The sequence below is a fragment of the Moschus berezovskii genome, chromosome 10 (genome assembly GCF_049115385.1).
Source record: "Moschus berezovskii isolate FMDL1 chromosome 10, NW_MosBer_1.0, whole genome shotgun sequence".
NCBI lineage: Eukaryota > Metazoa > Chordata > Mammalia > Artiodactyla > Moschidae > Moschus > Moschus berezovskii.
In genome coordinates, this window is record NC_142469.1 from 38,820,951 (window position 1) to 38,942,846 (window position 121,896).

At 38.8% G+C, this 121,896-nt stretch overlaps 1 protein-coding gene across 1 annotated transcript; it reads right to left on the reverse strand.

The window, feature by feature from the left end:
- Positions 1-41,376: 41,376 nt before the first annotated feature.
- RFX6 (regulatory factor X6) lies at positions 41,377-99,645 on the reverse strand. The gene is made up of 19 exons (XM_055433067.2): positions 99,417-99,645; positions 98,995-99,151; positions 96,151-96,274; positions 94,358-94,419; positions 75,618-75,695; positions 74,517-74,544; positions 63,849-63,956; positions 60,309-60,386; positions 60,087-60,200; positions 57,961-58,010; positions 55,159-55,318; positions 53,862-54,006; positions 52,456-52,565; positions 51,406-51,523; positions 49,695-49,817; positions 48,483-48,689; positions 46,264-46,776; positions 44,748-44,960; positions 41,377-42,140 (listed from the first exon to the last, which is right to left on the reverse strand). Exons 1-19 carry the CDS (start codon positions 99,637-99,639, stop codon positions 41,965-41,967), a joined length of 2,787 nt encoding a protein of 928 aa, XP_055289042.2. The 5' UTR covers positions 99,640-99,645; the 3' UTR covers positions 41,377-41,964.
- Between the last annotated feature and the right edge of the window lie 22,251 nt (positions 99,646-121,896).

Here is a 121,896-nt window from a genome sequence, read left to right on the forward strand (position 1 = left end):
TGCAGGGCATGTGGGCTTCAGTGTTTGAGACACATGGGCTTTGGAGCCCAGGGTCAGTAGTTGTGGCACATGGGCTTAGTTCCTCTGCAGCAGGGGGGATCTTCCTGGATCAGGGATCGAACCCGTGTCTCCTGCATTGGCAGGTGGATTCTTTACTGCTGAGTCACCAGGGAAGCCCTCAGTAGGACTTTTGATCTATACAACTGTGAGATACTAAATGGCTGCTGTGTAGAGATGCTAAATTGGTTGTAATTTACTGTAACTGCAGTAGAAACCTAATACACTCTCTTCCAGAAAGTCTTTTCCCGAATCTCCCACAGCCATTCCAGGTCTGTGTTGCACATCTCATTTAGATGCTGCTGGGGCTTCCACCTGTCCCTCATCAAGGACTGAGCCCACTGTCTTGTGTGTTTCTGTTTACTTGGTTGTCTCCTCTACTACTCTTGAAAGCACTTATATCAGCAGTGCATCTTCAGGGCCTGTACACAGAGCGTGGTTTGCTAGATGATTGTTTGCTAGATGAATACATGAAGTAGATATTCCATTCAGTCATCAGATATTTGTTGTGTATTCACTACATTAAGTCAGGCATTACCCACTGTTGAATATTCTAGTGAACAAGAATAAAATTCTGATTCAAAGAGGAGTTGGTGGAAAGTGAAAGTGAAAGTAGCTCAGTCATGTCCAACTCTTTGCAACCCCATGGACTGTACAGTCCGTGGAATTCTCCAGCCAGAATACTGGAGTGGGTAGCCTTTCCCTTCTCCAGGGGATCTTCCCAACCCAGGGATCAAACCCAGGTCTCTCACATTGCAGGTGGATTCTTTACCAACTGAGCTACAAGGGAAGCCCAAGAACACTGTTGGTGCAGGCAAACACTAAATGTGAAAAGGAGTAAATAGATGATTACTGACAGTATTAATTTCTAGTAAGAATATAAAATAAAATAATGGAGTAGATTCTTTGCGATCCCATGGACTGTAGCCCACCAGGCTCCTTCAGCCATGGGATTTTCCAGGCCAGAGTACTGGAGTGGGTTGCCATTTCCTTCTCCAGGGGGATCTTCCCAACCCAGGGATTGAACCCAGGTCTCCTGAATTGCAGGCAGATGCTTTACCCTCTGAGCCACCAGGAAAGCCCTTCTCGGGTGGGAGGCAAGGCGACCATGGCTAGATTGCTCACGGAAGGTCTCTCTGAGGGGGATGTTGAGCTGAGACCTGAATCATGAGGAGGAACCATGTGATGATCTGAGGGAAGAGTGTCCCGGGCAACTGACAGTGAGTGCCTTGCGGGAGTGGAGTGTTCCAGAAAGAAAGTGCAGGGTATGAGCCGGAAGACTTAGGCAAAGTTCAGAGCCTCGCAGACGATGAGGGAAAAGTTTAGATTATATTCTAATCCAGTAAGAAGACTTTGGAGGAGTTTAACACGATAACGTGATCACTGACCTAGAGCCAGACATCTTGGAATGTGAAGTCAAGTGGGCCTTAGAAAGCATCACTACTAGCAAAGCTAGTGGAGGTGATGGAATTCCAGTTGAGCTATTTCAAGTCTTGAAAGATGATGCTGTGAAAGTGCTGCACTCAATATGCCAGCAGATTTGGAAAACTCAGCGCTGGCCACAGGACTGGAAGAGGTCAGTCTTCATTCCAATCCCAAAGAAAGGCAATGCCAAAGAATGCTCAAACTACCGCACAATTGCACTCATCTCACACGCTAGTAAAGTCATGCTCAAAATTCTCCAAGCCAGGCTTCAGCAGTATGTAAACTGTGAACTCGCAGATGTTCAAGCAGGTTTTAGAAAAGGCAGAGGCACCAGAGATCAAATTGCCAACATCCGCTGGATCATGGAGAAAGCAAGAGAGTTCCAGAAAAACATCTATTTCTGCTTCATTGACTATGCCAAAGCCTTTGACTGTGTGGATCACAATAAACTGTGGAACATTCTGAAAGAGATGGGAATCCCAGACCACCTGACCTGCCTCTTGAGAAACCTGTATGCAGGTCAGGAAGCAACAGTTAGAACTGTACATGGAACAACAGACTGGTTCCAAGTAGGAAAAGGTGTACGTCAAGGTTGTATATTGTCACCTTGCTTATTTAACTTATATGCAGAGTACATCATGAGGAACGCTGGGCTGGAAGAAGCACAAGCTGGAATCAAGATTGCTGGGAGAAATATCAATAACCTCAGATATGCAGATGACACTACCCTTATGGCAGAAAGTGAAGAGGAACTCAAAAGCCTCTTGATGAAAGTGAAAGAGGAGAGTGAAAAGGCTGGCTTGAAGCTCAACATTCAGAAAACAAAGATCATGGCATCTGGTCCCATCACTTCATGGGAAATAGATGGAAAAACAGTGGAAACAGTGTCAGACTTTATTTTTTTGGGCTCCAAAATCACTGCAGATGCTGATTGCAGCCATGAAATTAAAAGACGCTTGCTCCTTGGAAGGAAAGTTATGACCAACCTTGATAGTATATTAAAAAGCAGAGACATTACTTTGCCAACCAAGGTCCGTCTAGTCAAGGCAATGGTTTTTCCCGTGGTCATGTATGGATGTGAGAGTTGGACTGTGAAGAAAGCTGATCGCCGAAGAATCGATGCTTTTGAACTGTGGTGTTGGAGAAGACTCTTGAGAGTCCCTTGGACTGCAAGGAGATCCAACCAGTCCATTCTAAAGGAGATCAATCCTGGGTGTTCATTGGAGGGACTGATGCTAAAGCTGAAACTGCAATACTTTGGCCACCTCATGCGACGAGTTGACTCACTGGAAAAGACTCTGATGCTGGGAAAGGTTGGGGGCGGGAGGAGAAGGGGACGACGGAGAATGAGATGGCTGGATGCCATCACCGACTCTGTGGACATGAGTTTGAGTGTACTCCGGGAGTTGGTGATGGACAGGGAGGCCTGGCGTGCTGTGATTCATGGGGTCGTGGAGAGTCGGACACGACTGAGCGACTGAACTGAACTGAACTGAACTGAACGTACATGAAGGATCTCGTGCTTTTTAACAGTATCCTTTGACACTAGAGTGAAGAAAAGACTGCAGGGAAAGGTTGAAAGTTAGAAGTTCACAACGTCCAGGCAAGAGGTGCTGGAGGCTGGCCTAGCACTGTAGAGGCAGGGATGGAAGAAGGGGTCAGAGGTGAGATATGTTTGGCAGGGAGACGTCACCAGCCTTGCTGATGGATTTGATGTAAGATATGAAGGGTTGGGTGATTTTTGACCTAATCAACTTGAAGGGGCGATGGGGACCAACTAGACTTGTGAAGGAGTGGAAGAGAATCAAGCATTTTGTACTGTGTGTGTTCAGTTTAAGATGACAACCAGTCATCACAGTAGAACCTCAAAGGAAAATGGATAAGTCCAGAATTTAGGAGAGCACTCTGAGCTGGAGATATAAACAAGAATTGACGGTATATTGGTGATATTTATTGGCATCAGATAAAGTGATATCATCTAGGGAGAGTTAGTAGAGAGGGTGAAGGATTAAGGATAGAATTCTGGGACGTTCTAGCATTTAGATGTGAACAGAGGAAGGGGAGTCAGAAAATAAATTGGAGAAATAGTAAAATGGGGGCTGGGTGGGACAGAGTGGGTGGTGTCCTAGAAACACACAGGAAAATGTGCTTCACAAAGGAAAGTGCTCAGCCACATCAAATGCTGCCAAGAGGTCCTGAATATAAAGATTGAAAGATTTGGCTAACAGAATTTGGCAAGAGATGTATTTTGGTCTTAGTATGGTAATGTTCTTAGCCAGATCTTTTCACTAGCCTCATTCCATTGATTCAATTCAATTCAAGAAACTAGTTTTTCAAACACTATGGTAGGTACTGTAGAGGAAGAAAAGGTAACCAAAACAGGACTTCTTCCATCAAAGAACTTACAATTTAAATGAAAAGACAGACTTACCAGAAGCTAATAGTATAATACAAAATTTGATAGGTAAGCAATTCTGGAAGAACTGGGAGGTCCAGGGAGGGAAAAGTGTGTTAGTTGAATCTTGAAAGAATCAGTGGTATTTCAGTAAGCAGAGGAAAGAGAGGGGTTTTTTGGTTTGTTTTTAGTGTTTTTCACATTGACAGAATAGAGATGAGGTAAGTTATGACCAACCTAGATAGTATATTAAAAAGCAGAGACATTACTTTGCCAACAAAGGTCTGTCTAGTCAAGGCTATGGTTTTTCCAGTGGTCATGTATGGATGTGAGAGTTGGACTATAAAGAAAGCTGATCGCTGAAGAATTGATGCTTTTGAACTATGGTGCTGGAGAAGACTCTTGAGAGTCCCTTGGACTGCAAGGAGATCCAACCAGTCCATCCTAAAGGAGATCAGTCCTGGGTGTTCATTGGAAGGACTGATGCTAAAACTGAAACTCTAATACTTTGGCCACCTGATGCGAAGAGCTGACTCATTGGAAAAGACCCAGATGCTGGGGAAGATTGAAGGCAGGAGGAGAAGGGGACGACAGAGGATGAGATGGCTGGATGGCATCACCGACTCGATGGACATGAGTTTGAGTGAACTCCGGGAGTTGGTGATGGACAGCATGGCCTGGTGTGCTGCGACTCATGGGGTCGCAAAGAGTCAGACACGGCTGAGCAACTGAACTGAACTGAACTGAGGTAAGGCATAAAATGTTTCTAAACTAGGGTAGCGACATTGGGAACGGGAAGGCGAGAGAAAGGTGAAAGATTATGCTTTCAGTAGCTGTATTGTACTTCATGGTATATATTTTTCCATTTTATACTTATCATCTGTGAAATATATAACCCAGGCATTATTTCCTCATTTTGCAGAGAAAGAAACCAAAGCATCAATTACATAAGGAAGCAGAATGAAGACAAATGCAGTAACTAGATTGAATTATCAAAGAATGTCAAAGACTTAAATGTCTCCACAACACATCTTCCATTCACAGAATGGAAAGTAGATAGATGCTTTTGATAGGATTACGACTGATAAGCCAGTCCAACTGCATCAAACCAGCAGCAGGACACATCCTAACTCGTAATACTGGAGCGGATGTTTGACCACAGAGTTTTACAGTATCTAATAGGTAATATGGAGGACACATCTAGGACACAGAAAGACATTTTTTTTTTTTAGGGCTGAACAATTTCAAGGAACATTATGTATCTGTGGCAGTTGCAGATATGACTTCCCAGGTGGGCTAGTGGTAAAGAAGATAGATCCCCTGGAAAAGCAAATGGAGACCCACTCCAGTATTCTTGCCTGGAAAATCCCATGGACAGAGGAGACTGGCAGGCTGCAGTCCATGGGCTCATAAAGATTTGGACATGACTTAGAACATGTGGCAGTTGCACAGAACACGTTAGCATGGGTGAGATGACTCTCTCTGAAAGCTCAAGTGCATCCCTGAGTCCTTCATTCCATAAAGATGCATAGACCGAGGCCTTAAATTTCAAATGGCCAAGCAGGCACCTGTCAAAGAGGAGCTTAAAAATGAAATTTCGGATCCTGAGATCCCATGAAGCCCCTTTGCAAGCATGGTGAATTTCTTTAGTAGAGTAGCTTTGTATATGAAGAAAACAGTAATATAGGAGGAGCCGAGAAGCCGGCAAACAAGGAAGCCAGCGTCAGTTGCAGAGTGATGAAGAATGCTTTTGCAGCTTGTAGACCGTGTTCTATGAAAAACCTGGGATGAGTGGTCTTACATTGGCTCAGTCAATTGTCCTTTCAGTAGAGAACTTTTTGTGCCTTTATTTGGACTCTGTAAATCTAATGAGATTTCACAACAAGCACTTGTTCATATGCTTTTTCCAAAAAAGAACAACCAATGTAGGGTTAACATTTGAGGAAGATGGACCTTTATTTTGAGGTCCTTCTTATTTGTTCCCCTTCTTATTTAGTTCTGTCAGGAATCTGATGCTGCATTTGAAAATAACCTATAGAGGAAGGAGCTGAAATTCTCTCACCTGAATAAGGTGATTATACAAACTTTAGGTGCCTTTGCCTCCATTTACTGCTTAAAGGACTTCCTCTCACACAGATCATAACACAGCCAACTTGAATGCTAAGTGATGTTTAACCCTTGGCATTTTCTTATTGGCATTTTGATTTTGCCTTAAGTAGGTGTTTTTTTTTTCCTCTCAATGAGAACTGATTGATGCTTACGTTCCACCTAATGCAGTAGTAAAAGATTTAATAGAAGTGGAACATGATTGCTGCAGTATATTTTCAGGCACTAAAGTTGGAGCAAAATGGAATAAGGGCCAGGTGGCAGTATCTACAAACTGCGCTAATAGCTCCATCAACAGATGTTTAATGTACTCAGAGTTATTCTCCACATCCTACTGTTGCTAACACATTTCCTCCCATACCACCTCTCAACAGAAAAATTTCGAGAGGAAAGGAAACATTAATAACCCCAAAGTGTTTAATTTTAAAGGATATTTAAATCTTAATACTGCTCATAAGCTGACCTATTTGACCACTGGATGGCTTATTGCAGGCTCTAATAATTTTGTTGCCATCATTAGTCAAAGTTGTTAACCAAGGGAAGGCTTTAAAATGCACAAGTTGTCCCCTTTATTTATCCTGGGGTTGCACACTGCTTTGAAGATAGTTTTCAGTGGATCCAAAATGTGGAGGCTCTTACAGCACTGTTCCACCGTGGGTGCAGGCGAGGTGGGCAGCTGCCTCAGTGTGTCTGAGAAGGGAGACCCCCAGCTTTCTGTCCAGAGCTGTCACTTCTAGTCGGTCCAACAAGTCAGACAACCTACGTGGATCAGACAGTTCTAGAGAGTCACAGTCAACACCAGGGTTTGTAGGTTTTTTTTTTTTAACCACAGTGGGAAAAAAGAATGAAGTGATGATTCCTACCCTCCAGAGCCGCTTCTTCACTGAACATTTATTTATGTGACTGTCCAGTCTCCAGGTTGCTAGATACAGAGAACAGGGGCCTGAGGGGATAATCTGTGTGACAGAAAAGATGCTGTGAGAGAGCAGGGTAAGCAGTCAGGGTAGGTGGGGAACCTGGCGGTCGTGACCTTTCAAGGGCTCCCTAGAGCACTTCCACGTGGATGTGGCAAGAGACAGCGTGCATAAATGTGGTCCAGCTCATGAGAGGAGCATTCTTCCTCACCAGCAGTGTGGACAGGGCCTTCTGATCATATTCCTTGTTCTGGTTTCCCCAGTTTCTCCCCATCATATCGGATTTTCATGCTTTTTAATTTTTAATAATTTTATATGGAGAAAGGGACCAACAAAGAGAAAAGTGCCTCATGACAAGTCATTTCAGTTCAGTTCACTTCAGTCGCTCAGTCGTGTCCGACTCTGCGACCCCATGGACTGCAGGCCTCCCTGTCCATCACCAACTTCCAGAGTTTACTCAAACTCATGTCCATTGAGTTGGTGATGCCATCCAACCATCTCATCCTCTGTTGTCCCCTTCTCCTCCCACATTCAGTCTTGCCCAGCATCAGGGTCTTTTTCAGTGAGTCAGTTCTTCACATCAGGTGGCCAAAGTATTGGAGTTTCAGCTTCAGCATCAGTCCTTTCAATGAACATTCAGGACTGATTTCCTTTAGGATGGACTGATTGGATCACCTTGCTGTCCAAGGGACTCTCAAGAGTCTTCTTCAATACCACAATTCAAAAGAATCAGTTCTTCTGCACCCAGCTTTCTTTATAGTCCAACTGTCACATCCGTACATAACTATTGGAAAAACCATAGCTTTGACTAGATGGACCTTTGTTGGCAAAGTAATGTCTCTGCTTTTTAATATGCTGGCTGCTGCTGCTGCTGCCTAGTCACTTCAGTCGTGTCCAACTCTGTGCGACCCCATAGACGGAAGCCCACCAGGCTCCCCCTTCCCTGGGATTCTCCAGGCAAGAACACTGGAGTGGGTTGCCATTTCCTTCTCCAATGTGTGAAAGTGAAAAGTGAAAGTGAAGTCGCTCAGTCATGTCTGACTCATAGCGACCCCATGGACTGCAGCCTACCAGGCTCCGCCGTCCATGGGATTTTCTAGGCAGGAGTACTGGAGTGGCTTCCCATTGCCTTCTCCGAATATGCTGGCTAGGTAGGTCATAACTTTTCTTCCAAGGAGTAAGCATTTTTTAATTACATGACTGCAGTCACCATCTGCAGTGATTTTGGAGCCCCCCAAAATAAAGTCTGTCACTGAATTGTTTCCCATCTATTTCCCATGAAGTGATGGGACCAGATGCCATGATCTTACTTTTCTGAATGTTTAGTTTTAAGCCAACTTTTTCACTCTCTTCTTTCCTTTTCATCAAGAGGCTCTTTAGTTCCTCTTCACTTTCTGCCATAAGGGTGGTATCATCTGCATATCTGAGATTATTGATATTTCTCCCAGCAATCTTGATGAAGCCAAATTTTAGTCTGTTCTTTAAACTATGATCAATGTAGGTAAAATATAATAATTTAATTCATTGATAAGTGAACATAAGAAAAGGTTATCACTGGAATCAGATGATCGCTACTGTCCTTTCTAATCTGTTAAAAGTTCTGACCTTAGTTTTGGGTTTTGTTCCTGCTTGAGATAGTGACCAATGACATTTTTGTTTGTAGCTGAGAACAAAGGTATACTTTAAGTAGAAGCAAAATTGGATAACATGAATCCATGGGTTAAAATTGTAGGAGAAAAGCAAATATTGTATATTAATGCATATATGTGGAATCTAGGAAATTGTATAGATGAACTTCTTTGCAAAGCAGAAATAAAGCCACAGATGTAGAAAACAAAGATATAGATACCAAGGGAACAGGGATGGGTGGAATGGATTGGGAGATTAGGACTGACATATATATATACTACTATGTACAGAATGTTCGTTTCCAAGGCAAACCATTCAATATTACAGTAATCCAGGCCTATGCCCCAACCAGTAACGCTGAAGAAGCCGAAGTTGAATGGTTCTATGAAGACCTACAAGACCTTTTAGAACTAACACCCAAAAAAGATGTCCTTTTCATTATAGGGGACTGGAATGCAAAAGTAGGAAGTCAAGAAACACCTGGAGTAACAGGCAAATTTGGTCTTGGAGCACGGAATGAAGCAGGGCAAAGGCTAATAAAGTTTTGTCAAGAGAAGGCACTGGTCATAGCAAACACCCTCTTCCAACAGCACAAGAGAAGACGCTACACATGGACATCACCAGATGGTCAACACCGGAATCAGATTGATTATATTCTTTGAAGCCAAAGATGGAGAAGCTCTATACAGTTAGCAAAAACAAGACCGGGAGCTGACTGTGGCTCAGACCATGAACACCTTATTGCCAAATTCAGTCTTAAATTGAAGAAAGTAGGGAAAACCACTAGACCATTTAGATACGAGCTAAATCAAATCCCTTATGATTATACAGTGGAAGTGAGGAATAGATTTAAGGGACTAGATCTGACAGATAGAGTGCCTGATGAACTCTGGATGGAGATTCGTGACATTGTACAGGAGACAGGGACCAAGACCATCCCCATGGAAAAGAAATACAAAAAAGCAAAATGGCTGTCTGAGGAGGCCTTACAAATAGCTGTGAAAAGAAGAGAAGCGAAAAGCAAAGGAGAAAAGGAAAGATATAAGCATCTGATTGCAGAGTTCCAAAGAATAGCAAGGAGAGATAAGAAAGCCTTCCTCAGCGAGCAATGCAAAGAAATAGAGGAAAACAACAGAATAGGAAAAACAAGAGATCTCTTCAAGAAAATTAGAGATATCAAGGGAACATTTCATGCAAAGATGGGCTCGATAAAGGACAGAAATGGTATGGACCTAACAGAAGCAGAAGATATTAAGAAGAAGAGGTGGCAAGAATACACAGAAGAACTGTACAAAAAAGATCTTCACAATCAAGATAATCACAATAATGTGATCACTGACCTAGAGCCAGACATCTTGGAATGTGAAGTCAAGTGGGCCTTAGAAAGCATCACTACAAACAAAGCTAGTGGAGGTGATGGAATTCCAGTTGAGCTATTTCAAATCCTGAAAGATGATGCTGTGAAAGTGCTGCACTCAATATGCCAGCAAATTTGGAAAACTCAGCAGTGGCCACAGGACTGGAAAAGGTCAGTCTTCATTCCAATCCCAAAGAAAGGCAATGCCAAAGAATCCTCAAACTACCCCACAATTGCACTCATCTCACACACTAGTAAAGTCATGCTCAAATTCTCCAAGCCAGGCTTCAGCGATATGTGAACCGTGAACTCCCAAATGTTCAAGCAGGTTTTAGAAAAGGCAGAGGCACCAGAGATCAAATTGCCAATATCTGCTGGATCATGGAGAAAGCAAGAGAGTTTCAGAAAAACATCTATTTCTGCTTCATTGACTATGCCAAAGCCTTTGACTGTGTGGATCACAATAAACTGTGGAACATTCTGAAAGTGATGGGAATACCAGACCACCTGACCTGCCTCTTGAGAAACCTGTATGCAGGTCAGGAAGCAACAGTCAGAACTGTACATGGAACAACAGACTGGTTCCAAATAGGAAAAGGAGTATGCCAAGGTTGTATATTGTCACCCTGCTTATTTAACTCATATGCAGAGTACATCATGAGGAACGCTGGGCTGGAAGAAGCACAAGCTGGAAATCAAGATTGCTGGGAGAAATATCAATAACCTCAGATATGCAGATGACACCACCCTTATGGCAGAAAGTGAAGAGGAACTCAAAAGCCTCTTGATGAAAGTGAAAGAGGAGAGTGAAAAGGTTGGCTTGAAGCTCAACATTCAGAAAACAAAGATCATGGTATCTGGTCCCATCACTTCATGGCAAATAGATGGGAAAAGAGTGGAAACAGTGTCAGACTTTATTTTTTTGGGCTCCAAAGTCACTGCGGATGCTGACTGTAGCCATGAAATTAAAAGACGCTTACTCCTTGGAAGGAAAGTTATGACCAACCTAGATAGTATATTAAAAAGCAGAGACATTACTTTGCTAAACAAGGTCCATCTAGTCAAGGCTATGATTTTTCCAGTGGTCATGTATGGATGTGAGAGTTGGACTGTGAAGAAAGCTGATCGCCGAAGAATTGATGCTTTTGAACTGTGGTGCTGGAGAAGACTCTTGAGAGTCCCTTGGACTGCAAGGAGAATCAACTAGTCCATCCTTAGGGAGATCAGTCCTGGGTGTTCATTGGAAGGACTGATGCTAAAGCTGAACCTCCAATACTTTGGCCACCTCATGCGAAGAGTTGACTCACTGGAAAAGACTCTGATGCTGGGAAAGGTTGGGGGCGGGAGGAGAAGGGGATGACAGAGAATGAGATGGCTGGATGGCATCACCAACTCGATGGACATGAGTTTGAGTGTACTCCGGGAGTTGGTGATGGACAGGGAGGCCTGGCGTGCTGTGATTCATGGGTTTGCAAAGAGTCGGACACAACTGAGTGACTGAACTGAACTGAATGTACAGAATAAATAACTAATAATCACCAACTGCATAGCACAGGAAACTCTACTCAGTGCTCTGTGGTGACCTAAATGAGAAGGAAATCGAAGGAAGAAGGGACATACGTACATGTGTGGCCGATTCACTTTGCTGAATAGTAGAAACTAACTCAACATTGTAAAGCAACTATTCTCAAAAAAAAAAAAAAAATTGTAGGACTCTTTTCTTGTATGAGATCCTATTTCTATTTAGTAACCCTAATAGTTATAATTTAAGATATTCTCAGTGAGGATTAGGTATAATGAGTGAGCTAATTAAGAAACAAGTTTAAGAAGAGAAAAGTTATCTTAAAACAAGACTAGAGGATGTAGACTTTTTGTAGTAACACTCTATGGAAACTCTCAACTGGTAGCTTTGGGAGGAAGAAGGTTGCTCTTTTGAGAAGAGAGGGAAGTGCTGACTTCTAGTTGGCCATTCCAGTGAAGAAAGTTGAAAAATAAAGAAACTAAATACAGAGGAAAGACAAAAGGTGATATTTGAGGAGATAGGCTTAGCACCAACTGCAAATAAAGATTATGAAAACAATGGTGTGAAAACAAATGTTCAAACTATAAAAAATAAGAATGTTTTCACTTAACTCATATAAAGACAGTACTCATAGGTTTTATATTTTCTTTTTTTACCTACTTTTTCTTGGCTATAATATCTTTGGATAATACAGGAAAAAAATTTAAAAGCACCCTAAGTCCTCTATCATAGTTAGCATTGTTTATATCAGGTATATCTCCTTTCAGATATATATTTCAAAATAAAATTTGGACCGTACTTTATAGTTTTATGTCCTTCTTTTCCCACAGAATCAAATAGTCACAGTCTTTAAAAACTTGATTTTAAGATGACACTTTTCCTCTATTGTTAATAAAAGTGTCACTATCCATTGTGTGGTAGTGTATAGTTAGAAGTAACAGACTTGATGTTCACAAGCCACATGCATCAATCTTAAATCCATAATCCTGAGTGAGGAAAAATGTAGCAAACAGAATGAGATGTATAATATAAAACAATTTATATAAATAGAAACATGTATAAATGTAAAACAATAATTCATACTATACAAGGACATAAAAGGCAAGGGCTCCCCACAAAAGCTCATTTTGTGATACAGCTTTGGCCACATCAACTAAAGTTGAACATATTGTATAATATTCTATATACTGTGAATTTGGACATGAGTTTGAGCAAACTCTGGGAGACAGTGAAGGACAGGGAAGCCTGGCATGCTGTAGGTCATGAGGTCGCAAAGAATCAGACATGACTTAGCAACTGAACAATAACATACTGTGAATTATAGTTCCAATCCTAGGCATAAGCCTGGCAAAAATATAGACATGTGTTCACCAAGAGATGAACCAGAATGTTCTTAGCACCCCTATTAACAAGAGCAAAAGTGGGACCTGCCCAAATGCCCATCACTAACAGTGTTTGAGTCACAAAATGGGCTATCATCCAGCAGTAGGAACGAATAATCTTCAATTTACACAAAAACAGGAATGAATTTTAAAAACACAACATTGAGCTTCTAAAGAAGTGAGACACATACAAGTGTCAATAGAATGGTTCTGCATATGTAATGTATAAGACAAGCAAAATGAACCTCTTCTTCTAGAGGTCAGGAAAATGGTTCCCCTGAGCTGACACAGACTAGAAAAGGGTGCAAGAAAGTCTTCTGGGGTGCTAGCAACATCTGCTTCTTGGTCACAGGACTGATTGCACAGCTGTGCTCAATTTGTGAAAATTCACCAAGATGTAAAGTTAAGACAAGTGGAATGGTCTATTTCTCTATGGTACTGCAGTACAGAGTGTTTGTTTCGGGTTAGACATTAAACGTATTGGAATTGTTGCCTATCCAGAAGGAAATGAGGGTGAAAGAATGAATTTCCAATGTGTGGTTTTCAAGAACTTGTTACTAAGGATTACCAAAGAATTTCTCAATTTTATTAGTGACTTTGAGAAGTTGAGACTTTTTGCTTATTTAGGGCTTTTATAAAACTTTTGGCGGAGAATGAAATTCAGTAAGCAGCTAGATGTGTCTTATTACTATAAATTTGGGTAATTAAATTTTAATACTTCTCCCAAGGTGAAATTAATGTGTGGTAGTTATCACTGAGAAGTTACTTACTTTGTCTTAATGTAATGTTTGTAAAATTGCACTTTTTAAGCCATTTGTATTTTTAGAACATAGTGCTTATCTCTTTTTATTTTTTCTTTTCTTTACATTTTAATCTCAAAACCAACCTTTCCAAATGTCTTTGATTGTAATCCTAGGTACTTCCTAGTGGAATGAGGCATTTTCCCTAGCAAAGCAACCTGAACAGATTAGAAATCACAAAATGCTTCTGAATTTAATTCCCCGTGGAGCTGCTAGAAGAGTTGTTTTAGGTTATCCTCGTGACATTTATTAAGTTCAGAAGGTGCAGAGATAAGACCATCAGAAATGTTTATTTTACTTAACTGTTTAGATCCTCCCACACCTGCTCAGCTCAGTGACCCTAACTATCCTGTAATTGCCTATATTAAATGTTTAGTGAACATGAAGCAAGAATACGCCAGCTTAAGGAAAATGCATGTGATTTTCTTTTCCATAAGCTTTCATGGATCATTCTAATTCCATTTAATGGATAAAATGAAATTAATTTCACTGAGTCATTTGTTATGTCTGACTGTATTGCTAGCATATAGAAGGCTTTCCCCAGGCACTCTGATTTTATTTTCATATTATAAATCTAATTAGAATCAAGATTTAACCCATAAATAATGTTTTGTGTCCTCTGATCATTTCTGTTTTGGAAAAACAGATGATAATTTTACAAAGAAATCCAACTTAAATTTTGCCCTCTCATGAGATAAAAAAAAAAATGAACAAAACCAACATCCACAAACATCTAGCAGTTGAATCATTTCTTACGCTTTAAGCCAAAACTGACCATTTAATGTTTGAAAAATGACTTACTAACATGTAATTTCAGAACGATGTCCTTTTAAAATGAATTGCAAACTCATTCCAGTGACAAAATCCTTCTCTGTGTATTCTTAACTTTTCCTATTTGCCCATTTTTGCTGAAACTAAACCCCATCTCATAATGTGGGGTTCCAGTAGGCTTCATCAGACTTGTGTGTGTGTGTACATGTATCGCGTGGTGAAATACATACTCTTCTGTAACTCTTCTTCCTCTGAGGACATTCAGTGAATAGGAACCCAGAATCGTGATCTGTAGTTTACTAAAGCCTCATGGAAAACCCTACTGCAGTAGCTATGCAAAGTTCTGGTTAAACATTGCCTTAGCGTTTGCACTGCTCCGTCTGTTGTTTTTACGCTAAAGACTTAGCCCAGGTTGGAGGCAGTATTGACTTTGTAATTAAACCATTTTACCTTCAGAATTTTGTAATCACTGCATTTAAAACCATCTGTTGTGGTGAGAGGGTAAACTTTTTTTTTTTTTTTCAAGGTAAAGGAAAAATCTACAGTAGCCTTTTTTTTTTTAAACTTTCACAGTTGTGATTTTAGGTCCCTGATTTACGAAACATATCAATAGGAAAAAAAGGAGGAAATTCTCTGTGAGTCATGGAAAAGGACACCTGTCAGAGAATTTAAAATAAATGCAGATGAAAGTACCTTCTTACCTGCTGCTCTTTTTCAAAAGCATATTGTTTCCTGTCCACATGTGGAGATATTATTAATTTATTAGAGGATGAATGGGGTCACACTGAAGACTGGTTTGGCTGTGTTTCATAGTGTTGGAAACTCTTTTTGCTAACTTGCCCCAATATTGTCAGGACTGTAAATACATGCGAGTGCCATGGGTGGTGCGACGCTTATTGCAACAGGTAAGGCAACACAAACAGGATGGTCAGAGAAGGGAAAACATTTTTAACACGAGTGGCTTATTAAATATATTGGTTTTGTAGTGATGTAGAATCTGTAGGAGGCCCTCTGCCTTTCTGTTCCCAGGAAAAAGATGTAGAAGGGTGGCCTAATTGGCACTCTGACAAACCTCTTTAAAGGGCATGGGATCAGTCTCACCCCCACCCCCACACAGGGTATGTGAGTGATGTCTGAACAACCGTAAATTGCACCTTTGCATTTGGGAAATGAAGCAAAAAGTTTAAAATATGAACTTTGGAGTCAAACTACGGCCCACATTATTGTCTTGCCACTTTTTAGCTTGTGGGCTTGAGGAAGTTACTTAACCTCCCTAAGCTGAGGTCCCCTCGTCTACAAAATAGTGAAAATCGAAGTACCCCGTTACAGTGTTGTTGTGGGTCTTTATAAAATATTGTGGTAAAGTACTTGCTGCAGTGCCTGGCACACAGAAAACGTAATGAAAACAATGTCTCTATCTCAATTCATTGATATACCTGAAAATAGTTTCCTGAGGCATCTCACCTTTAAATTTCAGTATAGTTTGTCAATAAAAATAACAAGAGTAATTTTGTAGTTCTCTTTGGGTGACATCTATTGGGTTGGCCTGTTATGCCCTGAGTCCGGTCCCCCCATACTGGTAGAATAAGACACTGGCAGCAATGCAAAAGCAAGAATGGGATTTATTTCTAGCTCGAGCTAGGGCTCATGCCTCCTCCAGCGCAGTGGAGTGCAGACAAGAGCCCCAAGCCCAGGTCACAGCGGTTTTTATAGTCTCAGGTTACATAAGCACCTATTTTTGTTCAAAAGATCAAGCTGGCAGAAGCTCATTGGCCAGTTCATGGGCGCGCAGAAGCTCATTGGCCAGTTCATGCACCAGAGGGGTTTTTCTGGGGGATTTCCCTGTTTCCTCTGATTGGCCTGATTTTTGGCGCTGGCGGGACTTTTCTAGGGAGGAGTTTCTTATTTTTGGCACCGGTGGGATCTTCTTAGAGAGGAGTTTCTGTGAACTTAGCCTCCACCCTGTCTCCAGGAAATAGAAACTTAGCCCTAAGCAAGGTCTCAGGCCTATCCTGGCTACTCAGATGTTAGGGCTCCTAACAGGCCAAAATGTTCCTTTGAGTTTTTCCATAAGAGGTTATGAAAGATTTGAATAAACTTTTGAACAAACTAATATACATCCATTTAGGGAGAGAAACAAAATGGGAATAATTGCCAGCTATCACAAAATTCAATATTAACCTAAAGCTGTTTCTTTTCTTCTTCTATTTATTCAAGTAATTTGGAGACTTTGAGCAAAAGACCCTATTCAGAGATTCCTCCTCCCCAACAGCTGAGGGCAAGCCAGCAAGATCTGACTATGACCTGAGACGGAATGTAATAAGGGTGAGGAGACGGGAGAGTGGCTGGGGTCAGGGCACACTCTTGGCTGAGACGTGGGATCTTAGGACACACTTTAGGATCTTTAGTTCCTTTAAGGAACTAAAGCTAACAGGAGGAAAACTATTTCAGAGCAATACGTTCCGTTCCGTTCAGTCGCTCAGTCGTGTCTGACTCTTTGCGACCCCGTGGACTGTAGCCTACCAGGCTTCTCCGTCCGTGGGATTCTCCAGGAAAGAATACTGGAGTGGGTTACCATTTCCTTCTCCAGGGGATCTTCCCGACCCAGGGATCGAACCCGGGTCTCCCGCATTGGAGGCAGACGCTTTAACCTCTGAGCCACCAGGGAAGCCCTAATATAAATTATAGAAAAGCAGAAAAATAGGATCTTAGGACGCACACTGTGACCTTACGACACCTGGTGTTAACTCTTAACTCTGTTGCTCACTCATGTGTGACTTTGGGGGGAACCACCTCATGTCTCCAATATGCAGTTTTCTCGTTTTTCAGTAGTACCTGGACTTCGCTGCCAATGCAGTGAAGCAAGAGACATGGGTTCGATCCCTGGGTAGAGAAGATTTCTTGGAGAAGGAAATGGCCACCCACTCCAGTATTCTTGCTTGGAAAATGCTACTTCATAGAGCTGAGGTAAAGATTTCCAAAGGCAACTCATATAATCTTAGCACCGTGTCTGGCACATAGCAGACACTCAGTAAATTTACTGTGATTGCAAAAGTCCCATAGTTATGTGATGATTGCCTATTGAACATTGGAGTTCAACAGAAGAGAGTAGCCACTGAGGTCATGAAGGTTCAGAAATAATTCAGAGCATCCAGTTTCTTTCACAAGTTTACTCATCCTCTGCCAAACTCAGGGATTGTTGGGTTTTTTTCTTATTTGGAGTTGTTGTGACTGTAGTAATAGAAGTTGTTATTAAAATCATACTTATGCCAGACAGCCCATAGGTAAATGACCCTTAAGATGAAAAATAATTTGCCTTTAGCTGCACACTGCTAGGCATATGAAAATGTCTTAAGCAATGTATAGTCAGTTGAGTTGTATCATCAATAGAATTTATTTTTGAAACCATGGTTATGGAAGATTGTTTATATAGTGGTTCTGATTTAAAATGATATAGAAAGACTAGCAAAAAACGTCATAAACTTTATCCTATTTATGTTTAGGAAAAGAAGAGATTATATCTCTGTATATAGATATAAGCACACACATATATATGATTGTATATATGATTTTATTTTTCATTAGTGAGTGAGCTTATAATAAGTGTTTATAAGTTATTTATAATAACTTGCCCCAATTCTAGTACCTATAAAAAGGATTGCATAAACTCATAATCCAGGGACACATTAGGATATATCTGTTTTAATTCATATAAAATCTATAGAAAATCTACCAAAAAAAAAAAAGTACAAATGTGTAGGCTTGAAAAGGAACTAAAGGTAATGCAAGGAAAATAATTTCAAGGCAATGGAAATTATTTTGGCAACTACCGAGACTTCTAACTGCTTGAACATTCTGCAGAATAAAAAACATCCTATTTCACATTCTGTAATCTGTTCAGAAATACTTTCTAAAACTCTGAATAGCAAAGGGAAATTTCTATCTTCTTTAAAACTTGCTCTGATTTATAATTCCTGTGGGGTCGGAAATACTCTTGGTTGAGAAATCAGTGCTTTTGTGAACCTATGAACCAGCATCTAGCCTTCCCCACTATGGTTTAGCCAACAGATCAATGGTGCCCACTTGAGCTATGGACAAACTCCTCTTGGAGCGTGGGAAGTAGAAAGAGATGAGATGGAAAGCCTTGAAATGCTCCTGAGAGGAAAACTGTGTGGCCAGCACAAATCCAAAACCTGAAGATCAATCTGATACTGTTTGGGGAGTTATAAGTCATCCTTTAGATTTTTATTTGAATGTATTAATAATATACTATCACTTTTTATTATTAGCATATTAAAAAATGATAGCATGTTATTAATACATTGGTGGCTAAGATGGTAAAGAATCTGCCTGCAATACAGGAGACCTGAGTTTGATTCCTGGGCCGGGAAGATCCCCTAGAGAAGGGAATAGGCAACCCACTCCAGTATTCTTGCCTGAAGAATTCCATGGACAGAGGAGCCTGGCAGGCTACAGCCCACGGGGTTGCAAAGCATTGGATACGACTGAGAGACTAACATACAATAATACGCTATCATTAGCCTTTGTCCAGTTCAGATACTTTTCTTGTTCTTATCAGCATAGATAAAACGAGTTAAACCAGATGTGAGAGAAAGCTCGGGAACGCATCAGCAGTGCATAGCTGCCCAACTGTTCTTCTCTGACGGTGCTCATCCTGCCAGTCAACCAGTCACAGAGGCTGCAGCTTTGATCTCTATCTGAGTATTTGACAAAGCCAGTTGCAGGTGCTTTTCACGGAGATGGCGGAAAATACCAAACTAAAGAAATGCTGCCTTCTAGCCATGGTTACACTGAAAACTGTCTCTCTAGCTGGCATATGCTTATTTCAAGGAGTCCCAGAAATGAGGCAACTAAGAAATGAAACACATCTGTTGATCCCTGTTGCAAAATCTCCCCCCAAAATTTAGCAGAAACAACTAAGTAATAACTGCATAAGTTGTTAAAATTGTATAGATTCATTTGGAGGTGTAGCTGGAAAGTCTTGGCTTCCCAGGTGGCGCTGGTGGTAAAGTACCCACCTGCCAATGCAGGATCCATAAAGAGATGCAGGTTTGACCCCTGGGTCAAGAAGATCCCCCCCGAAAGAGGGCATGGCAACCCACTCCAGTATTCTTGCCTGGAGAATCCCTTGGACAGAGGAGCCTGGCGGGTTATCATCCATGGGGTTGCAAAGAGTTGGACATGACTGAATCAACTCAGCATGCTAGAAAGACTTGGCACACTCAGGCAGCTAAATATGCTCCACCTCTTTCCAGAACAGGTCCTGCTTGAGTTGTTCAAGGTGAGCAAAATAATAGAAATCAGATGACTGAGAGTTAATCTGCAGGCATGCGATACAAATCTTAAAAATCCAGTTTGAACTTTGCTATCTCTATGATTTAGGAAAGAGATTCTGATTTCACTTTGGCCAATAACTACACAAGGAAAAATATCACTTTACTGATTTATTCATCAGAGGTGTGTGGCTACAAGTTGCCATAAAATACAAAGACTTTTTCTTTATAATTTGAAATTAAACTATAAGAATTGAGTAAATGCCTTTTTTTGATGTCAGATGAATGGACTTTGAGTTTTATCCTCACGTTTAGGTCAATATATTTCATGGTGGTCCACAGCCCCAGATAAAAGGGCATTACAATCACATTTTTTTCATGCTATACTTAACAGCCTTAGTCTTTAATCTTTTAAAGTTAACGAATAAAACTGAAGTCTCTTTTCAGTTTCACTTCTCTTTAAAAATTGAAAGAAGTTGCACTTATCTTTTTTTTTTTGAAGGATAGTTGATTTATATAATATTGTGTTACCTTTAAGACAGTCAATCTCTCCTTTAGGGTGATGTCACTCTAGGGCTGGCTTGTTGCTTCTCACCCCCTCTCTTCATTCCTGCTTCTCTTGTCATTCAAATTTAAAAGCTCTTCACATTCTAGGGTTATTTACTTCCCTGAAACACATTCTCCAGAAACACATATTCCAGAAACACATATTCCAGAAACTTTTCCTCAACCATATGAAATAGCTACTGTTTTAATTCTGATTTTACTTGGAAAAGTACACATCATTTGCTATATGTTGATTTTCACTTTGCCTTGAGCAATTACATATCACTTAATTTATTGTGTGCAAATCTTTCATCAGTCAATAGAATGCCTATCATTTCTCCTTGATTTGGGACCAATAAAATGAGATAATGCAAAGAGATTCCTTAAAAACCAAGGCAAGTATTATTCAGGGTTTTTCTGTCCACACAGCTGGTTCATCAAGTTCAAACAGGGTCTGCTCCATAACAGAATTCTCCAGAAAACACATATTAGCCCCTTATTCTCATGCTCAGTCGCTCAGTCGTGTCCAATCCTTTGTGACCCTGTGGACTTTAGCCTGCTAGTCTCCACTGTTCATGGAGTTTTCCAGGCAAGAATAAAGGATTGGTTCCCATTTCCTCCTCCAGGGAATCTTCCCGGCTCAGGGATCGAATCTGTGTCTCCTGCTTCTCCTGCATTAGCAGACAGATACTTTACCACTGAGTCACCTGGGAAGCCCTACGTTAGCCCCTGGCTAGCTAACTATTCAACTAGCAAACTATTCAACACTTTTTGGGATATTTACTATAATCATAATTGCTGCTGCTGCTGCTAAGTCACTTCAGTCGTGTCCGACTCTGTGCGACCCCATAGATGGCAGCCCACCAGGCTCCCCCGTCCCTGGGATTCTCCAGGCAAGAACACTGGAGTGGGTTGCCGTTTCCTTCTCCAAAGCATGAAAGTGAAAAGTGAAAGTGAAGTCGCTCAGTCGTGTCCGACTCTTCGCGACCCCATGGACTGCAGCCTACCAGGCTCCTCCATCCATGGGATTTTTCAGGCAAGAGTACTGGAGTGGGGCGCCATTGCCTTCTCCGATAATCATAATTACCAGTGTCTAAATCTTAATAGCACTACCCTGGTAGCTCAGCTGGTAAAGAATCTGCCTGCAATACAGGAGACCCCAGTTCAATTCCTGGGTCGGGAAGATCTCCTGGAGAAGGGATAGGCTACCCCCTCCAGTATTCTTGGGATTCCCTGGTGACTCGGTCGGTAAAGAATCCACCTGCAATGCAGGAGACCGCCGTTTGATTCCTGGGTTGGGAAGATCCCCTGGAGGAGGGTGTGTAAGCCACTCCAGTATTCTTGCCTGGAGAATCTCACGGCCAGAGAGGCTGGTGGGCCACAGTCCATAACCCAGGGTCACAAAGAGTTGAATGCAACTGAAACAACTTAGCACACACACATGCACCCCTCCCTGTATGTTCTTATTTATTTTTATACCCCCCAACATATATGTTTTCGCAAGAAATGTGGTATCATGTATGCTAATTTATAATTTGTTTCACCAACTTCTGCCACATGGACATGTTTCCATGTGTTTCAGAAGAGCACTAGGTTTTAAAATTCATTTTGGAGAGGGAAAAGATACCTCATTCTGTAGAGTGTTTGCCTTCAAAAATCTCTGATGTAAAGTAACTCCAAATATCTACCAAATGTCTACACCTTCAAAGATTCAATATGAAGTCAGGAGGAGTAACTGCTCTTTGGCTTTCTTTCCATTCCCTTCTTTTCAGTCCTCACTCTTTTCTTCCTCACATTTAATCTAGCATCTTGACATTTTTTTCTCTAAGTACATGTTATATGACATTTTAAAAGCTTGGTTGGTTGCAGGAGATTATCATTTCCATCACAGCAAGAGTAAATGATTTATTGTGAGCCACTTTCATTCCATTTAAATGTTCGTTGAAAAAATGAAGAATTTGAATGCATGAAACATGCTTGTATTCAGATGATATGAAAATTTATATAAGGATTATCTATCTTGTCCCAAGTCTTCCTTCTGTTTCTCTCTGTTTTCTCTCCTTTCTTTTTCTCATTGTGGTAACCAGGGCATAAGGGCAGCTGGAACATGTGGCTTTTTATTTGATCAAGGGTAATGATCAACCAAGCCCAGAGGAAGGCAGGTCAGCTTTCCTAGTTCATCTGTGACATAGAATCTTTTTACATGGTCTCCAATTGTAAGTCCATCTGTGCCATCATTAAGAATAAAAAAAATTTTATAGAAATAAAGGAGCTGAATGCAACAGGGACTGAACATTTAAAGTTGATTTGAATATGCATCTTCAGGGACTGCTACTCTGTGAATGGAAGTCTTTTGATTTCTGTGAATCAACAGAGCCATAGATTGGTTGCTTTTGTTTTTTGCTTGCTTATTTTAACTATAATTTTCTTCTACATCATCATTGTTATCTTTGCAGATATCTTTCTTTTTCCTGTTTGGATTTTAAGTAGAGGACAAAAATCTCAGGACTACATCAAGAAACACCAAAACATGTATATGTTCTCTGCAATATATGTTTGGTAATCATAACTTCCAGAACAAACAGTGTTCATTTGTGAAGAATGATAAAGGAGAAAAATTCATTCTAGGGTTCCTTAGGTAGTGGGTATTCTAATACATTTCTTCCAGCACCCAAGGAAAATGCATACAGTATATTGAAGTTTCTATGAATTCTGACTCTTTTTGAGATGCAAACTATTCAGAGACATTGATACATCTGATTTTCCAAGTTCCTGATGAAAACACTTATTAAACATCTTTGGGATGTCAGGCCATTCTGATACTGCAAGCACCTTTCTTTCCCATATTTGATTCTTCCTGCTGTTTCTGGGGCTCAGGGCTGAGATTTTCATTCCTGATAGTAGTGTTCTCTGTAAAGTTAAGCCCCAGAAAATAAAATGAGGTATACCCGCCAATGATGGTTCACCCTGGAAGTCCTGTGTTACCACATCTCAGGATAATAATGTCTGGAGCTTAACAGTAAATGTTGGTTGACACATTGACTGATTACTTGAATAGAAACTTCTAGAACTGCTTTTGGAAGGTAAGGATAATTGGCCATGGGGTGAGGGCAGTGGATAAAAAATTGTCATATCAGCTATGAACTTCAGAAGAGAAAGATAGGAAAAAAGAAACAGGAGATGGGCATTGATAAAAAGTGAGATTATTAGGAATGAGAAGACAGAGAAAGGAAGCTAAGGAAGTCACATGTCATTCTCACAAGGCTGTTTTGATGTTGTTATTTTCACATTATGACCATCTTAAATTTTATATACATTAAAAAGACAAAGCATTAAGTTTTCAGTTTGTAAGAATTACCACATAATAGGCATAGTGGGACACCTTTACCGTATTTCTAACCGTCTGTCCTCCGGGTCTCACATGGAGGTGGGGACTGAGCCTGAGAGATAAGCTGGGGGTCAGGCATGGAGTAGGAATGCCTACTGTGCCTTTTCCTAGGAAGTTAAAAACCTGCAAGCTTCTTATCTGCCTTTAGACCTGCTTGAGCCTGTCTATGGCTTGTTATTGCTACATCAGAACCTCATCTAATGACCAGGAGAACGGCATATCTTTGTGGGTTCTCTGTAAATGTATGTGTAATAGAGTGGCTTAAAATATACTCCAATTCAGGCAGTCAGGGAATCCAGGATTTTGCAGAAATAACAGATTTTGCAGAAATCTCTACCTTATCATGAAGATTTTGTGGCTGTGTTGTTTTAATAACTGAGACTGCCTGTTGGATGAAGAAAACCCAATTATGAGGTCACTTTATTGCTCATGAAGCAGTGAAGAGAACTCTTTCTGAATTCTGCTTTCAACCACCAGGTTCATTTTGTTTTTTTCTTCTTCCAGAATTTTGCCTGAGAACTTGGAAGAGCAGATGGATGAGTTGGTTGCAGATCCTGCTGAAGTATGTGAATCAGTCATGTAATAACAGTGTCCTGATAGGGTAGAGGGAAAGAATTAGAGTAATAACCAGTGCATCCCACTGATGCAGCCAAGCCTGGACCAGGACACCCCTTCCAGTATGTCACTCCATCTGTAGTCTCCATCGCTCCTATACCTGCGTGTCTTCCTCTCTGCTGTTTCTCTGTGGTCTCTTTGCTGTTCAGTCGCTCAGTCGTGTCCAGCTCTTTGCAACCCCATGGACTGCAGCATGCTAGGCTTCCCTGTCCATCACCAACTCCCAGAGCTTGCTCAAACTCCTGTTCATTGAGTTGGTGATGCCATCCAACCATCTTGTTCCCTGTTGTCCCCTTCTCCTCCTGCCTTCAATCTTTCTCAGCATCAGGGTCTTTTCCAATGAGTTGGCTCTTCACATCAGGTGGCTGAAGTATTGCAGCTTCAGCTTCAGCATCGGTCCTTCCAATGAATATGCAGGATTGATTTCCTTTAGGATTGACTGGTTTGATCTCCTTGTAGTCCAAGGGATTCTCAAGAGTCTTCTTCAATGCCACAGTTTAAACGCATCAGTTCTTCAGCGCTGAGCCTTCTTTATGGTCCAGCTCTCACATCCATATGGACTACTGGAAAAACCATAGCTTTGACTATACAGACTCTAGTCAGCAAAGTAGTGTCTCTGCTTTCTATGCTATCTTGCTTTGTCATAGCTTTTCTTCCAAGGAGCAGGTGTCTTTTAATTTCATGGCTGTGGTCACCCTCTGCAGTGGTTTTGGAGCACAAGACTGTGGTCTCTAAGTATGCTTAAATGTTTCCAAGTCAAAAGAAGAACAACAAATAGCCTTCTTTTAATCCAGCAAGGAAACATTTGTGAGGGTGTTCCACACTCGTTGTCCTCCTTTTCTCACTTTCTGTTTACAGTTCAGTCGGAGCCTGTACAAGCTGGCTTTTGCTCAGAACCCTTCATTCAAACAGCCCTTGGAAAGCCCACTAATCTCCAAATTGCCAAACTCAATAGATACTATCCAAGCCTTTCCTTAATAGAGCATTTATGCTGTGTTTGCATGCTCATGATGTGAACGTTTATGCTCTGTTTGCCCCTGTTGATCCTTACATAGTCTCTCCACTTCCTGCCTTTCCCCTTTCTCTGCCCTCTTGCCTTCTCTGTGTCTCCTCTTAAGCACAGGATTTTATTGAAAACCTTCTTTTGGGTCCACTGCTCTGCTTAGTCTGTAAATTCTCCCTGGGCAATCATTCTGACACAGTTTTAACTAGCACCTTATCTTAAATCATCAGGGGCATATTTCCAGGCTTTATCATTGCCCTGAGTTTTAGACCAGAAATAAGCCATACTTCAAAAGCACCTCAAAACTAATGTTCATAAGATGATTATGTTTCTTGTCACACTTCAACTTCATATCCCTCACATAAACACTGCACTTCCTCCTACATTTCTTAATTGGTTAATGGCATTACCACATATCAAATCTTCTGCATCAGACCTTTCACTCCCATCACACTTACTGCCACCTCCATCCTCCATATCTAATTAATCAAATCTTGTCTTGTTTTCAACCTATTGAATTAATGACAAGAGATGAGGCCTTAGCTATCTTTTTAAACCTGGAATATTGTAGGATCTTCCTCACTGATTACACAGATTGTAGTAACCAAGGAATTCCAGGCACAGCTCTTATATGACACACCGGGCTTCCTCCCATAGGTTCCCTATACTCAGGCAGACCCACAAACCCACAGACCTGCCTCAAAAGACCCAGTCCTAGCAAAAGTACTATATATATGTGTGTGTGTGTGTGTTAGTCGCTCAGTCGTGTCCGACTCTTTGTGACCCAGTGGACTGTAGTCTGCCAGGCTCCCCTGTCCATGGGATTTCCCAGGCAAGAATACTGGAGTGGGTTGCCATTTCCTTCACCAATATATATACATATTAATAAAACTATGATAATATAACTTATAAAAGTCCTTGTTTATTGAACATGATTGCTTACACTGACTTGGATGGAAACTGGATTTTATTTCTTTACAGAGCTATTCAGAAGATGTGTCTGAATCATCTCTTTTATATAATGGAATGTGTGACACATATATCCTTGAAAGCAGAAGACAGATGAGTTGCTAGGCTATTGAGAGGTGTGTTTGCATAGATAAATAATTTCAAGGGAGGAAGCCATGTGTTTATAACCTCATCAATATTAACTGAACTTGAAAGAGTGAATTGTGACACTGACATTGATAGGGGATCAAATCATGACCCCAGTGTCTGAATTCCACTGTGAGGTTGCTTAATGGCATTTTGCCTCACTTCAGTTCTACTTGCTTGTGTTCCCCAAGGTGCACTGAGTTCATGTCTCTTACCTAGACTGTTGCCATATCCGCATGGATATGTGAGCATGGGTGCTTGTGTTTTAGAGGTCTTTTTCTGCAATTAAGACTATTTTGCGATTGTCTATCTTAAAGAAATTATAAAGCAGTTTCTTCTAACATTCAGCTTAAATGTTAATGTAATATGTTTAAAATAGCTAATGACAATTTAGGTGATAGAAACAAGCATTACTTAACAACTCATGAAGTGGACAGTCTCCATCCTGAGAACTGCAAAATGAGAATATATAGGAAGTTTTTATAGAACAAAGTATAGAACTCAGAATTGACTTGGTGTTTTGAGATTGACTAACTGGCTATATTGTGTTCCTGGTCAAGTAGAATATTTACAGGGACACTAAAGTTATCTAAATTTCAGTTTGCTGACATGGCTCCCTGGGCAGAAGCAGCTCCATCTTGGGTCCAGAAATTTATTTCATTAAATATGTTACATCAGGTTGTTGTGGGGATTAAAAGAACTCATTCAGTGTCTGTATTATTAATAGTTTGGAAATAATTTCCATTTAAGAATATTTAAACAGTTTAGTCATTTCTCAAGAATTTGATTTTGAACACATTTAGTTTGACATTCTTTTTCTTCACCTCCAAAGTAAGAAGGTAAAAATCATTGTGGGAATATTGTCATAACCTAGGCATGCCAACCCCTAGACATGCTAAGAGATGGCGAGGATGTTACAGTGGTTTTGTCTCCTGGATATTACACATGCTGAAAATAGATGGGGCATTTAGTCCATCGTCTAGATGACTCCTTATGTCAGAAAAAAAATCAAATGCATGTATTTACATGTTAGAATTCAATGAAAACAATGCTGAATTAGAAAACATTCTAAACCATATTATTTCCAGTGAACCAGGAATTCATTATCTTTTTCTTTTTTAAAAAAGTCTAGAAGCCACCTAAATATTCAATAGTAGGGAACTGATTAAGTAAATGATAGCATGTCTGAAGAAATCCTACACGGCTACCAAAAATCTTCAGTAAAACAAAATGAAATAGCATAGAAAATACGTTCCTCATATAATACTAAGTGCAAACCAGTGGGCACAGAGAGATGCCCTTAAATCATGTATGCATATAGGCATGTACACATGTGAAAAATTATGTTTATGGATTTTATTTATAAGAAGCAAGATTATATGTGGATTCCCACCCTTCCTCTTATTTTACATTTCTGAGCATCTTTTCCTTTTGAAATTAGGAAAACTATTTAAATTTCCATACAGAAGAAAGACATTCTTTTCCATCTTATCTAACAAAACCATTTATTACTGCCTAAATGACTTCACCAGAGATATAAACATTTGCTAATGAGACTCAAATAACCCTTTGACTCTCAACAGCATATTTTATTGAACTCAAGACTGAACCAACACCTATGGGTAAAGTTTTAATTTTTAAAGCTGAATAGGTGCTCCCCTCTTATGATTTATTTTTCTCTATTGTAATTCAAGAAATAATTATGAAATATTTAAATTTACTAAAAAGTACACGACAATATAATAAGCATCAATCTATCTATCACCAAACTTTAACCAACATACAACATTTTGCCATATTTATTTCACATCTTTTTTAAAGAAGCACAGCATTTAGGGTATTATTGAAACTTTATCCCGTCTTATTCCTCTGCTTTCCTCCCCAAAGGTAGTCATTACACAGAAAATAATATATATACCTCTCAACCACACATTTTAATTTTTATCACGTATGTATACCTAAAAAGGGCTTCCCTTATGGCTCAACCGGTAAAGAATCTGCAAGGTGGGAGACCCGGGTTTGATCCCTGGGTTGGGAAGATCCCCTGGAGAAGGGAAAGGCTACTCACTCCAGCATTCTGGCCTGGAGAATTCATGGACTGTATAGTCCATGGGGTCACAAAGAGTTGGACAGGACTGAGTGACTTTCACTTTTCAAACATAAAAAGAAATAGTTTTGTTTTATGGTTTTATATTACATAAATATTAGATTTTATTTTTTTCTTTTAAACTTGCTTTTTTCATTAAACATGATCTTTTCATGACTTATTCCTAATATGTGTAGGTTTAATGCACTAATTTTCCCTGAATATGGTATTCCATTGCATGAATTCTTTTTTTTTTCTTATTCATTCATCTATTGGCGGTCATTTAAGTTGATTCCAACTTTTTTCCTACTGCAAATAATGCTGTGAAGAACATCCTACCATCTTTCTACCTGGGCAAAAGCACAAGAATTTATTTAGGATGCATATCTGGATTGTATTACTTACAATGGCAACTTCCAAGCCTTCACAATCAACTATTCAATGAATTAATCAATGAATTAATCATTTACTGAGGGCTTATGCTATTAAAATGGATAACTACTAGAACTTAGTTCTCAGAATCCAGTTGTGTTTCAAGTCTGTGATTGAAAATAAAATCTAAAGACAAAAATGTAACACAATTTTCTTCTCCAAGTACTGCTTCTGATTTGTACCTGCCAGGACACACCCAACCTCTGTAAATTCTCATACTTTGTGCAGTTCTGGGCCCCTGTTATATGAACAGCCTGACTCTGACCTCATTATGTTATCTGATACACAGCATCTTGAACCTATAGGTGATTATTCATTCTGAATTTGAAGATGTTTATTATGTAATTTTTTCCAGTGCGTCAACTCGTCACATGAGGTGGCCAAAATATTGGAGTTTTAGCTTTAGCATCAGTCCTTCCAATGAACACCCAGGACTGATCTCCTTTAGAATGGACTGGTTGGATCTCCTTGCAGTCCAAGGGACTCTCAAGAGTCTTCTCCAGCACCACAGTTCAAAAGCATCAATTCTTCGGCGATCAGCTTTCTTCACAGTCCAACTCTCACATCCATACATGACCACTGGAAAAACCATAGCCTTGACTCGACGGACCTTTGTTGGCAAAGTAATGTCTCTTTTGTGATTCATGGGGTCGCAAAGAGTCGGACACGACTGAGTGACTGAACTGAACTGACTGATTATGTAATTTTAATTAAACATGTATTTACTGTGGAAATACATCAAAAAGCCTAACAATTGCCCAGCCATCCCAGAGTTAATAGTCTAGGTCAGAAGACAGCAAACTAACATGATAAGAGTCATGCTGGTGAAGTATAGGATTTGAAAAGAATGTATACAAGGGACCCTAACCTGAACTTAGGAGTTTCACAAATGATTTCTTAGAGACTGTAAATCTGTACTGGAAGTTTTCATAAGAATCAGTCAAAGAAGAAGAGGCAGAAGAAAGTAGAAGAGAGTTTATTGCATTTATTAAATTTCTGTGTATTAACTTTTTAAAAATCTCAAGCTTCAACTTGGTTAAGCGATCTGCCTATATGTCATTGTGGTCCATCAAAGTCTATTTCCTCAGTCTTTCAATATCACTTTGTCATACATTAGGAAGACTGATACAAGAGCCAAGATATTCCATTAAATAAGGTTTCCTTCAATGTTGTTTGTGTCAGATGCTAATGTCCTGAAATATTTTAAAGCCATTAAATCTATTGATTTTTATAAGCATTTCATCTCTATTGACCATTTATCATTCATATTTCTACACTTTCTACTCTGACCACAAAACATAAAGGAAATCCCAGTACCTACACAGTGATTATTTTTGACATCTAAAAATCCTCTGAAGCTTCCAGTTGCAGACAAAGTTCCAAAGAGCATATATGTTATATTAATTAACATTAGGTACAAGCAGGAAAAGTCAAAAAGAAAAAAAAAAAAAAGCCTTAGAGCCATGCTAATGAGTTTGGGCCTTGTTCCAAGGTTAGAGAGGAGCCAGAAAGGACAGTCTTGAGCAATGCAGGTTGTGTTGAAGGAAACTCTGTCTGGAAGTGATGGAGAACTGATCAAGTAGAAGCTAATACCATAATCCTGTTAAGAGGTGAGAGTCTGCACTGCGATGTTGTCTCTGAGGATAAGAAGGAGATGAGAACTCAGAAAGATAACCAGAAGGAATACAGGGACTGGAAGAGGGGGCAATGAAAGGGAATTTTAATGTCTTCCAGGTTTTTGGCTTGCTTTTCTCAATGATGAGAGGGGAAACTTGGAGAGAATACAGTGATGCCAATAAGCCTTGGGTTCCCGCAGAACATCTTTGAGGAGATGTTCAATAATCAACAACTGGATGTTCAGCTTAGTAGCTTGGGAGAGTTCTTTTGGCTGGGGTAAAAGCTCTGCTTACAATAATAATACAGACAAGAGAAAGCTTATCCCTAAGTTTGCAGTTCTGAAGGTATTAAAAACATCTAACGCTTTAATAATTTCTGACTATAAATTTAGCTATTTACATTTAAAAAATACTAATTTAACTGACTTTTAATGGAGAATAAAATTAATCAGTGGAAACTATTTTCTTCCTAATAGAAATTTTCACAGAAAAATCTCATTTTTTATGGCTGCATATTATAGGTCTGAAAAAAATCAGAGTGAAATAAACATTGACAGTATCCTCCCAGAATTATTGATTAATAGAGGGAGAATCTGCATCATTGTATGAAACTACCAAAATATGTATAAACACAAATTATTTTGAAATATTTCTTGTAATCATGTTTTCATATCTAACAATCAGACCATATTGTATTCTGTGGATGTTGTTTCTATAAAACCATATTGGAGTAGTTAATGATTTACCACATTTTGCTCTTTTCCTTTACTTTTACATACTAAATTCTTATTTAATTACACCACAGTAAGTTATCTTGCTGGACAACTTAGCAATAGAGCAGTCTACATTACCAATAAGGACACACAAGAACAATTTGCATTGCTTTCAATAATGCTACTGATTCTATGTGATTTGAATAATAATGATAATTAACCTCAGTTACCATTTACTGAGTTTGTGTAATGTGTCAGAAACCATCATGTTAAATATTTCATAAACACTAGCTGAGTTAATCTTCACAAAAGACTTTTTGTGGTAGATAATATGATTAAGCCTGTTTTACAGATGAGAAAAAAAATTTTTTTTTTTTTACTTTTTACTATGTATTAGGGTATAGCCAATTAACAAACAATGTTGTGATAATTTCAGGTGAACAGCATAGGGATTCAGCCCTACATACACATGTATCCATTCTCCCCCAAACTCCCCTCCATTCAGGCTGCCATATAACATTGAGCAGAGTTCCATGCGTTATATAATAGGTCCTTGATAGTTATCCATTTTAAACATAGCAGTGTGTACGCGTTCATCCCAAACTCCCTACCTATCCTTTTCCCCCATCCTTCCCTGCAACAACCATAAGTTTGTGAGTCTCTTTCTGTTTTGCAAGTAAGTTCCATTGTATCAGGGGAAAATGAGTCTTGGAGAAGTTATTGAACATCATACACAGCACAGTTGAGCTCTGTGGCTTCAAATACAGATTTGTCTCTGTAGTAAGTGTTTTAAATTGCTACATATTTTCTCTCTACTATATCTTCATAGTTTAATGAAAACTTGAACAACCAGGTCAAGATAACTCTGTGGTTCCTGAGTTGGTGCCTTTCCTAGGATAATTCAGATCTATCCCACGTTATCCTGATCCTTCTGAGTCCTTGCTGCACTCTCTGAATCTTTGATGGTCATATGTGTTCAAATGTAAGGAGCTCACAAGAAGCTCTACAGGAGTTTCACTGGGGTGAGTCACTTAGCATGGAAGCATGTGTCAAAGACAAGCTATTCTTTTTGGTTTCCAGGATTCACTAGTTACTTCTTGGCCAGTGTGCCCTTATATTCTCTGGGGAGCATCAGGTTGTGAGAGAACACTGATAGGCCAAGGAGTTCTCTTTTACTGAGTGAGCAGTGTACCCTCAGAGGGGTTTCTCTGCTAGTTTGATGTCCAAGTGCCTCCAACTTCTTAGGCAACTGAATTCTCAGCTTCCTGTGAAAACACATCAGGGACCATCTTTAGGTACATACTCTAGGTGAAGTTTCTTTGAGGAGTGGCGAGTTAAAATGAATATTATAAGTGGTAGAGATACCCAGGAACAGTTCATTGGGAGTGGCGGAGGCAAATAATACAAACAAATAATACAACAGTTGGGAGGGGAGGTGGCAAATAATACAAAATATCACCTCCAAAATTCAAAGACAAGAAATCTTGCCATTTTGTGACATAAAATGTGGAAATAGTTCTGTTTTCCGTAAAGGTCACATATAAAGCATTAATAAGCTAAAGTACACAAAGCTACATGACAAATCTTGATTAACAAACTGCCCATGGAGCTCATATTTGTCTCGGTGTGTTTAAAGATGCTTGAGGGCTGTAAATCTCTTACCCTCATTCTATTGATTGGTAAGAACACTATCCTTGTTTTTAACTAATAAAAACAATGGTTTCTCTTTACTTTAGAGCAGGTATCATATTGAGTGGTTAATTTTTCACTTTTGTAAGTGAAAAATTCTTACTCAAAGACTCTATATGTCTTTTAAGAAAAGTCACCATACCACACTGAGAAATCTTGGTTTTGACCTTCTCTTCACCTTTAGTTCCCTTCAACTTTAAGGTTAAAATTAATCACATCAGCAATACAGAAAAATGCTACTTAAAAGCATGAACATAGTTTACTTTTCCATGTGATTTAAATATTTCCCTGATAGTTCAAGGGAAGAAGTCTGGGATTGAAGTTGTAGAAAAAGAACAGTGAGTTCTGTTAAAACTTATTTTATTGGCTGAGATTATAATTTTTTGAAAAGAGACCCTAATTAAGACCCTCATGAAGAAAGTCAAAACCTAAACCTAATACAATGTTATATGCGAAACATGTTCCAATAGAAAACCATGAGATTAAGTTCTTTAATAATGTGTTGTTATGGAATACATAAAAGGGGCTAAAGGTTATTTTTAGTAGTGGACTCTAGGAAAGCAATGTTGTTCTCATCGTGAAAATATTTTAGCATTTCAGAGTTTATAAACATTGCAGCTTGACATTTTTACCAGCCTCTTCTTATATTTTATAAATCTTTACAATTATATGTCTCTCATGTTTTATCAACAAACCACCACAATCATGAAAGCCACAGAGTGCCTTTCTAGCCACTCCTCCATGCTCTCCATGCTCTGCCACACCTTTTTATCTTTTGCTTCCAGGTTCCTAATGAGCTGGGCCTTGTCCTGTCCTGAACTTGTCCTGACTGCTCATCCCTTCCCCACCACAACTTCCTTCCTCAGCATCACTTCTCACTTTTTGTTCAATCTCAGTATATCACTTTTTTCAAGAAGTTTCCCTGACCCGGTCTTCCCATCATATCCCTACCGTGTATGCATCTCCAGGAGCTCAATTCTTGTTTGAATTTCTCTGAGATCCTTCACTTCCTTTCACAATTTCAGCTAATTACTTCTTAATTGTAACCAGTTGTATAAGTTCCTTGAGGGACAGATCTTGTCTATTCTTTTTCCACCAGTGTGAGCAGACATATTTGTCAAAATGTGGGATAAAATGGAGTATCTCTTGCCACCTTCAACACATTAATGCGTTAACAAAACCTAACGTAGACTGAGAACACTAACAAGACACTTCATTTAAAACACTCAAGCAATAAGTAAATTAAAAAAAATTTTTTTCCTGCAGATTTAATTGATGTTTTAGCTTATGCTATCATTTATAATTTTTATGTACAGTACTTTTATTTAGTTATTTGTCGCTGTTATTTAGTCACTAAGTTGTGTCCAACTCTTTTGCGACCCCATAGGCTGTCCATGGGATTTTCCAGGCAAGAATACTGGAGTGGGTTGCCATTTCCCTCTCCAGGGGATCTTCCCAATCCAGGGATCAAACTCACAGTTCCTGCCACCTCTCTTGCACTGCAGGTGGGTTCGTTACCACTGAGCCACCAGAGAAGCCCAATTTATTTATTATTGGAGTATAATTCTTTATAATGTTGCATTAGTTTCTGCTGTACAACAAAGACCTACAGATGGCCACTGGGCACATGAAAAAATACTGATCGATGCTAATTATTATAGAAATGCAATTCAAAACTACAATGAGGCATTACCTCACACCGATCAGAATGGCCATCAACAAAAAATCTACAAATAATAAACGCTGGAGAGGATGTGAAGAAAAGGGAACCCTCTTGCACTGCTTGTGGGAAAGTAAATTGGTATAGTCACTGTGGAGAACAGTATGGAAGTCCCTTAAAATACTAAAATTAGACCTACCATATGACCCAGCATCTCACTACTGGGCATATGCAGTGAGAAAACCATAACTCAAAAAGACACATGTACCCCATGTTCATTGATGCAATAAGTAAATTTTAAGTCTTCAGAGTAAATGAAATATTTGTAAATGTTGAGATAAAGTTTTAATAGGAGCAGGAATCTATAAGTATGTTTTTAGTTGTGCTATTTAGAAATATAACAGTATTATGCTCTTCACGCTTCAGTTTTCTTTGATTAGTGAATTACTGTTATTGTTTTCCAGAGAAGTAAATAATATGGTCTCCTCAAAAAGAAAAAAAAAAGAAAAAACAACTTCCCATGCTACTGAATGAGCAGAGAGTCTTTTACTAGAACCCCTGATGTGATAAGTAAAAAGGTCAAACTAATGACTGGTCAATTTTATCTTCCTAAACATCTGCATGAATATGACTGAAATTATAGACATTAGAAGAGAAATTTGGGGGAAAATCAGAGATCTCGTCAACTAGATTAGATTCTACAAAAAAGACTAAATAAATAATCTTGCTCATTCTGGAAATAACTATTTTTAAAATAGGAAACATTTCTACCATAGTATTATGTAGCCAAGATCAATGAAAATGAAACAACACTATTTATAAGATTTTGATATTAGAAAACTAATCACAGACATTTTTTACCAATCAGAACAGAGATAAGACCTCATTTTGTAGTCAGAGATCTCAAAATTTAGCACATAGATTGTTCATTGGAGTCTACTTAAAACTATCAGTCTTTCCCAGCCATTGCTAATGTCTGTAATCACAAAGTAACTGAAATTTATTTCCTTTTCATTTAATCAGTGTGCTTTTGGAACAGACAGGTTGTGTTCTCTGCCATTTACAAACTCAAGGATTTAATTTAGAATTCAATAATTGAATGAGATAATATAATGACCTTTTATATAAATTCATCATTTCTTATCTTCCCCAAAGCACAAAATGTCCTGTATGCCATTATCATTATTGTTTACTTTTCTGGAAGGTTTTTGTTTAAATTTCTATAACTCACCTAGGATTATAAATCTGCCTTTAAAATGCAGTATAAACAGTTTACTCACCCAGGCCTTATAAGATCTCATAGCTGTTATTATGAGACTTGTAAGACAATTAATTTCACTCCCTTTATACTCAGGTTTATAAAGAAATCTGAGTACCTGTAATATCCCTTTGCAGGAAGTTTGAACATACTTTCATCTGCCTCCTGCTTTTTTGAAAAGGTGGAACTCTGGGTTTGGGTTTCAGAATTCATTTATCTCAAAATTGTTTTCTTTCTTCCTTTCTTTTTTCTCTTTTTTTCTTGAGGGAGGGAGGTAGAGGGAAAGAGAATGCATCATCTGGGCTGACTTTCAAGGAGTGGCACTATTCTTTGTCCTTTTTTGGTGGACTGCATTTGTTTAAGCTTGAGTTAGTGGTTCAAAAGCACAATTCGTAAGCTTCTAATGTGTTGCCTATCAAGTTTTTTCTGAAGAAGAGGAAATGCACGCTGTTGTGGATTTGGTGGCGTGGTCAGAGCAGCTATACTCTGGATGGCTAAATGCAGCCTGGGTCCATTAATGGCTTCCAGCGCAAATTTGAATGGAGAGAGGAGGATGTGGCATCGTTCCCCGGTGGTCAAGATGGCACAGTCACAGAGCCGGGGTTCTACATCAGGTCTGAGGACCTGCCACCTCGGCGTCCCATTAGAGGGGTCCACCTATTGCTGCCTACTGAACTCCTGTACCAACTCAGCTGCCTTCTCTTTTTCCTCTGCTTTTAGCTCTGCTCCTCGGCCTGTTTGTTTCTCTAGATTAAGTGTATGAGTTTCCCAGTCACTGTTCCTCAAGAGATGATCTGACTGGGTTAAATAACATTTAATGTGCTCGGTTACTTCAGTTGTATCTGACTCTTTGTGACCCTATGGACTATAGCCTGCCAGGTTCTTCTGTCCTGGTGGATCAGATGGTAAAGGATCTGCCTGCAATGCAGGAGACCTGGGTTCAATCCCTGGGTCTGGAAGATCTCCTGGAGAAGGGAATGGCTACCACTCCAGTATCCTTGCCTGGAGAATTTCATGGACATAGGAACATTTAATACAGATTGCCATTATTGGGCAAAGTTTTGGGACAATCCCCTCATAGCCTACTGGTTTACCTCTATTTCTCCACAGTTTGGCTTTTGAAGTAGGACAGTTCTTCATATCTCTCCCATACATTGCAGAATATTTATATCCCTGGTCCTGACACTAAATGCCAGTGCATCGCCCCTCTTTAAGCATCATGCCAATGAAAAATATTCCCCTCACCATTTCCAAACTATGACCTGGGCTACCTTGAGTGTCTTATGGACTTTTTTCTTTCAAAGGAGAAAGATTCTGCATCACAACTGTAATTGAAATTTAGCTTAAATTATTAAACAAAAAAATTTCTTCTGACCTGAAAGTGTACTTGCACGCATGCTAAGTTGCTTTTGTCATGTCCTACTCTGTGCAACCCTATGGACTGCAGCCAGCCAGGCTCCTCTGTCCATGGGAATCTCCAGGCAAGAGTACTGGAGTGGGTTGCCATTTCCTCTTCCAGGAGATCTTCCCAACCCAGGGATCAAACCCGGGTCTCTTAAGTCTCCTGCATTGGCAGGCAAGTTCTTTACCACTAGTGCCACCTGGAAGGTATATTAGGGAACATATAACTGATGATAGTTCTGACTTTTCTTATGGCAATGCCACCTGAAGAGAAGAAAATAAACCAGATCCCTTCTGATCTGTGGGTCTATGTTAACGATTCAGCTGGGTTTTAGTTTTTCTTCAAGTTGTTACAAAACAGGCCCTTGGTCTCTGAATTGTATTAAGGATCCAGCAAATTAATTAAAACATTCATTTTTACGCTATGTATATTTAGTAACCACCTTAAGATTTGGAAGATAGTACCCCCAAAATTGAGTTATAAACCTACTATTTAAAATTTTTAATCTTAATTTTGTAATTCACATAAGCATTAGTTTGAACAGATCACCTCTTTATAATTGATATTCCACAATTTCTAACAGGTTTTGAAGAATAATTTACTTTTAGAAACACAAAAATCTAGGCAATATTCTCTTAACTATATTAAAAGTAGTTAACTACATTAAAATTAGTTCCTTCATGGATCTAAAGTTAGGCTGCTTAAGGCATTTTTGTGTAGAAAACAGCCAAGCTTTAGATCCATGAAAGATAAAAGTTCTTTAAAAAAAAAAAAAAAAAACTTTAAAAAACCTTTTAAAAAAATTTAATAGGAAGAAATTTTTATTTTTGGCTTATGAAAAAGTAGAAAACTGATGAATACAGAATGACACAAAGCAGAAGTAATGTGGGTTACTGAATTACTACACACAGGTATTAACATCTGTATTATTCTTAGTTATGTACTTGTTAGTCGATTTTGTGATAGCATTTTTATACGAAAATTTTTTTTCATTAATTTATTTTTGGCTGCTCTGAGTCTCTGTGGTCTTTGACGCACACAGGCGTCAGTAGCTATGGGATCTGGATCTATGGGATCTAGCTATGCAGCACGTGGGATCTGGAGCTTGGGCTCAGTAGCTATGGCACACGCACTTACTTGCCCCATGGCATGTGAAACTTCCTGGACCAGGGATCGAACCTGTGTCTCCTCCATTGGCAGGCAGATCCTTATCCACTGGACCACCAGGGAAGTCCCAGGAAACAATTCTTAAACAATAAAGGTAGCTGATGGTATTAAATGTCTCAAGCTCCTTTTGGTAAAATTAAAGATGCTGTCACCTGTAATTCATGCTGGAATGGCACTGCCTCTTCAGAGGCATGTGGAGATATGGGAGATGTTTCTGTTTGTCACAAGGCTGTGTTGGGGAGTGCATTGGTATTTAGTGTTTGAGGTCAGGAATGCTAAATCTTAGTAAGATTCAGAATAGTCCTACAAAACCAAGAACTGTCCTGCCTGAAAGCCAACAGTGCTTGCATCAAGAAATACAATTGGGCTTCTAATAGTGATAAACCTAAGTCCACTACCTGGGGGAAAGAGCAAGTTAGTCTTCTTCTTGTCAAAATTTAGCACCTTGTTAGATGCACCTGAAACCCAGACACTGTTCGTTTGCTTCTGAACTTCTTCTTGCTCCGATCATTTTCCCTCACCTTAAGAGGGAGTATCAATATAGGGTCAACTATTTACACTGGGGGGCCTCCCTGGTGGCTCAGACGGTAAAGAATACAACTGTAATGTGGGAGACCTGGGTTCGATCCCTGGGTTGGGAAGATTCCCCTGGAGAAGGGAATGGCTACCTACTCCAGTATTCTTGTCTGGAGAATTCCATGGACAGAGGGACCTGGTGGGCTCAGGTGTTGCTCAGACAGGACTGAGCAACTTTCACTTCAGTTTCATTTACACTGATGTTCTCTGCAAACGGTGTTAAGGAAAACTTTAGAGCTGCTAGTGATATAATCCTTTTTATTCCTTCTATCTAGTCAGTCACCAATCCTTCAATGCAGTCTTTGAAATGATGTTTATGTTTCTTTGAAATGGTGCTTATGCTTCTCTCTCTCCCTCATCAATCATTCTTCTTCCCCACTGCCTCTGCACTTACCTGCTGGGCGTCTGGATGAAAGAAACAGCCTTCTAAGTGGCCCATTCTTATGCTAATTCCTTTCCTAAATCCACTTCCTCCCTCCAACTAAGGCTAGGCTGCTGCTGCTGCTGCTGCTAAATCGCTTCAGTCGTGTCCGACTCTGTGCGACCCCATAGAGGCAGCCCACCAGGCTTCCCCATCCCTGGGATTCTCCAGGCAAGAACACTGGAGTGGGTTGCCTTTGCCTTCTCCAATGTATGAAAGTGAAAAGTGAAAGTGAAGTCGCTCAGTCGTGTCTGACTCGTAGCGACCCCATAGATTGCAGCCTACTAGGCACCTCTGTCCATGGGATTTTGAGGCAAGAGTACTGGAGTGGGTTGCTAGATGTTCCCTAAACATTGTTTCCCCACCTTGCTTTTTAATCAAAAATTTTCAGTTGAGATTTTACTTATCTTTCCTTTCTCATTACATCAGAACTTACTAAAGATATTGGCACTGTCTTTTTCATCTTTGTATTTTCATTGTGTCTGACACAAAACAGATGCTGAATATGTATTTAATTACTATACAGTGGAAATTTGCTTTCAAGTTTTAATATTCATGGCCAAATACTTCTTAAAGCTGTTTTGTTTGGTCCTTCAGTCCAAGCCCTTATTAATTTTATTTCCTTTGTATTCATGATATTGCCATAGCAAAGAATAGGACAATTAGATTTCTCATGATTTGTTATTGTTGCAAAATATTTCTGCTTATTAACTAGCTCATAACTACATACTAGCAAATGGTAGCAACAAGTCCACAGATAATTGTTTATTGCTTGCTGAAAACAATTCCACAGTTGGTCTTTACCAAATTACATTATGATGTAAAATGGGTGTTTAGGGCTTACAGATCCTTTTATAATGTACCCAGGACTTACAGTATAACCCTACACCTAATAAAAATAATAGAACACCTGTCATAAGATTATAGGAAAAACCTGTAAAGTTGATAGAAGTTTCCCATAACTATAGGCCACGAGTCTTAACAACAGACTTTTCAGTTAAGATATATGAAGATTCAGCTAGACAAATGGTGAATCAAATTGCATTGGTTTATACTTAATGAATCCTTCATTTCTGTGTTTGTTTTTGCATCTAGATCTGGTCCCATCACTTCATGGGAAATAGATGGAAAAACAGTGGAAACAGTGTCAGACTTTATTTTTTTGGGCTCCAAAATCACTGCAGATGCTGATTGCAGCCATGAAATTAAAAGACGCTTGCTCCTTGGAAGGAAAGTTATGACCAACCTTGATAGTATATTAAAAAGCAGAGACATTACTTTGCCGACCAAGGTCCGTCTAGTCAAGGCAATGGTTTTTCCCGTGGTCATGTATGGATGTGAGAGTTGGACTGTGAAGAAAGCTGATCGCCGAAGAATCGATGCTTTTGAACTGTGGTGTTGGAGAAGACTCTTGAGAGTCCCTTATACTGCAAGGAGATCCAACCAGTCCATTCTAAAGGAGATCAATCCTGGGTGTTCATTGGAGGGACTGATGCTAAAGCTGAAACTGCAATACTTTGGCCACCTCATGCGACGAGTTGACTCACTGGAAAAGACTCTGATGCTGGGAAAGGTTGGGGGCGGGGAGGAGAAGGGGACGACGGAGAATGAGATGGCTGGATGCCATCACCGACTCTGTAGACATGAGTTTGAGTGTACTCCGGGAGTTGGTGATGGACAGGGAGGCCTGGTGTGCTGTGATTCATGGGGTCGCGGAGAGTCGGACACGACTGAGCGACTGAACTGAACTGAACTAACTGATCCTTAAATACTCATTCACTCTCAGTTTCTAAGCAAAGTACTCAATTAAAGATTGCTTCCATATCTGTAGAAGTTCAAACAGTCTACAAGTCACAATTTCTTTGTATTAGATCTGATACGAAAATATTCTAGAATTACTGTTTTTAATTTGATATACCAAGGAACTTTGCTGCAAATCCCAAGAATTCTTTAGAAACAGTACCAGCCCTGAGAGCAACCAAGCCTTTAAAAATATTTCTATACTTTATTTCTTCCTATCTTTTTTAAATAAAGAAGGAAAGCATTTTTAATCTCCATTCAGTTACATAGAATTGGAATACTGCTATGTAACATAAATCATCATACTAATGCACAGGAATTGAAAGTCAAGCATCTTTGGTTGAGGCTGAATTGAACTGTCTTGATCCTGTAAACATTTCCATAGGAGGTAGCCATACACATTTGACTGTTGTCAAATAAGGGATAGTAAACAATGATTCTGCGATCCTAATAAATTAAAAGTATTTTAAAAGCATTAAATAAATGTTTCTCTTTTTAAAAAACCAAAAATGAAACAGCACACAGATTTTCAATAAATTAAGAAGAGAAATATTAAATCTTCATAGTTGAAATGTCTGCATCTTCCAACCTCCACTGGTTCATTTGATAATGTTTGATGCTATAATTAATAATGGGACCACATACATTCTGAACAAATTGTTTGCAAGGCAAATTCTGCAGGTGTTTCCATTCACTATGGAGTTGTCCATAGTTTTATACCAGTGACCTGAAAAACAATATCCTGCCACTGGACAGTCCATTTTCTTTCTCTGATGATAGTCTGAGTACATAGGATTTGAATGGTAGAGATTTTTTAGTTTCAAACCCCACCCAACACTGTTGCTTTAAGTGCCTCCAGCTGCTGTTCCCATGAACACAGTGTTGATTGGTGGCAGAGAGGATACCATTTCTCTACCATTTCCTCCATGGGAATCCAGGGGTTCTTGAGCTGGATATTGATTGGAAGTTCCATACATACACTGGGAGGAGGAGGAAGGAATTGGGGTTTGCAGGCTGGATGCTGTAAGGAAAAATATAATTAGCAATTGAAAAAAGACTGGCATTTTCTTTTTTCTGTGCCACTCACTTTAAGCCTTCATACTTACTTGTGCATTTAGCATATATATATATATATATATATATATTTGTACTAAATTTGAGTGTGTATGGTTTCTCAGAGCAATTCTTATCTTTTCTTTCATTTCCCCCCTTTCATTTTCCTTCTTCAACATATTTCACAAAGAAAATGCAATTTCAAATGTAAATTCAGACAACTTTATCACAAAAATGTACCCCCAGTCTGCTTCCTCTTTCCATCTGCATCTCCACAACTGGAGTTCAAACCACCGTCTTCTCTTTACCTGGACTAACACAGAGGCCTCCTAACTAGTCTCAGGACTTTGTTTGCTTCACTTTTCACCCTGTAGAGAGTGGCTAGGATAATCTTGCCGAAGTGGTAGATCAAATTGTCCCTCTTCTCAAATGCTGCAATGACTTTCCATTACTCTTAGAACAAAATCCAAGCTCCTTGCCCTGGTTCATAATACCCTAGGTGAATTGGCCTCTGCCTTCTGATTTATTTTACTCCCCTCTCTTCATTCACCATGCTCAAAACACATGAGCCTTCTTTCTACCCATTGAAGCCAAAGAATTCTCATTTCAGAGGCCATGCAACTTGCCATTCCTTCTGCCTAGAACTTGAACCATCAGATCTTCACATTACCTCCTTCTTATCATTCAGCTTTCAACTCATGTGTTTCTGCCTCAGGATTCCTTTCCCAATTATTTTAGCTAAAGCAGCTCATCCATTACTATCTGTCATTTTACCTTAGTATTTAATTAACCTGAGAGTATCTGAAAGTATCTTTTTAATGCATTTAAAAATATTTTTGTTGCTTGATCTTTCCCTATTAGAATGTAGACTTCTTACAAGCAGGAACTCTGACCTGATCCCTGCCAAAACGGCACACCTAAAATGAGGATTGGCACATCACAGACTGACTCACTAGCACTACATTTCCTGCATTTTTGGTTGCTGCTTTCTTAGTACTGTTTTTCTTCTTTTTCTAAGTACATCATCTCTGTCACTAAAAAGCAGGTTCATAACTAAGGGCATTTAATTAAAGGTCCTAACTCCCCTTGTGGTGCTTGCCAGGAGGCTCAGTGGTAAAGAAACTGCCTGCCAGTGCAGGAGACTCAGGTTCAATCCCTCAGTGGGGAAGATCTCCTGGAGTAGGAAATGGCAACCCTCTCTAGTACTCTTGCCTGGAAAATCCCATGGACAGAGGAGCCTGGTGGGCTATAGTCCATTGGGTCACAAAGTGTCAGACGCAACTGAGCAACTGAGCACGCACACACACAGCCCTTGTGGTACTCACTCCGCTTACTCTATTCCCTCTTTTCACCTTGAAATCTTCTTTTCAATTCACTTATAAGCCAGCTCAGACAACTAAAGCTTAGAGTCTCTCCTATATCCAAACTGTGTTCCATCAAGGTGTCTACTATCTCTATAAGTAAAAAGAACTAATAACAACATCAACACGATACATTTTAGTCTCACAGCAAGGAAACTTCCTGAAGTGGAATTTTCTGCTTCTTTAGAGTGACCCAGAAGCAATGACCATATGCAGATAGCATGAGATGAGCTGGCAAACTCTGCTCAGGGAGCATCTGTAATGGTCATAGGAAGGGAAGAAGTGCTTCCTATTGAATTATTGGAAAGACACACTGAGAGAGAAGAATGGACTTTATTCAGTTTTCCCTTATGCTTTGTTTGGGTGTTGATACCCTCTGCTTATCACTAATCTGAAATCATTTCCATTGGAAGATTTCAGTCATCTCACATAAACATTAACACCGCACCTGCGCTGACACTTACATGGATATATACTTTCCCTGAGTTACATTATTAGCGGGTTTAGAAACTAAATCTATGCCTTTTTTCCTGTTCTCTTTTTTCAATTCACTGATATGTGGAGATCCTACTACATGGCAGACACTTTGCTGGGGACTGGCGAATCATCTAGTACAAGTTGTGGTAGTTTCTCAGGGACAGCAGCTTTGTTGGAATAAGATGCTAGGGGACTTCATGGCAAACATACAGTTTTGCTCATTTTTACTTAAAATGTACGTTATAGACTAAGAAAACAACATTTTCTACAGGTTGTCTAATCACATTTTATGTACAAATGAGAAAGTGATAGTAACGTTCCTCACAAGTCACCATTTTTAAAAACCTGGAGTGGTTTTACGATACTGATGGAGATTATGGTATCCAAAGACAGCTCTTGTCACTGGCCCTGCTTCCAACAGTGAATAAGAGAACATGAGAAAAAGATATCATTATTGCCCTTACAGCTTTTTAGACTACTTTTGATAGGTTATATGAAATATTTTCATACAAATTAGATGCCAGAGATTCTTTTTGGAAAGAATAATAGATCTAGCAGTAGGCTGCATGGTGACATATATATTGAGAAATGGTAAGACTGTTCCTAACAGATTCAAGAACATAACTCAGATCTAAACTGATACACCCAAGGTGGGAACATGAGTGCCCAGTTAATACTGGATACCTGAGGTTAACAACATTTTTAAAATATTTTCAAAAACTATTAATATAATTTACCTACTACGGGAGTTCGACATGCAACTGAAGGTGGTGTGTCTGCATAAAATGAGCTGGCCTGCTTTCTACTGCCATCATCTAGAATGTTTAGCGGATCATGAAGTTCACCATATGGAGGCAGGGAGCGAACACTGCTGATGACAGAAACGTGCTGATTCACCATCGATCCAAGTCTATGAGACTCTGGGTAGTTGACGTTGCTCCCATAGTACCCTATGACAGAAAGTGTTGAGAAAGCAGAGTTAATTTATCATAGATAATCAGGGAGAAAAATGAAAGCACAGGGTAATAGGAGAGATCCCTCAAGACACCCTACTGTAAATACTACATTGACATCAACATTTACAATACAGTTGGATGTGCTTATATATGGATATGGTTCAGTTCAGTTGCTCAGTTGTGTCTCCCTCTTTGCGACCCCATGAACTGGAGCACGTTAGGTGACCCCATGAACCGGAGCACGTTAGGCCTCCCTGTCCATCACCAACTCCCGGAGTCCACCCAAACCCATGGATATGGTTCACTTGTTTTTTGTTTTTAAAATATGTAGGAGTTATCATATTATTAATTTTGAGATATAAGACTACACCTCTCTCATATTTCCCTTCTCTAAATTAATAAGATCTTATGATGCCTATGAAGAGAAAAGCACTATTAGCCTTTTATAAAGATTACTTATCAAGTAACAGTTTTATTGACAGATTCATGTTTCTGGGAGGACGACTGGTCTTTGCTGAGGAGAGGAGCAACAGAGCAGCCACTTTAGTGGCTGAGTAAGTCCACAGAGCTTTTCAACTCAGTAGCTTTACGTGTTTTACCAGCCCAACAGGAAGCACTGTCTGAGTCCTAATCTTTAAGATCTGCTGATAGTTCTCTGGAAGAAACATTATTCACTAAAAATATCTTCAAAGGACAGAACATTGTTCTTTGGGGCTAACATGGTTTGACAATGTTTTCACCCTGTGTGGCATTTAGAAGGGCAACTGTAATAAAGCCACAAAAATTAGGGATATGCTTGTGTTGTGCTGTGCTTACTCCGTAGTGTCTGGCTTCTTGTACCCCCACAGGCTGTAGCCTGCCAGGCTCCTCTGTCTATGGGATTCTCCAGGCAAGAATACTGGAGTGAGTTGCCATGCTCTCCTCCAGGGGATATTCCCAACCCAGGGATCAAACCCAGATCTTCTGCATTGCAGGCAGATTCTTTACCATCTGAGTCATCAGGGAAGCTCAAGAATACTGCAGTGGGTAGCCTATGCCTTCTCCAGGGGAACTTCCTGACTCAGGAATTGAACTGGGGTCTCCTGCCTTGCAGGTGGATTCTTTACCAGCTGAGCTACCCGGGAAGCCCAGGGATATGCTTGTACATGGCTGAAATTAGCTCCAAATGTCTAAGATTCCATGATCTTGAGAAAATTCTACATAGGATGACGTGTTGTTCACCAGAGGTAGAACTCAATGTCTGGTTTTGCCTAACTGCCATCTCAGGAAAGGAAAAATTCTTTAAAAATTTCAATACCATTAGGTGAATTAGGAGGCAATGTTGCTCCTTGGCAGCTGGCAGCCCCTCCATTGCTCAAGAAATTGAAACCTCCTGTATTTAAAAACTGCAGACTATGTGGATCTTGGCCATGTGAGGATGGTCCATAGCTGGAAGGTGGCCGAGAATTATATGGGGACCCAGCACAGCTGCCACTGAAGAAGTCTCTAGAAAGCTGCTGGTCACTCCAGACCATGCATCGACCATGCTCCGGGCGATGAGGATAGAGTCCTGATGGAGTGTGAGGCTGTGTCCTAAACACAGTCTGATAGTTAGAGTTGGTCCCATAAAAGTCATGGCTGGCTTGAGGGAGAGTCGGATAAATAGGCTCTGAGTATGCTGAGCAGTGTGATGGGGCTGACAGTACTGGGCCCACACTTGGGGGTCTCCCTGCCATTGGCCCCTGGTTAATGACGCTTCCTCGGCTCGCCATAGCTGGAGAAATAGGTGGTGTCATCAGATGACCAGAAGTCTGGGAAAGCTCCATTTGACCTGGAAAAAAGTTACCAGAGCATTCACTAGTGGCAGATTAAAAACAGATGGGCTCACAACATTTAAAATTATGCAAAAGATTTATTAATATATCTTTTTTCCAACTTAGACCATTTCTAACCTCCAAATATAACAAGACTGGGGCAACAACTAAACTCTAGGCTTAAAAATATCATCATAACATGTATGTATTTCACAACAGTGGCAACTTTTGGAGTTACTGACCATGGAGAAGAGCCTGGGATGGCTTCATCCTTCCATCTTTATAAAGATGATTAGAGCTCAAGCTTGGGAAGGGCAAAGGGTCTGCTGTTTACCTTTCTCTGTAATTAAAAAAACACACTGAATGCTAAATGGTTTGATGTATAGAAGGGATATTGTAGATCCCATCGCTTTAGTCGTTTCCAACCCTTTGCGACCCTATGGACTATAGCCAACCAGGCTCCTCTGTCCATGACATTCTCCAGGCAAGAATACTGGAGTGGATTGCCATGCCCTCCTCCAGGGTATCTTCCCAACCCAGGGATCGAACCTGCAACTTTTACGTCTCCTGCATTGGCAGGCAGGTTCTTTACCACTAGTGTCACCTGGGAAGCCAATGTATAGTGCGAAAGAAAAACTCAATAATATAAAAAAGACCAAGGCTTCAAATCAGTCAGTGCAAAACTTCATGCAAATCCCGCTGATGAGCAGTGAGCTATGAAAGCTACCAAATCCCTGGGCCTCCAGCTTTCCATTGTTGGAATTAGGCCCCTGAACTATAAGGCCCTTCTGTTAAGGGTTAAAATTCTGTGTGTCCAACAAATAAGGTATATAGAAGGATTTCAAGGAAGACATAAGGCAATAAGTGGATTTAAAGTATTATCTACTGCTGATGCTGCTAAGTCGCTTCAGTCATGTCCGACTCTGTGCGACCCCATAGACCACCAGGCTCCCCCGTCCCTAGGATTCTCCAGGCAAGAACACTGGAGTGGGTTGCCATTTCCTTCTCCAATGCATGAAAGTGAAAAGTGAAAGTGAAGTCGCTCAGTCATGTCTGACTCGTAGCGACCCCATGGACTGCAGCCTACCAGGCTCCTCCATCCATGGGATTTTTCAGGCAAGAGTACTGGAGTGGGGTGCCATCGCCTTCTCTGAAAGTATTATCTGTAGCTAGTTTAAGCCATAAACATTCAGACCAACAGGGAACATCAGACCAAAGAGAAAAACTTTTGTGATGGTTATCCTAAAATAGCTGAATTTTTTTTAAAAAAAATATTTATTTGGCTGCATCAGGTCTTAGTTTCAGGTCCCCTGAATCTATTTTATAATGGAGGACAAATAAAGTCACCTCAAAATCCACAAATAAGCAAGTAGCTCATATTTTTTGACTTTCAAAGCATCTTAAGGATTTTGTGGACACCGAACTGAACTGAACTGAATCTCTTTCTTCCACCAAGTGAGAATAACCAAGTATTTGGACTTCTGATATAACTGGAAGAGTATGTTAAAGTGTGATGTCTATCTTTAAAATGGTGTTGATAAAAATATGAATGACAAATGTTGAAAATCACAAAAATATTATAAAGCTTTATTAGAAGTCATCGGAGATAAGCTTTTTCATTCTTGGAACACGTGGAGGTTATTAGCTTTAAGAAAACAAAGGAATAGGTTCCTGTGATACATATTGAAGCCTAAGTGATGTTCTTGGTTGTCTCACAGCCTACCTGGAAGTGGCATGTTGTCAGTATTCCCAGCAGGGAATGGGTGCAGAGCGGAGGTTAAGCCTCCAGGTTGACTAGATGACAGAGGAAGATACGTTGTCTCCACATGGCTTTCATTCTTCACAGTATCACTGGGAACAGTGCTTCCTTTATTACGGTTGGCCAGAAAGCATGAACTCGGAGAAGCAGTGAAGGCAGCTTTACTTGCATCTGGAAAGTTTTTTTTAAAATAGGAAAGCTAACATCATTGCCACATTCCTAGTAGGTAAGCCCAAGTGAAAAACAAAACAAACAAACTCCAAATGTTCCAGGGCTGTGTCATAAATCTGGAAATTTTTGAGAAATGTTTTCCATGGGAAATAAGACAGGCAGAACTTTGGTCTTGGCAGAGGTGCTGGGCTTTGTTAACCATATACTTGTTGGTATAGATATTTGCTTGTTGTTTTTGTTCAGTCGCCCAGTCATGTTCAACTCTTTGTGACCCCATGGACTGCAGCATGCCAGGCCTCTCTGTCCCTCACCATCTCCCAAAGTTTGCTCAAGTTCATGGCTGTTGCATCGGTGATGCTATCCAGCCATCCAGGTGTTTTCTTTCTTTTTTTTAACGTATTCTTAATTTTTTTAAAAAAATTATGTATTTTAATTGGAGGCTAATTACTTTACAATATTGTATTGGTTTTGCCATACATTGACATGAATCTGCCCCGGGTGTACATGTGTTCCCCATCTTGAACCCACCTCCCACCTCCCTCCCCATCCCATCCCTCCATCCAGGTGTTTTCTTAAGGGCACTAAATAATCCACTCTGTAGTGAATAGCCTTCAAAATGCAAGTCATCACATGCCAAATAGATGAGTTTCCTTCCCTCTCTAAATTCCTATGGAACTCATCTCTGCACCATTTATAAGACATGTTGTCTTGAATTATAGCTATTTTTGTGTTACAGTCATTTCTCCAGTTTTATCTAAGTTCTCGGAAGTTAAGAATATTGATTTTATTCTTCAGAGTTTCCAGCTGACTACCTGACTACTCTATATACCAGTGGACCAAAGAAGAAACAGGGCTCTCTGACTGTTAGCATCCTGTATCAGTAGTGACAGTTTGGTGGGGAAAAATCTGAGTCTACTATCAATCCACTTAACAGGTGTGCTCACAAATTCCTGAAATAGGTTCCAACAAAGAAAGATGCAAAATAAGATGTACATTTTAAATTACCTGAATTCTTCATATACTTGTCCAATAAATTCTGTAACTCCTGCTCTTTGTCATTATTAAACTGGGTCTCCATGGCGAGCAGAATGTATTCATCAAGAAGCATTCGGATCAAATGGAAAGAACCTTGTTTATGGATGAGGAATGAGGAGAGGGCATTGTGAGATGAAATAAGGGAAAGAAAGAGACGGAAAGAAAAAAGAGAGACGTCAAGTTATCTTTGTGACCATCTCGCAGCACTTTACAAGGAGCAACTGAAATAAACAAATACTTGTTGGACTTTAAATGACCTGCTAAGACCAACATGCTTAACTTGGGTCTCTAATCTTTTTGTGAACCGCCTGCCCAGTTCCCTGTGTGTACTGTCCTGCCAGCTCTTTGGCCACTAATTACATCAAAGGAAAATACGGATGAAAGTGAGACATGCTTTATGCTTTAAGAGGGCATACATTGGAGTGTGATAAGCTTTAACCCGGGGAGAATGAGCTCTACTCGCCTCTATTTCTGTTTACTTTGGACTAAATAATTAGACAATAGCCAACATGGTCTGAAAAAAAAAATCAAATGAGAAGATGTCTTTTTCTCCTGAAACAAAATGTTCTTTCATTTAAAAAAAAAAAGAAAAAATGTAATTTTCATGTGGAAGATATCCTGGAAAACCTTAAACTTCTTTTATTCAACAGATTTCCCAACGAATCTTTTTTCATAATAAAGTCAGGATTAAGTATTGTATAATTTAAGAAATCTTAAGTATAAGCAACAAATTTCAGACAATAGACGATATGTTTTGTTCATGCCTCAATACAAGTTCACTAATTTAATCTAATTCTGTTGGAAATTAAATGACAATTTACTTAATTGCAACCTATTTTATAATGTGAAGATTTTGCAAAATGCAATTACAAAGTGCAGAAGTACTGTCCAGTAGATAGCATTATAACTACCAACAAAGAATCTGAGAAATACTAGGAAAAAGAAAGTATTCAACTTTTAAATAAGGTGTGTGTGCATGCTAGGTCGTGTACGACTCTTTGCAACCCCATGGACTGTAGCCCACCAGGCTCCTCTGTCCATGGGATTCTCCAGGCAAGAATACTGGCATGGGTTGCCATTTCCTCCTCTTTAAATAAGGTAACTTGACTCAATTTTTTCATTAGTCATATGGATCAGGAAAGGTGGTTCAGAAACATATGATAGTATGTCTTCTAATCAGTTCTTTGACTCTTGGAATACAGCTATGTGGGTTCCTGGAAAAGATGCAGACATTTACCATACTGCAATGAATAGTGCCTTTGGAAAGTAATGTATGGATTATTGTTTATTTGCTTGTTTAACAAAGGAAATTTATCGAAGCACTGATGGAATGTAATGGTTACAGCTGCTATTTACTGTGTATACCAGTTGCTGGCAATGTATTTTTATATATATCACCTCACTCAATTGCCTATGTAACCCGATGAAAGAAGTACTCTCCCATTTCTGCAACGAGCAGACTAACTTGGGTAAAAGCAAACTCAAAGAAAAGCAGTGTAAGGATTCAACTCTGCAAGTGGTCTGACTCTAATACCCAGGCTAATAACAATCATTGTCTACTGGTTTAACAGTCAGATTGGAGAAGTGACAGTGTCACACGTTTAATAATTGATAGGAAATGTGACTGAGGAATGAATGATGTAATTCATCTAAGAAGAGTTTTATAAAGCACATAAGATACCAAAACTGGATGCATTGTTCAAGGTGAGATTATGCATTACTCGAGCACCAAAAAAGCTCCACTTCAGCAGGAAGTCTTGAGCCCTCTTCTTTAATGATCTCCCATTTTGCTTGCTGGTCTAAAAGTAAAGCAACAAAAACGAAACTATAAAATCTCTCATCTCATCATTACATGGTTCGTACATAAGATCAAGAGGTAGATAAACTGACAGATGGACAGATGGCATAGCATGCCTTTTATTTCATCAAATAAAATGATCTGTCCAGGGATTTTAATTTAACCTGTCTTTGCTGTCATTTCTCAGGTTCATAGATCTTTATTCTGTATGGTTTTGTTACCTAACAGAATTGGACAACAAAGTGAAGTAATTTACAAAATATTTTCTCTCAATTTTCCTTTGACAGAGCTTTAAAAAGAGCAGAAGTGAAATATGAAGAAAGGGTTATATATTTCTGTGAATGATTAACTGACTTCTCTGGTCCTGAATGTTAATCTGTTTTCCTTCCAGGAGAAAAAAAATGTTCCTACACTATAACTAGTTTCCTTGATATGGAATGGCTAACACCAATTGGTGATGGATATATTTGTTCTTATGGCCTTGTGTGATGGATGACTTGAAGGTTAACTGAAAGAGTTGAAGAAACCACATACAAAACACAAAATACTGAGCTCCTGGAATTAAAAGATGCAAATTACTTAAAACTATATCTTCTGTCACCTTTTATGAAAACATGCTTTTCAAGAAAGCTTTAAGTTTATCTTTCACTACTGATGTTACTCAGTTGTAAACTTATTGACTGAGAGCAAAGGCACAGTGGCTTGTAGTCTATCAGAAAACAATAAATAAAATCCAATTCATGTCCCATGCTCTCAAATCTGCCATATTTCTCATCTTGATATTTGACTTACCTTATTGGTAGGGTTTCAAAAGGTTTTCAAAGCATTATTATACATATCCTATCACCACCCCCCACCACTTAAGAAATTACAGCCAGTTTAGCATTTGCTATCAACAAAATCTTATTTTCTGAATATATCACTGAAAAATACCTTAATAACTCTCTGCTCCACCACAGTATCCAACCATTCAATGAAAGCCTCCACAGTGGCATTCTTCTTAAGGAGATCTTTTAGTTCTTGAAATACTGTGATAGAATCATCTACCATGTAAAAAGAAAAAAAAAAGAAAGCCTAATGTTGTATTCTATTTTGAACCCAAGATAAAACCTAAAACCAGAATAACTGGTAATTTTATAGTATAAAAGGGAAAGAAAGGTAGATTAAATTAAATGTGTTAAAGAAATTAATTTCATATACTGGAAACTAACAAAAAGTCCTTAGTTCTTTACTCTTCAAAATTTTAGTCACAAGTGTATATGTCTTGGTATATACTGAAATGCAGGTTTATATATTATACACTAGGGAGGAATAAGTTGTCGATAGAGATAATTCATTTTGAATGCAATGCTTTCATTAAATGCAATGAATTAGTTGAAAGTTAATGAATGAACTAAGCTAGACTTGTTGATTTCCTGCTTTCTGAAATACCCTTTATCTTTAGCAAAAATTAAATTCTGCCCTGCAGAAATGAGCCACTTAAATGAATAATCTTTTATCATGTAAAAGTTAAAGGGGCAGTTTAGGACTATCATTTTATTAAACAGTTTGAGGTTTACTGAATTCCAAAGGGTAATATAATTTTGTTAGGAAACAGAAAGCAGGACTAAGGTTGGCCTGTCCCAAGAGAGCAGTGAGTTATAGCCTATAGGAGGCTGCATTTTTTTGGTCTTTTCAGAGAGAAATGGTAGGAAAAACAGCTGGTTGTTATCCCTGGGAAATGGAGCTTGGTTGTGTGATCACATATACTGGCTTGGTAAATGTCAGACTGTCCAAACCTAAGCAGGGCACTTCTGCTTTGAAAAACATGATTGCACTGAGATACCATTTTGATATGCATTGTACCCCATATGATGCCAAGAGTGGAAAACACATGGAAATGCATATGCATGTAATATAAAAGTGGAACAAAACTCAAAACCATTTTGATTATTCCTAGGCTTTTTTCTATTTGGGTTATTTCTAGACAATGAGATTATAGATGGCTTTTATTTTCCTCTTAACATTTTCTATATTTTCCAGGTTTTTCACAATCTGTAAGTACAACTGTTTTAAAATAGAGAACAATTTTCAAATTAAAAGTATTTCTATAAACCAAGGTTTCTCAAACAGATATGATTTTGGAGTCCAAGGGGACACTTGGGAATGTCTGGAGACATGTTTGGTTGTCACAACTTGGGGTGGCTGCTACTGGCATGTAGGGGATAGTGCCCAGGGCTGCTGCTCAACATTTCCATACGCAAGAGAGTCCCTGCCCCGCCCCATCAAACAGTGATCCAGTCTAGGCCATGGATAGCACTGAGACTGAGAGACCCTGCTCCAGATGAAGAGAGGCTTACACTCAGTGTAGACATCAGACTCAGTGTCTGTGCCGCTAGAAATGGTCAGAAGGGCCTGCGATCCGATGCTATTCAAGTCAACCTTTTCTATATCAGACACCATAGAGTTCACAACATGCTGGTCAAAGAGAGCTGGTCTGGCAATCTGCATCAAGAAAGTAAAAAGGATACTGAATTATGTCACTGATCCTCCATCTAAAGAAAACCTTAGCTTCTAGAGAGAGAATTCTCTGAGAGAAATGTATCATTAATAACTCATTTCTTATTTTAAAACTAAAAGCAGTAGCTGAGACTCATGGTCATCTCTGTTAAAGGTTTGAAAACTATTTCTGGAATAAGAAAAAAAATTTTTTTTTAATCCATGGTCATAAAATAAGAATTTCACAATGTTATATTTCTTATCTGAAACTATCTTAAGCAAGTCTTTCAAAATTTCAGAGGCTGATGACCTTCATAAAGCAAAGGATCATTTGAGGAGAGGGGAAATATATCTTAACAATATACAAACACATAACTCTAATTTAGGAATTACTTTTTTCCTCCTATTTCACAGAACTAAATTAGAAGTAGTTTAAAATGACTTCCTTGGCAGCTCAGATGGTAAAGCATCTGCTTACAATGCGGGAGACCTGGGTTTGATCCCTGGGTTGGGAAGATCCTCTGGAGAAGGAAATGGCAACTCACTCCCGTACTCTTGCCTGGAAAATCCCATGGACGGAGAAGCCTGGTAGGCTATAGTCCATGGGGTTGCAAAGAATCGGACATGACTGAGCAACTTCACTTTCTTTCATTTAAAATATGTTGTGGGTTTCAAAATATCAGATGGGCTCATTCCCCACAATCTATTAATTTTGTTAATTGGATTTATTAATAGAATTCATGTGGCAAATAAGAGTTTTACATTTTACATTACATTCAAAAGGTTTTTTTCTCTTTTTACTTTCTATTTTGATATAATTTTAAATTTACAAAAAAGTTGCAAAAAATAGTGTAGAGTATTTCTATATGCTCTCTACCTAGATTCTCCTCACGTCATCATTTTACATAACCATTGTATGTTACCAAAGTCAGGAAACCAACGTGAGTACAATACTAGTAACTAAACTACAGACATAATTCAAATTTCACCAGTTTTCCCACTAATGTCCTTTCTCTGTTCTAGCATTCACTCTAGGATCTCACATTGGATTTCATTGTTGTCTACTTTGTCCCCAATCTCTTAAAGTTCCTCAGTCTTTGCTAACAAATGATTCAATTTTGCTTTGATGACTCAGATACCCTTGGCTGACAGACATACCTGTGCAAGATGTAAGAAAGATGTTTGTCGTTTCAGAGATGACACAAATCTTCTCACAATAGGTATTTTCTTGTCAGTTAGAGCTTCTGGCAAATTTTCCAAGGATGAAACAACCCATTGTTCCCAATTCTTAGCAAAATTTCTTATGTCTGCTAATAAGCTATAAAAATTCCCAAAGAACAAAAATCTCTATTAAATACTAAATAGTTCACAATGCATTAAATAAATGCAGTTTGATAGAGGTGTAGTATTATTCTGTGATTCTAAGAACATGACTGAAGTCAGCCTAGGTCTGCCATTTATAATCTTAATCAAAATATTCAATCTCCTGAAACTTCAATTTCCTCATCTGTTAAATGGGGATAAGAATAGTATTCATGTCACAGGATTATAAAGAGGACTACATGAAATAATTCATGGAAAATGTTTGGGTTAAAACTTGGCAGGCAGAAAGTGATCGATAAAGATATACTTTATTATTAATATTGATAATTCAATAATCTTCTGTAAAATAGTTCTGGGAAAAGGTAAGTGTGCACTTGATTGTACATATCTTGGCTTCTTGAGAGACATGCATAGGGATTATAATGCCATTTCAGGTATCTAATATTTGTTTCTAGTAACATATTCCTATAATTCTACATGATTCCTATATTTAAAATTCCTAATAATTCCTATAATTCAAATATAACTATAGAATAAATTACCACAAATTATAGGACCTCATTTAGAAAACTGCAAATGTTGGTTATGTATATATATTATGAGAATATACAAAAATTTATAAATCAGTTAACAACCTACATATGACATCATAACAAAACTGGTCTAAATATATTTAGGATGGGGCATATGTTGGGGAGCAGTGACATGGCAAAGGGATAAAAATAGGCAGAGTTTGGAGTTAAACAGACCTCAATTAAAATCTAGGTTCTGCTTCCTACTAATTTGGGCAAATAAATTAACTTCTTTGTATTCCCAGGTTCCTCTTTGTGACTTTGGGATCATAACAGCTTGGAATAGTGTGACAAGTTGTTTTTCAAAAAAGTCCAATTGTTCAATGAAAAGGAATTATTAAATACAGTATTTTTCAGATGTTGGATGTCTATCCAATCATTTAAAAAATGCTCATCTGTATTTGTTGATATGGAAAGATTTTCACAGTATACTGCAATAGTATGTGTACTATAATTTCATTTTTTAACATTCCTAGAAAAAAGTTTGTGAGATAATAATCTGACACTAAAAATCTAGATTATCAGTGATTTTTTAAATGCACTTATGCATTTTTTCATTTTCTAAATGAATACAAACTACTTGCATACTTAAAAGATAAATATACAAAAGGCTAGTACTTTTCAGGTTGGTTGTAGGAATTAAGTGAAATAATCTAGGTAAGATGAAACTCCCGTACTGTGTTTAATAAAATTCTGCTGTTACTGCTTATTAGTTACATGGCTGAATGGCTTCCCAGGCGGCTCAGTGGTAAAGAGTCTGCCTGCCAGTGCAGTAGACGCAGGAGGCTTGGGTTCGATCTCTGGATCAGGAAGATTCCCTGGAAAAGGAAATGGCAACCCATTCCAGTATTCTTGCTGGGAAAACCCCATGGACAGAGGAACCTGGTGGGCTACCGTCCATGCGGTCGCAAAGACCTGGACATGACTTTGCAACTGAGCACAGCAAACACAGCACATGACTGAATGCCTGTCACTATGTAAGCACAGCCATTTTGCTGTGACACGGAAGTGTTGTCTACCTAATTCAGAGCTCAGATTAGATGTTTAAAGACTATATATCAATAATTACAAGAAACTATTGACAGAACAACTACTATTCAAATAAACAAACCAGTCTAGTGGAAAAGGTAAATAAAAAATAAAGATTGTTTTGTCAATCATCATGTATTTATTGAGAACCTATTACCCCCACCTATATATATTTGTATCCTCTAATACTAAAATAAATTTCATTACTTTATTAGAATTTATTGTTTTTTAAATTGGCTTTGTTTCAAGTTTCTATTGTTCTTACATCAGAAAAGACTTTGTGAAAAATCTTCAGGCATCATTTCCATTTGAGATCTTACTCCTTTGTTAAAAAGAAGGTAATGATTTCATTATGTTACTTTCTGATTTTCACAATTAAGACTAAAGTATAATAAATATAAAACAATTTTCCTTATATTTTTATTATTGTGGTTATTTTCCATGAATTATCCCATTTGTCTCCCTCTAGCCAGTTTCCGGAGAAGGCAATGGCAAGCCACTCCAGTACTCTTGCCTGGAAAATCCCATGGATGGAGGAGCCTGGTAGGCTGCAGTCCGTGGGGTCGCTAAGAGTCGGACACGACTGAGCGACTTCACTTTCACTTTTCACTTTCACACATTGGAGAAGGAAATGGCAACCCACTCCAGTGTTCTTGCCTGGAGAGTCCCAGGGATGGGGGAGCCTGGTGGGCTTCTGTCTATGGGGCCACACAGAGTCGGATACGACTGAAGTGACTTAGCAGCAGCAGCCAGTTTCCATTGAAGAACTTCCTCAGTATCTTAAAGGTCAACTATACTTAAATATTTATTTTTCACTTGGGCAGCTCTCAAAGGGATTTCAGGATTGTCCCATCAATTTTGTTCACTGAGGTTTGAATATAAAGATTGAGGCACATCTCTTCAGCTAACACAAACGGGCAGGAGCAGGAAAATAATACTGGTAAATGAATGAATTTCTACTTAATGTTTTGCTTTACTATAATGTATAAGGTTAAACCCTTTACAAGCAGTATCATATTTTATTGACTGAACCTACCTTTCAGGCATTTCTTGCATTGTGGCAGGAATGAGTACGTCTGTAAGAACCTTAATCACAGCAAAAGAGAGTTAACATAAAACCTTACTCAATATTTCTACAGAGACACACTTACTCCTTGTCAGCTACTTTTTATTCTGAGCTTTCCAGAGAATAATATGTTATACTCATTTCTGAAAGTTATACTTTTATCTCTAAAATGAATGTATATGTGAACTGTGTGTGTGTGTTTGTGTGTGTGTAAAAGGCAAGGGGAGGGGTGTATAGAAATATCACAATGCCAGTTAGGCAGGCGACATGAATATACTGAGTACAGAGTGCTGGTTTTCAGAACATAAAGAACACTGCAAAGAAAGGGCTAGACTGACTGAACCTTAAACATGGGTGAGATGGTGAGTAGGACCTTGATGAGAACAAGTGGAAAGAAAAAATTAGTGCTGACTGATACCAGCTCAGGAAAAACTGATAAATCAAGGAGATGGGGAGTCAGACAGGATATGAACAGTACGGGTCCCGTGGGCTGGCTCGTAAACTGAGTGGGCCAGCCTGGGGACGAGGACCAAGAGGGGCTTCAGGAGGTATTTCAAAATGAGAGGAAACACTCATTACAAAGGCCTGTGTAGCCTACTAGCAAAATGCACATTAGTCCACGTATATGAAACACTAAAACCAGACAGTATTGTAGATGCCCAGTGTGCTCCTCACCAATGAACTGGCCTTGGTAATTACGTACAGTTTCAAGGACTGAAAGCTGACCAATCTCTAGAGGTGGGCTGAAGGTCTTGCCAAAGCTCATGTTACAATACACTACTCTATTTACAGTGCTCACCGTAGGAAAAACTTTGTGTATGGAAAGGTACTTAAACTCTGGACTTTTGTGCTGAAGGCAAAGAAATAGACCATGTGGCAATGGGGAAAGCCACACTTTACAGATAATTTTTGGAGGTCTGAAAGACAGTTGGAACAGCTTTACCTTGCTGCTGGTAAATGTGTGTGTACGAACCCAGGTTTTATACCTACTCTTGGAGCCACCTGCTTTCACCTTTCCGATTACTTCCTCATGTCTTAAACACTGCAGATAATCACTTAGTGCAAACTGAACCATTTTTCTCCAGATGATGATATTCTTATTTGATCCAGAGAAATGAGACAATCCGTGCCCTCCCTTGTTTTTCATCAACTTTAACTAAAGGTAGAGAATACAAGCACTTCCTCTATTCTCTTATCCTGCAGTAAGGAAGAATGGAACAGAGGATGAAAATATGGGCTCCCTCATCCTAGGTCAGGCCCACCTACCAGTTCTTGATGTGCAAAGTTGCTTCTGGACTATTTGGTGTCTGCTTCACTTCTCTGCAAAGTTGAGAATGTAATAGCAGCAACTAACTTAGATGGATTTTTCTTCCATCTTAACAGGGCTCCAGCTTGGGTTTTCTTGCTTACCCAAATTATTAATATGTTTTAAAAGGAAAGCTTTTGTTTTTCCTTATGACAACTTAACAGGCTAATGCAGACAGACTCAATTCAAAATACCCAAATTGTAATAGTTTTCTCCCTCAGCTTGGACCTGTATCTTCTCTAACTTGGGAACAGATTCCTGGGGGAATTAACTTTACCCTCTTTCAGGCTGAATGGCTGGTTTTGTGGCCAACCATCTCCTCTTTGCTTTCAATATCCTTCCTGATCCTTTTGTAGACACTGAGGGACTCTTATTTGGCTTAAGAACAAAATTCATCATTAATAAATTAACATTAGAGATTTCCAGATTTTTCAAGTTATTAGTCCTGTAAGAGTGCTTAATTCTGCTTTTCCCCAAACTCTGATACTGTGAAAAAGCCACTATTTATTCTGAAAATATCTTAGACAGTTAATAAAATTATGTAAGTTTTTATGGAAGTGTGTCATATTTAGAATCATTCTTAGCTGTAAACAGAAACTGATTTTTGTTTTACTTATATAACTTTACATTAAAATACATTCACTATTACATACTATTAAGCTGATTGCTTTCTAATCAGAAAAAATTAATAGTGTATCTCCAGCTAGACGTAACAAGTTTATTGAAAACATATTAAAAAGTTTAAAGATGGAATGAGAAATATATGTTTAAGTCATCCTAAAGAGCTTACCTTATAAAGAATTGAGTCACAAACACAGAAAATGTCAATTATAACTGGGTTTTCAAGCAGGGGAAGAAGATGATCAGGCATTCCTTGCCAAAAGTGTAATAAGAAATGCTGAATCTAGTTGAAAGCAGAGTACGTACATTAACATTTTTCCTTAACATGAACTTGTATGAAAAACAAGAAAAGAATGTTTATATAATATAGTCAGTAGTAAGTTACTCTTACCTCCTCAAAGTTTCCATTTATTGCATTGTCCAAGATGCACTGGCAGTGAGTTTTGTACATCATTATTAGGGTATCAACCTATATCAAGGAAGAAAAATCTTAACAAAAGCACCCTTTCAATGCTGCCTTCATTTTGTTCATGCATACATTTGTTCATATATTCAAGCACATCTTTAAAATTCCTGTTATGTACCAACCACTGTGCTCAATGCTGAGGAAACAAAGGTAAAGGCGTAATTCTTATTTTAAGGAGCACAATGCCTTGTGAAGGGAGAAAGGTGAGCAAATGGATAGTTGCAGGACAGTGTGATAAGAAAAATGAAAAAAGTGATTGTTTAGGGAACTATCAGTCAAAGCGACACTGTAGTTTTCTGCTTAATAAGAAAATCTCCTTTGATTGGAGAAATAAATGTAAAATGGTAACATACATTAACTCTTCATGCTTGGGCAGTGTGGTGCAGTGGTTTCCAGTTTCAGCTGTGGAGTCAGCTAACACTGAACGTTGGCTCCACTGCACTGTTTTACACAGGTTGCTTTGTCTCTGACCCCAAACTTTATATCTTCAAGTAGTAATAACATATTACTTATAAGGTGTTGAAGAAGATAAAACAAGATGTGATGCACATGGAACAATTTTTCTCATGCAAAGTATAAGATCTTACTGTATTACCTCAAGTTACTAATAACATCAAATGACTTGTTGGCCAAAAAAGATTTCAACATTAAATGTCTGTTATTAAAATTCTGTATTTCCAGTATACACCAATACTTGTATCCAAGTATTGAATATCCAAGTATTGTATAGAAAATCTTAAACATCTTACAATTTGCAGAGGGTTAGAACTTGTTAATATTCTGGCAAACCAGGAACACCCATGTTCAAAACATATTTATTTTATAAGCTAGAAATAATCCTACCTGTTACAGGTTGTATGTTCTATGTGAACAGAGGAACAGGCCTAAATGTTAGAGGTGTGAACTCTGCCTGCAGGATACCTGGATTTGAATGCTAGCTCTCATCTGCCACTTAGTAGCAGTGTGATGTTGGGCGAAGGACTTAACATTTATGTGTTTTAATTTCCTCAAATATAAAACAGAGATCATAAAAACTGTAAAAATCTATTCGGGTTGTTATGAGGACTAAATAACACATGAAAGTGGCTGGAATAATACAATACTATGGTTAACTATTTTTATCTTTATAGTATCTAGGGTGGTGATGGTGACAGGGGTGTCCTACAAAATTCTTTGCTCCCCAACCTTTATCCCTGCAGCCTAGCAACATCAGACATCTTTGTGGTTTAGTTTAAAGTTGTATAATGATGGCATGCAAATTGCCAATCTACCTCTAAGGAGGAAGGCTGACTACACACCTCTGCCAGGATATGTCACCACTGATGCAAATGAAATATGCTCTTTATCTTAAGCAACAATTGTATATTTTCAGATGGGCCGCAAGACATAGTTTTAAATGAGGATTAAGAACAGCATGAATGACAGAAAGGAATTAATAACTGTTGTCAAAAATTAACCCTTTTACCCTTGAAAGCCACTAAACAACAAGTGAACTTTTACCTTCACAAGTGTTTCCATTTATTTGTGTCAAAATTCTTTTCTTCTACACAGAAAGCATCAAAAATTTTAAATCTTATCATTGGTACTTTGTTTATTTGATAGTTACACAGTCTTAGGGTAAGAACTTTTCACTGTAGCATACTTTGCAGTCTTTATAAACATAATTTTGCTCAATTTTCTGAGAACATACATCACATTACAGCAGGCAGAATCAGAGGCAAGTCTTCGCTCTAGTAAATTCAGTGAGCAAGTGAGGGGGTAGCAAATGTCCTGAGTGACGATCTGATGGGGGCAAAAAGCAGGTCCCTCAGCTTCAGCAAACACCACTCACTGGGGTCAGCTTCTCACTAGGCAGCCTCCATCGTATCTGCCTAAGAAAGTAGGTGCTTAAAAGTGTTCAGCTTCAGCCACACCCCTCTTTCTAGGAACTGACACATTACCTGGGGAATTTGGCTACTGGCTAGGAAGGTAGAAGGCAGGACTCAGCTGTCCTCAAAGGACAAAGGGAAGTATGGGGCTCATGATGGGGGCCACTGGGAATGAATTTAGAAACCAGAGGTTATTTAAGCATCTTGAATACCGAGTGAGAAATGATCTACAGACCAGTTTTTCAAGTTGACAGATAAGGAATTCCTTGGAGGTTAGAAGAGAAGGCTGAAATAAACTACTGGAACATGTTCTTTACTTCTTTTTTTCTTTGTTACTCTCTCCGTCTACCCTCCTCACCTGGTATATTTACACAGTAAACATCTTCTTGATATGTTTGCATGTGAGCCATCCTCTCCACAAAGGTGAGCCAACAATACCCTCCCCAAGAAACTGTGTTCCCCAAGGTCCCGCAGATTTCCACAAGTTCCCCCACAAATTGTCACATGTTAACATTTACTGGAGGTGTCTCCAATCTGAAGTCATAATATCATATTATTTCCATAAGGTTAAAAGATGATGTGATGACCTTGAGAAATGTGATGGGAGAGGAGCAGAGTAGGAAGTGGACATACTTCAGGAGGCTTGCCTGGATCTGAGAACTACCTTCAATATTTCGTTTGTTCCTAACTGGGAGAATAAGTCTGTCATTATTATGAATTAGAATGAAGTTACTGTGCATCTCTACTTATCTACGAATAGACATTTTAACAGTGTGTCATTTTTATTACCAGTTTCTACAAATGCCCATTACTAAATACAGCTGGACATTGTTAATTATATTCATCTGTCTTTGCACCTTAAAAATAAGAACTGACTTAAATATACTGTGGAAGATATTTTTTCAAATGCTAATAGAAAATGAACTTTAGTTGAAAAGAATGCAGAAAGCTTTATGCTCTGATATAATAATGGATCCTGCTATTAGTCAGCCAGCAGATACCCAGCAAATGCCTCTAGAAGTTTAGCTTTAGACTTTACTACATAAGCATTGAAATTTATTTTATACTGAATTTCAGGAAACTGTTTCTTCTTTAACTTTCAAAAAATTTTGCAACAGAGCACAAAGTTTTATAACTGAGAAGGATCTTTGGAATCTTCAAGTATGGTCCTTCCATTCACCTAGGTATCTCCCCCTCAGTGATAGGAAAAACTTCTGCCCTAGAGAAGTGGTTGATGACTAATTACTGAAATGAAATGGTGCTAATAGAAAATATAACACTGAAATGAAAGAAACTGCATATGATAGGCACATTCTAGGATTTTCTTCCTTGATTCTGAGTTTTAAATAAAAAATAAACTTTAGTCTTTTGAGGTTTATTTTACCACCTTCTGATAATGTACTATCAGGGAGATGGTAAATAATTAATTGGAAAGTCCTGAATCGATGTTAGTAAACATTTGTCCCTCCTATAAATCAGTCAATTATGTTTGATTATGCAGATTTCTGTTTCCCACGAGTGCCATGAGATTCCCAGCAAATTGAGATATGGAACCAACATATCAGAAAATCAATAGAGAAGTATCTTTAATTGATACCTTGTCCTTAGAAAGGCATCCTTGGTACACAAGGTGTTGAGCGCTGGGGAATTCTGGAAGAAGTGTTCCAGTTTTTGAGCTAAGCGAATATTTACGAGTGAAGCCACCCTATAATTTAAAAATTGAAAAGAAATAAATCATTATCAACTATTTGATAATGACAGACAATTCTACAACATACAATTCTAACAATATAGAAACCTACAAAATTTCATTCTTCTTTATCTTTCAAACCATAACAAGTCAGGAGGTTTGGGTAAATATTTATTAGATCAAATACCTGGATAAACTAGATATTTCAGCAGAATTAACTGTTGCCAAATCATACATAGATTCATAATCAGGGCATTTTTTTTTTACTTTGGATTTTAGTTTTAAACACTTTCAGTTTTCACAACTTTTAGAAATTTTAGTTCACAAGTTTACATTCGTTGCGTTCCGTCGCTCAGTCGTGTCCGACTCTTTGCGACCCCGTGGACTGTAGCCTACCAGGCTTCTCCGTCCATGGGATTCTCCAGGCAAGAATACTGGAGTGGGTTACCGTTTCCTTCTCCAGGGGATCTTCCCGACCCAGGGATCGAACCCGGGTCTCCCGCATTGGAGGCAGATGCTTTAACCTCTGAGCCACCATGTCATTCGTTAATGACATGTTTTAAAAGATCTACTTTTAGACTACTGAAATTACTTTAATATGAAAGGGTTAGAAATTGCCAAATTCACTTATGAATTACCAAATCATTTATGGATTAAATAAATGAGATTGTAAGAAGTTTAATTCAGAGATAATTAGTGGTAAAATTGTGATTGAAGCCTAACTCTTCAGATTCCCAAACTAGTACTCAGGATTTTCGCATCTCCACCTCCCTCCCTCTGCCAAATTCAGGTACTTGTTCTCTTTTGAATCTTTTAGAAAGCACCCTTCAAAGGTTGGAGAAGCAAATAGCAACCTACTCCAGTATTCTTGCCTGGAAAATTCCATGAACAGAGGAGCCTGGTGGGCTATAGTCCAAAGGGTTGCAAAGAATCAGACACGACTGAGCCACTAAGCATCCCCTGGTAGTTTTCCGAAAATCAGAAAAAGTGACATATAAGTAACATATAATACTGCAATTCTAATGTACCTACAAGAAACCCACACATAAAGAGAGAGTAAGAATACATAGTCATGACGGATCCAGAGCCTTAGCAAAGGCTTCCCAGATGGCTCAGTGTTAAAGAATCTGCCTTTAGCACTGTTAGGAGATGTAGGAGATGCAGGTTGGATCCCTGGGTTGGAAAGATGCCCTGGTGGAGGAAATGGCAACCCACTTCAATATTCTTGCCTAGGAAATCCCATGGACAGAAGAGCCTAGCGGGCTACAGTCCACGGGGTTGCAAAGGGTCAGATGACTGAACATACACGCACACACTCATAGGCCACAACTGATTGTTTGGTTTTGTTTGTGGAGAATGCCTACATATATTAACATTGATGAATTACAAAACCTAATGTTGAATGAAACCAGAAAGTCATAGAAAAAGTGAATCCATTTTTATGTAGGAACAATAATAAATAATGCATTGGTGATAAAAAATTGGACAATGATAAACAATATATAATATTTACTATTTTTATGACCAACCTAGATAGCATATTAAAAAGCAGAGATATTACTTTGCCAAAAAAGGTCTGTCTAGTCAAGGCTATGGTTTTTCCAGTGGTCATGTATGGATGTGAGAGTTGGACTGTGAAGAAAGCTGATCGCCGAAGAATTGATGCTTTTGAACTGTGGTGCTGGAGAAGACTCTTGAGAGTCCCTTGGACTGCAAGGAGATCCAACCAGTCCATTCTAAAGGAGATCAATCCTGGGTGTTCATTGGAAGGACTTATGCTAAAGCTGAAACTCCAATACTTTGGCCACCTCATGTGAAGAGTTGACTCACTAGAAAAGACTCTGATGCTGGGAAGGATTGGGGGCGGGAGGAGAAGGGGACGACAGAGAATGAGATGGCTGGATGGCATCACTGACTCGATGGACATGAGTTTGAGTGAACTCCGGGAGTTGGTGATGGACAGGGAGGCCTGGCGTGCTGTGATTCATGGGGTCGCAGAGAGTTGGACACGACTGAGTGACTGAACTGAACTGAACTGAATCATTTTAAAATATACAGTTCAGTGGTACTAAGTACAATCATCACTACATTGCTTAATATTGATGGTATACATTCATAAGTGATAAACTTTAATGAATGACAAAGGAGTAATTAACACCAAATTCTGTGAGCAGTAATGTTTGGTAGGGACAGGAAGTGATTGTGGTGAGGGCACAAAGAGGACTTTCCTCTTTTAAACAATGAGGTAGGTCATGAGTTTTTAATCTTATGGCTTATTTTAAAAAGTCCGTGTGTGTGCATGTGTTACAATAATACATTTCCCAATAAAAATGTTAGAGTGCTATGGAAACACATATTAAGGAATGGAGTATATGTCTTTTAACTATTATTTAAAACTCTCATGTTGATAAATAATTGTTTTGTGATAGAAGCATATGGAACATCAACAGGGGGAAGAGTGCCTAAAGAAAAAAATTCAAAAATTAAATTTGTCTGGATATGTTAACAAATGTGTACAAAGCTGGTATAAATCAAATGATAATATTCTGTCCAGAACCTATAACACAAAAAGAAAGGAGAGATTGGTAAACTGGGAAAAATTAGATGTTCATTTTAATTCCATTAGTAGGTTTTCTATTTTAATTGCAGTTAATGAGGTGCCAAATCTTAGTCCATCTATGGAGGTCTGTTTCTTTTTTTTTTTCTCTCAACTGATGACTTCACTACTCTTGAACGATTAAGAATCTTATTTCCAAAAGAAAACAAGAAGGAACCTATAGAAAAGAAACAATATGATTAGAAGTAAGAGGGTCTGATTTATGAGGAAAGATTAAAGGATTTAAGCTGCACAGTTTGGTTAAGTGATGACTAAAAGAGAGCATGATAACAGTCTACAAATATTTGAAAAGCATATACCAAGGAGGGAGGATTTGCTATTTATCTTGGTACAAAGTTGTTAAACTGGTCATGAATGGTTGATATTAAGGAGAAGGCTATCAGGGAAACTTCCTGGTTGAACTGTATGAAATCAAGGGACTATTCCCTTAGGAAATAATGGCAACTACATTACTAGAGCCACTGAAAACAAAATTGGACCCACAATGGAAGATTCACAGGAAAAGTTTTCTTCGACCAAGACAAAGTATTAAAACTAGGTTTCATTTGTTTGTTTATTTCTGGCAATTAAAGGGTTCTGAGACTTTCTTTAAGGTATTTTTGAAATGTGAACCACTATATTTATGAATAAAACATTTTAAACAATCAAAATTCATACTGCTGGCTGATAATGATTCTTAATTTCCTTTCCACGTTTTGTTTTGCTTTTGTTGCTATTGATTTTGTTCACTTTTATATTATGAGCCATTTAAAACTTAAAAGAAGGTATATATAAAAAGTAATAAATACTCATATTTACCATCTTGAGACATCAGACATTTGAAATACTAAAGTGGCCTCTGTTGCCCTCTCTAATTTCATTCCCATCCCCTCATAAGGAATAATTAATGTTCTGGATTTGGTTTATATCATTACTATACAAACCTTTAAAAATTTGCCTCATATGTAAATGCTTTTAAATAACATATACTATTGCTTTAAAACTGGTACCATATAGTATGCATTTTTCTACATTCAATGAGCTTTTTTCACACAACTTTTAAGTATTTGAGATGAACCTAATTTGATTCTTAAGGCTATAGTTCACTCATTTCCAAAGCAGTGTAGTATTTTCTTAAATATAAAAAATTTTATTTTCCTACTATATCATAATAGAATTTTATTTTTTTGGTATTCTGAAATTATAAACAATACTGCAATGAACATCCACATACATGCCTTCTTGTGCACAGTGTGTGTGTGAACTTTTTGTTTTATTAGGTATTGCCCCTTCTACCATTTAGAAAAGCTTCTTAGCTCCCATTCTTAACAAGGCTACATTTTAATAGTTTTAACTGCTGCTAGTTCAGTAATAGTAAAATTATTACTAATTATGATTTTAATGTTCATTTTCTTGATTTAAAAATAGATATATTTATTGGCAGGGTGGTATTCAAAATGTTTATTGACTACACATTATAGAGGGCTTCCCCAGTGGCTCAGTGGTAAAGAATCTGCTTGCAATGCAGGAGCTGCAGGAGACACAGGTTCAATCCTTGGGTCAGGAAGATCCCCTGAGGAACGGCATGGCAACCCACTCCAGTATTCTTGCCTGGAGAATCCCATGGACAGAGGAGCCTGGCGGGCTACAGTCCATGGGGTCACACAGAGTCAGACACGACTGAAGCGACTTAGCACACGTGCACACACACATCATAGAACCCGGTCAATCAGAGCAGGCACCACGAGCACCAACACTATGTATGCATTCTTTTTCATCTTGGTGACTTGCCTGTTCGTATACTTTACTGTATTTCTATTGGGTGGTCTTTTTATTGGGCTTCTCTGGTGGCTCAGACAATTTTTATTATTGAGTTGAACACACTGTAAAACAGTGCTGTCTGATAGAACTTTCTGGGATGATGAAAATGTTCTATTATCTGCACTGTTCAAATACAATATTCACTAGCCAGCACTTGAAATGTAAATAATGTGACAAAGAAACTGAATATTTTATTTTATGTAATTAAGTCATTTGTGGCTAGTGGCTGCCATACGGCATAGCATAATATTTGTAGATATTAATCTTCTATAACTTATATATGATATATATCCAGATTTATGTTATACATTTTACATATTTGAAGCCATATAAACATATATGTGTTTTTGCATCCTGTTTTTCTTCCTAACACTTTTCCATGTCATTGTCTTTAATAAATGATATGATATTCACTCCTGTAAAAGTCTTACAAATTATGCAACCTTTTTTTATTATTAGCATTCAGATTGATATGTTTTACACTGTAGTCAATAAGAATTTTGTACATAATATTTTGTTTGCATTTTCTATTATTTCTTTATGTGAGATTCATACAAAGGTGAAATTAGTGGGAGAAAGAGTATGAACACTTCTAAGATTTGAACATGGATCTTGCAATGATCTTCCAGAAAATATGTTCTGTCTTCACCAGCAGGATATGAAAGAGCTTATCTCACCATAAGAGATAAAAAATTATTATTTATATTTGATAATTTTTATATTTAATTTTTATATTTGATAATTTCATTATTTAAAATATTAACTTAAATTTATTTAGTAGTTCATTTTCATGCATTTATTGGCCTTTTCTTCCTCGTGTGTTTTGTCTATTCAAGTCTTTTATAAAAATTGTTACTGAGGTCCTCCTATTTTTTAAAAGTTGATAGTATTTTTTCATGTAGTAGAGATATTATCCTATTGTCATATTTGCATGTGACAATGGAATAATATCTTCCCATTGTCTTTTTTTTGACATCAGATTTTGTATATGACTCTTTGGTTTAGAGAATTTTTCAATTTCATGTTTTCATTTTTTTCCCTTTGAAATTTCTTAAATTGTTTTCATGCTTAGAAAGTTATTCCCCCTTCAGAAATGAGGTAGATATATTTCCTTCTAATCATTATTTTTGTATTTAATAACTTATATGAACTTCATAAAGATATGAGCTTTAGGAATTTTTTTTTCTAAAATAGACCATTTTTCTAACATCATGCCCTGAAGAATTTTATTTATTTATTTGGTACTCTCTCTTCTTCCATAAAGGACTTATGACAATTCATTGAAAAATACTTCTTCCTTCATTGGGTATAATGTGTCCTTGATCACACACTAAATTATTACGTACACTTAGGCCTTTTTTCAGGTATCTAGTCTCTGCTGTAGAGTTGTTCTACCTATATTTGATTTAGTATAATAGTGTCATAATTTTGATATCTGCCAGACAAGTCTCCTTTGATTATTCTTCTTTATACTTCTCTCAACTATTACTGCCTATATATCCTTTGGGCATGCTCAGTCACTGAGTTGTGTCATACTCTTTGCAACCACAAGGACTGTAGCCCGCCAGGCTCCTTTGTCCATGGAATTTTCCAGGCAAGAACACTGCAGTGAGTTGCCATTTCCTATTGCTGGGAATCTTCCCAATCCAGGGATCGAACGCATGTCTCTTGAGTCTCCTGCATTGGCAGGTGGATTCTTTACCACTGAGTAACCTGGGAAGCCCCATATATCCTTTTTAGATGAAGTTAATTTCCAAAAATAACTGCTCATTCAAATTTTTAAATAGAGTATTAAATGTCTAAATATAAGGAAGAATTGACACAGGGTAGCCATTCCCTTTTTCAGAGGATCTTCCCATCCCAGGGATTGAACTTGGGTCTCCTGCTTTGCAGGCAGATTCTTTACCATCTGAGCCACCAGGGACGCCTTTTCTTTTGATTACTCCCAAATATTTTGCATTTCTGCTGTTTCCTGAAATTTACATTTTACAATGTTCTACCTTTCCTGTCTTCCCCAGAGACTGTCCCCACCTCTCTCAACAGGGAATCTGTGAGAAAAGTTCCTGAGAAAACAATTTTAATGACCATTTTCTCAGTTCTCCCAAGGAAAGCACTTGGCTAGTACAATTCCAGATGCATAAAAGAGCTCATTCCCTACATACAATGGATGCCTTGGGGCAGTAAGACTACATTCTCTCTGGAAATCCTGACTGAGAAGAGCTGGGACTTCAAAGTTCTTCAACTTCTACTACCCCCTACCAAGATTTCACTCACAGAAAATGACCGGACTGTTGATACCTCAGAGAGGAAATGAAAACCACCAAACTATCTCAATTTCCTGCCACAAAATCCACAAACCCACTTCATCTGAACTAACCCATTCCTCTTTCCAGTTTTAATGAAATAAATGTCCTTCTCTCTAGGGCCACTTCCTCCACTCCAAAGCTCTTCCTTGCCCATCTCTTCAGTGACCCTGTACTCTCAACTCTCTTTCACATCTTCAGTCTCTACTCTTTATTATGTTTTATCAACATTAGAACCATAGTTCAGTCTTCCTTCTGAACTGATTGTCAAGCCCACCCCTATCCTAAGTTTTCTACATTCAATTGCACTGCCCACTCATTTCACAAATCAATCAAACCCTAGCTCTCTCACAAATCAATCAAACCCTAGCTCTCTCACAAATCAATCAAACCCTAGCACTGAAAATGCTCTCCCTGCAGTTATGATCGGTACTTAACTTATTCCATAGACCTTTTCCAATCCATATCTTGATGACCCTTTTGCACCATTTGATAGCAGCAACCATTCCCTTCCCTTGGAAGCACTCTTTTCTCCTGGCTTCTGTGCCACTATGTTCTTTCTCTTCCCTCTCTGGATTCTCCTCTTGTTCTTCTTTCCCACTTTTCACAACTCTTTTCTCAAAATGTTTTTTTCTTCTCATTTCTTTTCTCCCTAAATGTGTTTACCCTTTACCATGACTTCAATCACCATCAAACTAAATACCTAAATCCTCTCATCCAGTCATACATATCCAACTGCTCACTTCAAGTATGCACTGGATATTTTATAAACACATCAAATATTTGTTGTTGTTCAGCCACCAAGTCGTGTCCAGCTCTTTGCAACTCCACAGACTGCAGTAAATCAGACTTCCCTGTTCTTCACTATCTCTCAGAGTTGGCTCAAACTCATGTTTGTTGAGTTGGTGATGCTATACAACCATCTCATCCTCTGTCACCCTCTCCTCTTCTCACCCTCAATCTTTCTCAGGATCAGGGTCTTTTCCTTGGTGGCTTCCCTGGTGGCTCAGACGGTAAAGAATCTGCTTGCAGTGCAGGAGACATGGGTTCATTCCCTGGGTCGGGAAGATCCCCTGGAGAAGGGAATGGCTATCTACTTCAGTATTCTTGCCTGGAGACTTCTGTGGACAGAGGAGCCTGGCAGGCTACAGTCCATGGGGTCACAGAGTCAGACACAGCATCAAATATAGCAAGTTCCTAACTAAGCCCTTCGTCTTTCTGATCTTTCTACCTGCTTCTCTTCCAGTACTTCCTGGCGAAAATCAGTCATTTCTCTCCATCCTTTGGGCTTTTATGCTTGTTTGGATATTTTCTTATCCAGACTATCCATGTATCTATAGCATGATGCTCCTTTTGTGTGCCTTCCTGTTTGCTGGTTTTTAGTATTTGGCAACATTAGAGACATTTTTGGTTTTCACAGTGAGCTGGAGGGAGAGCTGTTGGATCTGATGGATAGAAACCAGAGACTCTGTGATGTTGAAATATTCTACAAATGCACAGGACATCTCCCACTACACAGAATTATCTGGCCTGAAATGTCAGTGGTACTAAGGCTGAGAAATCCTAATCTATGTTCCATCTGTCTGGACCACTCTTCTCCTCCTCCAAAATCCTGCTTATCTTAGTTCTCAGTTCAGTTCAGTCGCTCAGTCGTGTCCGACTCTTTGTGACCCCATGAATCACAGCACGCCAGGCCTCCCTGTCCATCACCAGCTCCCAGAGTTCACTCAAACTCATGTCCATAGAGTCAGTGATGCCATCCAGCCATCTCATCCTCTGTCGTCCCCTTCTCCACCTGCCCCCAATCCCTCTCAGCATTCTATCTTTAAATATCATTTCCTGTGGGAAATGTACTTAATCACTTATACTAGGTTAACCCTCAAGACACTCTTTATAATTAGTTTGATTACTTGCTCAAGGTACATTTTTCTGCTGCACTATACAGGATCAAACTTATCCATTCACAATTTTGTTCCCTCATACCTATAATACCACATATCTATCAATTAACATTTCAACCATGGTTTTAAAAAATAGAATTTTATTTTGAACTTGTAAGAAAACAAATACATCTCAGTTTCCTTAGCTGTAAATTGGCAATATTATTACCTATTTTCCCTACCTCACCATTCTTAATGCTTAAATGACCTGAAAGATGTGAATATTTGCACTGAAAGTCTCACATCCTGAGCAAACTGATGGTTGGTCACTCCAAATACAAAAAATTTTTTTAAATTTCAACTTTGTTAAACAAGTATCTTATCATAATTTTTAAAAAGTATTTAGACTCACTGGAAAAGACCCTGATGCTGGGAAAGATTGAGGGCAAGAGGAGAAGGGGGCAACCCAGAATGAGATGGTTGGATGACATCACTGACTCAATAAACATGAGTTTGAGCAAGCTCCAGGAGATAGTGAGGGAAGGGAAGTCTGGCATGCTGCAGTCCATGGGCTCACAAAAAGTCAGCCATGACTTAGTGACTGAACAACAAAAAGAGTATTTTTGAGCCTTTAGAAAGCCCTTAACTGTGTTCATTTATATAACAATCACAATAATTATACTCTATTATTGCTTCAGGTAGGTTTAGAAAAATAGGCTGTATAGCCTAATTGAAAAATTATTTTTACTTTATTAACAAAACCTATACCCGAATTTTTATTGTGCTCTTCTAAGGAGGAAGAAGTAGACATGAAAAATATTTTTCTTTTACTCGATAAAGTGAGGCTTGCCACCTGCATGCTGTACCAGCTAATGGACTGATGGTACCACCAGCTCTTCAAAACAGTAGAAGGAACACCTGAGAGAAATGATTTAAACTCCCTATTGACATAAACTTCAGTCAACTGAAGTGTATTTCTAAGTCAATATTTTCGCACTTTCACAACTGTTTATCTAATAAAGAGCTATTATTTCATTGATTAAAAAAAAGCAATCTGGAGGATTTTATTATGTAATTAGCCATTAACTGTACTAAAAGCACTTGTGGGAAGAAATTGGTCATTTCAGAAGATTGGGGGGTTTTATATTATTTCTTTATATGTTTGCATCATTTCACCAAACTAATGGAGTTACAATTTACCTCAGGTCCAGATGGGCCACACAACACACTGTCATGGGCCTAGGGTTCTGTGGCACCTCCTTTAATGATTAGTTAACTTGAGGATAATGAAGACCTGATCATGTGCCTAATTAGCCATGCAGTCTCTAATGGTAGTTTAACTCATTTAGATAAAGTCAGTTTGTTGATCTGTTCTTTGGTTGGGAGTGAGAAGTGGGAGGGGAGTCTACAAAGAAAGTGTGTGTTGGGTGAGAAAGTGTGCGCTGTGTGTGTGGTGGGCCCTTTCTCTTTAGCTCCCACCTCTGCCACACCCCACCATCACCCCCAGTGCAACATGACACACACACACACACATACACACATACACGGTAAAACATCACAGCATAACATCTGGGTTTTTGACAACTATTAAAGGTTTTGTCTAAATAGGTGGTATATGTACTCCAAACACCAGTTTTTTCCATATCTTCAGCTTTAGGCTTTTTTAAAATTTAAATAAAAATTTCTTGGATCAATGGTGGTCTTTTAAAAAACACTCTTTTTCAAGTATCTAATATTAGGTGAGAATAATTGAAAAATTCCCCCTGCTAGGTTAATTGGAGGTTCAATAGGTCCATGTAAAGTATCATTAGTTGCCCCAAATCTAATTTAACTCTGTCTGAAGTGCTCAGCCATTCATGGGACTCTAAATAAATAACATTTATTTCTATATTTGCCAATAAGGATGAATAACCCTATTGTTAAGCTTGTAATAGATATTATAATGATATACAATATAAATGAAAATAATTCTTACCTCATTCTTCAGCTTGCTTCCAGAAAACCTTAAAAATCAGAACATTTTTCAGTAATTAAAAATACATGTATAGTTATAGCTATCAAGGAAATGCAGGGGACCTACAAAAGTAGTAACTTTATACCACGACTAGTGAAATAAATCTAGAGAAATGCGTTAGATTTTCAAAGGGACCCAAGCCTCTAAGGGAAAGTAGGATAAAGGATATTGAGCAAAGTCAGGTAAGAATTGAGACAATGAAGGCACACAATATTAAGTATTTGTGTGTTCTAGCCTGTATTTCCACTTCACAGCAAGCAGTGGTTAATAAGCTGCCATTAAGTTCTCTATAGTATCTGAGTTCATCTTAGTATGACTCAGGTGACTGAAGTTATTTGCTTTTCCACAAGATATCTTACTTTAAAAAATAAATCATTCTTTTGAGAGTTAAAAGCAGTTCTTGGTAAATCATACCATAAAGAAATTTCAGATGCAGATTTAATCATTTGGAGTTCTAATATTTTAAGAAATAATAATTGCATATTATCACTGATTTCATTGGATGCCACCTTACTGGTCAATAACATTCTCCTGAGAGTTGATGGCAGATTACAGCAACACGATCTTTATATTCATTTGTATTTTTTCCTGCACAGAGACTCAGTAGCTGGGGTCAGAAGCTTTATCATACTAAAGTAAGCTGGTATATCAGAGCATATGTGGCTAGAGATAAATAAACTTTTCATTCTTGTAGGATACTGGCCAAAACATCTTTAAAGCAGGTTATCACATAGGAAAAAATACATTTTCTGCCTTTATTTTATTGAATCTAGCTTGAAAATCAATTTAGCCTTATAAGTAAATATTAATTTAAAAGCAATTCTGCTTCCCTGGTTTCTCTTTTACATCTCTCTGGGACACCTGGCTCACCATTAATTTCTCATTAATGAATGCAAATTATATAAACTGTCCAGTCATTGTAAGTGTCCATACAAAGTTAAAAATTAAGGTCTGATGCTTTAAGGAAAACATTTCAATAAGCAAAATTAGCAAGTCATTTTATTTGATATATATTATTTAAAGACATTCAGAGAACTTGTCTTGAAGACAGCAGGACTCTACCTTGTCAGGCCTTTTCCAGAATAAACGGAGTGGTAATACGCACTACTCTCTTTGATGCCAATCCCATAATAATGATACCTAGAACAAGAACCAGCTCTGTGTTAATATAGTTTTCTTGAAGTAGAAAACTAAAGTAGAATTGACATGAATCACAGGTAAGAATTGCAGTCCCGTGATCATCATCTTCTTTTCCTGACTTTTTTCAAGTAGCATCTTAATGTGTTTAATCCTTCTGTAACAGTAACTAACCCTACTTATGGTCATATTTCTAGCTATAAGCTTGAAAAAAGAAGGAGAATCACCTACTGCCAATCCCCTCAAACCTCTAAAAAATTAGGTTTCAAAAGCCAGAAAAAGAAAAAAAATTGTGATTGCAGGCATTTAACTGTAGGCACTTAAATTTGTAAATGTAGACACTGGTTCTAAGTATATCCAGTGTATCTATCTACAAATTGCTTGGTTCAATTTGAATGTGGTCAACTGAAACAGAAAATGGTGGGTCTTCTTCGTAGTACATCTATTGAATGGAGAAGAATGTGACTTTATGTGTGGGGAAGACAATGATGTCATGTATAAGAATATGTACAAAGCATATGACCCTTTAAAAGTTATTTTCCTCAGGAGGAGTGAAAAGCCCAATTCACTGTCATTTTCACTTCAAGTTTTTGTGCAACAGTGGGGAGAAAACAACTGTGTGAAATATGAAACATGGAATGTAACAGTGTGACGAACAATTTGTTATCAGTGTATCTACGGAACCTGAGACACAGGCAAATGTAGCATCCCATGGAATCTCAAGCTGTACCTCATTCTCCTCAAGTGCAGAATCCTGACTTACTTCACACTCAAGTACAAATGCTACACAGGGGACACAAACACCAGTCGGACATTGGGTACTTAGGGTGGCCAAAGTCTGCTAATTTCTGCCTTCACTTTCCCTTTCTATCTCTGCCTACCACGCAGCACCATTAAATATTTGGTTATCTACCATTTCAATTTGCAGTCATCTAAAATCAGGGAAGGAATGAAATAAAAGGATAAGGGGGCTCCCAGTAGACTTCAGTGTAATCATATTTAAAAATTCATTTCTTAGCATCTCCATCTGAGTTTAAAGTGGAGAAGACAATGGAGGATCTATGCTTCAAGGCCCCTTTGCTGACCTCAATAATAAAGAAGGGACTTGGCAGAGCAACTCTAACCCTAAATGTTTTCAAGTCTCAGGATAAGAGTACAAATGGAGGCCCACAGGCCTTATACCTAATTACTTAAAATATATAAATTGAGTGAACACACTGTGAAACAAAATGTCCCTGTCCTTCTGTCTTGACAGTGTATCGCCACAATGATCTGGCAAGTAGGTCTGAACTTAGAATGCCTAGACTCCTGAAGTTCCATGAGGAAACATGGTGGTGTGAGAAGAGCCATATCCACCTCACTTTTCTCCCCAGCCTCTGCTCCTCTGTTCACTGTGAGGGGCTGCTCGAGATCATTCCAGCCTCCACATCCAAGACACCTCCACCCTCACACACACCTGAACAGCTGCCCCTGAGCCACCCAGCGGGTCTATGTCTCTTGAGGAGGGATGAGGGAAGAGCCCTATATAGGGCCCAAGAGGCAGACCTGAGGCCGTTTGGAGTTCTTGGGCCCCATGTACTTAAAGTGTGGGCTGGAAGGGGCATGTGGTCTCCAGGTGGGCACATCCATACAGGCTGTGAATTCCTTGTCTCCTGAGGAGACTAGCTGAAAGAGGGCAGAAACAGAGCCCTCTGTAAGTGTGAGTCCCGGAGATGGCTTCTCACCCATTAGGTTTCATGGGCAGGATAGTGGTAGAGAAGATGCCTCTAATGACACGGGGCCATTTGAGATGGAAAAGAAAGCGTTTCTAAATATGAAAAAAATTACATAATTATAATAAGAAATGCTTCAGAAAGAGCTGTTCTATTTGATCAAGGCAGTGAAGATATTTTATGAGTGTAGCAGACTTGGAATAAGTTTTCAAGTCTTCGGTTTTGGCCGAAAAACAAAAACAGTCTATTAACCTAAAGAGAATAAGCTCCATTTTTACAGTGAGAAAATAACCCTCTGGTAGATAAGGGAAAAGAACCCCTATGGTATATTGGGACAAAGAGAGAAATGAAGGAAATACGAAACTTAAGCAAACTCCAAAATTTTGAGTTTATTTCTCTAATTAGAAGCTAAAAGAAGAAACCTATTTAAATCATACATAAAGACATTACCAAAAGCACCTATAGTAATAGAAAATGATAAGGTAAATACCTAAAAACCATAACAAATGGACATATTTAGATGACATTCGGCCAAGAATTTTAGGATTAGTGAACATAAGTATGAAATAATTATAACTATTTTTCTTTTATTAGATTTTAGAACTAAGATACCAAAAGAAAATGACTTTGTATTGGGTTAAATAAAGCAAGAGATGCCTGAAAAAAAGAGAAATTATTACAGTGAAAATAAACTACAATTTCATGATCTTTTGCAAAGCTTGCTCTTTGCTCTATAGATGCCACAGTTCAAATAACTTCACTAACGCAGCATTGTAAATCATTATACTCCAATTAAAAATGAATTAATAAAAACATCATTGAAGCCACTGTCTGAAGCAATGCATGGTAAGCATTGCTTTAAAAGTTGATTGATCTTCCAGGTGGTGCCAGTGGTAAAAAAAAAATCCTCCTGTCAATGCAGGAGACTAAGGTTGAGAAGATTCCCTGGAGAAGGGCATAGCAACCCACTCTAGTTAGTATTCTTGCTTAGAGAATCCCATGGATGGGGAACCTGGGATGCTACAGTCCATAGTGTCACAAAGAATCAGACATGATGGAAGCAACTTGGCACTCAGCACTCATTCTTTTATATAATTTGACCTTCTTGTTTCTCATCTATAATCCTTTTTTCAACATGCAAGTAATATTACACCATGATGAAATGTTTTGCCATGTAAACTGAGACGAAACTATATTGCCTTCACATGTGGTAGACAAAATTTGTAAGACAAATCAAAGGGATAACCATGAGTTCAGCAAATATTAGATGGCACACTGTATCCTGACCACCGTGTGAGCTGTCAAGACAATGATTAAAAACTAGACATAGATAATCAACCAGGAACCCATATGTTTCTGAATTTCACCCTGGTTCATGGCTTCTTGAGCAAGGCTGCCTGACAGTCACAGAACAGCAACCACACTGAAAAACCCTTAGGCAAACTTTACTTTCATTTAAAAATATCACTTGATGGTCACTTTTTGTAAAAACTGCAACATCCTTTCAGTTCAGTTCAGTCGCTCAGTCGTGTCTGACTCTTTGTGACCCCATGAATCGCAGCATGCCAGACCTCCCTGTCCTTTCAGTTCAGTTGAGTTCAGTCGCTCAGTCGTGTCCGACTCTCCACGACCCCATGAATCACAGCACGCCAGGCCTCCCTGTCCATCACCAACTCCCGGAGTTCACTCAAACTCATGTCCACAGAGTCGGTGATGACATCCAGCCATCTCATTCTCTGTCGTCCCCGTCTCCTCCCGCCCCCAACCTTTCCCAGCATCAGTCTTTTCCAGTGAGTCAACTCGTCGCATTAGGACCCCCCAAAATACCGAGTAACATGGATTTGTAATTCTTCTTTTACTTCGGATTTTTAAGGAAATAACATTTTTATTATACAATTCATTTGTTCCCTATTTTTATAAAACAGCTATTAGTTTGCTTCCTCCCTTCTCATCATTAAGGCAGAATATCTTTAAAAATGGGTTTTCCTGGTTGTTTAGATGGTAAAGAATCCACCTGCAATGCAGGAGACCTGGGTTCGATCCCTGGGTCAGGAAGATCCCCTGGAGGAGGGCATGGCAACTCCAGTATTCTTGCCTGGAGAATCCCCATGGACAGAGGAGCCTGGCACACAACAGCCCATGGGGTCACAAAGAATCGGACACAACCGAGCAACTAAGTGCACACACATCTTTAAAAATAGAAGTATTTAATACCTCCACCTACAATGAGAATCAAGATGTTATATCTAAAAAACAATTTTTTAAGTAATGTATTTTATTCATAGGTCACATATAAATGATACCATCAACCAGATACACATTGACACCTGAAGAAGGTAACATGGTCAGCAATTTTCCGCTCTACAAGGGAGAAGCAGCCAGCCTCTTTCTCATTAGCAATGTCTCATAATTGAGACATGTTGCTGTACTTGAGCATGTTACATGAGCACAACCTTATAAATATGCTGGCCAACAAGGAACTAGTGAAAGAGTGAACACTCTTTCTTTCAAACATGTATCCAAGGCTTACTGTGTGCTAGGAGCTAAGGATTCAGAGACTGATGAGGGTTTCTGCCCTGGAGGAGTGGGTAGTCTTGTGTGTGGTGTGGGGACGCATGCAAAGAAAGAATTGCAATACCAAATTAACATGTGTTAAAACTGAAGCAGGTGATAGTCAATATTAGTATAAACAGTTACCACTTATTGAGCAACTATTACATTAAAGAATTTTACCTATACTTCACTTTGAAATTCCACAGAAGCATGCAAGTAAAGTAATATTTCCATTTCAAAGCAAAGTTCAAAAAGGTTATGTGATTTTTTGAACAAGCTGTGTGAAAGGTTATGAGTTTGAAGACAAAATTCAAACCCGAAGCTCCACAGAGCACTCTCTGTGAGACCACGTTACCTCCATACTCATGATACAAAATTACACTGCATATTAATTTAATTTATAATTAGAAATTCTTTGATGAAATATAGTTCAAACATGCTTGCACTCAGCAGACATAATCCCTCTTCAACTTCAGCATTAATCATTAAGAATTAATAGCTAACTTGAATCATTAAGAACAATGTCATTGGTCTGAATATTTCATATTTGAAATTCTATGTGTAAACAAATATACCCTCTAGAATATAAGCTCCCTAGAAAGGGAAATCAATAAATATTGAATAAATAAATTCACCACATGAAAAAAGTTAAAATAACAATGTGTCATAATGAAAATGCTATAAACAAGAATTTGTTTTAAAAAAGGCATGCATATAGTATCATACACTTAAATATAGCACAATTTAAAATTTGAGAGAGGTTTAAAAGTCTCTTGTCTAATGTGATGTGAGGAAATTGACTAACTCCTTTAACTCTACCACAAGTACTGAATGATTTAGGGAGACCTGGGTTCAATCCCTGGGTCAGGAAGATCTCCTGGAGAAGAAAATGGCAACCCGCTCTAGTATTCTTGCCTGGAAAATCCCATGGATGGAGGAGCCTGGTAGGCTACATTCCATGGGGTCGCAAAGAGTCAAACACGACTGAGCGACTTTACTTTCACTTTCACTTTTGTGAATAACAATAATAATAATAAACTATTACATTTATTGAATATGTAGTTTACATATAAAGTAAAGTAAAATAAATATTACTTTACTTGCAGGCTGCTGTGGAAATTCAAGGTGAAGTATATGTAAAGTTCTTTACATGTAATAGTTGCTTAATAAGTGGTAACTATTCATACTGAATAATAAAAAAGAGAATGTATCTCTTTCTGAGTTACTTGCTTTCCATAAATAATGTGTGCTTTCCTCCCTTAGTGCCTTTATCTTGTTGAGCTCTTCTCTGGGAATGCCCTTCTTCCTACATGTCCTCATTTGTTATCCGTTTTTCATGGTATCTTGCTGCTGCTGGTGCTAAGTTGTGTCAGTCGTGTCTGACTGTGCAACCCCATAGACGGCAGCCCGCCAGGCTCCCCCATCCCTGGGATTCTCCAGGCAAGAACCCTGGAGTGGACTGCCATTTCCTTCTCCAATGCATGAAAGTGAAAAGTGAAAGTGAAGTCGCTCAGTCGTGTCCGACTCTTAGTGACCCCATGGACTGTAGCCTTCTAGGCTCCTCCATCCACGGGATTTCCCAGGCAAGAGTACTGGAGTGGGGTGCCATTGCCTTCTCCATCATGGTATCTTCAGTTCAGTTCAGTCGCTCAGTCGTGTCCGACTCTTTGCGACCCCATGAACCACAGCACGCCAGGCCTCCCTGTCCTTCACCAACACCCAGAGTTCACTCAAACTCATGTCCATCGAGTCGGTGATGCCATCCAGCCATCTCATTCTCTGTCATCCCCATCTCCTCCCACCCCCAATCCCTCCTAGCATCAGAGTCTTCCAGTGAGTCAACTTGTCGCATGAGGTGGCCAAAGTATTGGAGTTTCAGCTTTAGCATCAGTCCTTCCAATGAAAACCCAGGATTGATCTCCTTTAGAATGGACTGGTTGGATCTCCTTGCAGTCCAAGGGACTCTCAAGAGTCTTCTCCAGCATCACAGTTCAAAAGCATCAATTCTTCGGCGATCAGCTTTCTTCACAGTCCAACTCTCACATCTATACATGACCACGGGAAAAACCATAGCCTTGACTAGATGGACCTTGGTTGGTAATGTCTCAACTGGTTCCAAATAGGAAAAGGAGTACGTCAAGGTTGTATATTGTCACCCTGCTTATTTAACTTATATGCAGAGTACATCATGAGGAACGCTGGCTGGAAGAAGCATAAGCTGGAATCAAGATTGCCGGGAGAAATATCAATAACCTCAGATATGCAGATGACACCACCCTTATGGCAGAAAGTGAAGAGGAACTCAAAAGCCTCTTGATGAAAGTGAAAGAGGAGAGTGAAAAGTTTGGCTTGAAGCTCAACGTTCAGAAAATGAAGATCATGGCATCTGGTCCCATCACTTCATACGAAATAGATGGGGAAACAGTGGAAACAGTGTCAGACTTCATTTTTTTGGGCTCCAAGATCACTGCGGATGTTGATTGCAGCCATGAAAGTAAAAGACGCTTGCTCCTTGGAAGGAAAGTTATGACCAACCTAGGTAGCATGGTATCTTAGGTAAAATTAATTTCTCTGTCCTTTGAACTCTTGTTCAGTTATCCCATGTAGCTTTGTATCTCATACTATTGGTATGTGCATACACAGCTTATCTCCCCTGCTACTGCTAAGTCACTTCAGTCGTGTCCGACTCTGTGTGACCCCATAGACGGAAGCCCACCAGGCTCCCCTATCCCTGGGATTCTCCAGGCAAGAACACTGGAGTGGGTTGCCATTTCCTTCTCCAATGTATGAAAGTGAAAAGTGAAAGCGAAGTCACTCAGTCATGTCCGACCCTTAGCGACCCCATGGACTGCAGCCTACCAGGCTCCTCCATCCATGGGATTTTCTAGGCAAGAGTACTGGAGTGGCTTACCTTAACCTTTGCTAAATCTTCAGTTCAGTTCAGTTCAGTTCAGTCGCTCAGTCGTGTCCGACTCTCCACGACCCCATGAATCACAGCACGCCAGGCCTCCCTGTCCATCACCAACTCCCAGAGTTCACGCAAACTCATGTCCACAGAGTCAGTGATGCCATCCAGCAATCTCATTCTTTGTCGTCCCCTTCTCCTCCCGCCCCCAACCTTTCCCAGCATCAGAGTCTTTTCCAGTGAGTCAACTCGTCGCATGAGGTGGCCAAAGTATTGCAGTTTCAGCTTTAGCATCAGTCCTTCCAATGAACACCCAGGATTGATCTCCTTTAGAAAGGACTGGTTGGATCTCCTTGCAATACAAGGGATGCTCAAGAGTCTTCTCCAGCACCACAGTTCAGATCTTAATAAAGCCTTAAAAAGTGGTTCCAAATAAAAGCCTACATGTCCCTGTTCTCCTGGTTCATTAGGTTGGGAACCCTCTCTATGGTCTCTACCATTCCTCTCCTTACGCCCTGGGAAGCAGCCTTGCCTCAGTGGCAGCAAATATTGGCGAGCATTATTGCCACTTGAATCAACAGAACTGCTGGCTGGGTCACAAAAGACATATCCTTGAACTACAGGATTGCCCTTCTATCTTTGTTTTCCTACCAGTAGAGCAGTGGCTTTGAGGGAACAGCAAAGAAATGCTATAGGAGCCCACAAAGCTCACCTATAGGAAATACAGTTACAGAGGTCCCAAGAATTTCTTACACATTGATCCCACAGTATATGGTCACTGGAATGTTTGTGGATGAACTTTCAGAAGAGGCATATTCTGTCTAATTTACTGCAGTCTTCTAAACCCCCTAATAATCCAGTGTTTCTGTACCAATGAAACCAACCCCATTTAAAACTGAGTTCCCCTGCCAAATTTATGGTTAACATCTCTACTCAAAACTGTATTCCTTTTCTTGTCCTATCCTGTTTCACTCAGGATTGAGGACTATCAAATAAAAGCAGGACCCCATGGGTCCTCCTGGGCATAAAAGTTCCTCCATGTCCCTTGTTTGTTAGTATTGATAGAAAAAGGCTTTAGTTTCCAAGGCTTTCCCTGAGTTCCAAAGAACAGATTCAAGTAGCTCCTAATTAAGGAAGTGAGGGAATACAGAAACAAAGGAAAAGCAGTCAAGAAAGAAAAGTAATGACAACTTAAACAATGCTGCCATTGCTGCTGTTTAGTCTCTAAGTCCTGTGTAACTCTTTTGTGACCCCATGGACTGAAGCCCCCCAGGCTCCACTGTCCATGAAATTCTCCAGTCAGGAATACTGGAGTAGGTTGCCATTTCCTTCTCCAGGGAATCTTCCCGACCCAGGGATCAAACCCATGTCTCCTGCTTGGCAGGTGGATTCTTTGCCACTGAGCCCCCTGGGAAGCCCATCATAAACAACAGCTCAGCAATAAAACAGAGTCCTAGTTCCTTCCTCAAGGGATACATAGAACAATCTGACACATACCTTTGAGCTGTTCTGTAGAAACCAAGTCCCCCACCCAGGTGGAAGATAGTGACTACATGCTGACCACAAGCACACAGACCCCAGGCTGGTTGAAACTAGCAGCTTGATGATTAAGAAAACCGAAACATCACCCTGTTAACTCAATACTAAGCAATCAGAAGAAAGTCCACGAGCAGCAACACTCAAACCAGATGCTGCCTTTAAAAACTCTTCCCTGAAATCCACTGGGGAGTTCAGGTCTTTTGAACATTAGCTGCCCATTCTCCTTGCTTCTGTATGTGTGTGCTCAGTCCCTTCAGTCATGTCTGCCTCTTTGCAACTCTATGGACTGTATCCCACCAGGCTCCTCTGTTCATGGTATTCTCTGGGCAAGAGAATTTCCTCCTCCAGGGATCGAACCTGCGTCTTCTGCATTCCAGGTGGATTCTTTACCACTGAGCCACCTGGGACGCCCTCTCCTTGCTTAGTACCCTGCAATAAATGCTATGCTTCACTTCACCGTAACCTGGAGTCAGTAGACTGGCTGTGATACACCTGGGCAAGTGGACTTGAGTTTGGCTGAATAACACCAATGATTCTACCTGATCCTTATAGTCTAACAATAAATGACACTAGCCTATGAAAATTTGCACATCATGGCACAGAACCTGGGGAAAAGCCCCCCTCAGTGGAGCTAGGAAGTATGTTAACAAGGGAATAAAATTTTCATGTTGCTCACAGAAGCACTGGGGGTCCTCAAAACAAAGGCCTCCTCTTTAGGTTGAATTCCTACCTCTCCAAAAATCCTGGCAGCAGTCCACCAATTAGGACCACAAGGCCCTGCAGTCTTTCTTGCAAGGCCTTGGGGAGTAATGCAAAAGTTAGACCACAGCTGGACAAAGAGCTACTTATTCCCACAAAACCTGTTCACTCCTACCTGCTCATTGCTCATAATTCTGCTTCCAAACCCCTGTGGATGAGAATAGACCTGCCAAAATTTAAGTTGCAACAGCGGGCCTTTACAAAAGATCACAAACCAAAGCAATGTTCAGCAAGCAGTTCCCAGGTTAGTAAATTAGAATCTGGAAAAATTCATAGGAAGGGAATTGCATCTTTCCCTTCATTGTATTCCCCCTTAGAAATTAACGTAAAGAAAAATCCTCATTTATTGGACCAATGTTTTCTGCTAGAAATCTAGAAACTGATAAAACACACATTCTCTTAAAGCCAGTAGTTTTCAATAATTGCTTTCTAAGACTGTGCCTTTTCAGGTTACTGGTAAAATATTGGAGTTGAACAAAAGTTGTATACCTGAACAATGTATATAAAGGACATGGCAGTTAGTGTATTTAGGTGAAAAGACTAGAATTGCTAGAAATATAAATCTCAATATTTTGCAATGACCATTGTAATGTTTTAGCACACTTCATATCCAGTTTCTTCTAGTGCCAGTAAAATAATCTTTCCCCTTTAATCTTCCTTTTAGTCTAACTAGGAACATGTTATCATCTGAGTGATGATTTAGTGTCTTTGAGAGAGATAATTGAGCAGCTCTCTGTCTGCCTAACAGCTGAAGATAAAACTCATAAAACAGGGGAGAGTAATTTCAAACAAAGTATATGTGAATTTTTTCATCTCACTTGCAACATTTTATATCATTATTTGTTGTTAAAATATTACCCTAAAATAAATCTTGCTAGGAAATATTTGCCAGAAATATTCTAGCATAATAAGAATATATACAGGTAAATGTTGAATAAAAAAGTGAGGTTTGCCTCACTATGGGATAAATAATTTTTTAAATTTATATACCAATAGACAATGCCTATCCTGTAGGTTACTCTATTTCCAAACATTTCACAGTTCTTTCTCCCTATATGATTTTTATCTATTTTTATCCTAAAAGATATATGATAACTGCTTAAGAATCCTGGGTATGATTACCTAATTTAGCTAATAAAATGTTTGCATAATACAAGTAGTCCTTGTGATTAACAAAATTGTGTTCATTCATTAGCATCAACTGTCCTTTGCCTTGTATTAGGTGACAGACATCATTTACATTTTAGGAATGAAGAAAAATTATTCATTAATTTTTATGTCCACATTTTAAAGTGAGTGTGTTATATTTTAATAGGACAAATGAAATTATTGCTCCTCTTTTTAGTACTAAAATATTTACTTTGTATCTAATACTTTCCTTCATTTGATGATCAGTTTATAGCTACACCTATATGTTTTCTTTTCCATTTTGTCATTATATAGAATTCCTGAAACATATGTTCCCACTGAGCTAGTAGCCCTGATGTTAGTTTACATTAGACAAATGATAACTGATAAGGAAATGATGGGATTAAGCTGTTCAGGGCCTTGCAATAACTTACTATGATAAGAGCAGCTGCCATATCAGTTTTATTAACCCACTAAATCACTACTAATAAATAAGATAATAGCTTTTATCTGTCATGTCTGAAAACCGAGATTTGACTGATCAAAGTCTACAAGAAATTAAAATGTAACTTCAAATCAAACAGTTTACTGTGTGCATGAAGTCTCATGAAATCTACTCAGTGGGCTCCCCTGTCTTTTCCCTTATCCTGCTGAGTGGTTTTGAGCAAGGGTGGGACACAGACTCTTCTGCTAATCATTGTATCTCTAGGGCTTAGTCAGCACCAGGACACACAGTAAAATGTTTACTGAATACATGAATATTAACAGTGAAAGTTTTTTGACAGTATGTACCCTATCTCACTATAGTCTAAAACTGTTTAGCACCATGCTTTGTACATCAATAAAAATCTGTAATATATTACATTCAAAATAATACATTCATGATATAAAATAGGCAGAAATTACTTTTCATTAAATATTCTTTGTACTTACAGAATTTTGATCCATTTCTATTTATTCAAAATCTAAATGTAAAAATTTTTCACAGGAAAATAAATCAAAGTATATTATTGACATTGGTGGTGAATCAATGAGAAGAGAGAAAAAAACCTCAAAAGTAAAGTCAGTTTTTATACTGGTATTGAGAATGTGCAGAAACTGCCATTGGGATTGTTGGTTTCCTTGGCAGGGAGGAGATGGTGAGGATGAATGGAAGAATGGAGGACTGTGTTTATTATTTATTTACTTATAAATAAATTAATACTTAATTTATTCAAAGTACGTCATGAGGAATGCTGGGATGGAAGAAGCACAATCTGGAATCAAGACTGCAGGGAGAAATATCAATAACCTCAGATATGCCGAGGACACCACCCTTATGGCAGAAAGTGAAGAGGAACTAAAAAGCCTCTTGATGAAAGTGAAAGAGGAGAGTGAAAAAGTTGGCTTAAAGCTCAACATTCAGAAAACTAAGATCATGGCATCCAGTGCCATCACTTCATGGGAAATAGATGGGGAAACAGTGGAAACAATGTCAGACTTTATTTTTTGGGGCTCCAAAATCACTGCGGATGCTGATTGCAGCCATGAAATTAAAAGATGCTTACTCCTTGGAAGGAAAGTTATGACCAACCTAGATAGCATATTAAAGAGCAGAGACATTACTTTGCCAACAAAGGTCCGCCTAGTCAAGGCCATGGTTTTTTCAGTGGCCATGTATGGATTTGAGAGTTGGACTGTGAAGAAAGCTGAGTGCCAAAGAATTGATGCTTTTGAACTGTAGTGCTGGAGAAGACTCCTGAGAGTCCCTTGAACTGCAAGGAGATCCAACCAGTCCATCCTAAAGGAGACCAGTCCTGGGTGTTCATTGAAAGGACTGATGCTAAAGCTGAACCTCCAATACTTTGGTCACCTCATGCGACGAGTTGACTCATTGGAAAAGACTCTGATGCTGGGAGGGATTAGGGGAAGGAGAAGAAGGGGACGACAGAGAATGAGAGGGCTGGATGGCATCACCGACTCGATGGACATGAGTTTGAGTGAACTCCGGGAATTGGTGATGGACAGGGAGGCCTGGTGTGCTGTGATTCATGGGATCGCAAAGAGTCGGATATGATTGAGCTACTGAAGTGAACGGAAGTGAACTGAAATTTATTCATATATTAGAAATAATTTAATAGCTATTTAGTGATGGTATATTCTGGGCACTATTATAAAAATGACAACAAAAAGTTTTCCAAAATTAGTAGTAAAATTGGGAGAAATTATAAATCTTGTTTCTCCAAAACATGCTCACTTCTTCATTTATATTTGTTTCATCAATTTTTCACATTTCCAAACACATAAAAATATGTTTCATAAAATGCAAATTTTTGAGATATTAAACAGCCAGTAGAAACAATGATTGTAAAGATAATATGCCATGGACAGAGGAGCCTGGTGGGCTACAGTCCATGGGGTCACTACTAGTCAGACATGACTGAGCGATTTCACTTTCATGCATTGGAGAAGGAAATGGCAATCTGCTCCAGTGTTCTTGCCTGGAGAATCCCAGGGAAGGCGGAGCCTGATGGGCTGCTGTCTCTGGGGTCACACAGAGTCGGACACTACTGAAGCAACTTAGCAGCAGAAGCAGCAGCAGAAACAATGATTGTAAAGATAATATGCCAACACAGAGAAATTTTGGACAAAAATTCAAAGCAGAATGTAAAACTGTGCTAGAAATTTGCTTTTATAGAAAACAAAAATAATGTGAATCATGAACTCCCAGATGTTCAAGCAGGTTTTAGAAAAGGCAGAGGCACCAGAGATCAAATTGCCAACATCTGCTGGATTATGGAGAAAGCAAGAGAGTTCCAGAAAAACATCTATTTCTGCTTCATTGACTATGCCAAGGCCTTTGACTGTGTGGATCACAATAAACTGTGGAAAATTCTGAAAGAGATGGGAATCCCAGACCACCTGACCTGCCTCTTGAGAAACCTGTATGCAGGTCAGGAAGCAACAGTTAGAACTGGACATGGAACAACAGAGTGGCTCCAAATAGGAAAAGGAGTACGTCAAGGCTGGATATTGTCACCCTGCTTATTTAACTTATATGCAGAGTACATCATGAGGAACGCTGGGCTGGAAGAAGCACAGGTTGGAATCAAGATTGCCTGAAGAAATATCAATAACCTCAGATATGCAGATGACACCACCCTTATGGCAGAAAGTGAAGAGGAACTCAAAGGCCTCTTGATGAAAGTGAAAGAGGAGAGTGAAAAGGTTGGCTTGAAGCTCAACATTCAGAAAACAAAGATCATGGCATCTGGTCCCATCACTTCTTGGGAAATAGATGGGGAAACAGTGGAAACAGTGTCAGACTTTATTTTTTGGGGCTCCAAAATCACTGCGGATGCTGATTGCAGCCATGAAATTAAAATACGCTTGCTCCTTGGAAGGAAAGTTATGACCAGCCTAGATAGCATATTAAAGAGCAGAGACATTACTTTGCCAACCAAGGTCCGTCTAGTCAAGGCTATGGTTTTTCCCGTGGTCATGTATGGATGTGAGAGTTGGACTGTGAAGAAAGCTGATCGCCGAAGAATTGATGCTTTTGAACTGTGGTGCTGGAGAAGACTCTTGAGAGTCCCTTGGACTGCAAGGAGATCCAACCAGTCCATTCTAGAGGAGATCAGTCCTGGGTGTTCATTGGAAGTACTTATGCTAAAGCTGAAACTCCAATACTTTGGCCACCTCATGCGATGAGTTGACTCACTGGAAAAGACTCTGATGCTGGGAGTGACTGGGGGTAGGAGGAGACGGGGACGACAGAGAATGAGGTGGCTGGATGGCATCACCGACTCGATGGACATGAGTTTAAGTGAACTCCAGGAGTTGGTGATGGACAGGGAGGCCTGGCGTGCTGTGGTTCATGGGGTCGCTAAGAGTCGGACACGACTGAGCGACTGAACTGAACTGAACTGAATTTTAAATGCCTTATGATTGATGTTTGAGAAATGTTGTTAACTCTTGAAGAAGAGTCTAATATATTAACAAACATTTACAACTGCTATAACAAAAAAAATGTATACCTCAAAAGCTCAAAAGTTCAATTAAACAACTTTTTGATATGACATATTGGAGAGAAGAAATTTTATCAGTTGTTAAAGCACAAATTTTAGAGCCAAATAAACCTTGATTTAAATGCCAACACTGTTATTTTATAGTATCTGTATGGCCTTGGGTAAGTCAGTGATCTATGAACTGCAGTTTTTTCCTTTGTAAAACACAATAATTCCAATCTTGTATTGTCATCATAAAGATTAGAGAGTGAGTGTGTATGTTTGCATGTGTGTGTAGTGCTTGATAAGTAGTAACTTTTAATTGCACTGCTGATTTTTGGATGTACTGTGAATAATATATTATTAACTTCATATTACTATTAATAATAATTCTTTACTATTAAGGATAGTGAGGTTGAAAGCATATTCATGTCTCCATTCATTTCTATACTTTTTTCATTTAATTCTCATACCAAATCTAATAACTAATAGCATAGCCAATTTCTTGATGAAAAGCTGAACAACTCACTCAGTTATATATGGGAATATGGTATTAAAGCTCAGATTTATTCAACTTAAACCTCATACTCCTAACCATTAGGTGACTCTACCTCTTGATATATTATCTTCTAAGATTAAAAAAGAGTCTAAGAGTATTTCTTGGAAATGAAAAAAGTTGGGAAAATCAACTCACTAAGAATAATTACATCAAAATATGAACAATGACAAAATACATGAACTCTACAGCTTGCCATATCTTTCAACATACTTAGCTGATACATGTCCCCATGATATCAAATACCAAAAGTATAATATGCAATTTATAAAAAGCAAATGGCATATCAGCAAAGTAGGAACAAATTCAAATTAATGCTATGCTCTTGGGCATCAGCTGTTAGATAACACACAAACTCCTTGAAGTCACTACATATTGTTACAACATAAACCTACACACAGGAGCCTCACTGTCACAATGGACAAGGTTAATGATTCATCCCTAATCCTAAAGGCTCCTTCTAGGATTAATTGACTTTCTCTGCAGCCTGCCTGCTTGTCCTCTCGTAGACCCTGTGAAGAGGATTTCTCTGCATTGCTTAGCCTCTTTTTCCACTGTCTATTTACCTCAAACACTGTTTAATCTTTTATCTCCCTACACAGTTCGGCAGGAATCAAATTCAGTAGAAATTAGCCAGTTAAACTGATTCAACTTTGAAAAAAAGCTGATTTGGTTAGAAGGAATGAGCCAACTTTGTCTTTTTCAATCTGGCATTTCATTTCTCAGGTCACAGTACTATTAACATTAACAGGAATCAATGAAATAGATATTAATTGATAACCTATTATATTGTTTTTGTTTTGTTTTGTTGCTAAGTTGTGTCCGACTCTTCTGCTACTCCTTGATCTGTAGCCCACCAGACTCCTCTGTGCATGGGATTTTCCAGGAAAAAATACTCAAGTGGGTCACTGTTTCCTTCTCTGAGGGGTCTACCCTACCCAGGGATCAAACCCACATCTCCTGCATTGGCCAGTGGATTCTTTACCACTGATTCACCAGGCAAGTCCTGGGCTTCCCTTGTGGCTCAGCTGGTAAGGAATCCGCCCACAGTGCCGAAGATCTGCGTTCAATCCCTGGCTTGAAGATCCCCTGGAGAAGGAGAATACTACCAATTCCAGTATTCTGGGCTGGAGAATTCCATGGACCATATAGTCCATGGGGTTGCAAAGAGTCAGACACGACTGAGCAACTTTCACTTTCACCAGGGAAGTCCAATCTATCACACAGCAGACCACGGAAAGAGCACAAGAACAGGGGAGACAAAGTCTCTGTCTTCAAAACACTATCTTTTGAGAGGAGGAGATAAGTTAATTTCCCACTAGGATAGGCATCAAAAACTTGTATGAGGGTGCAAAGAAAAAGCCTACAAAACGTCAAGAGGCAAAGAAAAGATTCAAAAGAAGTTCAGGAGACATTCTTTTAAATGGAAAGGGTTTCAACTCCCTTCTAGGGAAAAGGAGATCTTCCATAGAGGAAGACAGCATGAACAAAACAGTGGCATTTGAGAGGGAAGCAAAGTGATCAATAAATTGGTGAGAGCACAGGCTGCATGCTGAAAAGCGAGGAGCAGATAATAAGGTAAGAAAATGGTTTGGCACTAAATCGTAATGGACCTTTAATGTTAAGGTTAGAAAAGTTAGTCATGAGCAGGTGAAAGTGTCTGAGGGTGACAGAGAAAAGATTGAATCTGAACTACACAAGGTCAAGATGAAAACTGTACTGAACAGACTAGAAAGACAGGGTCAAGGTCAGGTTTTGAAAGTATGAATGGAGAGAGACACAGATTCAAGAGAATTCATAATAAAATAGGATCTATTCTTTTGGCAAATGACTAAGGCTGAGCTAGCCAATAGAATAGCCACAAATCAGATGTCTATTACTGAGCCATCTGAAATGTGACTGGTCTGAATTGCTATGTAGTGTAGCTATAAAATATACATGGGATCTCAAACACTGGTAGGAAAGAAAGAATGTAAAACATCTCATCAATAATTTCATTTTTTATATGGTCAAATTATCATGTTTTGGATATGTTGGCTTAAATAAAACATATTAAAATCAATCTCATTTGTCTCATCTTACTTTTTGAACGTGGCTTCTAGAAAATTTTGAATTAAATATGTGGTCACATTATATTTTTTTGGACAATGCTGGACTAGACATTAGGGCAGAAAGAGACACTAGATAAACTGGAAAATAAGTGGCAGAAGAGGGAAAAAGACTTGATAGTGGTGTGACAGAAAAGCCATAGCGGAAGCTTTATGCATTTATTTATTTTAAGAGGACATTATCAGTGGATTCAAACTCAAGACAGGTGCCTAGGAAGATCAGTAACAGTAAAAACGAGCCATTGAGTTTTTGTCCAGTTAAAGAAATGGATGAGACAGAGGTATGTGTTCAGTGGTAAGGTAAGTGAACAGATAGCTACTCTCAAGAAATGGCAAAGAGAAGAAAAATAATGGCAATATTGAAGAGTATAGCAGGTTTGAGATAATTTTATTTTTATCAACACAGAAGAGATCTGAATATGTTTGTAGACATTAGGAAAGGAAAAACTAAAAAAATGGTGGACAAAAGAAATAATGGAAGAACAGGAACCTGTAACTGAAGGTTCCGCGGAGACTGTCACAAGAGATAAGTAAAAGCTAACGTTATCAACAGAGAGAAAACGTGACTGTTTATTTTATATTTATATTTCCATTGAGTCATTTGTGCCTGTCATTTGTCTTGAATGGAAAAGAGGGTGATACAAAAAAATTATTATTTGGGAAAGACAACCAGAGGAAGAACCTGGACCATGTTCAATCCCTCCCTCCTCTTCCTGCTCTTTGAAAGTGTGTGGATTCCACCCAGTCACTGAGGTATCCATTTGCATTTCCTTTTCATGATGGTGGTACCTTCAGCCGTGGCTTTAAGGTTATAAAAATGATTCATTTAGACTATTCCACCAGAGGAGCTCCCTGGTGGCTCAGTGGTATAGAGTCTGCCTGCCAGTGCAGGAGACACAAGTTTGATTCCTGCTCTGAGAAGATCCCACATGACATGGAGCAAGAGCCTGTGTACTACAGCTATTGAGTCTGTGCTTTAGAGCCCAGGAACCACAACTACTGAAGCCCGTGCACCCTACAGTCTGTGCTCTGCAACAAGTGAACCCACCGCAGTGAGAAGCCTGTGCACCACAGCTAGAGTAGCCCCCACTCACTGAAACTAGAGAAAAGCCCGAGCAGCAACAAAGATCCTGTACAGCCAAAATTAAATAAGTAATGTAAAATAAAATAAAAAAGAGTATTTCACCAGAAAAAAATGATTTTTCTGTGTAAATTTGGCTTTTTAAACATTATTCTAAAATCCATTTATTTTTTTCTTTTTAGGTCTTAATAGTCAGTAAAGCAGTTCTCTGCTTTATCAAGAAGAGAAGACCTAGTTCTATTCACCAATAAAGACAATCCTAGTTTCACACTGTATTAGTCCTCATGTATAAGGTACCATGTGTACAGATCTGAAATGTGCTTATTCATGTGCCTTACTTTGAATGGCCTCTTGTTCCGAGCCGCCGAGTCGTCAAGAGGGGAAATTTTTGACGAATTGTCTGAAAAGAAAGTCAATTACTTTAGTTTTTAGAAGGTGTGTGGTTCTATTGCAAGCCTCTCATGATCAATTAATTCTAGAAAACAAATGTTGAGCTTTGAGTAAATATTTAGTCTGGAAAAAATAATGTCATACACATATTGATACATAATGACACATCTGCACAGGGAGAGGTATTTTTTCGATGATATTGTTCCATTGTCCTTTTCTCAATTTCCAAAGCAGATTATACCAATATGTGCTCCTGCTTGATGTTATTACTAGAACAATTATTACTTTATTTATATACTTTGTGGGAAGATTTGGGTTTCTTTATAATAATTCTTTGCAGAGATTTACCCAAATTACATATCTATCTCCAGCTCTGAAAGGACATGGAAATTTTCTTTGTCTTACTAGATCTCCAAAGCAGTGTTTTAAATTTTTCATTTTCTGTGGTTTCGGTGTTTTAATTTTTTTTCTCTAAACTGGCTAAAAATTAGTGCTTGAGTAATGAACAAAAATCTCTTCTGCATAAAACAGCAGTTTTAACCTGAATCTTAGGAGATTCAGACATGATCTTCTAAAGACTCCCTGGCAAACTTTATGCATTAATATGCATCAATTTCTTGAGGACTGGTTCTGTAGCTTTTTTTTTTTAATCATATCCTCAGTGTTTCGTGATTCCCCAAACAGTTAAGAATTACTATCATAAGGAGGCCTACTAAAATATTACAGCTAAAATGGATATTAGAAGTCGTCTTATGCAACCTCCTCATTTTATAGAATGAGTGAACTGAGTTTTGAGGAGGTTAAGTGCTTTTCAGGTTTCCCAACAAATTAGAGTCTAGGCTGGAACCAGAATCACCGGATTACCATGTCCTTATCACACTGTGTGCTGTAAACAGATAAGTTTTCAAAATAATTCATAAATTGTTTTATTTAAAAAAAAAACAAAAAAACTGAGAAGCCAGACCATAGTCATCATTATTTTCTAATACAATGAGTCCCTCTACAGGTTAGAATTTGGATTTCAGTTGATAAGAGATGTAATAGTTGAGATCTAAACTTCAAATTTTTCTGGGATATCTGAGATTTTAAGACAATAGAGCAGGACAAGAATCTCACAAAACAAGACTTTCTCAAGAGATAGATACTGTTTCCAAATTCTTAAAATGAGACCCATATATGTAAATACAGTAGCATTCAGTTATAGATTCCCATCCTAACCACACAGGTTCAGTAAAAAGGAATGTTTTTAAAGGAGAGAAATTAACCAATCCCGTCATGACATCTTGGGAGTTTGGGGTGTAAATATACTTAAGAGCAAATGGAGAATTAAGATAACTGCTTATGAGCTAGAATAAATGCAATCACCAATTATATTAACAAGACACTTGTCATTTCCACTTAATTTTGCTTCTCAGTACAGGCCATACCATTCTTTTTAATGTATCCCTCTTTGAAGGGAATGGAGCTTATTTGAAGCTTCTTTTAAGGTCACGTTAAATCTTCTGAGAGCCAGGGTTCTAATCTTTAAAACATATAGAACTACAGTTCAAGGTAAAACAAATAGTAGGTAAAATCTACATTAAACATATAGTAGTTCCAAACACAGCCCTTAAGGGATTTCATTTGCAAAACAGATTTCTTAATATTCTGTAAGAAAACTTGAACAGTTAAGTTTGTTTCCACACTGTCTGCCTCACATGACTTTAGTTGTAAGGCAGTATAGCCAAAATGAGTTACTTACCTTTCCAAAGGTGGCCGCACAGGCTGGCTCCAATTTCTCTTTCCTGCAGAAATCTAAATAGTGTGCATAAAGGATGCACCGTGGTAAGCAAACTCCTTCACATACAATGTAATTCTCTTCAAGCCTAAGAAAAAGGGCAAAGAATTAGTTCAATCCTTTTCTTTATTTCTTCTTTCCTTCCCCCTCTCATATTTAGTGCTCCTTTTGAACACAGACTCTATATAAATGTGTTCATGAGCAGACATAAGTAGACTTCTTTTATTCTGGATAATATTAAAAATATGATCACAAGGATTAAAGTTAGAAGAGCAAAACCTCAATGAACACGTGTTAGTGCAGTTAAAACACCCATGGCTAAGACAAAATCACTTCTGCCTGGTCCACATGCCTGAATAAGCCTTACTTCTGAGTAAATCTTCACTGTTCATCATGCTTTGCTCTGTGCTAACCAAATATGAATAGTGAAATTGAAGGTGATGGTTTTTTAAAATATTCTCGAGAGGTTTCAGGTTAACGAATGCCTACAATCTCTTACTTTCACTCACAAACTAGTTCTGAACATTGAATAGTTAGGGAAGTATGGTGACACATTTATTTGCAAAATACATAAGAATACATTAACTTTAAGTTTGAAATAGTACCGATTTATTTCTATCCCTACCCTTTTTTTGCTGTAATCAGTACTTATAATTACCTAAAAGATCCTGTACTCACAAAACACGTTATTCTCTATAGATGCCGCCAAAAACGACACTAAATTTGGTTCTATATTATAAACATAATCATATAATCTTTGAAAATTTAGAAATAATTCCATTTAATTTGGATATCAGCAATTGCAATTGCACACAATTTATATAAATGTAATAACATATATTTAAATGTTACAAATACCTAAACAGCAATCAAGAAATGAGAACTTGTGGATTCTACGCTCAATTATTCTACCCTTTCAGTAGATGATAATGGCTAAAATTTACTTACATTCTTTGTATGTACAGTAAAGTCATAACTACTACCATATAAGAGTAACTCAATATAGAATATACATTTAGGTTAAAATTGAGTGAAACTCTTCAAGGTCTCTGATTTAACATGTTCCCAAGGTGCGTGAGATAAAAGCTACAGGATGTGTTTCCTGGGATTTGGTTCTTTTTTTCCTTTGTCATAGAAAGATGAAAATCCCAGTAAAATTTGCACACATAAAACCAAACACCTAGCTGACAGTGAAAAGTGAAGCTACTCAGGCAGATTTTCTCTCTTTAATTTTTAATTCTAATTTTTAACATCCTCACTATAATCTGTAATCATAAGGGGAAATTATCAAAAGGTAAATAACTCACTTAGGTTTTTTTAAAACTATATATCTCTTTGGGAGGGGGTGAGAGTATGGAAAGTTCAGACAAAAATGATGACATTTTATAGTCTCAAAACATATGAAAATTACTGAGAAATATTCAACTATTTAAACTATATTTAAAGGACACATATAATGCCCACTTTTTCACCTGGCTATATTGATATTGTTGGCATTGTTTTTGTCTTCAAAATACTAATTCTAGTCATAAATACAATCTTAATTTTGGATATGACTTTTTCCTTTAATTGTAAAATATTTATATTTATAAAATAAAAACCCAAGTTTGTTTCCATTCACTCAGATTGAATGGAAGTGATCATTCAAAAAACCTTCATAATATATCTGAAGTCAAAACCTTTTTGCTCCAATTATCCTAAAGAAAATAGCTGTTTCCTAAATATTTAAGATAATTAGCTCAATTATTTACTGCTCTAGTATATTCTTAACTAATAAATGATATCAACTTCAATAGATTAGCCATAATTTTAGAAGGATATTAAGGTTATATTTCAAATGTTTGGAAGAATTAAGGACACAATCAGAAACATTTAGTATATGCAAATTGTAATTCAATGTTTAAATGAAATAAAATGTACTAGTTTTTATTAAGATACTGCTTTTTGTATTGTATTTTTCTAAGATTTAGATCACGTTTTACATATAAACAGATTGTGTAACTTATCAGCAAATAGAGATTTTTACTTATTTGCATCCTATTTGGAATTTGGGAGGAAATTTCTTTACCCTACATAGGGAAGTTTAATATTATGTTTTTACTTGAGATTCCTCTTCCTTTTGAAATAATATTATAAAAGTTTCTGTAGGATCTTTATTAGAGAGCCTACTGATAAACTGATAAACTCTTGATTTTAGAAGAGATTTTTTTTATCACAAAATCTAATTAGTGATATTTCACTGTAATAAATCATGTATAAAAGCTACTTTAAAAATAGTTGAATATTTATTTAAGTTAATTGTACCATTTTAACTGATTGATCTATGTCTTCTAGTTCAAACATATTTCACCTTATGGCTGAATTTGAATTTGCGCTCTATGGTAAAAGGTAATGTTTAGATCCTTCCTCTTTTTAAGTCATTTTTAAGAATCATGTTTTATAAACATAAAAGTTTACGAGTCGATTGCATGTTAAACAAATAAGCCATTAAAAATTCATTATTGCTTACATTCAAAGAAACTACAATAAAGAAGCTACAACAAAGAAATTACAAAATTACAAAGAAGTTAGCCAATAATGAACAAAGTGATGGTTTTTATTTGCATTGCAGATCATTTTTCACCCGTACCAGAATATGTCTCTATACGAAGCGTTCAGTGAAAACAATTTTGGGATGAATTTCCAATTGGTCTTTTAAACTCCTCCAGGAAAGTTTGAGACAGAACCAAATGGAGAAAAGCAAAGAGTCTGAATACACTGACTTTGAAAATTCAACAGGGGTTTCAGGCGCCCTTGGGCGAGGCTTACCACTGCAGGGTGAGCTGGGTCTGCTTCTTTTTATCCTTCACAATCTGCGCGATGGTTTTCTTCTGTGAGGGGTGTGGATCGCTTGCTTTAGTGTTGCTGTCTGGGTCATCCGCATCCTCTTCTTCGGAGGAAAAGTTACCATTGCTTAAATGCATTTCTGATTGCCAGTTGAAAAGACGATAAAGAAAACCAGGATATGAAATGAATTAATTCGCTCTAAATGTATCTTGGCATCAAACGGGGTGGTCTATGGGGGGTTCGGAGGAGAGGTATACAAAATCCCTTAGACTTAATTTCTATTCGACCAGCATTTTCCTAGGGGAAACACATATACGTCTGCGATGTGTTTATCTTTATTATTGGAGGCCCTTTTAAAACTGCATCCGAGTCCCAGTCACGTCCGGGGAGGGCAGAGCACTCACCGGCTTTAACTCCCCCGGGCAGCTCCGGGTCGTCCGCTTTCTCCGCGCTGCCCAGCGCGCGCCCCGGCTGCGCTTCGGCCGCCAGGTACACCCTTTCTTCGGGGTAAACGAGCAAACCCTTGCCCAGGAGCTGCACACAACACGCCTCCTGGACTTCGGGGGAAACCGGGGGAGAAGCCTGCGCCTGCAGGAAGGCGTCTTCCAGCTCCGGTACCTTGGCCATCCTCCCGGCCGCCGAGACCTGGGCACCCGCCGCTCAACCGGCGCCCAGCGGAGCCGGGAGGCCGGGGCGGGGCGGGGCGGGGCGGGGCCGGGGACCCGGGGCCGCTGGGGCGGGGACGGAGGCCGCGGCTCGGGGTCCCCCGCGCGTCGCGGAGAGGGCAGGCCCGGCCCAGGTGCAGCTCTGACCGCGCAGGGAACCGGGCGGGCCGAGGCGGGACTGCCTGTCTCCACCTGTCTGCCATCCTGACAGATGCTCTGCTCAGAACTCACTTCCTCACCTGCGCGAGTCAAGCCTGAGCAGTTCAGTCCCTTTCCCCACATCTCCTCCCTCTGTTGCCTCTTCTCCCATCTTGAGCTGGGACCGAGGACACTTTTCCACACCCAAAGCTCTCCAAAGAACCGGGAAAGCGACACTGTCATCTCGGGGTGGGGTGGGGGTGGGGTGGCGAGGGAGGGGAGAAGCAACTCTCTCCACCTCTACTCTCAGCTGACATCAAGGATGCTTCAGGGGACAGCCCTGAATCTGCACGCCCAGGCCAGAAGCGGGGGACCCCAGAGCACCGCTCTGTCTTTGCATAACATGGTCTGGGTTGATTTATTCCCAGAGTAATCCTGGGCGGTGGGGGGTGGGCGGTGGTGAGGGGTCTTCTCAGTGACCCGGACAGACGCCATCTCGGCCCACAAGTGGGAAGACTGCCTTGCTCCCCAGCGCAGAACGCCTGCCTCTCTACCCTCTGGGGATCTGGCTCTGAGCTTAGAGGAAAAGACGCATCCACTCTCTGCATATTTTGTAATGTAAACGCGTCCCTGACGATTCCCCACCCCTCATACCTGGTAGTAGTGCAATGGACGTTTGCGGAAATGAAAAAATGAAGCTGCCACATTTCATTTCCATTCTAAAATGCCGAGACAGTCGTGTATGGGGGAAAATATCTTGTTCTCTCTTTAAGAAGAAATCAGTAGACTTGGGCTCTGTGATGCCCCATTGACACAGAATCTTTCCTTCCATCTTCTGTTCTTTTGACAGATATTGCCCTGTGCTTACTATCTCTATGTTTGGTGCTCTCCAGAGAGAGCAAATATCTTGCTTTCATTCACACTTCTTTACCACAACCTGCAGCCTGCCATCCTCATTTGAAGCATTAGTAAGATAGATCACTCCTGAAATTTAAACTTAAACTATATTATATCCAAATATAACATGGAAAAAGCAAAATGTGACCCAAGGTGGTGGATGGCTGAAGGCTGGATAATAGGTGGGAGTAAAGCAATCTAAGAGCATTACTTTGCCAAAGTGGCTAAGATTGAGTGTATTTGACCCTTACCCACTTTTCAGCATAACTTATGGGAAAGTCACCACTTCTCTGTCAGAGATTTTCTCCTGGTACCTCCAGAGCCTAGATCTAGGTTGGGGCAATCCATCTATTCAGGCACCCAAAGCTCTAAGTCTATACCACCACCACTCCCTACAACCTTGAGTATCAGTCTTCTCTACCCAGTACCCCCTCTCTGCAAAGCCTCGGAGTTTTCGCAGTCCATGGGCCTCGGCCCTACAATGCTAAAGTTTAGAGGGTCCCTTCTTTACAGAGACACCCTCAGACTTACTCTATAAAGGAAGTCCTAGTGGTTAACTGTATACAGAAAGACTCTGTCCACTTGTATCACATTATTAGAAGAAAAACATTCAAGAAAATTACTAGGATTTAAAAATAGCTTTTTAAAAATATCACTTGATGGCAAGGTTGTATGTGTGTGTGTACATCATACGGACACTAAGTGAATATCTGGCAATTATCCAGTTGAATTGATCAGTGAAAACACAAACCATTTAAGGCCCCAAGTGATTTTTTTGCTTTATTTTTAAGTAAACTCTTTCTCCCTAACAAAATAATATGTAAGTTCTTTGTATTACTGGTCAGAAATAAAAATCTGAAAGACTTATCATAAATAAAGAAATTGAATCAGTAATAAAAACATTTCCAACAATAAAAGCCTAGGACAAGAAGACTTGAATGCTGAATTATACCAAATGTTTAAAAAAGAGTTCATACCAACCCCTCTCAGATGCAGTAAGAGTGGTTCTCTGAGAAGAGAAAAAAAAAGGTTTTATCATCCTAACTTGCCATTTGTGATGATCGTAATTTGAGGTCCTAAGAGGGTCCATCTAATCAAGGCTATGGTTTTTCCCGTGGTCATGTATGGATGTGAGAGTTGGACTGTGAAGAAAGCTGATCACCGAAGAATTGATGCTTTTGAACTGTGGTGCTGGAGAAGACTCTTGAGAGTCCCTTGGACTGCAAGGAGATCCAACCAGCCCGTTCTAAAGGAGATCAGTCCTGGGTGTTCATTGGAAGGACTGATGCTAAAGCTGAAACTCCAATACTTTGGCCACCTCATGCGATGAGTTGACTCACTGGAAAAGACTCTGATGCTGGGAGGGATTGGGGGCGGGAGGAGAAGGGGACGACAGAGGATGAGATGGCTGGATGGCATCACCGACTCGATGGACATGAGTTTGAGTGAACTCCGGGAGTTGGTGATGGACAGGGAGGCCTGGCATGCTGTGATTCATGGGGTCGCAAAGAGTCAGACACAACTGAGCGACTGAACTGAACTGAAGAGCAATGATTTAGAGACATAAGACTTATAAGCATGTCAAAAAAAAAAAAAAAGAATCCTAGGCAGGAAAATAGGTAAATATAGAAAATGATCTTTTAAAATAATGCTTCTAAACGCTTTGTTTTTTATATTCCATTAAGAAATTCTCATAAGCTGTAGATTCTCTTCCCAGAAGATAAAAGCACATGCATACACTCACATACACACACATACAAAATTCTGTATACATTACAGATCTCAAAGAATATTTGAAAACGTTTACTGTTTGAATAAAACAGCCCAACGATATACAAGAAAGAAGATTCTTAGAAGTTCCCAAATGAGAGTATCTTCATGACTGGAGGTACCACATTAAAGGGGAAAGGAATTTGGAGTCAGATACACTGGCACTCATTCTCCTAGTGACTCTAGGCACTTAACCTTTGTTTCTTTCTCTCTAAACTAGAAAAAATGGTAACTATCTGTAGCAGACTCATGAGTGCTTTCTCAGATCCTCTTGGGTCCCCCTCACATTTTTTGAACCACCCTTTCTCCAGCTTCAACTTCCTTTTGTTTCCAGTAACCAGCTCTACCACCCACCACCTGAAAGCACCTGAGACTCTTCTTTGGAGGAACTGCCCTTGGCTACCAGACCACCTTTGCCCACAGGCAGAGTGAGCCCCAGTACCTCAGTGTTTATACATCCCCTGGATAGCCCTTAGCCAATGACTGATGATTAAGGAAAATAAAAGTCTAGCTCATTGACCTCGTGGTGGATAAATATGAGCTGCAGTTTACAATCCAGAGTTCTTCTGTGGGATCAGGCTGAAGCATCATCTGCTGGACTATTCCTGGAAGCCTGTTTTTTTTTTTTTCCTTTTTTTATTTTATTAACTTTTACAATTAGAGGATAATCAGTTTACAATATGATAATGGTTTTTGCCATACAACATGAATCCACGTTAGGTATCTATATGTCCCCTCCCTCTTGAAACCCCTCCCACCTTCCTTCCCATCCCACCCCTCTAAGTTGTCATAGAGCACTGGCTTTGGGTTCCCTGCATCATCCATCGAACTCCCACTGTCTTCTCTTTTGCATATGGTAATGCATATGTTTCAGTGCTATTCTCTAATATCATCCCACCCTCTCCTTCCCACACTGTGTCCAAAACGTCCATGTCTTCTTTCCTGCCCTGCAAGTAGGATCGCCAGTACTATCGAGATTCCATATACATGTGTTAACACATGATATTTGTCTTTTTCTGACTTAACTTCACTTTATATAATAGGCTCTAGGTTCCTCCACCTCATTAGAACTGACTCAAATGCATTCCTTTTTATAGTTGAGTAATATTCCATTGTGTATATATACCACAACTTGCTTATCCACTCATCTGTTGATGGACATCTAATTGTGAAAACACATTCTTATTTGGCTTCTTCCACTTCTCTGTCCTCCTGCCCCATCCCTTGTTTCTCCTCAAAACAGTTTCTTAAAAATCACATTTGTAGATGACTGCTTGACTCATGTTCTGCTGACATAAGATACCACACTATAGCACAGATGTAAGAATTAAATAGAATATCGTGACAAAGAACCTAGGTGTGATCTTTTTTATGACAGTAACTGGAACAGTAAGCACTCAATAAAAAGTATCTAACATTTTTATTTTGAAACTTTAGATCTTTTTTAGCGTTCATAAGCAAAAAAGAAAAAGAAATTTTCTCTTTCATTGAAGAATGATTCTGAGAAACATTTTGCTCCTTGCCCAGACTCTTTCTGGGCTTTGAATCTGATGCTCTTCTTCACACTTTTAATATATACAAAAATTAACTCAAAATGGATCAGAGACCTAAATATAAGAGCTAAAACTGTACAACTCTTAAAAGGAAACCTAAGTGTAAATCTTCTTGACCTTAGATTAAGCAGATATTTCTTAAATATAATACCAAAAGCACAGCAACAAACAAAAAAAGATGAATTCAACTGCACTAAAATGTGTACATCAAGGAACACACTATCAAGAAAGTGAAAACATATAGAATGACAGAACATTTAAAAATCACTTACCTGATAAAGATCTAGTACCCCAAATACCTAAATAATTGTTATAACTCAACAATGAAAATATAGTAGCCTAATTTATAGACGGACCAAGGATTTGAATAGACATTTCTCCAAAGAAGGTAAGCAAATGTCCAATAAGCACATGAAAGGATGTCAGTGTCATTATCCTTAAGGAAATGTAAATCAAAACCACAATGAGAGAGCACTTTACTCCCATTAGGATGGTTATATTTGTTAAAGGAAACGGAAAGTAAGATATAGAGAAACTTGAAGTCTCATACATTGGTGGTGAGCATGTAAAATGTAGCCATTGTAGAAAACAGTTTGGCAGTTCCTCTAATATTTAAACATGAAGCTACTCTGGTTGTTGTTCAGTTGCTAAGTCACACCAACTCTTTTGTGAACCTGTGGACTGCAGCAGGTTTTCCTGTCTTTACCTCCCAGAGTTTGCTCAAACTCATGTCACATCATATCATGGAGCTACTATATGACCCAGTAATTCCATTCTTATATATTTACCCAAAAGAACAGAAAACAGAAAACACCAAAACATAAATACAAATGTCTGTAGCATAATTGTGCATAATAGTCAAAGCAGATACCACCCAGTGTCTTCCACTATTGAGTAGATTAATAAAATGTGGTATATTCATTAAAAGGAATCGTACTTAGCAATAAAAATAAAGAAGAACTGATATATGTTACAATATGGATGAAAATTGAAAATCTTATGGTAAATGAATGAAGTCAAATATAAGGGCCACATATTGTATGAGTCCATCTATATGAAATGTCCAGAATAAACAATTCCATAAAGACAGAAAGTAGATTAGTGATTGTCAGTGACTGGAGGTGGGGTATTGGGAAGTGACTGCTTAACATATATAGGGTTTCCTTTGGGGGTGATGAAAACATTCTGGAATTAGTAGAGTTGGTTGCACAACATTGTGAATATGCTAAAAAAAAACAAAACACTGAATCGTATACTTCAAAATGGTTAAAATGGTGGATTTTATCTCAATAAAGAAAAAAATTTAAATAGGCAAGTTCAGTGTTATAAGGATACCTTACCAGATAACAATGACTATTTAATCCAAAACTTTGCTATGAAGAAAATTAGAAAGTTTGGGAAAACTTCCCAGGCTTATTCTTAAAATATGAGCTATTAGTTTTGCTACCATCCTACAGATTTCAATCAATTATGTCTACATCTCTCTTCAAGTCTAATTCCTTTGTCCTTCAGTCTTGATTATGCCAGGTTAATTTTTTTTCTTCTTTCCTTCCTTTTCCCCTTCCTTCCCTCCCTCCACCCCTCCCTCTCTCTCTTTCTTTCTTGTGATTATTGCATGTAGGATGAGAAAACAAAGAACATGGAGGAGAGAAAGAAAGGAAAAGAAGGGCCAAGATATGGTTGAGAGGATTGAGGGAGTCAGTAAAAAAGACAAAGATATAATGTGTCCCACTGAGGGCATATACTCTGAGAAAACCATAATCGAAAGACACATGTACCTCAGTGATCATAGCAGCATTGTTTATAATAGCCAGGACATGGAAGCAACCTAAATGTCCATTAACAGATGAATGGATAAAGAAGATGTGGTACATATAGACAGTGGAATGTTAGCCATAAAAAAGAATGAGTTTGAGTCAGCTCTAGTGACGTGGATGGACCTAGGGCCTGTTAAACGGTGAAGTATGTCAGAAAGAGAAAAACAATCATAGTATATTAACATGTATGTACGGAATTTAGAGAAGTGATATTGATGAATCTATTTGCAGGGAAAGGATGGAGACACAGATGTGGAGAATGGATTGTGGACACAGTAGGGGAGGGAGAGAGTGGGATGAATGAAGGAAGTAGCATCAGCATATATACACTATCAGATATAAGATGGATAGCAGGGGAGAAGGTGCTGTGAAGCACAGGAAGTCCAGTCTGGTGCTCTGTGATGACCTAGAGGGATGGGCTGGGGGGAGGGGAGGGAAGCTACAGAGGAAGGGGATGTACGTATAATTATGGCTGATTTGCATTGTTATATGGCAGAAACCAACACAACAGTGTAAATTTTTTTCAATATTTAAATAAAAAAGGAAAAAAGATATGTCCAGCTGGTTAGAACATTGTGGATTACTCCTTTTTACATGTAGGCAGAACCACTTTTTTTCACAATTGCAAATCAATATAAGATCCCAATTAATTTGGGAAAAATCCAAGTAAGGGGGTTCAAGAAAACTATAACGAGATTTCATCTGAGCAGTGATCAGGACTGGGAAAGGGAATGTGCCCTTGGAAATAAGGTAAATGACAGATACTAATGTTATCAAATTGCCCACAGCCATTGGATTATAGAAAAAGCAAGAGAATTCCAGAAAAAACATCTATTTCTGCTTCATTGACTATGCTAAAGTTTTTGACCGTGTGGAACACAACAAACTGGAAATTCTTAAAGAGATGGGAATACCAGACCACTTTACCTGCCTCCTACAAAACCTGTTTGCAGGTCAAGAAGCAACAGTTAGAACCGGACCTGGAACAACAGAGTGGCTCCAAATAGGAAAAGGAGTACGTCAAGGTTGTATATTGTCACCCTGCTTATTTAACTTATATGCAGAGTACATCAAGCGAAATGCTGGGCTGGATGAAGCACAAGCTGGAATCAAGATTGCAGGGAGAAATATCAATAACCTCAGATATGCAGATGACACCACCTTTATGGCAGAAAGCGAAGAGGAACTAAAGAGCCTCTTGATGAAAGTGAAAGAGAAGAGTGAAAAAACTGGCTTGAAACTCAATATTCAAAAAACCAAGATCATGGCATCCAGTCCATCACTTCAAGGCAAACAGATGGGGAAACAGTGGAAACCATGACAAATTTTATTTTCTTGGGCTCCAAAATCACCTCAGATGGCGACTGTAGCCATGAAATTAAAAGACGCTAGCTCCTTGGAAGAAAAGCTATGACCAAACTAGACACCATATTAAAATGAAGAGAAATCACTTTGGTGAAAATGTTCATGTAGTCAAAGCTATGGTTTTTCCAACAGTCATGTACGAAAGTGAGAGTTGGACCATAAAGAAGGCTGAGAATGCTTTTGAACTGTGGTGCTGGAGAAAGCTCTTGAGAGTTCCTTGCAGAATTACTGCAAGGAGATCAAACCAGTCAATCTTAAACGAAATCAATCCTGTATATACATTGGAAGGACTGATGCTGAAACTGAAACTCCAAAACTCTGGCCACCTGATGCAAAGAGCCAACTCATTAGAAAAGACCCTGATTCTGGGAAAGATTGAAGGCAGGAGAAAGGGACGACAGAGGACAAAATGGTTCGATGGCTTCACTGACTCAATGGACATGAGTTTGAGCAAGCCCAGGGAGATAGTGAAGGACAGGGAAGCCTGGCATACTGCAGTCCATGTGGCAAAGAGTTGAACATGACTAAGTGACTGAACCGGAGAAGGCAATGGCAAGCCACTCCAGTACTCTTGCCTAGAAAATTCCATGGACGGAGGAGCCTGGTAGGCTGCAGTCCATGGGGTCGCTACGAGTCAGACATGACTGAACGACTTCACTTTCACTTTTCACTTTCACACATTGGAGAAGGAAATGGCAACCCACTCCAGTGTTCTTGCCTGGAGAATCCCAGGGATGGGGGAGACTGGTGGGCTTCTGTCTATGGGGTCACACAGAGTCGGACACGACTGAAGTGACTTAGCAGCAGCAGCAGCAGCAGCAGCAGCAAGTGACTGAACAACAACAACAAAATGTTATTTAATCTCCATTTTATTTATTTAATGTCTCCAGGTAGCAGTAATCATAAAGAACCCACCTGCCAATGCAGAAGACATGAGATGTAGGTTCCATTCCTGGGTTGGGAAGAGCCCCAGAAGAGGAAATGGCAACCCACTTCAGTAATTTTGCCTGGAGAATCCCATGGACAGAGGCGCCTACTGGGCTACAGTCCATGGGGTCGCAAAGAGGGACTTGGCATGCACACACTGTTTATTTAAGGGCTTCCCTACGGGCTCAGTCCATGAAGAACCCTCCTGCAATGCAGGAGACCTCCCACAATGCAATAGACCAGGGTTCAATCCCTGGGTTGGAAAGATGCCCTGGAGGAGGGCATAGCAACCCACTCCAGTATTTTTGCCTGGAGAATCCTGTGGACAGAGGAGCCTGGTGGGCTACAGTCCATAGGGTTGCAAAGAGTCGGACATGACTAAAGCAACTTAGCATGCAATGTTATTTAAAGGAAGGATGGACTTTGCCTGGTGACAGGTCTTGCATGAAAAAGAAATGTTATTTCCCAGGTTGCAGTTTTTAGGAACTATGAAGGAAAATAAAAGGTATTTTCTATGTAAAATAGTCACTCAGCTTCTTGTCTGACTCTGAGCCAGAACTCACTGTAGCTACTGCCAAACACAGTTACCAGACAATTTTGTAAATAACAGTTGACTCTTTTACCACTACCATTCCAAAGATAGACAGAGACTTAAGCTTGAATTGAGGTCAAGAGCTAATAACTCAGTCCTGAACCAGAAATGACTCTACTGAGAGAGTGCTTCTCAACCACATTCAGGTGTCTAGACATTTCACTAGATTTTCCTTAGGGTTGTAATAAGATGTTCTTCTTGCCATGTAACTCTCCATACTATAAACCCTGCAAATATGTTTATTTCTTATTCAATATGTAGTTTGGAAAGGTAAAAATCCCAGGATAGACAGTACATAGATACATGTTACGTTACTCTATTTTTTCTAGATCAAAACTATTTCAAAACAACTTTTTTAAAGCAGGGTAAATTTTATTTTTAGTAAAAGTTGACCTATGTTTTAAAAAAATTTATTTATTTTTATTGAAGGATAATTACTTTACAGAATTTTGTTGTTTTCTGTCAAACCTCAACATGAATCAGCCATAGATATACACGTATCCTCTCCCTTTTGAAACTCCCTCTCATCTCTCACCCCATCCCACCCCTCTAGGTTGATGCAGAGCCCCTGTTTGAGTTTCCTGAGCCATACAGCAAATTCCCATTGGTTATCAATTTTACAAAGAGTAATGTAAGTTTCCATGTTACTCTTGCCATACATCTCACTCTCTCCTCCCCTCTCCCCATGCCCACAAGTCTATTCTCTAGGTCTGTTTCTCCATTGTTGCCCTGTAAATAAATGCTTCAGTACCATTTTTCTTGATTCCATATATATACATTAGAATATGATATTTATCTTTCTTCTTCTGACTGACTTCACTCTGTATAATAGATTCTAGGTTCATCCACCTCATTAGAACTGACTCAAATGTGTTCATTTTTATGACTGATTAATATTCCATTGTGTATATGGACCACAACTTCTTTATCCATTCATCTGTTGAAGGACATCTAGGTTGCTTCCATGTTCTAGCTGCTGTAAATAGTGCTGCGATGAACAATGGGATAAATGTCTCTTTTTTAATTTTGGTTTCCTCAGGTATATGCCTAGGAGTGGGATTGCTGGGTCATATGGTGATTTTTATTACTAGTTTTTTAAAGAATCTCCATACCATCTCCCATAATGGCTTTATCAATTTACATTCGCATCAACAGTGCAAGAGCATTCCCTTTTCTCCACACCCTGGCCAGCATTTATTGTTTGTAGACTTTTTGATAAGGGCCATTTTGACTGGTGTGAGGTGATATCTCACTGTAGTTTTGATTTGCATTTCTCTAATAATGAGCGATGTTGAGCATCTTTTCATGTGTCTGTTAGCCATCTGTGTGTCTTCTTTGGAGAAATGTCTGTTTAGGTCTTTTCCCCACTTTTTGATTGGGTTGTTTGTTTTTCTGGTATTCAGTTGTATGAGCTGCTTGTATTGTTTGGAAATTAATCCTTTGTCAGTTGTTTCATTTGCTATTATTTGTCCCATTCTGAGGGTTGTCTTTTCACCTTGCTTATAGTTTCCTTTGCTGTGCAAAAGCTTTTATGTTTAATCAGGTCCCACTTGTTTACTTTTGTTTTTATTTCTGTTACTCTAGGAGTTGGGTCATAGAGGATCTTGCTTTGATTTATGTCATTGAGTGCTTTGTCTATGTTTTCCTCTAAGAGTTTTATAGTTTCTGGTCTTTAGGTCTTTAATCCATTTTGAGTTCGTTTTTGTGTATGGTGTTAGGAAGTGTTCTAATTTCATTCTTTTACATGTATCTGTCCAGGTTTCCCAGCACCATTTATTAAAGAGGCTGTCTTTGCCCCATTGTATATTCTTGCCTCCTTAATAAAAGATAAGGTACCCATAGGTGCATGGGTTTATTTCTTGGCTTTCTGTCTTGTTCCTTTGGTCTATATTTCTGTTTTTGTGCCAGTACCATACTGTCTTCATGACTGTAGCTTTGTAGTATAATCTGAAGTCAGGAAGGTTGATTCCTCCAGTTCCATTCTTCTTTCTCAAAACTGCTTTGGCTATTTGGGGTCTTTTGTGTTTTAAGTTGTCATGTTTTCATTGTTGTTTCTAGGAATTTTTGATTTCCCTTTTGAGTTCTTCATTAACTTGTTGGTTATTTAGAAATATGTTGTTTAATCTCCGTGTATTTGTGTTTCTCACAGTTTTTTCTTGTAATTGATATCTAGTCTCACAGCATTGTGAGAGAAGATGCTTGATATGATTTCAATTTTCTTAAGTTTACTGAGATTTGATTTGTGACCCAAGATGTGGTCTATCCTGGAGAATGTTTCATGTGCACTTGAGAAGAAGGTGTCCGTTCTGTTCCGTTCCGTCCTGTTGCTCAGTCGTGTCTGACTCTATGCGACCCCGTGGACTGTAGCCTACCAGGCTTCTCCGTCCATGGGATTCTCCAGGCAAGAATACTGGAGTAGGTTACCGTTTCCTTCTCCAGGGGATCTTCCTGACCCAGGGATCAAACCCGGGTCTCCCACATTGGCGGCAGACGCTTTAGCCTCTGAGCCACCAGGGAAGCCCTGGTGTATTCTTCTGCATTTGGATGGAATGTCCTGAAGATAGCAATGAGATCCATCTCATGTAATGTGTCATTTAAGACTTGTGTTTCCTTGTTAATTTTCTGTTTTGATGACCTGTCCATTGGTGTGAATGGGGAGTTAAAGTCCCTTATTATTATCATGTTACTGTCAATTTCTCCTTTTAGTCCGTTAGTGCTTGTCTTATGTATTGAGGTGCTCCTATGTTGGGTGCATAGATATTTACAATTATTAAGTCTTTATCTTGGATTGATCCCTTGATCATTATGTAGTGCCCTTCCTTATCTCTTGTAATATTCTTTATTTTAAGGTCTATTTTGTCTGATATGAGGATTGCTACTGCAGGTGATAAAACAAAGGTCTGGACTAGGAAAATAGCAGTGAAAACAGAAAAGAAAGGATTGATTCAAGAATATATTGAGGATGCATACATGGTGATGGTGATAGATTTTTTACAGTATTAGCTCCTAATGATTCATGAATTCTCCATCCATGCCTTTGGGAAATTCCCTCCTATGTTGAGTCTGAACATGTCTATTAGCAAACATGCAAACAGAGTCCTGAAAAGCACTTAATATATATTGAGTCTCCTCTCTTGATAATGCTGGAAACCTTGATACACCACCATGTGGCCAAGCTCAGGCTAGCTTGCCGGAGACGTGTCAGACCCATCACTCTAGTGACACCCAGAATTAACTAATAACAAGAACCAACTGCTAGACACGTGAGTGATCTAAAAGAAGCCATTCTGAGATAACTAGTCTCCAACTGACTTGCCAGTTGAGTGCAGCTTCATGAGTGAGTCTCAATGAAGTCCAGCCCAGCTGAGCTCAACCCAAATTGCTGACCTATAAATTTGTGCACTAATAAACGATTGTGGCTTTAAGCCAGTAAAGTTTGGGGTCGTTTGTTACACATCAAAACCTCACTGATTCAATGATGGATCAGTTATACCCTTTCATATCAAAAAAAGTTGGTTGAACTTTTAGACGCTTTAGAAGTAGCAGTAGTTCGTGGGAAAAGCAATTTGGCAAGTATATGTGGACCAATTTTTATTATTTGGTTTTCATGGGGTTTTGGTTTGTGTGTTATTTTTTAAGATGAGGAAGAATAGACCTCAAAGGTGAGGGAGAGTTTTGAGTAACAAAACTCACTTCAACAAGTTCAAATAAAGATTAAATTCAAAAATATACACAAAAACACCAAATGAAAAATAACCATTACCTTATAAGTCTACATATGCAAACTATATGTATTTTTTTTACTTGACTTTTTTTTTAAGGAAATTCACACTAGGGGGTAAACACAGAGAGATCTACATATGCATCCCATTTTCTGGAGAAACAACATGGAGTGCCCAGTACAGTAAAACAGCTCTGTAAAGTTTCTGGTTACAAGTGGAATATAATTTTCACAGGCATATCTCCTTCTATCCCCAAACCCAGCAAATTCTGCACTTGCTTCTTCAAAGTGAAAAGTCTGTACAGAGACACACTCTATGGATATATGCAGAAAAATGTAAGTGTGCACACTAAACCCTCTGAATAAATTCAGCATGTTTGAGGGCTAAACAAATTCTATTCATTTGAAAACTTTTGGTTACAGTATTGTACTTACCACACATTTTCCTAGTGGCCTTGTGGCTGAAGTGCCTATTATTTCAGATAAATAAATTATGTAAAAATATGTTATTTTGTCAACATTTAATTTCAAAATATAATGTGTAGTATATAGGATGAAGACAATACAGTCCCCCAGGGCAAAAAAATAAATAAATAAAAGCAAAAATAAACAAATGGGACCTAATCAAACTTATAAGCTTTCGCACAGCCAAATAAACCATAAAAAAGCAAAAAGACAACCTACAGAATGGGAGAAAAAATTCACAAATGATGTGAAAGACAGGGGCTTAATTTCCAAAATATACAAACAGCCCATAGAGCTCAATAACAAGAAAACCAAGTAACCCAATCAAAAAATGGGGCAGAAAACCTAAATAGGCATTTCTTTGAAGAAGATATACAGATGGACAATGGGTACATGAAAAGATGCTCAAAATTGCTATTATAATTGGAGACATGCAAATCAAAACTACAATGAGGAATCACTTCACATCAGTCAGAATCAGTTCAGTTCAGTTCAGCTCAGTCGCTTAGTTAGAATAGGCATTATCAAAAAGTCTACAAATAATAAACACTGGGGAGGGTGTGGAGAAAAGGGAAACCTTTTACACTGTTGGTAGGAAAGTAAGTTGGTGAAGCCATATGGAGAACAGTATGGAGGTTCCTTAAAAAACTAATAATAGAGTTACCATATGATCCTGTAATTTCACTCCTGGGCCTATATCCAGAGAAGATGAAAATTAATTTGAAAAGATAATGTACCCCAATGTTAATAGCAGCATTATTTACTAATAGCCCAGACATGGAAACACCTAAGCACCCATCAACAGATGAATGGATAAAGAAGATGTGGTATGTGTATGTATGTGTGTGTATATGTATACGTAGTGGAATATCACTAACCATAATAAAAGGATAAAATAATGCCATTTGCAGCAACATGGATGGACTTAGAGATGCTCACATTAAGAGAAATAAGTTGGGCAGAGAAAGATAAATATCATGATATATGTGGAATCTTAAAAAAGATACAAATGAGCTTATTTACAAAACAGAAACAGACTCACAGACACACAAAACAAACATAATTACCAAAAGGGAAAAGGGGGAAGGAGAGATAAATTAGGAGCTTTGGATTAACAGATACAAACTACTATATATAAAGTGGATAAACAAAGACCTACTGTATATCTCAGGGAGGTATGTTCAATATCGTGTAATAACCTATATGGAAAAGAATTTGAAAAATATATGTATTCAGATATATACATATATATCTGAATCACTTTGCTGTACACCTGAAACTAACACAATATTGGGAATCAACTGTACTTTAATTAAAAAAAATCCAAAAATGAAGACAGTAAACAACTTCATGTCATATCAGGGCTTACTTGAGAGAAATGGGCAAAACCAGAAATGCTTTTTAGTTCTAATATTCTCATCAAAACAAGGCAAATAATTAAAAGATTACATTGTAAGTATGAATTTTCAGTCACATTATATATACTGTCATGGACAATTTTGAAGAAATTAGATGATCTAAAATTTAAGGTAGGATACATGATTTATCATAATTTTGTCCTTATATTTTTTTAAAAAAATCAACAGTATACTTAGTTCAATAGTATCTAAGTATACTTTCTGTTTATCGTTGCCCAGTTGTGACATATAAGCTAAATGATTCCTTTACTTAGAATTTCTGTTTCATGAATATTGAAGATTGTAGCTTTTATTTTTTCTCAGCCTTTCCATTTTTGTATTTTATAAAATTAACATGTGAATACATTGATTACAATAAGTTTATTGTATATCATCATTTGACTAATAATCACTAGTACTTCTGATGAAATACATTGCTTTTTAATGTAATACTGAAATCAATAACTCTTTTCAGAACTCACATAATTTCCTCAAGTTAAACAAGATTAGTTTTGCTTAAATCACTAATTTTGTAACTTGTCACTGAGTGGAATGGATACCATGCCTACTAACTCCAAGTTGTGGTTCTAGGACTGTGTGTACAATATATTTATTCCTCATCCCTCACTCTGTTTGAAAGCTTTTGAGACCAATACATCATCTTTACGGAACAATCAATTGGAGGAGCTGAGTAAATGTTGCTCTTTCCATGACATATTGCTTTTGGGTGCCAGTAAAGTATAAATAACGATGGGATAACGTAATAAGTAAGTAAACATTAGGTCAAAAGAAGAGGTAGGTTGTTAGATCTAATGTAAGGCTTAAAATGGCACTTCTTGAAGTTGGACCATCTGCACCAGAATTACCTGAAGTACATGTGAAATATGCAGATAACCAGGGAATCACTGCATGAAATAGATTTATCGACATAGTGTCATAAATTTCTCACATCAAGACAAGGAAAATTTGCTTTGTGAAGATATGAGGGAGGAAAATATCTCTCAGCCTAAGTCACAGTCTAAAACCTTAGAGACATAACAAAGGATCTGTCAATTGGATTTGATTTAGCATCGGCTCATTTAGAATGGCAATATGGAGGAGAGAGTTGGAGAAAGGAGAAGGGACTACATATGGAGGACTAATAATATAATAATAATAACACACATGGAGGCTGAGGAATAAGAAGGTGATCACAATCTCTCAATAGTCTCAACAGGGCTTTCCTGTTTTTTCCACACCATGGCACATGTAGAAAATGATAATGTTATATCCAACACACTGGGGTAAACAGATGAATCCTCTCACAGACAGAATTAAGCAGACAAGAGACTCTGAATGTCGGAAAAGAGACTGAGGGGAATCAATACTTTCCCTTGGGGACACTCTGTTGGGAACAGCCATCAGTCTCTTTGTTAGCATGTATATCACTATACACTGTTACCAATACTTGGAACTGCCTGCATGTTCTCTGCTTCGAAGAATAGAAAAGTTAGTACCAAGAAGTTGCTAGATCTTTCTCTAGCTCCTTATGAAGTCATGGGATAATTTCTTCATTTCCATAGTCAACTAGTGAATGCTATTAAATGAATAGAATACTACATGTGGAGTCTTTTTCTTATTATAAGACAGAACTTACATTTGAATGAAATAATTTAATAATTATTATAAAAAACTGGAAGAAATGGACAAGTTCTTAGAAAAAGTACAACCTTCTAAAACTGAACAAGGAAGAAACAGAAATCATGAACAGGCCAATCATAAACACTTAAATCGAAACGGATAAAAAATCTTTCAACAAAGAAAACTCCAGGACCAGATGGCTTCACAGGCAAATTCTACCAAGTTTCGAGATGAACTAATACCTATCCTGCTCAAACTCTTCCAGAAAATTGCAGAGGAAGGAAAATTCCAAACTCATTCTATAAGGCCACCATCACCCTGATACCTCAACCAGACAAGTGTGCTAGTCGCTCAGTCATGTCCAACTCTTTGCAACCCCATGATGTGTAGCCCGCCAGGCTCCTCTGTCCATGGAATTCTCCAGGCAAGAATACTGGAGTGGGTAGCCATTCCCTTCTCCAGAGGATATTCCTGACCCAAGGATTGAACCTGAGTCTCCTGCATTGCAGATAGATTCTTAACTGTGTGAGCCACCAGAGGAAAGATATCATCAAAAAAGAAAACTGCAGGCCAATATCCCTGATGAACATAGATGCAAAAATCCTCAACAAAATTCTAGCAAAAAGAATCCAACAACACATTAAAGGGATCATATGCCATGATCAACTGGGATTTATCCCAGGGATACAAGGATTCTTCAATATATGCAAATCAACCCCATCAACAAACTGAAAGATAAAAACTATATGATCATCTCAAAAGATGCAGAGAAAGCCTTCACAAAATTCAAAGCCCATTTATGATAAAAACTCTTCAGAAAGTAGGCATAAAACGAACCTACCTCAACATAATAAAGGCCATATAAGACAGACTCACAGCAAACATTATTCTCGATGGTGAAAAACTGAAAGCATTTCCTCTAAAATCAGGAATAAGACAAGGGTGCCCACTCTCGCCACTATTATTTAACATAGTTTTGGAAGTCCTAGCCATGGCAATCAGAGAAGAAAAAGAAATAAAAGGAATCCAGATTGGAAAAGAAGTAGTAAACCTCTCGCTATTAGCAGATGACATGATACTATACACAGAAAATCCTAAATGTTCCACCAGACTATTACAAGTTAATCAGTGAAAATAGTGAAGTCACAGGATATAAAGTTAATACACAGAAATCCCGTGCACTCCTATACAAGAACAATGAAAAATTAGGAAGAGAAGGAAATAATTCCATTCACCATTGAAACAAAAAGAATAAAATACCTAGGAATAAACCTACCTAAAGAGACGAAAGACCTATATGCAGAAAACTATAAGACATTGATGAAAGAAATCAAAGATGACACAAGCACATGGAGAGATATACAATATTCTTGGATTGAAAGAATCAATATTGTGAAAATCACTATATTACCCAAAGCAATCTACTGATTCAAGGCAATCCCTATCAAACTATTAATAGTATTTTTCACAGAATTAGAACAAAATTTTCACAATTTTCATGGAAACACAAAAGACCCCAAATAGCCAAAGCAATCTTTACAAAGAAAAAATGGAGCTGAAGGAATCAACCTTCTTTACTTCAGACTGTACTACAAAGTTACAGCCATCAAGAGAGTATGGTATTGGCACAAAAACAGAAATGTAGACCAATGGGATGAGAGACAAAGCCCAGAGATAAACTTATACACCTGTGGGTGCTTTATCTTTGACAAAGGAGTCAAGTATATACAATGGAGAAAAGACAGTCTCTTCAATAAGTGGTGCTGGAAAAACTGGACAACTACATGCAAAAGAATGAAACTAGAACACTTCCTAACACCATACACGAAAATAAACTCAAATGGATTAAAGACTTAAGTGTAAGTCAGACTCTATAAAGCTCTTAGAGGAAAACACAGGGAGTATGCTTCTCATCATAAATCACAGCAATCCTCTGTGACCCACCTCCTAGAGTAATGGAAATAAAAACAAAAATAAACAAATGGACCTAATTAAACTTAAAAGCTTTTGCACAGCAAAGGAAACAATCAGTTCAGTTCAGTCGCTCAGTCGTATCTGACTCTGCAACCCCATGGACTGCAGCACACCAGGCCTCCCTATCCATCACCAACCCCTGGAGTTTACTCAAACTCATGTCCCTTGAGTCGGTGACGCCATCCAACCATCTCATCCTCTGTCGTCCCCTTCTCCTCCCGCCTTCAATCTTTCCCAGCATCAGGGTCTTTTCAAATGAATCAGTTCTTCGCATCAGGTGGCCAAAGTATTGGAGTTTCAGCTTCAGCATCAGTCCTTTCAGTGAATGTTCAGGACTGATTTCCTTTAGGATGGACTGGTTGGATCTTTTTGCTGTCCAAGGGATTCTCAAGAGTCTTCTCCAACACCACAGTTCAAAGCATCAATTTTTTGGCTCACAGCTTTCTTTATAGTCCAACTCTCACATCCATACCTGACTACTGAAAAACCATAGCTTTGACTAGATGGACCTTTGTTGGCAAAGTAATGTTTCTGCTTTTTAATATGGTGTCTAGGCTGGTCATAACTTTCCTTCTAAGGAGTAAGCATCTTTTAATTTCATGACTGCAGTTATCATCTGCAGTGATTTTCGAGCCCCCCAAAATAAAGTCTGTCACTGTTTCCCCATCTATTTGCCATGAAGTGATGGGACCAGATGCCATGATCTTAGTTTTCTGAATGTTGAGTTTTAAGCCAACTTTTTATTTTTCATGCTGCTCTTTCACTTTCATCAAGAAGCTCTTTAGTTCTTCCTTGCTTTCTGCCATAAGGGTGATGTCATCTACATATCTGAGGTTATTGATATTTCTCCTGGCAATCTTGATTCCAGCTTGTGCTTCCTCCAGCCCAGTGTTTCTTACGATGTACTCTGCATATAAGTTAAATAAGCAGGGTGACAATATACAACCTTGACATACTCCTTTTCCTATTTGGAACCAGTCTGTTCCAAATCCAGTTCCGTGTCCAGTTCTAACTGTTGCATCCTGACCTGCATACAGCCTTCTCAAGAGGCAGGTCAGGTGGTCTGGTATTCCCATCTCTTTTAGAATTTTCCACAGTTTGTTGTGATCCACACAGTCAAAGGCTTTGATGTAGTCAATAAAGCAGAAATAGATGTTTTTCTGGAACTCTCTTGCTTTTTCGATGATCCAGAGGATGTTAGCAATTTGATCTCTGGTTCCTCTGCCTTTTCTAAATCCAGCTTGAACATCTGGATGTTCACAGTTCACATACTGTTGTTCACCCCACGTCCAAGGTCAGAGAAGCCCAAGTAAGATGGTAAGCACTGGAGTGGTGGCTGTGCAGTGCCAGAGCAACTTTGAGGAGATACCCCATGTCCAAGGGCTAAGGAGAAGCCCCAGTAAGATGGTGGGAGGGGCGAGTTTGTGATTAGAATCAAACCCCATTTGCACCAGAGATGCCCAGAGGGCTCAAACAAACCTTGCACGCAACAGGACCCAGAGACCCCACAGAGACAGACAGAACTGCATTTGAGCATCTGTTGTGGGGGTACGGGTTAGCAGTGGACTGCTGCAGGGGCAGGGGCTCTGGGTGCAGCAGACTTGGGTATGGCATAAGCCCTCTTGGAGGAGGTTGCCATTAATCCCACCATGGAGCTGCCAGAACTTACACAGGACTGGGGAAACAGACTCTTGGAGGGCACAAACAGTCTTGTGTGCACCAGGACCCAGGAGAAAGGAGCAGTGACCCCACAAGAGACTGAGCTAGACTTGCCCAGGAGTGTCCAGGAGTCTCCACTGGAGGTGTGGGTCAGTGGTGGCCTGTTGCAGGGCTGGGGGCAGTGAGTGTAGCAGGACATGCATGGGATCTTTTGAAGGAGGTTGCCATTATCTTAATTACCTCCACCATAGTTTGGCCCCAGGTAAATAACAGGGAGAGAACACAGCTCTCAAATTTTTGGATTTAAGATTTCCTGAGCATGGCCCTGTTCATCAGAACAAGACCCAGTTTCCTCCTCAGTCAGTCTCTCCCATCAGGAAGCTTCCATAAGCCTCTTATCCTTCTCCATCAGAGGGCAGACAGACTGAAAACCACAGTCACAGAAAACTAACCAATCTGATCACATGGACCACATCCTTGTCTAACTCAATGAAACTATGAGCCATGCCCTGTAGGGCCACCCAAGATGGATGGGTCATGGTGGAGAATTCTGACAAAATGTGGTCCACTGGAGAAGGGAATGGCAAATCACTTCAGTATTCTTGCCTTGAGAACCCCATGAAGAGTACGGAAAGGCAAAAAGATAGGACACTGAAAGATGAACTCCTCAGGTCAGTAGGTGCCCAGTATGCTACTGGAGATCAGTGGAGAAATAACTCCAGAAAGAATGAAGGGACAGAGCCAAAGGAAAAACACCCAGTTGTGGATGTGACTGGTCATAGAAGTAAAGTCCAATGCTGTAAAGAGCTATATTATATAGGAACCTGGAATGTTAGGTCCACGAATCAAGGCAAATTGGAAGTGGTCAAACAGGAGATGGCAAGAGTGAATGTTGACATTTTAGGAATCAGTGAACTAAAATGGACTGGAATGGGTGAATGTAACTCAGATCACCATTATATCTACTACTGTGGGCAAGAATCCCTTAGAAGAAATGAAGTAGCCATCGTAGTCAACAAAAGAATCTGAAATGCAGTATTTGGATGCAGTATCAAAAACGACAGATGATCTCTGTTCATTTCCAAGGCAAACTATTCAATTGTCACAGTAATCCAAGTCTAAGCCCTGGCCAGTAATGCTGAATAAGCTGAAGTTGAATGGTTCTATGAAGACCTACAAGACCTTCTAGAACTAACACCCAAAAAAGATGTCCTTTTCATTACAGGGAACTGGAATGCAAAAGTAGGAAGTCAAGGAAATAATAAACAAAAGCAAAAGACAGCCCTCAGAATACGAGAAAATAATTGCAAATGAAACAACTGACAAAGGATTAATCTCTAGAATATATAAGCAGCTCATACAGCTCAATATTAGGAAAACAAACAGCCCAATCACAAAATGGGCAGAAGACCTAAACAGACATTTCTCCAAAGAAGACATACAGATGACTACTAAACATATAAAAAGATGCTCAACATCACTAATTATTCAGTTCAGTTCAGTTCAGTCACTCAGTCGTGTCCGACTCTCCGCGACCCCATGAATCACAGCAGGCCAGGCCTCCTTGTCCATCACCAACTCCCGGAGTACACTCAAACTCATGTCCACAGAGTCAGTGATGCCATCCAGCCATCTCATTCTCCATCGTCCCCTTCTCCTCCCGCCCCCAACCTTTCCCAGCATCTGTGAAGAAAGCTGATGGCCGAAGAATCGATGCTTTTGAACTGTGGTGTTGGAGAAGACTCTTGAGAGTCCCTTATACTGCAAGGAGATCCAACCAGTCCATTCTAAAGGAGATCAATCCTGGATGTTCATTGGAGGGACTGATGCTAAAGCTGAAACTGCAATATTTTGGCCACCTCATGTGACGAGTTGACTCACTAATTATTAGAGAAATGCAAATCAAAACTACGATGATGTATCATCTCACACCAGTCAGAAAGGCCATCATCAAAAAAAATCTAAAAACAATAAATGCTGGAGAGGATGTGGAGGAAAGGGAACCCTCCAACACTGTTGGTGGGAATGTCAACTGATACAGCCATTATGGAGAAGAGTATGGAGATTCCTTTAAAAAAAAAACCTAGGAATAAATCAACCATCTGACCCAGCAACCCTACCACTAGGCATATACCCTGAGAAAACCATAATCAAAGAAGACACAGTACTTCAACGTTCATAACAGCATTGTTTACAATAGTCAGAACATGGAAGCAACCAAGATGTCTGTCAACAGATGAATGGATAAAGAAGATATGGTACATATATACAGTAGAACATTCAGTTCAGTTCAGTTCAGTCGCTCAGTCGTATCCGACTCTCCG

Coding starts and splice junctions, on each gene's coding strand:
- RFX6 (XM_055433067.2), bottom strand. CDS start 99,639: ATGGCCAAGGTACCGGAGCTGGAAGACGCCTTCCTGCAGGCGCAGGCT. Junction 55,319..57,960: donor ATGCAAGAAATGCCTGAAAG/GTAGGTTCAGTC, acceptor GAATTTTTATAG/CTTATTAGCAGACATAAGAA. Junction 52,566..53,861: donor GTCTGATGTCTACACTGAGT/GTAAGCCTCTCT, acceptor TTTACATGGTAG/ATGATTCTATCACAGTATTT.